Genomic DNA, 144,179 nt, shown 5'->3' with positions numbered 1-144,179 from the left:
ATTATGCACTTTTTCTGCAGGATGGCAATACACCATTGCACTATGCAGCACAGGAGGGTAAAGAGAAGACGACCAAATTACTGTTGCACTACAAAGCGTCAATAGACTTACAGAACAACGTAAGTGAATACCGTGTCTATCCCATGCAATAGTACAATGCGACATCATTTGGTTTTCAATGAAGGTAACTTTAGTTCGTTATTATTATGTCTGAGGACACCGGTACACGATGAGTGCGAGTATACAAGCTCATATTTACAGTCGTTGAGACTTTGCCGGTACAAACATTCATTAGGTCTGCTTTGTGTAAAAAAACACGAAACTCAGAGGGAGGGCGGAGTAAGCGTAGACTCTCCGTAGCACGACAAGACGAACTATAAACACATCACATTTTTATCAGTCAAAAATACAAAATAGCTTCCATTAATACTAAACTGCGGATAGAATTACATCGCTCGAAGCAAACAAGCAAACTGGTTTGCACCATTTGTAACAAAATTGACCGACGCCGCTGCTTTTTAAAAAACACCTGTTTACTTAACTTAAACAGTTTGCACTATCACAGCATAATGGTGTAAATAAAGTACACTTCGTGCATATAGTTTTGATTGTTTGTTGGCACATCGAACTATTAAATCCAGTGAAAACCACAATTAAGTCAGAGAAAAAGAGAAGTATTGAGCGATTTACCGACGTTTCTACCGCTCGCAATTAGCTTAGTAATGGACATAGACTTCTGTGTAAATGTACTACTTCAAGATACTTTTCTCTATTTTTATGTATTTTCTTACTCTTAATCATTTCTCAGGATTGCTCGTCTTAATGTCACGTTTTCTTTTAACGATATAGTTAAATTCAATATCCAGAAGGATTGGTAGACTGTCGAGGTCGTCCCTGCAGTAACACTGTACTGCTGAGCTGAGGACCTATATATGGATCAAGCCGCGTGTCATTGAGAGAAAAGACACAAGGGACTGTTGACAGTCTAAAGAATGCATTTTATTGTTTAGGTTGATTAAATAATAACATAAATAGAATAAATAAATAAATAAATAAATAAATAAATAATAAATAAATAAATAAATAAATAAATAAATAAATAAATAAATAAATAAATGAAAGGTAAGTACGGTACCGTTCGGTTATATTAGGGTGATTCGAAAAGAAGTCTAATAATCTAGACTTTCGCAATATTAAAGGACAAAATCTTGAAATGGCCCTTAATGTTCCAAAGTTGAGGAACGGTAAAACTGTTGGCAGCCTTGGTCCTTAGAGAGCTCGAGTCAGCTTATAACAATGACCCTAATACCTGTATCTAACCACCTCTCTGGCTTGAGACTTAGAGTTCAGTTGTTTACTAAATGTATGTGAAACAGTATACTTAGACTGCTAGCATTCCTGTGATAAATTGCAAGGGGCAAGATAAGAATCAGTCTATTGCAGTAATAACGCTTCATCAATGTCTCATACGACAATAAAGTGACGGTGACTGTTATGTCTTTTGATTTTAGTTTCGTTTTGTTTTGTTTTGTTTTGTTTTTGTTTGTTTGTTTTGTTGATGGGTTTACAGTAACCAACTACAGGGAATGGAATATGAATCATCAAAGTTATATGCGGAGGATTTACATCGTCTGATGACAGTGCGGAAATAAGCTGACAGAACACTGAGGGAGATGTCATTGCACTGTACAAAGCGTAACCAGAATGCATTAGAGATTCTACTTTTGAAAGAAACTCGCATAAACTGCAAGCACATGTGTAGATCATAGAGCGCCCCCACACGAGGGAATCTCAGTCTTTGACATTATTTCTCACTTGAATTCTGCCTTATCTCAAGTTCGTTCTCGTGTTGAAGGTTCGTTCTCATTTGTGGCCGCCTGATCCATTGGCTTTGTGAAGCGGCACTCCCTGCAGATATAAGGGAGCCTTCAGTAATTAAAGAGGGGTGGGCCGGGGAATTTGGGAGGGTGACTTTTTAGAAAACTTTTAAATTGGGAGGGTCACATTTTATAACATACCTTGCGGGAGGGTCATCTTTGACAGAAGCTTATTTTGTGGCCAAAACTCTGATAGTCCGTGTGATATTTCCTGAATAGGAAATCGCCAACAAAACACGTACACATTATCCACATGTTTCACAAGTAAAGAAGATGCAGTGGTATCCTACATTAACACTTTCACCGCGGGAGGGCGCATTCTGCGCCAACGGCCAGACTGCGGGAGGCGCGTAAACGCGCCAAGAACGTACGCGTTTATATGCGTTCGATATACGTTGGCTTTGTTTGATCTACATCATGTTTGTTGACTATTTCCTCAAGCCTAGCGTAGTAACGAGGTAGAGGTCAAACCTAAATGAGCATGCGCGCCAAATTTGTAAACAAATGCCGCCATATTCGGTCATTTCTCGGCCGTGATTTGTAAGGATCGTGTGATCGGTTGTTGTTTTTCTCTCAGAGGGTATTTAAAAATGGCGATGCGGGCACAGTTTAACACCGACAAAGCCCTTGAGCATGTTTTTCTAGACACTAATAGTGGAATTGTCACTGATCTTGAAACTGAACTCGACGAGATGGCGGAAGTCAAATTTCAAATTGCAACTCTAATACCAGAACTTGAATATGTTCCCAAACCAGTTGAGCAAACACAGAGATCGCAAGCAAGACACTGACAGGAAGGTAGGCAATCTGAGCATGCGACAAAGTGCGACAAATGACCGGTGACTGACATCACAAACGTTGATGGGGTATCCTGTGGATGTTGTACGACATCAATCTATCAATGACAATTACACATCGGACTGGCTACCAGTATATAAGCTTAAATAGAACATAGCTCTCTTTTGAATGTCAGATGATACCTGTTGTTCGAAGATGAACTTGTAATAAATATGCATATTAATCTCATTTACGTGGTATATGTTTTCGCGTATGTGTTCCTCCTACTGAATTTGAGTTGATAAAACGTAAGTGGTAATTTTTAAAGTGTTACGCTGAGAAAAATACATTTATATATTGAAATAACAAAAAATGCAACATTTTTTGATTTTTTTTTGTAAAATCCAATATGGCCGCCATGATCACGTGATCTTCAAGGCGTGTCACATGACCTTTTGTGCATTTTTATGATGCTCTGTCATATTGCAATACTCACTGAAAAAATTGTCCCGAATACTCTAATAATTACAAAGATATAGCCATGCATGTAAATCAATATTTATAAGGCCATATACCCATAGAAAACTACGCACAGAATGCACGTATAAAAATTAATTACGCAGTGAAAAGTGTTAACCACCTTGAATAGTTAGAACTGAATGAAGACAAGAGACAAGGCATATGCAACAGGTGGGAAAGTGTATATCAATTATCAATTGTATATAAATGCGAAGATATTGTTGTGGAATTACCAGCCGAACGTGCACCCCGATCCGACTCGCCAGACAAAGAAATAACCGGGTTGTCGATTGCCACCGGTTCCAAGTCGCACCAGTGTCTCCGCCACGCCAGGCCAAGTCGATCCAGCCTCCGATCACTCACGGCCATAGTAAGTGAGGCTACCCACATTTTCCATGATCTGTAAACACGGAGATCACTCACTGAACTGAAGCAAATTTTCTTCTGTACACAGAACAGCTCGGTCCATATTTCAAAATTCTGGCAACATAGTTCTGATAATCATAATTGTCTGATTTCTCACTGTGAATAATGAGAAGATCAACCACTTTTCCGCGGAGGAGATAGCAATTTTGTAATTTTGTTGACATAGATTTTAGACAGCCATATACACAATATTTTCAAGGAAGCTGAGGGAATAAATTGCATCTGTGTTGGCAAAAGAAAGGGTATTGATTTTTTTAAATGTTTGTAACAAAGGAAATTTGCATGTCTGAGAGGTGGTATGATTAGACCATCTTAGTTGCTGATAACTTATGTTGACAAGTGTGCAATTTTAGCACCTCCAAACATCGACTTCTCATCCAATTACTCTTGGATTTTAAACATAATCAATAATTTTGGAACAAAGTTTTAACAAATAATCCTGAACTTAATTATATAAGTTAAAAACTGTTAAGAAACTGAAAAATTGAAAAAGCCTTTAGCAAAAAATGTCTGAGTGAACAAATCAAGGGGAATTGTGGGTAGCCGCACTTACTATGCACCTTGTGCGGGATCTCAATTGAACCAATTGTTATGTAAATTAGCTGATACTGTTTCAGTATGCCGGGGAGAATACTGTAGTGTTTTGAGTTGGGTCACGTTTTAGAATGCCGAACAAGGTTGAGGGTAACATTTTAGACAGGAGAATAGGGAGGGTCACATTTTACTGTACAGGTGTGCGCGGAATTCCCCCAACCCACTGCCCTGTAATTACCAAGGCTCACTAAAATATTTGTTGAACGTGTACACATGATTTCCGTAAATAATGGTTAGGTTTTCTACTCTGAATATAGGCTTTCAGAGCTGTATTTTACATCTATTTGCGGAGTTGGACTTCGCACGATGAATGTGGCGCTTGTAGGAAATGGTAATTCTATGTCACACGCTGACCGTGGTCGGTGTCTTGTAGTGTTGCGATGTAAATGAAGCTGCTTTCTGGAAGGATCCTAGCAGTGGCATACATACTTACGAGAACACTCTGGTGTCAAGTCCAGTACCATCGCTGGTTTAAGTCAGTTGCTCGTGGAATTCCAGTTTCTTTTTCAACTGAACAATAGAGCCAATAATACAATTGCGCTAAATGATATAGATGCCGCTGTGATTGTAGGTTGAGTTAACTTGGAGATCCATCCATTAAAGAAGCTAGATGTTAACACATATACCAACCTCTTCAGGATAGACAATTGGGGTGTCCTGTACTTCGCCCTCATATTATTAGGGCAGAGGACGGAAAATGTAATTGCCTATGCTGCCCAGCTCCGTTTTAAAAAAGGGTTTAGAGGGAAGAAAGCATTTTTGCACCAAGAGAGTCAACAAACAAAATACAACTACAAACTGATTTAATTTATTTGGCTATGACATGTGTCTCACTGCTAAGGTGTATATTTTTTCACCGCAACACATTAAAATCAACAAAAAACAAAAACAAAATTTTACGTTTTTTATTCGCAATCCCGGTCCAAGGAAAAAAGTAAGTTAGTTTCTTTTATGCAACACGCTGCAAAATTTATGTTACTTGCATTGTTGGACGTACATTTATATATTGAAGTCTCTAAACCCTCTTTGAAAGATATTGATTTAATGTTGCTATCATATATCGATTGCCAATTCTAGTTGAATTCAGAGCTTATCATTCAACATCGCCTGTAGCTGTTTTATATCAGTATGAGTGCCATTTGTGCAGTAACAGAAACAAACGATGTCATTTGTCTGACGAAGTGCAAATAATAGTAATATCCTTAATGCAACACAGGAACGGGCGATATTGGGTTGCCATAGATTAGCATCAAATGTTGACATTCAGAGTGAAACATGATGAAATGTCTGAAGATCGCTATGATGTCGTTCTTCTCTATACGTTTTTTTGAGCTTGTTTTTTACTAAATTGCTCTAATATTATCTTTTTTAAATCTTAATCAACTTTGCTTTCCCAACCAGGGCACAACATTACCTTTTTTAACTTTCAAATTAACCTAGGATTCATTTAATTCGCATATTAATAGACTCTTACGTTCTTCCTCGTTTGTCTGTAACTTATTTTTTATCCTGCGCCCGTATTATATGTGTCTTGAAATTTGCGTCATAGTGATTCACTGAAATAGTTTTCGGACAAACTCAAGAAATTTGACAACTACTGACGAATAGTCGGCAAAATTTACAGAGACAAGCAATAATAAATATGGTCATTTTGCCGTCTTTAGTTAAGCGGACTCGCTTGGCGGAAGCAGTATATAACGATCTGAGTTCCAATTTTTACCCTACCGTATGAATGTAGTATATGAACCAGTGAGATCATTATCTTACGCTGTTCGAGTGGCCTGGAGAATTTTTATTATATACAATAAATTGACCCTATCAAAATTACTTTTTTACATGTTTGGATATTGATATTTTTTCTATACTTTTTTGACTTTTGATTTGAAGTCTTTTGACTCTCCATTGGCGGCAGCACATGTTCGGGTACAACCGTCATGTACAGACTGGAGTGTGATTGTAAATTGTCGGGAAGTTGTTCACAAGAAAAAGCATCTTGTATTTAGAGCCTGTAGCTTTGGATTTTTCAAGATAAACAACCCTAATACCTCTCCAACATATTTGAAACGGGGATTACTGTAATCTTTCCCGTGATGAACATTTTGTGAATGTCTTTGCAATGTGTTCCCACGATGAGTGTGAACTGATTCTTTGCTAGTAATAATCGTCAGAAATGGTGCAGTGGCTGTAATAAAATAGACACACAAATGCAAAATCATTGCGAGGAAGATGGTAAGAAATTCACATTGCAATATTTGCTGTCGTATTTCTCAGCAGGAATAACCCATTTTACATATTGTTTACAAGAAGAGCAAGCAGGCGTTCTCAAGGTAAATTTAGTATATTCCCGGTTTGTGAGGTAAAGTTGTCCAGACTGAAAGGTTGAGTTGACGCTGAAAGGGTAGACGTCGGGCCCGACACGGTCAACTGAGATCCGGTCGGTTGGCATAAGTCAGAAACCTGCGAAGTTCTGTATGATTACCGTTCGCATTTGGGTGTTGGAACTCAGTTTTCTTGGTCAAAGTAATTTAGTAACAATGTACGCCAAATTCCTTTTGTTGTTTTTGTCACCGTTATACGTGTATACGGACGGTTTTCGATTAAAAACGAAAAAAATATTAGTGCCCGTAAATGCGTGCAAAGTTTATTCAGTGACTGTTTACGCAGCAGTCATCAATACGACTAGGATTTGCCACCACGTAACGACCGTAACGACGCACCAATAGTCCATACGAAAATCTTGTGCTTAATTGAAAGAGGTAAAAATTACGGTAGGAAAGGTCAGTCATTGTCCGTCAAAGTTGTTGATCTGAAAAATCTTCACTGTGCACCAACTACACGAGTGGCCGTTATGGGTCTACACGTCCCGCGTGCTTCCCATTGTTCCTTGTTACGAGCTATCTTCAAAGTGCGTCAAGTTACGAATATTTTCATGTACGGAGTTACAGACATTATTGGTTAAGTACTGGGTACATTGATTGTGTTCAAAACCACTGTTTCTTTGCTCTTCGAGTTTCTTGTGTCCCTAACGTCGACTGGCTCTATGTGCGTACTCACATAGCAGTCTGGATGAAGATTTCCTGGATAAATTGATATAACTCCTAGTTTATTCCGCCTCTGACGCAAAGATACACACTGTTTTACACGTGCCACTCCTAGGCCATGGGATCGATTACCGTAACTTAAATAAATGGAGTGGCAAAATATTATTGTTTGTAAGTACCCTGATATACGGGACGAGACCGTGTTGCACTAGCACTTCATGAGCTTTGATCAGAGTTTGTGGGCCGCCTTTTATTTGAATGTCGGAACTCGAACTCTACCATAGTTAAATATGTAACCTCCAATCTACGATATTTGCAGTATTTCCACGATGGGTAGGTAGCTATAGGTGGGCAGGAATTTTTTTCCAAAATATTTTTATTTTTAAATATGCATTTCTCAGGGGTTCGGGGTAATCAAACTCTGGCCACAACATTTCCAGAAAAAATGTATCATACATATAAAAGGGGGGATGTAAAAGTCATCCTCGTATAAGCAAAAATGAAATGCCAAGTAACGAACGCGTGATTTTATGGGTTTTTCCTTTCTTTTTTTACTTGTTTGTTTACGTAGCTCTAAAATGTTCAGGGTTGACATGTAAAAATAGAGTAGGGTTATATCGGGTTATCGGAAAAAGCACTGTATTTTTGTTCGGCCCAATCGTGTCGACTAGTCACCGGCCGGCGCGCACAAGGTTTATAATAATTGTAAGCTGACTTAACTTGTTCATTTTTCGACCTCAATATGAGAAAGAAAAATCATCGAAAGTTTTCGCATCGACCATTTGTCTAGAATCCATGAGTATAACTGTATATATATATATATATATATATATATATATATATATATATATATATATATATATATATATATATATATATATATATATATATATATATATATATATATATATATATATATATATATATCTGTGTGTCGCGCTGATTCGGAACTGCATGCGATAGTACGTTACTCAATAACCAGTCTTCCAGAATTTGTTCATTATAAAAAAATATATTACGAACACACTGAATAGGTTTCTAGTATTAATGGTTAATAAATAGTGGTTTCTCCCACATGTATTGAAAATAGATTCAAATGGAGTAGAAGTGTTGGTATGATGATGGGAGGCCCATAGATATAACCGGTTCACACAGCCCTGGTAGCTCTAGAAACACGGGGTTCATTCTCAGAAAGTATGCAATGTACTGCGTACTGCTGATACTCCCTTGGTTAGCGGACTGTTGCCGTGGCGTTTCCCAAATACACACCGTCAATTGTCCAACAAGGACGTGCACGAGGAGACACCATCATTGCTGCAGAATTGTTTTGACTAGTTTCAAGGAGAATATGGGCGATCTACATACGGTCACACACCCAACCGACAAGTGTACGCTTGGATAACAATTAGGTGTCCGAAAAGTTTAGTTTCATTTGACTAACTGAGTCATCGCCTTTGTTATCGCATAACCACCCCCGTTTTTTTCGCATAGACAATAATATGAATAAGCTCATCTCTAAAATGCGTGAAGTACGGCCGTTCATCCAATATAGTTATTCACAGTTTCGCAAAACATCTCATCACATAAGATTATGTGCTTTTGCAAACGGGCCAAGTTTTTGTGTATACGTTGGTCAGAAACTAATGTCAATATAGGTTAGTATATTGCATATGTCAAATTAGGACAGAGTATTGAAGATAAAAATACATGGCTGAATGTGTACATGGATTATGTAACTTTGATTGTATTGTTTGTGTATTGCATTAACTTCCAACCCCAGTAAACCCGATTTAGAAGCCTAACACGGGTGTAAGTTGTAATGGGTGGTCGCATCATATTTTCTTTATGCCTAGCGTATTACATGTTTTAGCTTTTTGAACGTTCAATATGGACGGCAGACATTAATTACTTTTCATTTCCTTCAAAAACACATCCCTTTTTATTTCCAAATCATTTACTTCTCATTTTTTGTATTAGACGTGCATGTACAGTACAGTGTGGAGTGTTTTTAATGTGTACAGGATACAGATTCAGGGCCGATCATGCCCGATGATATTCACGGGCTTAAAATTTTGTTTTATATCCGTTTTCTTCATCTACGTTTTATATCCGTTTTCTTCATCTACAAATTCATTATCATTGCCAAAACTATAAACTAATAGCAATGATGTATCCCCTCCCGGCCCATAGAATCGAGCAAGCTTTGCACAGTATAATGTACTCGGCTTCACCTTGGACATTATCATCCATTATGGCCTGGGAGGGGCATATATTGCTTAAGTATATCCTGCTGTATTATTAAACTATATATTATGCACTTTTTCTGCAGGATGGCAATACACCATTGCACTATGCAGCACAGGAGGGTAAAGAGAAGACGACCAAATTACTGTTGCACTACAAAGCGTCAATAGACTACAGAACAACGTAAGTGAATACCGTGTCTATTCCCATGCAATAGTACAATGCGACATCATTTGGTTTTCAATGAAGGTAACTTTAGTTCGTTATTATTATGTCTGAGGACACCGGTACACGATGAGTGCGAGTATACAAGCTCATATTTACAGTCGTTGAGACTTTGCCGGTACAAACATTCATTAGGTCTGCTTTGTGTAAAAAAACACGAAACTCAGAGGGAGGGCGGAGTAAGCGTAGACTCTCCGTAGCACGACAAGACGAACTATAACACATACATTTTTATCAGTCAAAAATACAAAATAGCTTCCATTAATACTAAACCGCGGATAGAATTACATCGCTCGAAGCAAACAAGCAAACTGGTTTGCACCATTTTGTAACAAAATTGACCGACGCTAATTGCTTTGTAAAAAACACTGGTTACTTAACTTAAATATTTTGCACTGTCACGGCATAGTAGTTTGAATAAAGTACACTGCATGCATATTTTAATTGCTTGTTGGTACATCAAACTATTAAATCAGTGAAAACCACAATTAAGTCAGAGAAAAGAGAAGTATTGAGCGATTTACCGACGCTTCTACCGCTCGCAATTAGCTTAGTAATGGACATAGACTTCTGTTAAATGTACTACTTCAAGATACTTTTCTCTATTTTTATGTATTTTCTTACTCTTAATCATTTCTCAGGATTGCTCGTCTTAATGTCACGTTTTCTTTTAAACGGATTTAGTTAAATTCAATATCCCAGAAGGGGATTGGTTAGACTGTCGACGGTCGTCCCTGCAGTAACACTGTACTGCTGAGCTGAGGACCTATATATGGATCAAGCCGCGTGTCATTGAGAGAAAAGACACAAGGGACTGTTGACAGTCTAAAGAATGCATTTTATTGTTTAGGTTGATTAAATAATAAATAAATAGAATAAATAACTAAATAAATAAATAAAAAATAAATAATAAATAAATAAATAAATAAATAAATAAATAAATAAATATATAATAAACAAAAGGTAAGTACCGTACCATTCGGTAATATTAAGTTTTATCGAGATTGAAGATGTTCCAATAATCTAGACTTACGCAATATTACAGGACAAAATCTTGAAATAGCTCTTAACGTTCCAAAGTTCAGGAACGGTAAAACTGTCGGCAGCCTTGGTTGTTAGAGAGCTCGAGTCAGCTTATTAACAAGGACTCTAATACCTGTGTCAAACCACCTCTCTGGCTTGAGACTTAGAGTTCAGTTGTTTACTAAATGTATGTGAAACAGTATACTTAGACTGCTAGCATTCCTGTGATAAATTGCAAGGGGCAAGATAAGAATCAGTCTATTGCAGTGATAACGCTTCATCAATGTCTCATACGACAATAAAGTGACGGTGACTGTTGTGTCTTTTGATTTTTGTTTAATTTAGTTTATTTTGTTTGTTTGTTTGTTTTGTTTTTGTTGATGGGTTTACAGTAACCAACTACAGGGAATGAAATATGAATCATCAAAGTTATATGCGGAGGATTTACATCGTCTGATGACAATGCGGAAATCAGATGACAGAACACTGAGGGAGATGTCATTGCACTGTACAAAGCGTAACCAGAATGCATTAGAGATTCTACTTTTGAAAGAAACTCGCATAAACTGCAAGCACATGTGTAGATCATAGTGCGCCCCCACACGAGGGAATCTCAGTCTTTGACATTATTTCTCACTTGAATTCTGCCTTATCTCAAGTTCGTTCTCGTGTTGAAGGTTCGTTCTCATTTGTGGCCGCCTGATCCATTGGCTTTGTGAAGCGGCACTCCCTGCAGATATAAGGGAGCCTTCAGTAATTAAAGAGGGGTGGGCCGGGGAATTTGGGGAGGTGACTTTTTAGAAAACTTTTAAATTGGGAGGGTCACATTTTATAACATACCTTGCGGGAGGGTCATCTTTGACAGAAGCTTATTTTGTGGCCAAAACTCTGATAGTCCGTGTGATATTTCCTGAATAGGAAATCGCCAACAAAACACGTACACATTATCCACATGTTTCACAAGTAAAGAAGATGCAGTGGTATCCTACATTAAACACCTTGAATAGTTAAAACAAAGAAATGACCGGGTTGTCGATTGCCACCGGTTCCAAGTCGCACCAGTGTCTCCGCCACGCCCAGGCCAAGTCGATCCAGCCTCCGATCACTCACGGCCATAGAAGTGAGGCTACCCACATTTCTCCATGATCTGTAAACACGGAGATCACTCACTGAACTGAAGCAAATTTCTTCTGTACACGGAACAGCTCGGTCCATATTTCAAAATTCTGGCAACATAGTTCTGATAATCATAATTGTCTGATTTCTCACTGTGAATAATGAGAAGATCAACCACTTTTCCGCGGAGGAGATAGCAATTTTGTAATTTTGTTGACATAGATTTTAGACAGCCATATACACAATATTTTCAAGGAAGCTGAGGGAATAAATTGCATCTGTGTTGGCAAAAGAAAGGGTATTGATTTTTTTAAATGTTTGTAACAAAGGAAATTTGCATGTCTGAGAGGTGGTATGATTAGACATCTTAGTTGCTGATAACTTTATGTTGACAAGTGTGTAATTTTTAGCACCTCCAAACATCGACTTCTCAGTCAATTTACTCTTGGATTTTAAACATAATGAATAATTTGGAAAACAGTTTTAACAAATAATCCTGAACTTAAATTACTAGTTTAAGTTAAAAACTGTTAAGAAATTGAAAAAGTTGAAAAAGCCTTTAGCAAAAAATGTCTGAGTGAACAAATCAAGGGGAATTGTGGGTAGCCGCACTTACTATGCACCTTGTGCGGGATCTCAATTGAACCAATTGTTATGTAAGTTAGCTGATACTGTTTCAGTATGCCGGGGAGAATACTGTAGTGGTTTTGAGTTGGGTCACGTTTTAGAATGCCGAACAAGGTTGAGGGTAACATTTTAGACAGGAGAATAGGGAGGGTCACATTTTACTGTACAGGTGTGCGCGGAATTCCCCCAACCCACTGCCCTGTAATTACTGAAGGCTCCTAAAATAGTTGTTGAACGTGTACCGGTACACATGTTTCCGTAAATAATGGTTGGGTTTTTTACTCAGAATATCGGCTTTCAAAGCTGTATTTTACATCGATTTGGCGAGTTGACTTTTTGGCGATCATACAACAAAACAGCGTTGGACTTCGCACGATGGATGTAGCACTTGTCGGAAATGGTAATTCTATGTCACACGCTGACCGTGGTCGGTGTTTTGTAGTGTTGCGATGTAAATCAAGCTGTTTTCTGGAAGGATCCTATCAGTGGCATACATACTTACGAAAACACTCTGGTGTCAAGTCCAGTACCATCGCTGGTTTTAGTCAGTCGCTCGTGGAATTCCAGTCCTTTTGCGACTGAACAATAGAGCCAATAATACAATTGCGCTAAATGTTATAGATGCCGCTGTGATTGTAGGTTGAGTTAACTTGGAGATCCATCAATTAAAGAAGCTAGATGTTAACACATATACCAACCTCTTCAGGATAGACAATTGGGGTGTCCTGTACTTCGCCCTCATATTATCAGGGCAGAGGACGAAAAATGTAATTGCCCCATGCTGCCCAGCCCCGTTTTAAAAAAGGGTTTAGAGGGAAGAAAGCAAAATTAGCACCAAGAGAGTCAGCAAACAAAATACAACTTTTTATTATTTGGCTATGACATATGTCTCACTACTAAGGTATATATTTTTTACCCCACAACACATTAAAATCAACAAAACTGCCGAAATCAATAAAATTAAGTTTTGTGTTTGTTCTGAACAATTTAAAAAAGAAACAACCATTCTGAGAAAGTGTTTTATGACGTCTTTCTACTTCATTTTGATGTTTTTGAAGAAAATCTTGGCGATTAAAAAGTCCATTTGACAGAACCCAGTTTCTGACAGCCATAATATTGTTTATTCTGTAATATATAGGCTTAGGGCCTTGCCAATGAATACAATACCTGTGTTTAACAATACTTGAGCTGAACACGACATCCAACCCCTCGCATTTAGTCGTAGTTCAAGCTTAGAGCTGACGCAGCACCCGCACATGGTGAGTCTTTGTCAAAGTTTTTTTTTTAGCGATGTAAGCTTAAATTTATTAAGGTGCCTGCCGGCCGCGCCACAGCCCAGGATTTGATCCCGCTGCGGTATTCTTTGGCTTCAAATATCAGAAATACGCACACTTGGATGATAAGGTCAGTCGTTCGATGCACGGAAGCGAAAGACAGCATACAGCAGGTTTTATTACTCTCGGAGAAATACAGTTCAATTTATTGAAAAAAAACTTTGAAGAAAACAATTAAGTTAACAAAAGTGTCAAATAGTCCAAGGCCTTTGAAACATCATTGAATATATCGAAGACATCGACACCAATATCGTGTCTATCTTTGTAGGATTTGTCAGAGTTTCATGTTATTGCCAGTGGTGTCTCTACCGGTCACAATATTTGAAAAAAAAAATCGAATTGTGATTTTCACCTTGTTCGCGTTGACTCAAATGTTTACCGGACAGGTAAAACGTTGTGAAGATTAAACACGGCATCGCCCCCTTTGCCATACATCTCCTCTAACCTCTTTCACAAAAGCAACTGCGTCAGATTTATTTCCCTGTTGTCCACCACGTTGTCTTTTAGATCGACATAGTTTGCACAAGATCCGGAAGACCGTAACATACGGAGACGAAAAAGGCAAAAGTTATTGAAAAGACGGACCACTGAGGAGCGCCACCTTTCACAATTAGAAATTGTTATTTGTCAAACATTTTTCTTTTCGAATGCTAAAAGAAAGATTCAATGAGATTAGTTTGGGAAATTGAAGTACATTAGAGATAATCTTACATGGCAGAAATGCGAGTGTTAAAATCCTGTAGCCATTTCACATAAGATTATTAGAACTGATCTTTTGACCTCATTCAAGCCCCGCGGCCTCAAAAAAAATTACCAGTTTAGAATTACCGCCCGTCAACTAATTATCTTCAGCTTGTTCCCGATTGTTTTTTTTTCCTCAAATGTTGGGTTAGTCTAATGTACTCAACCTCTTTCTTTGGAACTTGTACCTGGTTGGTCTAAAGGGCTCTTCCGATAATTGTGTATGGCCGCATGTGCCGGTGAGGTGTAAAACTTCATTTTGCCAGTAATAAAGTCCAAGCTACATAAAACTGACATGTATTACAACTGCATAGCATCGTTTGAGACGTCATGGAAGGTTCGTTGTTGCTTGTAAAGTAAAGGCTCTTGACGATGGCAACTGGTGGATCAAAGGCATTGTCAAAGAAGTCATTGAAAACGAAGGTTCATACATGTATCTAGTTGGGTTTGATGGTTGGTCAGCAAAATGGGACCGTGCTGTAAATTGAAAAGAAACATAAAAATTCAGGGATAGTGGCAACACACCTCAACTACTTGATTGTGTTTAGTTTTTCGTGTGTTTTGTTCGTTGCTGAGTGTTTGTCATTTTTTATGTTGTTTGTTTGCTTGTTTGTGTTCTATTGCATATAGTGTTTTTGCAATTAATGTAAGAATTGTGCCATGGCGAGACGAAGCCGGATCGGTTATGTCTGAGACAACGTGCTCCTTTGAGGCTTTCGTTTCGGAACCCTGAAATGTTCCTTTATCATGCAGTCGCTTGAATAATAGAGCTAATAATGCTTGAGTTTATGTGTTTATGGTTAATGTTAATTGCTATACATTTCTAACAGTATTGTTAGAATGTCTTTGTTTCAAATTGCTGTTGCTTGTGTCAAGGACGATGTGATTGCGTCCTTGGTGTTCGTTTGTTCGTTTGACAAGTCTTGCCTTCACTAATGTATCTTTTATGTTGTTGTTTAACATTGATAGACATAATAATTTGTGTTTTTTGATCAAGATATGTTTCCCATCAGCCGCCTGATTTAAGAGGTCCTAGGCTCATGTGTGATTGCAGTGCTTCTTCTATCGTTATTGTAAGAATGTTTAAATTACTTGAAAAACGCTGTCACTGGGTCATTGGTGTTGTCTGTCGTTCAACCTTGTGTGGATGACGTAAAACGTCAATTGTGTTCGGTTGTTTGTCAAGTCTTGCCTTCACTAATGTTTTGTTTCTTTGTTTCTTGGCGCTGTTGGTAAAGTCTAGTCGTGTGAAACCGTTATAATTGGAAAAGCCGATCGTTTGCTAAGACATTCAAAAGGTGCAAAGCGCATCTTCCATTAAAGTAGTAAAGTAAACTATACATAACTAATAGACGGGGTGCAGAAAAATCGTTTCAGGCCTGATCGACGGTTTGCACCCCACAAGTTCTGTGTGGGCGCAGGGCTGTCATGTATCTCTTCCAACTATATATGCAATCAATAGAATACGTGTATTCGAGGCGTGCACGTCACATCACAGTATCAATGCAATAAGGGTCTAAACCATTCATTATGCCAGACAAATCACAAGGATGTAACGTCTTAATTATCAAATATATTATACCATTTGATTAAGCTACCTATTATTGCCTTTACTGCAGAATGGTGATACACTATTGCACGAGGCATCAAGGAATGGCAGAGAAGACAATTATATATTTTCAGATTGAAATTGCAATATTATGTAAAAGCTTTCATAATAATCTTCATTTGTGTACAGTGAAACACACTTGGTTAAAACTTGTAAATGAACTGTGTATAATGAATGTTTGTAAATAAAATATCATATCCAGAATGCTTTAAAGACTCAAAATGAATGTTTGGGGTCACAAATGCTCATAATACCTGTTTTATTGAATTAGGTTCATAAAATATGTTCAATTAGACGAAACTTGCGGAAAGTCAGACACAGAAGCGCTTGCTTACTGGTGACAGTAAGTCACAGTCTGCTATTATGACACAGGCATTCGAGAAAATCGTGAGAATGCGTCGTTTGATTGAACTGTACGTGACAACGATGATTATAGTTGGATGGCATTTGTACTGTCTTTCTAAAAACACTCCCTTTCTTATTGCTTATTTAACTTAAAAGTTATTTTAGCTGTTTGAATAGACATACTTGCCATCCAGGTGTGCACTTTTTAGCTCACGTGTGTAAACATGTGGGCTAATGTCATAGCGATGTCTGTCTGTCTGTCTGTCCGTGTGTGTCTGTGTTAGTGTGTGTGTGTGTCTGTCTGTCTGTCTGTTTACACATATAACTCAAAAACACCTGAAGGATTCAAGTCAGATTTGGTACACAGGTACCATATGCTACATGCAAGAACTGATTAGATTTTGGTTAGTGTGGCTTGCATATTAATGAAGTTATGCAATATCGTTTTTTTCGTACAATTGTTTCCCTATGGAGACGGTAATGACAGTGTAGACATATATCAAGAAATACTGCACAAAATTTCATGAAACTTTTCACAGATGACAATCTAAGAACATTATGATGATACTGTGAGTGTCATGTCAATTATCTTCTCATTTGCATATTTAATGAACTTTTGTTATTAGTGAGATAACTCTGAAATTCCTGCACCAAACTTGATGATACTTGCAACAAATATTGTTTGATAATATCTAATTGTACTTAGAAGCATTAGGCAGTGTCAAGTAATAAATAGCTCATTTACATATTTTTAAGGTTTGTAATTAGTCATATAACTCCGATAATAACTGCACCAAATGTGATGAAATCTGCTGCAGATACTGATCCGACAGATATCTAATTGTGGTGTAGAGCATTTAGTTGTGTGAAGTTAATTAAGGGTTCATTTGCATATTTAATGAACTTTGTAATTAGTGATATTACTCCAAAATTACAGCGTTAAATTTGATGAAACTGTGAGGTGCTAACTCTTTTTCTTTTATCACAGTAGGAAAATTAATCATACAAGAAATCAATCATTCCGCATCTGTAAATAAACATTATGGACATTTTTCTTTAGCAATGCAACAGTTGCAAGAAGTTTAAGAGGGTTTTTGATTATATTGAGAAACGATATTTTTTCTCGAGCATGGTGATCATATTTATCGATCGAATACCTGTACACATCAAGACAATGTTTTATTTAGTAGACGCCTAACAGTGACAATATATAGTGTTGAGGCTGATGTACATAAATTGTCTTCCTTTGTGTCATGTCACATTCGACTTTCAAACATTCTTCTAATATCCTTGAATCGCAAAATTACCCCATGCATTTTACACAGTGAATAATAAAACGAAAACAACGTTGTCTTAATGCGATGTCGCTGAACAATTAATGGGGTGTTGCCGAGCAATAGATTTAACATTGGTCTGTCTGTTGCACAATATCCTTCCATTTACGATCTTTCGAAAATCAATTTCAAAATATTTTATTTCAGTACGGACGCACACCTTTGGATTATGCCATGGATTATTACAGATTCGCTGTTAAGGATGGGGTGAGTTAGGCATATATGTCGTCTTATTGCCTTGTCCATAGCAATGACATTTGAAGTAACTTCGAAATCTTGTAGCATTTTAGTTTGTCAACTCTTACATAAATCACCGCTCATGTCCATATTAATTACGACTGCGAATTAGAGGAATGCTTATTTTTAGTATCGTTGCCTTAGGGACTGTGCATATAACAACACTCTATATTATAAGTAGTTGTCAGTGTTAAGTCGGAATAACAAAGGAGTAAGTTCCTCTTGGTCTCTCTGCAAACTAAGGTAAATATTATCACAGTTCTTTCAGGAACAGACCAAATATATGCGTATGCATGATACTGCTGCTTACTCGAGCACACTGTTCACATCTCGATAAAGGTAATCGTCCTTTTCCTTATTATCTTCAAAATTAACATATATTCAATAATTATTGTCATTAATTCCGTATGATGTAGCTAATTGAGTGATGAACGTTTAAACCTCAGAATTTGTTTACACATACGCGGTACCTTGTGAAACCTGCCACTTGATTTTTTAATCTCTGTGTGCACGAAAATAAACCAAACATGTCAGCCCACGAAACCTCAAATCGACTGTATGCAAGATTAATTATCCCGTTACAAAAATATAATTGCCGAGTTATTGTAAAACATCGTAAACCCAATTGTCTTTTGAGATCAGTCCTTACGTCATACTTCAACAACTTATACTTCCTAAACAGCACTAGTGTTTTCAATGTTTGCCAGACTTTGCCTGGAAATATGGAATCATAATATTTAGCCGTTTAAACGAATATCTAATGACTGCAAAAAAACTGAGGGTCGAAAAATAGTTTTGTGACACTTACTTTGCAAACTCTCGAGGGTGCCATAGCCTTAGTTCCGTCAGCGAGAAATAAACAATGATGTACCGAACATTAGGGGCCTGCAATAAATTGGCTCGTTAAAAAGAAAAAAAATAAATGTACTGAAACATTTGATAATGATTTCAAAATGTTATCGAAATACATTTGCATTGAGTGATGGTCATCCAATGTGTTTGAGAATTGTGGGAATCCAAAATATCTGAAGTATACTTTCAACGCCTTACGGAGTATTCAGAAAAAAATTATTTTCATACGAACGTGTTATATATTGCGTAAATTTGTGAATTATTTCTTCCGAATTCCTCAGAATCAATAAACTTTCCTTATGTATTTTTTCGGCAACTTGGTCTATGTTGTAATGATTGATGTTTGGATTCGTGTGGTTTAACGTTTTGTGGTATGGTCTGATTGTGTAATTGTTTATTGACCATTTAAGTGTAGTATATTCATGCTGTGCACTGTGTTGTGTGTCGGCTTTTCGGTGTTAGAAATTAGCCATGGCAAAACGAAGCCCGGTCCGTCATGTTTGAGACACTGTGATCTTTTGACGCATTTCGGAACCCTAAATAGTTCCTTTACCAGTCGCTTGTGTTTCTCGGTTTTGTTTAGTGCTTGTTTGATTGCTTTGCTCGACTAACAGTGTTGTTAAAATGTATATTTGTTGAAGACGCTATTACCACGTCGTAGCTCTTAGTTTGTTTGTTTAGTCTTGCCTCCACTAATGTGTCTTTTACATATTTGTTTCGATTGTATGCGATTATTATTCGTTTCGGAAAGATTAGTGTTAGTATTTCATAGGATATCTTGGGCCGGGTATCTTTATATGAGCTCCTCACCCACGTACCTTTATATGGTTAGTGAGTGAGTGAGAATATATTTCCTTAAAGGAGATTCTTAAAAGAGATACTCCTGAAAAAGACCAAAAAAAAAAAACGTTTACATAAGAAAGTTCAGATTTGGCTACCATTGGTCTTTTCAAGTATTCTTGAGCTACCGTCAACGTACCTATGCACCATGGCTACACTGCCGTGTGGAAATATGTGTATATGTTCTGTTCACCAAGTTACCCTCCGCCACAACCGTACACAGACTTAGGTAGCTGCAAAGTTTGCCTAGACCAAAGACTGCATGTAAAGCGTCTGCACACACGCCAGGCCACTCTGTGCGGTAGGGCTATAATACGGCTACGGCGTATTCATAGCCCAGCACTCCTGAATCATACTGGTTGTAGGCTAATAGCTTACCATCGTGCATCGGTTGATATCGTGACAGAAATTGACCCAGATTTGGTGTTTTGACAATTTCGTTTCGCAATATTGATGCATATAATACCACCTATTTAATCCACAGACCCTGGATAAATCCAAGGGCCTATTGTTATCGACACAGAAGGCATAATTGCAGTGCGCCGCAACGGCCACATCTTGGTCAGATTGGTATCAGTGTATTTGATGGGACCTTTGACCAATACAAGGTGTTTGGAATTTACTGACACAGAAAGGACCAAGCCACGTGATGGTACCCGCCACTCTACTCATAATGAGAGCATTTTACAAATACTTATAAAAACAACGACACAATTGAAACAGTGAATCTAATCATAGGGAATGTAGTGGCTGTCAACAACATCATAAACTTTCTATCTTGGTTGGTCATAAGTGGATGGCTATAACTATAGCCACAATAATTTCCGCTGCAGTATCCGTGCTGTCTCTGCCACTGATACAAAGTCATCGATATTTACGTTTTGGTATTCTACAGTTTGCAAAGCCAAATGTATCCACACATAGATGCTTTCACACTTTAATCATATGACGGCAATTCAGACGACGTGTAAGGAAAGTATATATGTGGCAACACGTGCTTATCAACAGCACCCGACACCCGCAATTTTTTGCTGTATACTCGTTCAGAGAAATAATCCCCCCCCCCCCCAAATCATAAAAGTATCGAGAAAACGCGTACGAAAACTATTATATTGAAATGAAAGCACGTACTATTGATATTTTCACAAATTTTACATAGCAGCAGTCAAATAAGTGTGTGTCCCATACAGACACTGATTGCCATCTGAAGGTCGGAGATGAGGGAAGCTTCTGCTTCGTCCCGACTTCTGGCGAATCGCTGTCTAAATGGGGCCATATGAGTTACAGTAAAAAATTGGCCGACTAGCGGGAAATACAGTACTCGTTAAAATAAAGAGCAAAGTTAAAACAAATACAGTAAAATACTAACCGACCAGCGGGAGATAAAACACTTGCAAAGCAGAGACTAAAAAGCGCAGACGTTTCGGGTGCAACCCTTCGTCAGTACTAAAAACTCGCTAGAGAAACGTGAAAACACAAGAAAGAAAAACAGCCAATCAAACAAGGAACGATCAAACGCGTTAAAATATGCATTCATACCGGCTGGTGCCAGAGTACCGAGTTTAAAATAGTGGCCTGTTCGAGTTTATGGCGGGTAGAGTCTGTGGTGGAGATTATAGCAGACACTGCCATGTCGGACCGACCGCGGTGGGGTGGTGTACAAAAATGCTTGGCCACCGGATATGCGAGCTTGTTGTCGGTCACAGTGCGAAGATGTTCAGCAAAGCGATCGCCTAGGCGACGCTTTGTTTCGCCAATATATAGCATGCTGCAGCGTCTGCATTTGATACAATAGATGATATTAGCCGACGTGCATGTGAACACGCCGGAAACATTGACTCTACCACGCGGGCCCTGAATGAAGTTGGTTGTAAAAGTATGTGGGCAGGTGTTACATACTCGACGGCCACATGATGATGTTCCAGTAGCACAATCGTGATTAGGTAAACTGGAACGCACCAGCCGGTCTTTGATGTTCGTGTCACGTCGAAATGCCATGATGGGAGGTACGGAAAAAATATTCTGTGTGTTGGGGGAGTTGGTTAAGATGGAAAACTCCTCAAAGATGATTTTACGGATTCTATGATTAAAAGGATGGTATGTTAATACAAGAGGAATGCGATCGCATTGAGAACGGGTAGTTGACTTTAACGCATCCTCCTGCGTTAATGGTTCAACGCGCTCTTTGGCTTTGTCCACTACAGAGCGGGGATAACCCCGAGCCGAGAACCAAGTGCTAATAGTGTCAAGCTGCTGCTCAAAATCCTTTTGGTCAGAGCAAATGCGCCGAGCGCGTAGAAACTGTGAAAATGGAATGGATTCCTTGCACCGACGGGGGTGAGCTGAGCTGTATAGAACATATGCATGAGAGTCTGTGGATTTATAATGTATGGAGGTAGACAGCGAGTCCTCATTGATATAAACTGATATGTCAAGAAATGCAACTGATATGTCTGAAATAGTGGAAGTAAATTCCAGTGCGGGGTGAAAATGTGAAACGAAATCAATAAAATTATCTAATTCTGTGCGTGAACAAGATGCTGCACCAAAGCAGTCATCAATATACCGTTTAAAGAGCTCGGGAATGTGACCGGTATATGTTTGTATTATCTGTTTTTCGATGTAACCAACGAATAAAAAGCGTAAGAAGGTCCCATGCGTGTACCCATGGCAACACCGCGAACTTGTGTGTAGAATTCACTATTAAAGGTGAAGCAATTTAAAGTTATACTAATTCAGCTAAGCGAATTAAAACGTTTGTGGGTGGATCCATAACGTCGCGTCGGTCAAGACAATATGCAAGGGCCTGGAGACCATCCTTATGAGGGATGGAAGTATAGAGGGCCTTAACATCAAGTGTGAATATATATCTATGGGTACCCGTAAACTTAAAGCTGTTGAAGATCTTGATGGCATGAGATGTGTCTTTGACAAAAGTGGGGAGTGTATTAACGATGCCGGCAAAAATATTGTCAAGGAATGTTGAAATGAGTTCGGTAGGGCAGGAACAAGCAGAGACAATGGGGCGGCCAGGATTACCGGTTTTATGGATTTTGGGTAGTAAGTAAAACGGGACGTGCGTGGATGTGAGATGATCAATGATTTTGCATCGTCGGGCAGAAGTTTATCATGAACTAGATCACTGATTGTACGTTTGACGATATTATTGTGTTTATTGGTGATGTCGGTGTCAAGATGTTTATAGAAAGATGTGTCAGAAAGTTGCCTTTGTGCCTCAGTAATGTATAAATCTTTACGCCATACTACCACAGCCCCTCCCTTATCGGCAGGCTTAATTACTATGTTATCGTTGCGAGATAAATCGCGCAGAGCCTTGTATTCAGCTTTAGAGATATTGTGTGTTTTTGATTTACTGGTGTTGTTGATCAGGCGATTAATTCTGTGTTGACAAATGTTGATGTAGAGATCAAGTGTGGGGTTACGTCCTGAAGGGGGAGTCCAAAAGGACTCGCGTTTATTAATGTTGGTAGAATATGGGTTGGGTCCATTGTCGGAACCATTAGCTGCTGAATCATCAGTCGTATCTAATTGACGTTCATGAAAAAATTCCTTCAAGCGTAAACTGCGAAAGAAAGAATGCACATCGTGACGTGAGGTGAATTCGTCGGTTGAGTTACGGAGAGGGATGAATTTCAACCCTTTCGACAGAACAGAACGTTCGGAATCTGAAAGGGGCAGGTCGGGAGGAATGGTGACAACAGGTGTGATTTGCGATGAATTCGGCGTGGTGTTTTGTCGAGTAATTGTCGGAAATTTATCAACCAAGTTTTGAATCTTTTTTAACTTTTGAGATGTTAAAAACTTGTGAAGAGACTCATTTTCCTTACGTATGTATTGTATGATATTCCTGTAAGTGGTGGGTGCTACAAGAGAGGAAAGAGTGCGTTTCGTTTGACAAATAGAAGTTGTAAAAAAAGAAACACGTTGACGCATGTGATTGAGAGTAACTCTAAAATACTGCCAAGAAAATTTGTTAGACAGGAATTGTATACGTTGACGATAATGAGAATCAGCTGGTGTAAAAATGGACGGCTGTACGTGAATATTGAAACCAGAGGGCAAGCAACGGTTACGGTTGCATGTAGAAAGAAAGGAGACATGACTACAGAAACGGGTTTTTGCAAATGTGTATTTGGCCAACCTGAAGCCATGGAAGCTGACGTCAGGATGCAAGGAGGACAAAAAGGTTTTCACAGATGATAAAGACCAAGTTTCAAGTTGTTTAATAGACGGCATAGTTGAAGCAGGACGCGGTCACGAAAAACACGCGGGCAAACTCGGAAGAGCGGAGACACGACGTAAAAAACCCGGAGTGGATGAGCGAAAACAGACTGACCCCGTAGTGACGTGGACACTGAAGCACAAGACGAATAAAGCACACACAATCATGAAAGGTTAAAAGCGAAAGGTAAAACGGAAAGATAAAAAGCGAGACGCAGTGGCAATGAACTATAAAAATTACAAATGACCTCAAAAGAGAGATAAAACTGCAGCAAGTGTGAAGGAATACAGTAAAAAGTTGGCCGACTAGCGGGAAATACAGTACTCGTTAAAATAAAGAGCAAAGTTAAAACAAATACAGTAAAATACTAACCGACCAGCGGGAGATAAAACACTTGCAAAGCAGAGACTAAAAAGCGCAGACGTTTCGGGTGCAACCCTTCGTCAGTACTAAAACTCGCTAGAGAAACGTGAAAACACAAGAAAGAAAAACAGCCAATCAAACAAGGGAACGATCAAACGCGTTAAAATATGCATTCATACCGGCTGGTGCCAGAGTACCGAGTTTAAAAATAGTGGCCTGTTCGAGTTTATGGCGGGTAGAGTCTGTGGTGGAGATTATAGCAGACACTGCCAATGTCTGCTATAATCTCCACCACAGACTCTACCCGCCATAAACTCGAACAGGCCACTATTTTTAAACTCGGTACTCTGGCACCAGCCGGTATGAATGCATATTTTAACGCGTTTGATCGTTCCCTTGTTTGATTGGCTGTTTTTCTTTCTTGTGTTTTCACGTTTCTCTAGCGAGTTTTTAGTACTGACGAAGGGTTGCACCCGAAACGTCTGCGCTTTTTAGTCTCTGCTTTGCAAGTGTTTTATCTCCCGCTGGTCGGTTAGCATTTTACTGTATTTGTTTTAACTTTGCTCTTTATTTTAACGAGTACTGTATTTCCCGCTAGTCGGCCAATTTTTTACTGTATTCCTTCACACTTGCTGCAGTTTTATCCCTCTTTTGAGGTCATTTGTAATCCATATGAGTTACATCGTTTCCTTTATTACAACTTTTTTGCTGTCAAAGGAGAACATTGTTCGACTTGCTGTGATCATTCCCGTGGCTATGTTAATGGCGGAGTCACCGCTTTAGTATATTGTGTACACTGATCTACAAATGGACCAGTCTTAGTAAATGAGAAGTGGTAAATGTATACGTGAAGCCAAATTCAAATGATAGACAGTGTGTTTATTACAATGTAATAGATAAGTGTAATTTATCATATAACCATGTACATGTCGCGCCACTTGAATCGGTGACGTCGACTATAAACTTGGCCGAGATATTTTTCAGTACAGGTCATCAGCTTTTTTAGTGTTTCCAACTTGTGCCACCTGTAAGTAAACAAAGTAAACAAAGGAAAGGCTGTCGCTCTTCGTCAACGCTACGATGTTGTTGACGTAAGCTAAGTTATGGAATTCTTGTCCTTATTTAAACAAACTGTAAAAGAACACTCCACCGTTTGCACAGCACTGCACAGATAACCTCCGAACAAATAGTACGCACTTGGTGAGGCAGTAGTGTCAAGCGTGCGACATCTGTTGACATGGTAACTCGCCACATGATTTACCCTCTGCAAGCGCCGTAACCACTGACCAATGCCCCACATCACCGATTGTGATGTAGTGCCATGGCAAGCTGCAAACTACAAACACTGCCAATGTCTGCTATAATCTCCACCACAGACTCTACCCGCCATAAACTCGAACAGGCCACTATTTTTAAACTCGGTACTCTGGCACCAGCCGGTATGAATGCATATTTTAACGCGTTTGATCGTTCCCTTGTTTGATTGGCTGTTTTTCTTTCTTGTGTTTTCACGTTTCTCTAGCGAGTTTTTAGTACTGACGAAGGGTTGCACCCGAAACGTCTGCGCTTTTTATTCTCTGCTTTGCAAGTGTTTTATCTCCCGCTGGTCGGTTAGCATTTTACTGTATTTGTTTTAACTTTGCTCTTTATTTTAACGAGTACTGTATTTCCCGCTATGTCGGCCAATTTTTTACTGTATTCCTTCACACTTGCTGCAGTTTTATCCCTCTTTTGAGGTCATTTGGTAATCCTATGAGTTACATCGTTTCCTTTATTACAACTTTTTTGCTGCAAGGAGAACATTTGTTCGACTTGCTGTGATCATTCCCGTGGCTATGTTAATGGTGGAGTCACCGCTTTAGTATATTCTGTACACTGATCTACAAATGGATCAGTTTTAGTAAATGAGAAGTGGTAAATGTATACGTGAAGCCAGATTTAAATGATAGACAGTGTGTTTATTACAATGTAATAGATAAGTATAACCATGTACATGTCGCGCCACCTTGAATCGGTGACGTCGACTATAAAACTTGGCCGAGATATTTTACAGTACAGGTCATCAGCTTTTTTAGTGTTTCCAACTTGTGCAACCTGTAAGTAAACAACGTAAACAAAGGAAATGCTGTCGCTCTTCGTCAACGCTACGATGTTGTTGACGTAAGCTAAGTTATTGAATTCTTGTCCTTATTTAAACAAGCTGTACAAAACATTCCACCGTTTGCACAGCACTGCACGGTTAACCTCCGAACAAATAGTACGCACGTGGTGAGGCAGTAGTGTCAAGCGTGCGACATCTGTTGACATGGTAACTCGCCACATGATTAACCCTCTGCAAACGCCGTAACCACTGGCCAAGGCCCCACATCACCGATTGCGATGTAGTGCCATGGCAAGCTGCAAACACTGATGAAAATAAGGAATACCCAACTCATATCTTTGGAGCATTATTAATGTTAGTGCGTTCAAAGAGTTTGTATATTTAAGAAGCGTTGACATTATGGTATCGACAGAACTATATAAAGCCATTGTCATATCATTTTGAAAAGCTTACAGTTAGCGTCATTGTTCTGCAATCGTTCTCTACAAACGTTACATGTACAATATTGATAGAGACAAACGCCCCAGCTGCTATACAGAATACTGCGAATAGATCGGAGAATTAACGCGGTCTTGCACTTTTGGAGAAGAGTGTGGATTTTCAATTTTCACTCACTAAGCTGCGAGAATAAACTTTCTTGCAATCATTTCACGAGAATGAATTTTACTACCATACGCATTCGGAAAATCAGACTCAGTCTCTCTGAATTAATCAACATGAATAATTTTATTTCTTGCCGACAATCGACGAAAATGAAGTTTTCTGCGGTCAATTGATAAGAAACGTCGTTTTCTCTGACTATATCTTGCAGACTTGATTTTCCTGAAATGAATCTGCAATATTTGTTTTTTACAATTTTTAAAAGATTTGCTGAGACTGAGAATAGCCACCTATGCAGAGAAATGACAATTTACTTTGATTTACCAGGCCTTCATGAAGTTAATGAGTCACTACAATTATCACACGCTTCTCCTTAAGTTTGAGTGAGTATTTTTCTCACTTTTTTTCTCGTCATATTTCTTACTAGTCTCAGAAGAGAGTTTTTTTTTCAATATATATTTGGTAATGAATTGTTTTCTTTATTTTTCTTCCGAATAGAATTGTTTTAAGAAGAGCGGAAAACTTGCAAAGTTCTTTGTTGACTCATCTGACGTGGCTCCTTCATCCGTCGAGATATGCGATGATAAAGCAGCAAGTACATTGGCATCATGGTACGAAAAAGGTTACACAGTGTCTGTTGTGATTTTAAGTGACAACAAGGCATTGTCGATGTTGGATAAATTCCTGGAGAAGTGTGTGATAAGTTCAATTCTTTTATTTGACGTAGATGTGAAGAATGTGAAAAAGATACAGGTATCTAATGCCTTACTTTTGATCAGTATCAAATCATTTGATACTGAGAAAGTTATCTCATGGCTTTTACCATCATCAGGGGTATTGCAATGTATTGATTTAAATATAAGTGTACCATGGTCTATCAAATTGCCTTGGGCACTCGAAATTCTTAATATCAGTCACTGCACCCTCCGGGTTCAAAAGCATACTCAAGCTTCTCGAGGAACTAAAACAAAATACATCCACATTGCCTGTGACGGCGTAAAACAACTGTACCTCAATGACAATGGTTTGACTGCGCTACAGGAAGATATTGGTTCAATTTCTGGCTTAGAAGTGTTAAACGTGAGTAACAATTCCATACGAAGAATGCCGCCATCATTGTGTAAACTGGTAGATTGCAAAGATATAAAGTTACAACGTAATCCTGCTTTGAATGTACCTCCAGATATCATAGAGAGTGGTAAGGATGCCATTATTGGTTATCTGAAGGAATTTTTAGATTCAAAGACGATACCTAATGACAATGTAAAAGTAATACTTGTTGGTCATGAAGGCGTTGGAAAGACCAGTCTTGTAAAAGCACTGACAGGAGATAAAAAACAAGATGTTCAGAAAACAGATGGCATCACAGTTTCTGAATTATTCTTGGATAAGACGTCTTTAAAATTAACGATCTTTGACTTTGCCGGAGACGTCGATTTTCTGGAATCTCACTCGTTGTTCATTACAGATGACAGTGTTTTCGTTGTCGTATTTGATCTGAGTAGATTTTCCATTGGCACATCAGTAACAAACACTTCTTCGTTGCACCAGGTTGGCAGAATAAAACTGTGGTTGCAGACAATTTTTTCCTACGCACCAATTCCGCAGTTTTGTTGGTCGGCTCCCATGCTGATGCACCCATGTTAAACAAGAATGTACTCGAAAACATATGGCAGAGGTTTTGTGAGCAAATGCGTGAGGTAAGACAATATCATCTTTGGCATTATGCAAAAAGTCTAAACGAAAGTTGTCTGATATGTAAAAACCCTAAACAATTAAGGAGAGAAAGTAATTTTGGTGGATTAGCAGGCTATGTTGTTGTTCATGAAACTAAAGAAGGCCTTGAAGAAGTCAAAACGGATTCTGAGGAGAAGGTCATCGTATCATTCCCTCACATTCTCGGATATTTTGAGGTTTCTTGTACGGAACAATTACCAAAACGTATGTTTTCAAACGAAAACAAAAGCATACAGCAAGTCAAGAGAGAATTGACAAAAGTAAGCTTAGACACTATAAAGTCATCGAATCCAGATATTCCAGAAAGATGGCATCTACTTCGAGGAAAACTTAAATCTGAAGGTTTGAAACGTACAAACCCTTTGATATCGTACCGTGAGTATGAAACTATTGCCATCGATACTGGAATTGAGAATCAGAAAGCAATACAGAATGCAACAAGCTTTCTTTGTAGTCAAGGTGACATCGTTTCAGATAGATCTAAATCAGTGAATGGTTCCAAGGATAACGTTGTCGTTCTAGACGCCCAGTGGTTAGCAAATATATTGAGGACGTTGATATCATATGACAGGGAGGACGGAAGTACTGAGGAATACATAGACAGTAATGGAATATTAAACATGCAAACTTGAAGAAAGCTTGGAAAGATGTTGATACTAAGCATCACGATGCGCTTTTACAAGTGTTTGTATCGATGCGTATTTGTTTCCCTTATAGTGAGATAGAAAATAAAGATTCCGCTCCTCAATCGAAGCAACAATATTTGTTTCCTTGTAAGCTACCTATTGGCCAGCCTAGTCGTGATGATGTTTGGTTTCCTTATCCAAAACCTGGGGAGAAACAAGCTAGCCTGTTGTGTAGATTTGGCTTTCTTCCTCCTTTGTTTTTCTGCGATCTTATAGTTGCAGTGAACAAGGGAATGAAATTTGCACATCGGATAAAACCAAAGTACACAAGAAACAACATCGTCTTCCATTGTCGTGACACAGTGCCTCTTTGTACTGAATGTTGCAAATTAAGCAGTGCTTGTGCTGATGCTGCACATCATGTTCGACATGAGATGCTTTACCATAGCAACAGCATCCTAATCAGTGCTAGGGGGCCACAAGCTTGTTGTATCTTAAATCAACTTAAGAAGGTTGTTATTGATGTTAGCAAGGGCCATTTATACAACAATGTCACAATGAACATCTCCGAAACACTTGCCTGCCCCCACTGTGTTATGCTGCGAAAAGACGATATTGGAACAATTTTGATGGAAGGCGAATCTCACATTTGTTCCAAGTTTTCGGGTCACAACTTTGCTAGTAGGAATGATGTGTTACTTTGGAATGGTGTTGATAGAAAAGAATTCTCCAGTGATATACTTGCTGCTCTTGACGATAAGTATTGTCCGAGTCGTTTCGTAATTTTACCTGTAAACATTGGTGCCATGTCCGCGCTAGCCCAATTGGCACACAAGGTTTTGTCCCATCTCTACGATGGCTATGCCGTTCACTTACTTTGCGAATGTCCTGGATTATTACACTTTGTAGATTCTCCAGGATATCGAATCCGCAAAGTGAACAGCTTTGTTAAAAAGTATGGAAAACATATCTGTAGAGTATTGAAATCATGCAGAAGGCGCCGTTGTTGGGTTTCATTCCTGGCCAAACATCGGCTGCAGCAGCCATATCTAATGTCGCAACAGTGACTAATACCCTGCTTACAGAATTCATCAAGGATTTCAAAAGTCAGTGTCCGGCATTGAACGAAATACTACGAGAATCTCATGACGAATCTGAGAAAATGTTAAATAGAAGTACAGGTCTTAGTCGACGGGAATTTCAAAGATTTCTCGGGAAAAACGATGAAGATGGTGTATTTGGCGACCTTATCCCTGTGGCATACGGGAAAAGAATTATATGGGTGTGTGAGGAACATCATAAGATACTTCAGACTCCAAGTTAATCTCCTACAGTATATATAGTGAATTGAATCTGAATTACACATAAATATACATAATACTTCATGAATATTCCCATTGTCCAAATATTCAACTCCATGATGACCTTCACGTTACCTTCCTTCAATAAATTGAGAGCAGTGACCGGTGACACATTACATAGAATTTGGTAGACCATGGAACACGGGTATGTCTTTCCGAATGATAAAATGCATTATGGTATATCATATTATCAAGTATTGCCTATTATACCGATGTATCCCTATGTGAGTCCTTGACAGAACACAATGAATACATGATTACCGAGTCACAGCATAAATGTAAACTTGTCTACATTAAGTCTTACATGTACAATGACTCCTTGTCCTTACAACGATGTTAGCATAACGTGAGAAAATGGTATAGATTATAGATCACTCATTATACTGCAAGGACATTTTAAAGTTGATTATCAGCAGTTTTTAGGTTTGGAATGTAAGATTTTACTAATTGGATAAGCATTGCATTTTTGAGGATCTAATTTTCTTGTTTGTTTCTTTTTAGTGTTTGATAGACTTTATTTGATTTACGCCACACTTATATAGAACCAATTTAAATGACACATGTAATCGAACAGCCTTTCTAGAACATGATGATAGTACCAAATGCACACATGTAAATATTTGGGTGACTTACATCTTAATTGTTTCATGTAATTTTTGTTATACTTCCGATTTAGGCGAATCCAGCGTTAATTTGATATGCATTTGCATGTAAGGTTGTACCATTTTTCAAATACACAAAACGTAATATGCAAGCAGTGGTATGTCAAACCTAATAGGCATTGAAATATGTGATTTACATTTAATTTTTTATACAGTATGCGCATAAATACAACTCTCAACTATGATTTGTCATATCTCCTGCGACTTTCATACGTGGTAAGCGTAGCAGCGGAAGCCATTTTTTTGTATAAGTATAAATAATTGTAATCTGTATGTTTCTATTCGAGACGATATTAGCACCAACAGGAAGTAATTAGTTATTTTTTTTTGACTATGTAGAAGCTGTGAGGATAAGTCTAACTATAGTCAGTAGACACAGTGGAAAAAGAAGCCAGGCTTAAAGATGATAAAACTTGGGTTTGGTAAAACAACTCAAGTCCTCATACATAGTAAAAGGTAGCAGTACAAAAGCCAACCTTTTACCACGCAAGAGGACTTGAGATGTTTTACAAAACCATACTTTTTAAACTAAAATTCTGTTATTTAAAACTTTAAAACAAAATGTATAATCCTGACATATTCGTTCTTGATTGAAGACGGCCGTCGAACTTTTCGCTTATAAGTAACATGATTTTAATTAGTCGACGACATAATCAATATTTGTAGGGTCAATCACAAGGTAGAAAAGAATCTGGCTCTACTATTCAGTGTTTAACATAGCGTGACACTTAAAGCGAATGGTTAATAATCCATTTCAGATGCAAATGTAAGGCTTCATCAACATTCGTTGAGTGAAATAAGTATGGTTTATAAAAAAGAGGTGTAAGGCTTGATAATTAAGGTTTAATTTTTATTATGCTTTCCTGTGATATATACTCTTTAATTTGTTATGGTCGATAATTATGTAATTTTCATCGGAATTTGCGGATAACATTTTGGCAACTTCTTCAATAAAGTTTGTAAATCTTTCGGGCGAAATGTGTTCCTAAAACATTTTTGTGAACGATATGACTGATTCTTTGCACGTTGACAAAATTTAGGATTACCTGTTTGTGTTTGTTACTCACACGCAAAGGGCTGATTCAGTACATCACTGAGTAAACGTTTTGTCGAAGAAGTTATGTGTGCCTTTTTGAACAACACTTTGAGTTCCTAGCTAAAGTTAAGTTACTGTAACGATTTTGTCAATGATGACCAGGAAGATGTGTTCACAAAGAATTTAAAGTGTTTTCTGTTCAATTTATATTTGCATAACTTATTTCTATATTTGTAGTGCTTTTGTTTGGTTTTGGTACATGGCGATATTTTTGATGATACGTCGTATTTGGCATGAGTTTGTTGACTTACGGAGCGTAACTTTCAAACCTGATACAATGAAGAAACGGTTTAAAATTGGATTTCTCACGAATGAACATTCGTCGATTTACACTCATACCATATATCTTGCACGATCACCTGATAAACTATTTTTTCATTTGTAACTCATGAAAATTTTATTTAGTGGACGCCAGGTTTGCTCACACTCACAACTGTGACAGATAACCATTGCTCTGATTAGATCAAGACCAAAATAAGTGAATTTTTGAGCTCTTGCGGTTTGTGGAAAGGTTCTGAAAACATCTTACAAACGCTTTGACGCTAAGCTGTAACAGGCATAGATATTCTTCTCCTGTGATCGTTGAATTACATATATGCAAATTTAGGAAATAGTAGTACACAGGACATACCAACATGCAACGAGGAGGTCAAATTCGCCTTTGATGCTGGTTTTAATGTATGTCATAATAATGAGTGAAGTCGATAGTGTTTGCATTATAAGGCAAGAGAGAGAGAGAGAGAGGAGAGAGAGAGAGAGAGAGAGAGAGAGAGAGAGAGAGAGGAGAGAGAGAGAGAGAGAGAGAGAGAGAGAGAGAGAGCTTTTTGATATGCGTAATCCCTCTTTTCCATATTTAAGGAGTATTTAGAAGCATAATCTGAGTTACCATTCCTCTGCCAAGAAAACAAACAGTTACAGTTGGAGCTAACTGAAGTAGTTAGCGCCGCCTTGATGTTACCCCGACATAAACCGGAACGCCATCACACCAATCTTTTTTAGCCGTCGAAGGGCGCATGAGGTATGAAATATGCATTGACTGATATGAAACCGCAGTTCACTGACGGTCCGTAAATCTCAATTTCACCAGATCTAGAGCTTTAACAATCATTTTCCTATCAAACTTGCTAAAAGCAGGATCATTTAGCATATTCTGAAAAGATGTGCTGTAATATAGCAAACTATATTGTGTGCACATTAGCAAGGCATCGCCACTCACCGATGTAATGCTTATGGACATTTACTTGTGTGTCGTCGGCAAATGATAAAATGACATATAGAAGACTATGAGGCCTACTACAGACTTGTCAGGGATATACCAGTTACAATTTGACGTTTTGAATGGCTATGATGCAACGTTGTTATGGTTTCTTAAAAGGTTATGAAGTATTATGCATGCGGTTAATCCAATAACAGCCAATTTACTTTCAAGTTACATTGTCATCTGAATTGTGGTTAAGTAATCTAATACTTTAATTAATTGTGCTCTCGTTTGACTCATAATAAATCAGTATCGTTTTACCACATAAGTTTGTTCTTAGCCTGTAACGTGTACGAGAATCTCTTATTGAAAAATGACAATCTCTGTAATTATATCAGATTTATTTCTAAATTGTTATCACATTATATATTATAGCACAAACATGGGACTATGTGCCCTAGTATAGGGTAAGTGACCATTTGCCCGACGTAAGAAGTCGAATGGTCTCCTGCCCCGAGTTTACATAGTCCCTTGAGCCAGTCGCTCGGCGACATGTATTTTGTGTGCCCTGTTGATCTCTCGGCGCTAGCGCACTCGGAGGCGGGCTCTAATGTGTAAATGTATCACATGACTCACATACCAGCCCAGTCAATCGTAAAGATAAAATGGTTGAAGGCCACGCATGGGGAGGACCTAGCATTTGTCTTCGGTTGGCATTTCAACAGTGCGATGGACTGGACAATGCCTGAAGATGAGGTCAAGTTATCTCTAAAGGTGATTGAGTATTGGACTAATTTTGCAAAAACCGGGTAAGATTGCAAGTATTTTACAATGTTGTGTTCCTCTTATCATATCATAAAAATTTGTCAGAGGTCATTGTACATTATCTATACTCAAACGAACAGAGAGAGAGAGAGAGAGAGAGAGAGAGAGAGAGAGAGAGAGAGAGAGAGAGAGAGAGAGAGAGAGAGACAGAGAGACAGACAGAGGGAGAGAGGGAGAGAGAAACAGAAGGAGAGAGATGGTGTGTGAGAGATACAGAGAGCAGAACAGACAGACAGGATTGTGTGTATGTTTGCATCGCTGTATTTATCTCTCTGGTATTCTGAAAAGATTTCACAATTTTATTCAATTTCAGAAACCCCAACTTATCCGATGGTGACGTAAAAGCGTTGGATGAAGAGGCGCAATCAGAATGGCCTCTGTTTAAAGTACCCGGATTAGAGTACAAAGACCTGTCACTCAAGATGGAAACCAAACGAGCTCTGAAAGCCAAGGAGTGTGCATTCTTGAATGATTTCATTCCAAAACTGATGAAACATACAGGTGATTTTAAAACCAAGAATTGCAGAGGGTCAGGTTAAAATATACTAACTTAAAGCGACAAATGCCCTCGAGTTGGCCCTAGTAAAGAGTATCGTCTACAGTATTACAGTATATATATATATATATATATATATATATATATATATATTATATATATATATATATTATATACAAAATCAGCTTGTCATGTTGTCTATTGACGGCAAACAAAGGGTTACATGCATTTTAGTGCCTACACAGTCCACATCGGGTTAATCTATCAATGTATATACTACATCTAAAGTGTACGACAATGATAGCAATGGTACAATTGCGGTAACTGTCACGTTTTGATACCACAGCAAAAAAAAACATGCTCAGGACTGTTGACAATTCATCTCGATAAACGACTTGATCGCAACATCTATGCAAAAATCGGCTTTTCTATTTTTCCCACGGCATCCGCACAGTTAGTAGCTCCTTTTTATATCGAATTTGTCGGAGAAACTGTATGTTAATTAAAAAACTCCTACCCTTGAATCTGAAATGGATAACGAGTGGAACGATTGTACTTCGGATTATGTCGTCGGTATTAATCTATCTATTTGTAATATGATTGAATACTTTTGTCTTTTGTAGAAGCTGCACAGGTCTGTACAACGCCAGAAGAAGATGAAAAGCAAAATACAAAGAAAAGGACCATAAGAAGCCGAGCGCAGCCGAATACTTTGAAAGATGTCATTTATATGTTTAATTCTCGCTACATTAGGGACGATTTTGCCACCTAAGTGAGTCACAAAAATCTCTCAAGGTAGACCATATTTTTTTAATATGGCGGATTTTTACAGCCTGAGGTATAACATACAAGATTAAGATGTCAAAGTAAAGTTTTAGGTTATACAGGAATTTCATAACACAAAATAATGCCGAACATGAAAAGGTGACTGAGCTAAGCTAGCTTTACAAACAAGCAATTTTTTTTGCTTTGAAAACGATTGTATTTGCTTTTAAAAATTCATCAGATCACCATCTCTAACTCATGCTATGGCGGAAGGTCGACTTTTTACCGACAATCCATTTCAATATCATGTACATTGCCTTTGTTATACGACAAAGCTATTTAAAGTAGCATTCAACCGGGAAGTGAAAGACTTCAGCTTTTGCAAAACTTCCCTTAGTGAAATTGTAAGTCATATGTACAAATCACCTGATATTTACCGATATTGGAAATTATTAATGACCGCCATCAATGGAACATTTTTTTTATATTTAAAAAAAATAAAACCATGGGATGTGTCCTTACTTTAGGACCTATGAGTGGTAGACCAGGAAAAGATTTGTAAAAATTTTGGAGTCCCAATATATGTCCCTTAGTCACATTCTATCCATAAGGTAGCGAGAATTTAGAAGAATATCATGACACCAAAAGTTATTTTTTTTTCTTTATTGAGATGAATTTTATCCAATCATCGTTGAATTTCTCCAACAACAACGCACGATGAGAAAAATCAAAGATCTCGCTAATATGTAATATTGTTCACCTTATTTCTTAATTGGAAGGTCAATATTTTACTTTGTAATCAGCGGCGGAATTATTGAGAAAAAGAATAACATCAAGAAGGCTGAAATTCGTAGTCCTGAGTTGTCAACTGGCGAGAGTGCCGCCGAAGATGATCGTCCGATCTTCGGAATATTTTGTATTGTTGTGACTCAATATCTGTACTTGTTAGGAATAAATAAAAGAGAAAATATTTTAACGAAATTTAATCTCATCATACCTTTTAAGAAATATATTCGGTAGGAAGGCTTTTCAGTCAAAAGATTGGGTAAAGTTTCAAAAATGGACATTCTGAAAGTTTTCGACCTTTTACCTGTACATGACGGAATATTTTTTGCGACAAACATTTGGAGAAGACAAGTAATTCATAGAAAATCTATAAAACTGCAGTGTAATTTACTCCGAGAGTTGTATATGACGTCGTAGCCATGTCATTTGAAAAAAAAAAACAGCAATTGTTTTTCGTAAAAAAAGTCATTGGGTCGTCGAAATGCTAAATTCTATCATCGAAAATGCTATACTCGTGTTAATTATGTATGTAAATTGGCATCTAGCCCCTTTAGTACTGAGAAAGTTTGTTACTGGAGGCTATGCTTTCCCAATACTACTTGGTGCATTCCTAATAAAGAAATAAATGCTTAAAAGGAAGGGTCATCGGAACTGCGCATTTGCAACAAGTTCTTGTTCACAAACAATGTATTTCATGCTAATATCTAGATGCATCATGTCAACATAGCGGCGACGTTCATATTTTACGATATTCATTGTTAACAAATATGTTTCAACTTTCATCAATCGCCAACGTACCCTACATACAGTATTTACATCGGTCGTTTGGGCTCCTGGCAACCTTTGAGCAAGTGCCGACGACCGCCTCCCTACCTTGACTCGCTATTGGCGCCGGATATATCCGGCGCCATATTGAATTACCATATACCTTGAGTGCCAGAAATATCCGGCACAATTAAATAGGCGTATTTGCTTCGTTTTTGTTGCTAAAATCCCGTAATTTCGGCATCGGCATGCAGCGCGACTAAGATTGATGTATTCCGATCTGGCCTGAATGTGATTGCGCCCCCGTACGTCCGAGTATGGCCAAAATCCGGAAGCAAATGTCGTGACCCATGACCTCGACCCTGAAAGGTCAGGCTGATCACAGAAGCGTCGCGCTGATTGTCTGATTGTTTACAGTTTTCAGAAGTACATACGATCGCGAATATGGTTATGTTTTGTTTTTTTAATGAAATGAAATGTTTATTTATTGAAAACAAATGATTTAGATGTAAATATGTTCTATTAACAGAACACTTTTTTACTATAAGCCAGTGAAATTTTATAGCAGCCATATTATCAATATGACTGGTCACATGACTGGTCATGTGTTTAGTCATGTGATATGTTGTCTTCTAAAATGTATTTTTAAATATTGTGAATTATTTTTTGATAAATCATAAACATTTTAGATGCATGTTTCTGCAAGGAAGACATAAAGCAGGTGTTACAAATATAAAATGTGTTGATTTTCAAATACAAAATCATGTCAGATGCTGATGTTTGTTGTTCATTTACTCTGCCTTTTGTAAGAAAAATCTTAAATAGGTACATCTATAAGTAAAGTAAAGGGTAATTATTATTTCATATATGTAAAGACAATGCCATGAAAATTGCAACTGTATTCAAATTTGCGTCATTTTATGGATTCAAAACACGTCCTGATGCTTCAAATATTCATATTCTTTGCCAACTCTGGTCACATGATGTGTCATGTGATCAGTCACGTGACCTGGAAATACAAAACTTTATGAAAAAGTGGGAAATTTCATGCTGATTCAGAAAATATATGGTTTATTGGTACTTACTTAATTTTAGTCTAAGCAGTGTTCATGCAATGACAACACCCAAGATTTTATCAATATTTACATAAGGGGCCTGGTATATAGGAATACATTGGCCTTGGTAGTCAAGGTTTAACCTGCAGAATAATTGTAGAATTCTATTCTGGTGGCTGTTGATGGATTCTGTGAAAAGGCTATGTTGTAGACTTCTTTCGAGTCAGACATTGTAATTTTTGCCCAACAAGACTACAGCTTCCTCTCCACGCTGTTTGCCCTCTATAGAGTAACACAGCAAATATTGCGGCTATTACTAACACAGCAATGGCCAGGCCAATGAAAGCGAATTGATGCCTCTCCCTTTTCATTGGTCGTTTATCTTCCCTATCGAGATAAATGACGTCACCAGTTTCAAGAGTTATATTCATGTCGTCTGCGTACTCCAAACTGACCTCGGATCCCAGGGTGAACTCTTGTCTAATTGCAACTTCCTCGACATGATCAGCATTCAGATGAGCTCGATATTCGGACGATCGAAGCTGCGGTATTCAGCTGTAGCTTGAATTTTCTGATGACGTACATCAGCTATTTTTCCATCGTCGAATTTCAGCGTCGACGCCGTCATGCAATTATCCTTCATTAAATGTATCAACGCGTCCGCAAAGTGTTGACAGTTGTGAGTGAAAATGTTGTACTTTTTCCTTTCCCACTGTTGAAAGAAGTTGGAAAAATTTTCCATTTTGCATCGACTGGTCCCCACTTTGGTAAATTTCGTCACTTGTTTGGTTTTATATTTGTAATATGGGTCACCGGTATCCAATATGCTTATTCCCTGTTGGCCGTACTCGTACGTGAAACCGCGGTAGGTGACGAATTCGTACTTGAGACGGTGGTGAGAGCGAGACACAGATTCCGCCGTACTGAGTAGATGCGTCCAACCGTCATAGATCTCAAACACTCCAGTTTCCGGGTTTCCGCGACAGCCTTCCTCTTGGTGAGTTAACGTTCGTGGATTCAAGCAGCTCTGTTCGGTTCTCTCTGATTCGAGCAGACATCGCATCGTGCGCTTCTCGGCCTACAGTGGTGTGTGCTATCGTACGGACAGTAGAAATCTGCGCTGTCACAGTAGGTTTTGTGTTCCTTGCGACCGCTGCTCTCGATGTTTTGAGCGTCTGTTGTAATAGCGAGCATCACAGTCAGGACAGCTAGCAAAGCCGTGTTCGCCTTCCTTCTCATCGTCACCCTTGTAACCAGTAATCTGCAAGTCTGAACGCAATAGAGTGAATTCCTTTCTCCTGTTTCGCCAGTACTGTTAAAACACGATATCAGAGGATCGGAGGCAGTTACTTAACACGGGCCAGGTTATGCCAATGTTTACAATAGGAAGATATAACAGAGACTCTGCTTAGCGAGCACTCGGGAAGTAACCTTCGTGTTGGCGTATAGCTTATAGTCATATGACTTCGTGCAGGTATCATGTGACTAACACTGTCATGTGATTGAACATTACATATTTTATGTTGTACAGATCATGTATACGTAATTTACATTGTATAACTTATTTATAAAAAAACCAGAATGCTACATAAAACATCGTGACACTTTCATATAGTCGGCGGAGAAAGGAACACCCGCCTACAGAGAATGATTTCATCGTGACGTTAAGCTAATATGCGCCTCGAAAGTGAAAGACTTAACCTTTTGCTCAAATTTTCCTCGATGAAACTTTTGACCATTCTGTTACCAAAGAAAGATTTAAAATCAGGGGTCATCGTGCAAAATTTGGTTCTAGCGAGACAAATTTCCTAAGATTTTGCGATATTTGAAATTCAAAATGGCCGCCTTGTCTGTGTTAACTCCATTGGCAAAAATACAATTTTCGATTTTTGAAAAACTAAGACGGTAAAAACCTTTCTTTAACCAAGAGCTTTAAAATGAGCCCCCACACGTGGTAGATGAGAATTGATAAAATTTGAAAGGCCGAATTTATGTCCCGGAGGCGCGTTCTACCTTAATGCTAGTCGTAAGTACATTTACCGCTGAGCCAAAACATTTAGGTCTGACATGTACTTCCCGCTACAATCGCTGAGACCGAGAATAGACAGTCAGCAATCTCGATTGTTTTATGTCGTTCTCACTATTCATCTTCTTTGAAGTTCATCCACTAAAAGCACACTATTCTTCTGAACTCCTTTTCGATGATGATGATATTCTTAGCAGTATTGAATATCAAAATATTTCAACGATCAATCTTCTGATGCAAAAAGGTTTTGTGAACAGATTTTTTATTAAGGAAGTACGCACCTCGAAAGTGAAAGACTTAAACTTTTGCTCAAACTTTCCTCAAGGAATATGTCAACCATTCTCTTTGAAAATCAAGAATAAAAATCGAGGTAACCGTCCAAATTTTGGTACCAGAGAAACAGTTACCAAAGATTTACCCTTATAGTTTGAAATTCAAAATGGCTTCCACCCCTGTGTTAACTCAATGGAGAAAAATAAAATGTTGGATTTTCTAAAATCTGAGACGGTGAAAAGTTTTCTTGCGCCAAGAGCTTTAAAATAAACCCCACAAGCGGTAGATGAGAAAAGAATTGTGAAAGTTCGAATATATGTCCTCGCGGCGTGTTCTACCTTAACGTATACCCCTTTGTTGTCATTGTATATATTACGATAAAACAGGAAGTGAGCCTCATGCTCGATGACATTGTGATTGCAAAAAAAGGAAAACAAATTCCGTTATTAACAGCTCTTCCCTTGATCTTCAAGGTCCACTTTCGATTCGTAGGTATAGCAGCCTACACAGAGCAAACTGAGTCCGTTGACTACGAATTAATCACATCGAAACACATTGCACTATATGATAAGCATGTTTGAGAAATCTATGAGTAGGCAGGTTTAGTTTCTGTCGTGCGTCACTTCTATCCTGTATTTGTATTCAAATCTGCGTTATGCCCATACTAAGGCAACTTTCAGCAATATTCAAATTAACATGAAGAAGGGATTATCTGTATAAAAATTCCACTCATCAAAGATATTGAATATATCAGAAACATTTATTACATATATTACAGACTAAATTTTCTTTGGCTTATTGATATTGTTTTTGTAATTTCGGAATCTGTACAAAGGTCAGTGAACGAGACGCTGAACTTTTCAAGTCTGTGTAAGGGTAACGATCGTTATGAATTTTCACACATCTTGGTTCAAACTCCGTTGTTAGGGACATTTAATGTATTTACGTCGTTGATACCTAAGTATCAAGGATAAAGATAGAAACTTGTATTAGTGACATCTAGTGTCAAGGCTGTTAAAGTGAATTCTTATAATCAATATCTAAATTCCAGACAGCACCCTGGGACGATTACATAAGGGAAATGTTGTATAACGATGATGTCACCTATGCAGATCATTTTATATGATCAATGTCCTATCAGAGAAAGGTTAGTAATGTATTTCTTGAAGGGACGAATATTTTAAATTATTGTAGCCAATCAGGAAATACTAGTTTGTTTTTGTTTGTTTGTTTATTTCACCACTGACGAAAAAAATGAACATTTTGTAAAAATATACAATTCAGTGCAAATAAATAAAATGTATAAATATTTGTTACAATAATGTGTCTGAAATATCTGAAGTTGAGTGGTGAGGGCCATGAAGATAGTTCGATAGAACAAATACAAGTTCATGGCCCCGGGAACATATTATCTCGTACAATAAGATCTGATGACAGTCCGTACAGCTGGTGATAAAACGAAAAGACATTCACAGATGTGATCGAAAAACTTGGAGTTAAATAATGCAACTGTACAAATACACAACATTTGAAACACTCGGATACAATAAATTACTGGTAAAGTTATATGAATCTTAATCGTCACTATGTAAAAGGTAGTGTTTGAGTTTTGTTTTGAATACATGCCTTGTGGTGATCTGTTTGAGTGATGAGGGAAGGGAGTTCCAATGTGTAGCTGCCGAGTATCTGAATTGGTTTTGTGCCAGTGTGAGGCTATGCTGTGGAATAAGGTAGTCTCCTCTGCTAGATAATCGGGTGGGATAAGAGTGTACTGTTGAACATCACGGGGTAACGGTTGGATTTTAAATCATGGGTGAACATGCAACAAGCATACTTGCTAAGTTTAAAAATATTCAAGATGCCAAGCTGAAGGAAAAGTGGTTTAGTATGGGCTGTAAATGTGAAAGTGTGATGAGGCGGACCAGTTTCTTTTGCAAGCGAAAAAGCTGATTAATATGAGATGAATAAGTATTTCCCCAAATCTCAATGCAGTAACTGAGATGGGGAAGAATAAGTGTGTTGTAGAGAAGAATTAATATAGATCTGGGAACAAAATGACGAATATGTGATAGAATTCCGATTTTAGAGATGATTTTATTAGTTATGGTATTAATGTGAGAGTGCCAAGTTAAATGTGAATCAATCGAAATTCCAAGGTAGGTTGAAGACTCTGTAGCAATTACTGGAATATTATTAATGGAAAGGTGACCATGAGTGTTAATCAGTTTCTGGTAGGTTTTAATAAACATGTAGTTCGTTTTGTCAACGTTGACGGTGAGTTTGTTTGCCCTACACCAAATAGTGACTTTAGTTAGTTCGTTGTTAATAATATCAAGATTGATGTTTTGATTTTTTGTGTAATGAAAAATGTTAGTATCATCTACAAACAGCTTGAAGTCAAAAAAATTATCATTAATATAGATAAGAAAGAGAGTTGGACCTAGAATAGAACCCTGGGGGACACCACACTGCACCTGGTGAGACCTGGAGGATATGCCGTCTATGTAAACTGACTGATGGCGATTATCTAGATAACTTGTAAACCAATCAAGTGCAGAACCTCTTATTCCATAATGATGAAGTTTCTGTAGGAGAATATCATGATTTATGGTATCAAAGGCCTTTTTTAAGTCAATGAAGATCCCTAGGGTAACATAACCTTTGTCGATGTAATCTGTGATCTCAGAAATCAAATCCACTAGGGCAAGTTTGGTACTACGATTTTTCCTAAAGCCATATTGAGTATCTAAGAAGATATTGTATTTGTCTAAGAACGAAGTCAAATGCTTGTTGACCAGGGATTCAAAGATTTTGCTAAATGTCGGAAGAATTGAGATTCGTCTATAATTTCCAACCTCGAAAGGGAAACCCTTTTTAAAAATTGGCGTTATACGAGCAAACTTCAAAGCGTTGGGGATTGGCCATTAGTGAGAGAGAGGTTAGCAATATATGCAAGAGGGTGAGAAATGTAATTAACAGCATCTTTAACTAAAAGAGGATGAATAAAATCGTACCCTGCAGATTTACTACAATCAAGGGCCATAATTTCCTTGGTGATATCATCTACACTGTAAAAATAGCGGACGCTAGACGCGTCTTTACGCGTTCAAAATGTACATGTCGGTGTTCAAATTTGAACGGCTAGTGTTCATAATATTAACAATGATGTTCTAAACCTGAACACTATGTGTTAACAACGATCTCCTTCAAGTGTTCAAAAACTCAGCATCACAGAAATTTTACAATACTGTGAAACAATTAACAGTCTTTGTGTTTTTTTTTCTTTACAATGGCTATATTAAATTTACTATTGCTTCACTGTCCGGCAAAAATACACGGATTTTTGGTGTAACGAATTTCACACTAAGTGAAAAATATTTCCGGCTACAATTGCTGAAAGCATGTTTTTTCTAAAAAAGGAAGTATACAAAATAATTTTACACGTTTATTACGGGTTGAAAGTTTAAAAATTAGAAAGAAAATCAGAAAACCACCATGAACGTTTTAATTTAACATCGGCGTGCAAGAGGCGTTCTACTTTCTAAACACTTGGTGTTCAAGTTTGGCCTTTTCCTATCCCATGATGCATCAAAACGGAAGTTGCGACATTTTTCTTGTAAGCGCACCCTGAAGTTGTGATCGTGCGGAAGCAAGACAAGAAGGGTAAGTTTCCTCTCCAAAATAGTAAAAGGTATTAGATTTTTGAAGCATCTATATTATCGTCCTTTGAAATTAATTGCGCTGTACCTTTAAATAGCTTAACTACGTGAAGAAACCTTTTTTATTTCAGTGGCTGCTATACCAACAACTAGCTGTGACTACGCAGTGGTACTTTTGGCCATGGCCTATCGATCGATCTCACTCGGGTCAAGGGTCATCGCAATACAATTGTAGTGATAACCCTTGACCTGAGCGCGATCGATACGCCTTGCATAGTACCGCTGCGTAATCATATGTCTTTTAGTAAACACAATCGCATGTAAAACATCAGTTAAACATCGTAGAGTATACAATGTATTGTTTCAGCATATGAGAGTTTGGCTTTTTATTTTAATCAGTTGATGACACTAAGCAGCAAATATTTTGTAACAGTATTGAAGAGAGGCACTGTATATGAAAGTCTCCACTTTTCCTTATAATAATCAGCCCCTTGTCTTACATTTAAAGTTTCATCTCGCCATGTTACCTATTGTTGCATTTTTTCAGGATGTAAAAAGTTGGATTTAACTGAAAATCGAAGAGTTGTTATAAAAGCTGGTGGTACAGATAACAAAGAAGATGAGTGTACAGGTAGCTGTCTGGAAACAAGCTTAAGAATCTCAGCTCTTAAACTTTCAAAGGTCAGTAACTGAACTTGATAAGTTTCTGTATTTTTGTTCTGAATTAATCTAAGCTTTGGTAGCACGCTATGATCAACTAAATGTTGCTGGAGAATAAGCTTTCACAGACGTGTAGTCTCCCTTATTTAAATTAAAGCTGAAAGCGACAGACCATTCAGAGTAAAAATGTCCACTTTGAATTACTGATTTTTCTGAAATTTTCACCCTGAATTTCTGTCACTTTCTGCTTCAATTTCATCCCCTCCCCCTTGCATCTGATGAAGGAGACTTCACGTACTTTGAAAGCTTATGCCCTTGTAACATTTAGTTGATCATAGCCTGCTACCAAACCGTAAATTATTTTGTATTGTAGCTCAACACGTCTCTTGTACTTAGCAAAAATGTCCACTCTGAATTACTGATTTTTCTGAAATTTTCACTCTGAATTTTCTGTCACTTTCTGCTTCAATTTTTCATCCCCCCTTGCATCTGATGAAGGAGACTTCACGTCTTTGAAAGCTTATGCCCTTGTAACATTTAGTTGATCATAGCCTGCTACCAAACCGTAAATTATTTTGTATTGTAGCTCAACACGTCTCTTGTACTTAGCAACTGGTTTTTAGCTTTGCTGTCAGCTAAATAGGTGGATGTGTAGCATTTTCCTCAAATTTGTACTTCCAAAGGTTTTTCTTCAAAACAGCCTGTGCGAATCCTTTAATATTTGGATTACAGGTCCCAAGGGATTACCCTAATCAGATATGTTCAAATTATGATGAAATATGCAAATTTATATTTTGAGGCTAATTTTGCTATTTTTTGGAAAAATCTTCTTCTCTTTTACTGACGTCTTAAATATTTTGTAAACATGTCCCTAAAAATGACCATCGTCAAATTTGTGCTAGTTGTGATGAAATATTCAAATTTTTATATTTCATGGCAATTTTTGTCATTTTTGGTCAAACAATCTTTAAAAAATCATTTTCAAAACTGCTAATCGAACAGCTTTGATATTTAGGACATAGATCTCTCTACTGGTAGTCTTTTTCAGATTGTTCAAATTATGCAGAAATTTGCAACTTTGTGTTTTTAGGCATTAAAGACATTTCAGACATTTTTAAGACATTGGGAATTACCAAATGTGATATATTCAAGTTATGATGAAATGTACATTGTTTTCATTTTAAGGGTGATTTTTACCATTTTTGGTAAAAAAAATTGTATAAAAATTAATAGCAGGTACACCAGAATTTGAAAGGTTTTTACGAATATGTTTAAATTTCTGAGAAGTATATTTTTGAAATGTCACCCATTTATTCAGGGTTATTTAAAGATATTACAAACAAACAAACATTTTTGTTATGAAGGACTTGTTGGACAGGGAATAGGTTTTACCCTGCCAAGGACCCACTTTCCCCACTTTTTGCATGTTGTGCCTTACTGTGACACTTTGACAACTTGACATGTTGTGTTTACTTTAGTGTGGACAACTATATGCCATGTGCACAAGAGAAGCCTTGACTAACTTCTTTTTTCTTCAAAATTTACTATTGTCCATATAGGAGGAAATGTCTTTAAGAAACCATCTTACAAAAATGGAGTATGTATTTCATCCATATACGTCTTTTCAAGACAAGAAGTATGCCAAATTTTGAGCTTTTTCAGATTATTTTTGTACGTTTTAAACAAGTATGAACATAAAACGTAATCCACAATATGGTGATTTTTATGCTAATGTTTTTGATAGGAAGGTGTTAACACTGTTGATTTTTTCCTCTGACAAACTTTACATACAAAGTTGCAATGTTTATTTACCCATTTTACAGTAAATTATTGTATTTTACTCTATAAATGTTTCGTGTATTTTTAGAATAAAATAATTTTACAGGAAATCAATTGGTCTGTAATGTTATTTCAAGGCTACCCGTGAACTTCCAAAATTAAAGGTGTTCAACAAGGCGCGTATCATGTGTTCTAGCCTTTAACACACTTATCGTTGAACGGCGTCCATGCGTTCAAAAAGTGTTACAGCCCTTTGAACGGTGTAAAGCGTTCAATTTTTTGAACACATTTCCTGTGCAACGTGTGTTCAGATATGGAACACCATGTGTTCAATATAATGTCTGATGAACACGTAGCGTTCAAAATCTGCACACGTGTGTTCAAAAATTGAACGTTGGTTGAACACGTAGTGTTAATTTCTGAACGTCTGGAGGCGTTCAAAAAGTGTTACAAAAAGGCGTTTAATTGGTGTTCTATCCTTGAAACACTTAACTTTACAGTGTACAGTAATGGGGTTGAAAAAAAATTGAATTCATGTTGCTATTATTGAGATAGTTAGTTGGATGAGTGATTGGAGGATTAACTAATTTAATCTAATTAGGATGTTATGATTTCTTTTTTAAAAAAGCGATTATCACCCACTATTTTCAGTCGGAGATAGCTGGGCATTCTGATGTGTAAACTTTACACTTCGGTAATAAACCACCATCATTGATATCCAACAACTCTGTGAGTCTCTACTCTGTCAAAGATCTCGAAGTACCTCTCAGCAGTGAGTACACTCCCCAGACCGGTGAGTTACGACTATAACACATAGAACACTTGTGTGATGCCGTAATCCCATACGATGATATTGAATTTTGGTGACCTCGAGGGCGCGCGGCGTCTAGACATTTTGTTCCACGTACAAAGCTATCCAGGGGAATGTTTATGGATCAGGCGACAACAGCAAATGCTAGCGTAGTACACAATTTCCTTAAACATGTTGTTTCGAGTAAATATCTTTTAACGTTTATCTTCACTTTGTATACGGATTTAGATTCCTAAAAACTTAGTAACGTCGCTGTGTCTTTAAAGGTATACAGTCACCTGTAATCTAAATATGCCCATATATGGTCAAAGGGGCATTCCTTGGTATTCAAAATGTCAATATGAGGGCACTGTTTTTAAAAAGCGGCCACCCGCTTAAAATCTGTGATTGGTTAGATTTTCTCTTTCCATGGTAACTGTGGCAAAATTGGAACAGGTGACAGTATACCTTTAACAAGGAATATATCTCGCAGGAATATCACCTTAAACATACTTTATACTGTAACGGTTTTCACGTCGTTTTCATTGTATGCAGTTTTTCGTGTAAATTTTATCTTACATTAAAAATGTGAGAACCAGTTTTCACTTCGGGTAACTGTACGTGGCGATACGGAAAGTGACTTTAAAACGTTCGATTTTTTTTTCAAATTCATATCAGACTATTTAATCACTCTGATAGCTACCTATTGCTTGTATCAAATCAGTCTCTTTGTGACTCAGATTACCGTCTTACAAAATTGATACGTTTCTGTGGATCTTTGTTTGTCAAATCGACTTTTTTATCAAGTTGCACTCATAATTGATTCTCCAAATTGCTTCACGTTGCTGTATCCACAAAACGTCGAGAACGTAATGCCATGAGCCAGATTTGCGCCATCAACGTTAGAAACACGAATTACAGACTGACTACTCACCGTTGTCCTTTCCTAATACAGGGGAACTGGGGCAAATATTCCACTCTCGTCGTCTTACAGATGTACAAAAATCATCTAGTTGCTGCGAACATGCATATGGCATATATATATATATATATATATATATATATATATATATATATATATATATATATATATATATATATATATATATATATATATATATATATATATATATATATATATATATATATATATATATATATATATATATATATATATATATATATATATATATATATATATATAAGAAACTGTAGGAATTCAGGTGATCCCCAGTGGAGTGTGGAATGGGGTGAAGATAGAAGAAACTTGGGTTGAAACACACTACCACACCTGGTTGTTAGGTTCCAAACGTATTTATTATACCTCAAACACAACGTTTCGCTCTAAATTTAGAGCTTCTTCAGGTGTTTTCTACAATAAAAAGTACGAACATGAAAATTACAATGGTTGAATTGTGTAGGAAAACGAGCAAAGTCTGTGAAAATCTGGAAATGTACATGAATGACAGGAGAGACTAAAAAATTACAATGTTTGAATTGTATAGAAAAACGAGCAATGTGGAGTTACAAGTATCTGCAAATATGTAAATGTACATAAATGAAAGGAGAGAGACTAACCTCGAGGTTGTAAGTACGGTCAAAACTGTCTGGACCTACGCCGAGAGCTGGAAATAGGCGCGCTGAAGTCCAGGAGGGTCCCTTTAAATACTCAAAAGCTGGTATGTGGGGGCGCTGCTAAATGCTATGTAAATTTTGGGCGAATGTTTAGGCCAGCTGGAGACAGTGTGTCAAGTTTTTTGATCCATTGTGATTCTAAATGTTTGCGTAGTTTGTCATCCTGTTTATTGACTTGATGATGCCAATTATTGAAACATCACTGATACTGTGTTGATCAGAATTAAAATGTATGGCGACCGGGGTATCTTTTTTATGACGCACTGAGGAGAGGTGTTATTGAAACGAAGTCTGAGAGATGTTTTAGTTTCCCCGACATATTGTTTATGGCAGCGTTGGCATGTGAGGAGGTATACGACGTTTTTGCTGTTGCAGCTGATGGCATTTCTGATTGTGTATGTTTTCTTGTTGACTGTGCTTTGGAACTGTGATGTATTAAGGGTATATTGCAAATGTTGCAACCCCTCGTAGATTGACATTTGGTGAAACCGGGGCTGGATTCACCGGCGTTGTTTAATAATCGAGCGGACAAGGAGGTCTTTGAGGTTAACATTGCGTCGATATGATATAATTGGCATGTTAGGGATGGCTTCTTTACATCTTGATGACTTATGGAGTGTTGGGAGGTTCGAGGACATGATGAATTTCAAGTTAGGGTGACGGGGATTATATGTCGAGACTAGTGGGATTCGACAGTCTCCCTGTTTGTTTTTGTACTGAAGGAGAGCCGGCCTGGGGATTGATTTCGCTCTATTTATTTGTTCTTTGACGAGGTTGTGAGGGTAATCCCGTTCAATCAGCGATTGTTGTAGAATGTTGAGGCGCCCATCACGCCATTCTGGCTCCGAACAAATGCGACAAATGCGTATTGCCAGGCCGTAAGGGACACCTAGTTTCATATGTCTGGGGTGTGCTGACTGAAAATGTAAATATTGATGGGTATCAGTTCGTTTTTCGTACAAGTCTGTCATGATTTTTGCCATTGTCATCGGTGTGGACTCTAACATCTAAGAATGGAATGGAAGTTTGAGAGTACTCCATGGTGAATTTTATTGTTTTGTGGAATGAATTGATGTAATTAAAGAATTCTATGATGAAGTTCAGATTTGCCGTAAACAAACTGTAAATATCATCAATAAATCTATGCCAAAACCAGGGTGACACTGTACTGGATGCCTCCTTAAGTAGTTTGCTCTCTAGGTCACCCATGAAAATGATTGCATAACTGGGGGCCATTTTCTGGCCCATGGCTGTGCCGTGAATCTGCAAATAATGTTGACTGTTGAACACAAAGTTGTTGTTATATAGAACAAGTTTCTAAAAGCGTATTATAGTGGAAGTTGGTGGAGTTTTGTTTTCTCTTTGATCTAGTGCTCTTTGACATGCCGCAATGCCTTCCTCGATAGGTATGTTTGGGTACAGCGGTACAACATCGAAAGTAACCTGAAGAAGCTCTAAATTTAGAGAGAAACGTTGTGTTTGAGGTATAATAAATACGTTTGGAACCTAACAACCAGGTGTGGTAGTGAGTTTCAACCCAAGTTTCTATATATATATATATATATATATATATATATATATATATATATATATATATATATATATATATATTATATATATATATATATATATATATATTCTATATATATATATATATATATATATATATATATATATATATATATATATATATATATATATATATATATATATATATATAGTCTCATAGGACGTGAGCAGTTGATCCCAGTGGAGAGTGGAGTGGAATATATAGAAAACTGATTGATACACACTACCACCAGTTTTGGAGCGAAACGTTGTGTCAAAAGTTCATTAAAATACGTTCGGACCAAACAACTGGGTGTGGTAGTGTGTATCAATCAAGTTTTCTATATAATATATATATATATATATATATATATATATATATATATATATATATATATATATATATATATATATATATATATATATATATATATATATATATATATATATATATATATAATATATATATATATATATATATATATATATATATATATATATATATATATATATATATGATATGCGTGCGAGCTCAGTTTAAGTCCAGTGTGCGTGTGAACGCGATTGTGCTTTTCTGTGTCTTGTTGGGGAAGAAGGTTTTATAATTTTGACAAGGAGTTGTTTCTTCAAAACTAATCGATGTACTCAGAGACTACTCCACCGTATATCGACAATTAGTCCATTCCTATGGCGAGACAATTTACATAAAATGTTATGAAACTAAAAAACAGGAAACTACCATATGCCGCGTATCTGCTACTAGTCAAACACGATAATAAGAAATGGCTGTTAAGAAAGATAAATTCGAGAGATGCTTTGTAAATGAATTAAATGCTAACAGCAATAAACGATAATTGAGAACTGTGCTCTTGCACCTTTATGACAAGTCTCCTTCAATACGAAAGAACGCTGAGTATAATGACGTCAGAGATGTTTTGGTCGGCAATAAGTCAATTAGGCAATTACATGCTTTGTTAAAGTCTCAAGGCAGACGGACGAACACTTTTAGCAGTGTGGATACCCAGGACTAATTTGCGTTCACTTAATAAGGATTGTCATTAGCATATGAATTATAATGCCAGCATTGAGCTCCTATGTGAATGCTGAGACAGAAAGCTGAATAAAATTGCAGATGCACTCCACTTAGGGATCGACCATTTTGGCTTGCGAGGGGATGGTCAGGATGCAGTACAACTTTTTATTGGGTGTAAAATTTGGCAATATCTTACATGTTGCTTTATCTCGTCTGCCTGCATATTTTCTTACAAAATTTTTGCATCACCAAACAATCTTTTACATATATTTTCTCACAAATCAGAACTTCAGAGTAGTAATTTTTGAGTTAGTTTCGATATTAAGGTAATATGCACCTCGAAAGTGAGAGACTTAAACTTTTGCTCTAACTTTCCTCAAGGAATCTTTCAATCATTCTCTTTCAAAATCAAGAATAAAAATAGGGGGTCACCGTGCAAATTTTGGTACTAGAGAAACAAATTACCCAAGAGTTACCGATATTAGAAATTCAAAATGGCCGCCATCCCTGTGTTAACTCTATGGAAAAATAAAAAGTTTCAAATTTCGAAAAACTAAGCCAGTGAAAAGTTTTCTTTCACCAAGAGCTTTAAAATGAACCCCAACATGTGGTATATCAGAAGAGAATTGTAAAAGTTTGAGAGTCCGAATGTCTGTCCCCGAGGTGCGTTCTACCTTAAACGATTTTTCCTATATTGACCACCTCCTCAATAAAATCTAATGATCGTCCCTTACTCGCGAGGAAAAAAAAACAGTTCGAAGAAGGCAGCAATGCACTGTATACGCAGGCCGTTCATCAGCAAGGCGCCATCTTGACATTGTATCAGACGACAGCTCGTCAATCACATGAACAAAGGAGACCGGTGCAAGGCATTGTCAATGACCGATGGAGGCCGGGATGGCTTTTGAGAGACCAGAGATACCCAACATGTCGGACGGGAAGAATCGTAAACAGATCAGCGGCGGTGCATCGTCGTCGAGGACGAATTCGGCGAGGAGCGACCTGTACGCCGTAGATGTGCAAGATGCGGACGGCAAACTCGAACAGGGAAGCGGATTTTTCGTGACTTACGGAACAGCTGCAATCCTCATTGTTATTTTTGTCTTGGTTGTAGTGTGTGTGGCTCTGATTGGTGGTTTAGTCGGTAGAGGCAGGAGTAATAACAGACAGGACTACATCGTGAATACTACTAGCACATCGCTACCGACGACACTAGACCCGAGTATTCCGTGGTATCGTGTACGGTTACCTAAAAGCCTTATGCCGTCTCACTACAACCTAGAATTTACGCTAGATCTTGACAAGTTCAAATTCACAGGAAATGTGGTAATTACTGTTACTTGTACGGCAGACACTGATGTTGTTATTGTACATGCCAGGCAATTAAACATCAGTCAAGACAACGTAGCCGTGAAGGACCTATCCACTGGCAGTGACGTGGAAATCACACAACAGTTCGAGTTCGCACGGAACAGATTCTACGTTCTGCTGATGAAAGAAAATTTGAAAAGCGGGAAGGAATACGAAATAACATTTTTCGAGTTCAAGGGCATGCTGAGAGAAGACTTATTCGGAATTTATCTCAGCTCCTATGACGTCAGAAACGAAGATGGAATCACTGTCAAAGGGTAAGTTTATTAAGGCGGCCATTGCAATCGTTTTCCCACTGTTGTACTCAGGTGAATTGAAATCATGGCATTAATTAATGTCAGTCGTTTACATGATGATGGCGGGAACAGGCTAACGACAGCTATTCAGTATTGATCGTTTAAATTTCCACTCCATTTCAAGAAGGAGATCAGCGCATGCCACGCATCGGCAATTAAAATTAAAAAAAATTAGCGGCAATGATGGATGATCGTTGAGACTTTTTTCCCGCAGACGTTGACGTCAATTGTGCGTTTGTCTAAACACTGAATAGCGCGGGAAGAAGCCAAGGGCAATGACCCAAGTCCATTGCACTCATGCAGACACAGTACACAAAAGACGTTCTATACCTTGTCGTCTGCAGTACTCGCAAAACGACCAAAAAGTACATGATAATTCCTTGAAATTAATCATCAAAATTTAAACATATATTTCCACGGTGTAAATATCAAATCGATGTTCTACGTAAGGTGTGGTGTCAATTAGATTATAAAAAGTTTCGATTAGGACAACAAAAATGTAAGAAAAAAGTTACAAGCTTTCAAAAATGAAGAAACAGGGAAATATATTAGAAAGAACAATGTACTATATAGCCTACACCCGGGTGACCTTGAATCCCTTTGAAAAACAATTTGGAGCAATGAAGTCTGTTTTGAAACGTATACAGCTTTTGTTCTCGAGACTGAGTAATTATTCAAATTTTAAAAAAGAAATGCTGACGAAGAATGGTACAGCTTATAAGATGTATCTTCCTGACGGTGAAACTGGATCAGATATCAATGATGGGTAGTATGCGCCTCGAAAGTGAAAGACTTAAACTTTTGCTCTCACTTTCCTTCAGGAATCTTTCAATCATTCTCTTTCAAAATCAAGAATAAAAATAGGGGATCAACTTGCAAATTTTGATACTGGAGAAACAAATAACCCAAGATTTACCGACATTTAAATTCATAATAACCGCCATCCGTGTGCTAAGTTTGTGGAGATAAATATCTTTTTTTGAATTTCGAAAAACTAAATCGGTAAAAGGTTTTCTTACACCAAGAGTTTTAAAACGACGCCCCATAAGTGGTAGATCAGACAGGAGAGTTCAAATATCTGTCCCGACAGACGTAAAAATGTTTAAGTTGTAAAAAGAAGCAAGACCATAATTATGTTTTTTTAACTTTGCCCTTCGGATTTTTACACCATCTCACCTGCCGATGTGTATCGTCGATCATTAGAATCAGCTGATAACGTTTGTCATGCAGTCTTTTGGTAACAAGTGACGTCACCTGTAACTGTATGAGCAAAACGGAAAACATTAAAAACATCCAGTAGTTGATCGATACAAAAATCTGAGTTTAAACTTTCGAAATCTATCTGCAACTGAAGAATATGAGAGACAGCCTTGTCTATTTTTATCGGAGGTTAAACAAAACAGGTGATACTTGAACCACGGCTTATAATTTGGAATAACTGTTGTGCATTAGAAGTAGGTCGAAACGGGAAACTGACGAAAAGAAATTTGCAAAAAAATCTACATCAAACAGACATTTAATGTAATGCTATTTAATGCACCTCTTTGGATACGTTTGTCAAGTGGCAATTAATGTTGAGTACAGTTTCTGGTTGTTCTTTCAGTAGGCGGAAAGAGTTATGATAATCATTTCACTTTCAAGTTGCGAACTTCTAAAACTGCTTTCAAATTCTGAACGCCGGCGTGGTTTGTTGTGTTAGCCTATTTAGCCTGAAAGTGCCTACAGTATACGCAAAGACATTGTACAATCACAGAATCGATCTTTTCAATAAAAGCCTTAAGAAGGTCGACCTAACGAACATTGGACGCGTTCGAGTGACTAATTGAATTAGCAAGCAGCTGTTACTAAGGTCTTATAGTTTGTCATCGCTTCTCAATTGAAAAGATAATGTGCTGCTTAGGCAACAGTCGGGGTCAACGAAGGGTCAATATTTTGAAAGTAACGGGAGCACAAATAATTTAACTTTGCCTGTCTCGTGGTGTGTAACACAAAATCTTAAGGTAGAACGCACCTCGGGGACAGATATTCGGGCCTTCAAATTTTATCAATTTTCTTCTGACCTACCATTTGTGGGGGCTCATTTTGAAGCTCTTGGTGAAAGAAAAGTTTTCACCGTCTTAGTTTTTCGAAAATCGAAAATTTTATTTTTTCCCATAGAGTTAACACAAGGATGGCGGCCATTTTGATTTTTAAATATCGAGAAATCGCAAGTTATTTGTCTCTCTAGTACCAAAGTTTGCACGTTGACCCCTGATTTTTATTCTTGCTTCGGTAAGAGAAAGGTTTAAAGTTTCACTGAGGAAAGTTTTAGCAAAAGTTTAAGTCTTTCACTTTCGAGGTGCATATTACCTTAAGTGCACAAAACAATTTTCCTGTTTTACGTCCGAGCGCGCGGAAATTTACACTTAAGGAAGTACGCACCTCGAAATTGAAAGACTTTTGCCCAAACCTTCAACAAAAACAATTCGCCTTCGAAATCAGGAATAAAAAGTAGAGTTAATAGTGAAAAAGTTGGCACATAAGAAACAGTCTGCCAAATATTGACTGACACTTGAAATTCAAAATGGCCGCTATCTTTGCGTTAACTCTATGCGGATATTTTCGATTTTAACATGAATCAGCCGATGGAAACTTTACTAACCCCATGAGTTTCAAAATGAGCCCCACACTACAAGTAGTTGACCAAAATGTATTGGACTGGGTTGAGAGTCCAAATATCTCTCCCCAAGGCGCATTCTACCTTGAAACGAACAAAAGGCTGTATCTTGTCTACTGCGTTCTGTCCCAAAACCTCGGTATGATTTATACATCCACGCATGACACTTGTTTACTTACGGCAGTCCTATTGCAAGCTTTGAACTTAAACTGGTGATGCAAATCAAAAGCCTTGAGAAACATCGCCTCAGTAGAACACAAATTGACTTTGTGTTCATTGTGTGTGTGTATGTGCTTCCAACCTACCTTTCAGAATTGTCAGTTAATGCAAAGCCGAGAATTCACTTATTTTGCTCCACTTGTAATCGTCGATTGTGCGGATTAATTACTCACGATGAAGTTTCCCATTAATCGTGCTTTTCTTGATGATCAAATATTCACCATCCGTGATACGTCTTTGTCGTATTTCACATACATAATGAAACCTTTGTTACTTTCTTGGTGTGTGATTACGACATAAATCAAGTATTTCATGAAACCTGTTCGAGATTCGACCTAGTAGTGCTCAAAGAACATAAACCGAGTCATAAAGAGTAAAACATGGTTTCAATATTGTAAAAAGTCATCGACTTAATTGCATTAATCGATCAAACATCCGGCCAGTTATTCCCTTAGGGACCGTCCCAAATTTTTCGCACAAGTTCAAACTTAATCTCCGTAGTACCGGGGGGGGGGGTGTTAAGTGTTGAACTTCCATTTAATTGACGAACTTCACTTTCGCATTTTTATTAAGTTATGCTTTCATGGCTTGTAAAAATAAAGAAAAACTGCTCATTAATACCAACAAATTTTACTGTAACTTGTTTCCAGCCCGTTCCTGTCATACACTTATTTTCACTCCCAAACACAATTTACCGACAGTAACATTGTATCGTAAACTTTCCATTCATCAAATAGTAAAGAAAAAGTATGTTAATTTAAATTTTCTAAGTGTCTGCAGATATCATAATTTCGCACTTCTGAACAAAGTTTTTGTTTTTGTTTTTATCTAAACTAAGGAATTTCGTTTCTTGAGCTTGTGCGACAATCTGAGACGGTCCCTTATCTACCTGCAATATTTCAACGTGTTCAGTAAAGCACTTTTGAGTTGGCTGTGGGCAAAAAGGTAGCGGCTGTATCTTGCTCAAGTCTTCTCCAGTGTATTTTATTTGACTTTTATCACAGATATGCCATATCCTCCCAGTTTGAACCAACCTATGCTCGTAAGGCGTTTCCTTGTTTCGATGAACCAGCAATGAAAGCGACATTTTCCATCAGTATTATCCGGGCACCTCGATATCGATCGGTCTCAAACGGAAAGAAGTTATCAACAAACAAACTGCATGATTCGTCCTGGTACAGAGACGTGTTTGAGACCACGCCTGTCATGTCAACCTATCAGTTAGCTGTAGCTTTGTCTGACTTCGACAGCTTAGAGCTGACAAGACCGAATGGAAAAACTGTAAGTAATTCTGTAGATCAATTCTTCATATTTTTGGATACACAACGTACATTTAACGTTGTTCAAGAAAAGGTAATATTATCGAATTGTCAGATATAACTTCAAACAAATACTGGATATTTTTTTTATTTGAATATCTTTTATTGGCATTATTTTGTTGGCAGTCTTTCAGCACGTTTTATTATCAAGGAAACCATTTTCTGTCAGTCAAATTCTACAAAAATAACACAATGCAACGCCTTGCTTCCTTTAATTCTCTTTTTTATTTCTTGACGCAGATCAGGGTCTGGGCACGTGATGATGTCTTGCCACAAACTCAGTTTGCTCTCAACGTTGCAAATTGGTCATACGGCTATTTCGAAGAATATTTCGGCGTAGAAGACCCTATCCAAAAATCTGGTATGAGTTCTAAGCGTTCAAGTTAACTTTATATGTTAACACTCATTTTAAAGAAAAATCAAACTCAAACTGTCAGATTTAATTTATAAAAAAATATTGGAGTTGTTTGTATTTAAATATGATTTGTAACAGTAACAGTAACAGTGCAGAAATGTGCACTTTTATTTGCATTCAAAGGCCTCCGGCCCATATGCAAAGGGGTACAATGGCTGGTATATTAAAGGAAGAAAGAAAAAAAATGTACAGAGCTAGCTATTTGAAGTTTTAAGTAGATTACTACAGAAAAGTTCTATGCTGGCAGCAAATGCCTTCAAAATTACAATTTAGAGGTAGTTTCCGTTCTAATGTTGAAAGCTTGAAATACAAAGTGACAAATATTAAGTGTTATTTCTATATCTGAAATATTCATTAGTGTTTGAAATTTACAAAAGTTTGCTTCTCGAATAAATGCACTTGGCAGATATTTATCTCGTAATTCATTATATAAAGGACATACTAAAAGAAAATGATACTCGTCTTCCACGTCACCCTGCTTACAAAAATTACAAAATTGGCTGATGATTCAATGTTTTTGTGTCTATCATCTTCAATAGCTAGTTGAAGTACCGAACACCGAAACCGTGCAAACATTTGCATAACTCTCCAGTTACAACATATATTTTTCTGGTTCAAGTAGACTTTTAAAGCAATTGTAAGTTCTTAATTTTGGTTTACCTATAACATTAGCTTTCCATTGTTGTTTTAAAATATCTGAAATACGTGTTTTGAAAGCTGATATAAAACTTAGCGTATTGTCAACTTCTTGGGTCAGCCATACATGACCGAACCCATATGATTTGTTGGTAATAGTAAAGAGGGGTTACAGTACTTATCAGAAAGGTGTAGCAGTACTCTCTTCTCAAATAGTATTTTATTGTTAGTAGTATTTTACTTCATTGCTTAAAAAAGTTAGAGACACATTCTTGTAAATGCATTCATATTGGAGTTCATGGCATGTTTAATTCTCGCCTACTAGACACAACTCCGTTGCCGTTGCATAATTGTGTATCACGATTATTTATGGATTGCAATTTCGTTTATGATACATGAGAGAAAATGCCGAGAGAGTTTGACCGGTTGACCTCGCTGTTAATTTTATGCAGGAAATTACAATAACAATGCTTGGTCGAATGACGTATTGCCTTGAGGGCGGGATAGCCAGTGGTATAGGGGGAGGAGTACCTTCAAGATAGTGATAAGTGGTGCGGATTACCGTCGCCTAGGTGTCTGGCGTATACGCGTGCCAAAAGACACCTATGGTTGATTTTCGGTTGACCAGTCTGATGGCAAAGTTGCAAATACCTGGACTGAACTATTCTGTATTTTGTAGGTGTCGTTGGCACTTTGACAATAAAAGTAAAGATGCACACATATTGAGTTTATTGTCTTGTTTATGAGCGGCCAGTATTTCCAACGGCATAAATTGTGTGCATTTGCCCTAGAATAAATGATTTCGAATAAAACATCGCGAATGTAACCACATTCCTTAAGCTCGACGTACAAAGAGCCATGGAATCGCCCGACTTCGATATGAGCCTACAGAAATTTCAAAATGCCAGATGACTTTATTTTATAAACATAGACAGTATAGCGAGAACTGTCTATGGTAGAAGAGAAGAGAAGAGTTCAATGGCTCAATGGCTCCCCAGAATGATGGAAAGTTACGCACACTTGTCAAAAGAAAAGACATGGGTGCTCCGAAACCGATCGTCACTTCGGCAGTTTTTCTTCTCATGTTGAGCGTGCCGACAAAGATCGGTGTTTGATTATGAACTTACAGAACATTCATAAAAAGAAATCGTTTAAATTGATGCGTCCATTTACAAGTTCAATGACATGATGGCAAGGGCAAAGACGCGGCCTGTGCACAATAAGCCGTGAACCAGACAGCTTGTAAAGCTCAACAAAATTTGATTCACGAATCCCGTTCGTGTCCCAGTTAGTTTTCTAAAAACCTTGGACTATGGTCTTGTATGCCTTTTTTTCTCGGCCAGACCAAATTTAATACCTACCCAGACAAAAGTGTCGTAATGTTTGTGTATCGAACAGGCGCACTGCAGAGTAAATTAAAGTTCTATCGCCCAATGGTCATGAATTCATTCAGGATCACCATTTTGCCTTGACTTTTGACAATGAACGGACATAGACGAATAGAACTTTGCTTTTAATACTTATTTCCTTTATTTCCCGTATGATCGACTTCACTATTACGTACATTTGGTCACAGGTCACCCAGAAAAAAATGAGTGGGTACAATGATACTGTGGCCGGAAATTTTTTCAGAGCGAGAAATGTTCGCAAACTTCGCGAGGGCAAAAGAAAGCGAAAACTAATCCTTGGATATATGTAAAAAAAAATTGCGTGATTTACATCATGACATGTAACACACTCAATGCCATGATCACTGAACTTTTATAGTAAGCCTGTCACCTTGAAGGTAATACTGTAGATAACACGAGGGCTTCAAACGCACAATGGTACAAACAACACCACAAGTGTGGCCGTCCCCGTCTCGGGGCTGTTCTCGGAGCGGGACCGTTTCTCTGGTTTTCCGTCAATGTTTTCCACCACGGACAAATGGTAACAACACTGAACATAACCTGAATTATATGCTTGTCAAACCAGTTTGTGTCAGTGCCGCCGGTCACGCGCACCACCAAAAGTTTGACCGTCACTTAATATCGAACAGTATTCAAAGAAACAGTCCTACTAATTACTGCCGTCCCTGCCCGTCATTCTTCTAGCAATGCCCGTCATGAAATTGGCCTTTTCAATACAGTAATAGGTCGATATCTTAATATTCCACAACATTTGTTTGTGATATAAACTTATAAAATCATAGTCCAGGGTCCCAAACCGCCGATCGATTTACGACCCGATAGTTATGCCGCTGACGCTGATATTCACCGTTGGTTGCCTGTGTGTGCGTACATGGACAGTCTGCATAGCCCTTGAATGTGGTCTCGGTTTGATCAAACTTACAATTAAGGAGTATATATCAAAACAGATAAATGATTTATGTTTTCACATGGATTCACAAAAAGTTTCGCCCCGGTGTTCATTTTGGCCCTGGAATTCCATCTACCCACCCTTTGCAGAGTAGTAAGCTTATTGGGCAAGTAAACATGGATGCGCCGGTGCGATTCAACGATCAACCTGTATATCGGATCGAAAGTCAAAAATTTTACGGCTCGGACTATGATTTTACAAGTGTATATAGAAAGTATAAGGCGCGCGGTATTATATATTGACTGATTACTGTAGCTATGATAGGCTACATTCAGGACGGGCAGCGACGGGCAGTAATTAGTAGGCAAAACAGGTGGTTTTCACCGTGGGCAGAACTCGGTGCAATGATACTGAAATAATAGTAAGCCCGTCACCTTGAAGTTAATACTGTAAGTGAAACAAGGACTTCAAACGCACGATGATACAAACGACACCACAAGTGAAACGTACACATAGAAATACACGCGTTCCTACGTTGTGCCCACCCGGGCCACGCGATTAAAATATGACTGATACTGCTGGATAGTGTTAATTGGGTCGGTAAACAGTCAACTAATAGTTTAATTGACTACCTGGGTGATTGGCAGGTCGTGTCCAACGACGCATATGCAAAGCAGGCCAAAAGACAAAAGCCCCCAAAGTTATTGACAGCTGGCCAGGGGTCACCATGAATACGTAATGAAGCTTCACTACGCAGAAACTGCGTAGTCAAGCCCTTCTTAACCGGTCAAACTCTCTCGGCATTTCCGGCATGATAAAATCAAGCATGACGTCGTTCATGTTTTTATCAAAGTTGTGACTTTATTAAACAACGCAAAACCAAGATGTGAGTTTGTTTAATTTTATTCTTTCTTGAGTGATTGTGGTTCACTGCCCATCTGGGCATCTATGTATTACCAGATCTCTTTGTTGTACCTGACCATCCCGCGAAAGGCATGGAAAACTGGGATCTAATTACACTCCGTGAGAGCGCCACCATCGTCGACGAAGATAAATCTGCTGCAAAAGTTCTTGAAGACACAGCCGATCTGATCGCTCATGAAATCGCACACATGGTATTAAACGATTCAGATTTTGTTCTTTTCGTTAATTCCAGTAATATAACTATGTGCGCACAAGTTTGGATAAATTTGTCATTTTCTCGACAGTTTATGTCGTCCACATCGATCGTGAGAAATGTGTTGGCGAAGAGATTTGTTTTCAGTAGTGTATTTTGTGACCATGCTGTTCTGAAAAGTATGAAATGTCATGATAAATTTCTTTAAAATTCTAACCATTTTAAAAAATTTATTGCCAAAGACGTCATAGCAAATGGTTATTCGTATTGCGAGAGTTTCGAACCAATGAGTAATATGCATTTTAATATGGCTTCCTTTTTCTTCAGTGGTTCGGTAACATGGTCACTCCAAAATGGTGGACAGATTTGTGGCTCAAAGAAGGCTTCGCCTCAATGTTTGCGTCAGAAGCTTTGAATCAAATATTTCCTGATTGGAAGATGGTAGGTAACACATAGTGTGAATTGTGTCATGTATTTCTAAATGTTTCAAATAATGACTCACGACCGATACTGGAAAACACAGAATGTGTGCGGTATTCAATTATCTTCTATGCTTGCTATTCAGCATGATATTTTCTATATTACATGCCTCGTATAACGAAGAACACGCGCTCTATTGAATTTAATGGCAACTCGTTCGTGACGTCGAGGGTCGTATAGTCATCATTTGACTAGAAATGGACCGTAACTATTTCCAACTTCACAATTTTGGGATTTTGATATGTTCAATTATAATTTTTGTCGTGCGAAATTCGATATTTGAATATCATGCATATAAAAAATTGAAAGACCGCATAACAGTGGTTCAAATATCAATGCGCCTATCGGCGATGAAAATCTTCCGTTTTTAACAGATTTTCTTCTTAAATAGAAATAAAGCATATTATTGTCATCGGCCGAAAAGCCTAAACATTTGGAGTGAAAATAATTAAGAGAGGCATGCAATGAAACCATTATAGCCCAAACAAGGGACTATGTACCCTCGAAGCAGGAGACCATTTGCATGCCTTCACCTACTCTTTGAGCTAATAGCTCTTGATCTTGGTTATAATATATTCTACATTAGATATTTTGAATTTTCGATGTGAATGGTAAATTAGGCAACCATGGCATTGTCAAACCAGTGAGCAGTGCCAGATTCCGGACATTTTAAAAATTGAAACTACTTTCCGCGATAATGTAATGTTAAATCTCATTCAAGTGCTACCAGATTGTGAATCTACAAATCAACAAGTTCAAAATGGCACTGAAAGTTGAACAGAGCATTTGCTGTGCTGCTACTTGAGAAACACTGCACTAATCTATTGTTAAGACTCTGACAACCTGCCAGCACTCTCCCCACACCCTACATCAGTTCCAATACACACTGCCTTCAGTAATGTAGAACGCTAGAATGTGCAATTCCATTTTCCAGAACGAGATGGTAATCGCCCAATCAGTGCTGCCAGCGTTAGAAATGGACGCCTTCATGAACTCTCACCCTTTGGCGTCGCCAATCAACAATCCGGATGATATTGTGCAGTTTTATGACGTAGTCACTTACTGGAAAGGCCTCAGCGTCATATATATGTTGCGATACTTCGTCGGTGAAACAGCTTTTTGCAATGCCCTTCAGGTGAGTTCTTCGCTGATTGGTCAAAACTGCCGAAAAATGGGTGTCAGGCTAAGCAATGCCATGACAAAGCATAAATTTAGGGTCTTTTCTAATTCATCTTTTCTAATTCATCTGTTATTAATTATTAATTACAGATGAATTAGCAGATAGCATCCTTAGCAAACAATAAGGCAGAATAGTTATGCCCCTAAATTTCTTTGCTTCTGTTGGCTTACATTATAATCAGTAAAACGAATATTTGTTTCTCTCTGGTAGTTTTTGGTGTAAAAAGAAAAAAACACCAAACGAAAATAATAAATGAAATGAAATATTGTACTTGCATGACATTACGGAAGCCAAATAGAATTTGAACTTTGAACTAAAGTTTGTTGTTTGTGAGACACGCCATGTTTCACACTAAATGTTTAGCTTCAAACAGTTTTGATAAAGGATTAGTGGTATAAAGCTCTCGTTCCGAAAAAAGCAGCTTTTTTTCTCGAGCTAATAGAAATACATTTTATAGATCACATGCGACTGTTAGAAGCCGGCACACAGTTGTTTGAAAATATTTGTCGTGCCAAGGATCCAACTATGTGTTTTTCCAGAGCATTCGCCTGCGTATATAGTATATATTCAAGACTTAAAAGACCACTTCCCTTCAGCAGGTAAAATCATCACAATGCATTTTAAGAGACGAAAATCTGCCTTTTTTCTGTCAGTTGTATTTTGATTAAATTGCATTATCGAAAAATGTGATCGTGCGATATTGCTTAAACTTCTACGTATAACGTACACAAATCACATTTCTCTAGATTGTTAAAATATAAAAGTAAACGATGTTCTGTCTGCATGATTTTGATATTGCTTACTTCCAGAATTATATCAAGAATACATGTATTCTAATGCTGATATGGATGAACTCTGGGAAGAATTTTCAGAGGTAAGTCCAGAGTAGCTATATAACATTGTACGGTTTATAAATAGTTGAGTGGGATTATTTATAAATAGTCGAGTGGTATTAAAATTACATTACTTGCCGTTCGAATACTTCTGATTGTCACAAATCAAAATAGCGGAATGATTTTAACTTTCAATTTTTATTTCAGAAGATCAGGTTGTTATGACCGGAAAAGTATCAAACAGAATTCTTTAATAAGACAATTTAAAGACAATGGTCCGTTGTAAAAGAACTTGAATTGAGTCCAATTTTCTCAATTTTTGAAACAGGCTGCAAATAGCGGACTACAGATAAAAGAAATAATGGATACATGGACACTCCAGAAAGGATATCCGGTCGTAACCTTGTCAAGGGACAGGTCATCAAGCATGCGCAATGTGAATGTCAAGCAAAGCCATTTTACAATTAAGACAGAGGATTCAGATATTAATATCAATGATAGTCCATACAGGTGATTGATACTTTACCAACACTCAAATTGTCCAGTATTCCTAGAGTCTCTATATGTGTGCACATAAGTGAAATTGTTTTGTATGTGTGTTTAAACGAAGTTTGTATTTGCCATAATATAAATGCATGCTGATAACGGTTTTGATTCTGCCTACTTCTGGACCTTTATCGACACATCACACTCTCTCTATAGGACCCTTTAAATTACATAAGTAAAGACTAGATCACAAATTTCTACTTTTCTTTGTTTTCGTGATTAAAGCTTATTTTAATTTGCGTTATTATCATGTGAACAGTAATTTGGACGGCAATTCACGACTCCTACACTGGCTGAGAGAGCCCAAGAAACAGATCAGCACTTACATCAAACAGCTACATATGAACTTATCTTGATCGAAAGAGGAGTGGTTATTAATGTAGCAATGTGATCATAAAAATAATTTCCTAGGCTGTGAGGCTTCGACTGCCAATGGACTGTATGTAAGCTATTACAAATTAATTGAAGTAATGTCTCTGTATGGTTATTTTTGTCTAAACAGGTACCAATGGTTCATATATTTTGCATATCTAACCCATACGAACAGGACTCCAAAAGGTCAATGGTTGGAAATGAACTCGAGTGAGTAACGTTTAGGTACTGTCAATATTTTACTTACCTTTATTTTTTATTTATTTTTACCAGAACAGAGTTAGAGAATAGTGACTGACCCAAATATCACAAACTTTAACGAGACCTGAAAACACCGAGCCTACGTGTAGCTAAAGTACCATTCACGATTATCCTATGGGGTATGTTGTTATATATTCATCGAAGAAGGCACAGTCAATTTACCAAAGATTTACACCAGAAAGAAGATGGGCCCAGTTTCTTTAGTAGACTGAAAGATATGTCGCTCGGGGGCGCTTTCTACGCGTAAAGACCGCTGCCGATCGACGGGTCTTTCAATCCATTCCATCAAGTGCACTCAAACTTACATTTTTTTCAGCAGAAAGTTTAGCAAAAATTTTAAGTTTTATAGTATCATTCAAACATTTCCTCTGCTACGATAAAAATGACTGCAAAGATTCATGTACGAATACGCTTTATGACAGCGAATATCGAGATGAAGATTGATTACCGAGGAAACTGGATACTAGGGAATAAAGACAAGACCGGGTTCTACCGTGTCAACTACGAAAACGATAACTGGGACGCCCTCACCGATCAACTGCAGAGAGATCACACAGAGTTCTCGCCGTCTACGAGAGCAGCCATACTGGATGACGCCTTTGCGCTTCAGAGGTGAGGCTGTGCGGTGACACTGGTCGCCTATGTCACGTCCTGAAATTGTTAATAGTTATTGTACAATTGCGGATTACGATCTTCATGCCAATACTTTTATTGGTGCTTTCTGTGGAGATGTGTCTGTTCTTCCGGTGTTTTGCTTTTGTCATTGTTGTTCTTGTTGTTGTTGTTGTTGTTGTTGTTGTTGACGAAGATGGTTACTGTAAGGTAATTGTACTGGTTTTGATGATGTTAATGATGACGATGATAATGACGACGACGACGACGATGATGATGATGATGATGATGATGATGATGATGATGATGATGACAACGCAGATAATGATAGAACGCAATTATCGGCGCTTGTTCTGTTGACAAATATACAATTGTGTTTGTTTCAGAGCTGGGTTACTGGATACAAACCGTGCTTTAAGTGTCACACTGTATCTCGACAGAGAAAATGATTATCTTCCTTGGATGGCTGCTATGAAAGGTTTCAATTACATACGTAAACGGATGTACACTACAGAATCTTACGGCCTTCTGCAGGTATGTTTTGATATCTTCTTTGATCGTAGAGGTACTTAGGGTTATTGCACGACGTTTGGGCGATACCGCGTCGTATTCGAGTGATGTGTCCGTATTTTGACGAGTGCGCAGCAACGAGTCAAAATACGGACACATCACGAGAATACGACGCGGTATCGCCCTAACTTCGTGTAATAACCCCTTTATCATACATGCATGCTTTGGTTATGACTGTTTTCCTACAGACGCTCCGAAATTAGCAACGAAATCAACTTGAAATCGACCTTGCTTCCTCCAGGCTGTACTTATAAAAAGTTGGTTGCTAAGGAGTGATGACAACCGTATCACTTCTTGATATTATTCCGCTATTGGGCCATTCCACTGCAAAGGAGGGTTTATGGAGTACTTTTACAGCAAACAATTTAAATATTACAATGTCCACACAGGTTTTCACAATTTGAAGAAGATTTATTTTTAGTTTAAAATGACGGTGGATGTAAAACATAGGCGGGAGTCCACAAAATGGGTGTGTTTTCGTGTTTTAATACATAACCTCATCCCTGCGTGAAAGTTATGAGGCCGCCAAAATCGGGTCAAAATACTCGCGCCACGCTCAAACTCTTATCGAGTATGAACAGCTGAGAGCACAGAGCAAGCAGCTCTGCGACATCTATGAATGCACATACAGTGGATATAAAACCCGTACCAGTCAGTTTATCTCGAAGAATTATACATGTTCCCAGACGTCAAATATGCCGAATTTACCATCTCAGTAAGCGGATTAGTGAAAACATGAAGTGAGTACACTGTAAGCTGTAGTGTCGTAACTCGTTCGTGATTTTGTTGCTGTACGAATAAAAGTACATTTCAAAGGTATTTCCGTCGTCTGCTCGTATATTTTCCTTCCTGGCTTGCCTAAATAGAACTAAGCTTCCTTTAACAACCGAACCGAAAGTTTGACTTTCCTAGATGGCACATTGTATCTGAAACCCGCACCGCATCGGTGCCACCAGACACGATCATGACCTGTGAACTGACAGGTACAAATCGGAAATATCACCTTCAACCTTGTCTGTCGCGAGTATCTTCAGTGCGGTTGGATTTTCGTGGCTCATTTACGACTGTAAACGATGTAATTCACCGCCCAGAATCAACAACAGGAAACTTGTCGTAATGATGCTCTGTCTACCGATATCTTTACGTGTAATGATACTTCCATGGTGCAAATATTCAGCAGCGTAGACGACACGAAAACACTGCACCGTGCACCGCACGGGACCGGCCGTGAATTGACAGGTGTCGGCAAATTTTCAATACGTTTGTTTGTTTGTATGTTTTGTACAACTGTACTTGTGCCTAAGGGCAATGCCCATGAAGTGACTGCAAACAACAGAATTTTGACCATAATCATAATGACGTTTCGGATTGTCATTGTCTTATTCGCTCAGCTGTTTTATATGTACATATACCAACGAAGGTCACGCATACAGCGAAGGTCACGCGTCCGCGTCGCTGTAAGTAGTTCGGTTACAGTGAAAATATAATTCGTATTTTCACTAGTTAAAATATGGGCTCATATCCAGTACCGTCTTGAACAATAGAAGAATGGCAATACAGGCATAGCATGTATGATAAATGTATAAATGTAAAGTTTAAATTCTAGGCTAATTTTAAAATAACTGGGACAGTAGTGAATAGTTCCGTCATGGTCGTTTTTAGACCTTTTACAAAACGTAAGCATCATATTTGCAAAACATTCCGATAATTTCCATCAACACTCATAAAATCTGCAATTTGCTTCTGTCGATGCTTTCCAGAGCAGTCGTTTAATCAATTTTCAACGTTGAAAAGGTATAGCGATTTATAGTGTCACTTTCCGAATATTCACACTAATTATGCAAATACACGTTATTTAATCTTACAATTCAAAATCTTGTTCCATTTTATGTCAACTTTTCAATTTCAAATCCTTTCGTCTATTTTGTATTCTGCATTAGAAATGATTGATTAATACTAACATACAAATGTCATTGAAATCTCCATTTTCGTAAATTTTGTATGATATTGTTAACACGCAGAATTACATTAAGCAGCAGGTAGGCCATCTCGTAGCCTTCTCGGCTGGGGCGTGGGAGACAAGTACGGTACCCTGGGGTCAAAGGGCAACTTACAACAGCGATTCTGAGAACTTTGGCCCTGAAGACACTGTGCGAAAATAGTGACGAAGAGGCTGTCAGTCAAGCTGTCACATTATTTGACAACTGGCTCAACAAGGACGAAGAGTGAGTTCCTCATCTGTTTACATTAGACTCCTGTTAAAAAATACACTGCTACACCTTAGCTTCGACATTTGAATTCGAAAAAAGCAATAGTATTATACATTATGATATAAAATATTGTTCTGAACTACACTGTGCTGTATTGTATTGTATTGACTGTGTTGTACTGTGCTGTGCTGTGTTGTGCTGTGCTGTGCTGTCCTGTACTGTCCTGTACTGTGCTGTGCTGTGCTGTGCTGAACTGTGCTGTACTGCAATGTGCTGCACTGCACTGTAGTGTACTGTCCTGTTCTGTCCTGTACTGTGCTGTGCTGTGCTGAACTGTAATGTACTGCACTGTACTGCACTGCACTGTAGTGTACTGTCCTCAACTGTACTGTCCTGTCTTGTATTGTCCTGTACTGTACTATACTGTGCTGTGCTCTACTGTACTGTAATGTTCTGTACTGTACTGTACTGCACTGTACTGCAGTGTAGTGCACTATCATGTACTGTACTATACGGTAGTGTACTGGACAGGCTGGACTGCTCGGCTTGTAATTTGCTTTTTGCAACATTTTGCTATGCCATTTGGTGGTTGTCTTGTGCTGTTCAGTATTGAGCTATACTGTGTTTTACTGTACCACAATTACCTCTACTATACTTTTCGGTCTTGCGCTAGGCTTTGTTGTATTGCAACTGTACCTTTCTGTACTCTACCGAAATTTATTCTGTTCTGTATAGCACTCTACTGCTCGGCACTGCTCTATACTGCGCTGCACTGTACTGTACTGTACTGTACTGCACCTATACGGTACGATGCGATAATGTACAGTAATTATAGTGTCGTATGGTATGGTACGATACATGTTCTTTGATGTAATTTGTTGTATACTGTATCGCACTCTAGCTATGCTGCACTTTATTGTTTTATTTTAATATACTTTATCGTTTATCTTAATACTGAACTGATTCTAAATTGTTTACAGAATTCCAGTCGATTTAAAAAGTTTTGTATATTTCATTGGTGTAATGAAGGGAGATTCCGAGGTATGGGACACAGTATGGCGACGGCAAGAGGTATCCAGCCATGCTGATGACGCACACGCATTACGTCAGGCACTGGCAGCCTCACAGTATCCTTGGGTACTATGGAGGTAATTTAAATAAATTTATTAACATTTTTATTTCTCAATATGTTCTGAGTATATTCATGGATGAAAGATAATAAAAAATGGTATATTGAGTACAAAATGTGTAGACAGTAAGAGTTAGAGAACGTCTGTTATAAGCTGGCTTGTAAATGGGCATAGACGAGGGAAAATCATATGGCAAGTAAAGGATATTGTTGAAGTTAAAGTGAGAAGATTCGATTGCAATGGGTTTGGGAAATGACTTGCCTCGAGTTGCTTAGTTTTTGAGTCAGGGAAGGGAACATAATTGGTGGGACGGGAATTTATAAACTCGTAGAAGAAGGACAACTGCAAACTGCTTTCATCATCTCCAAATTTAATAACGTCTTACAAGTACTAAATCAATGCAATAAAACATTTATTACTGAAAAATATTATTCGTTCATCAATGATAGGAACATTGTAAATTTTCATTTCAAAACCTTATGTACAGTACAGGGCAAATAATTGTTGTTGTCAGGTTCATGGAATGGAGCTTGGACAGCACGAAAGTTCGGATGCAATACGGTCCGTCGAATATTGGAAGCGTGGGAAAGACACATTTTGGGCAAGCCTTGGCTTTTGATTTCATTGTAGAAAAATGGGACGTTATCCGAGAAAGGTAATTTGACACGATTTTGATTTCTGACTTGTGTGAGGTTATTGCTGTCTACGCCATTGCATGGTACTTTAGCCAAAAGAGATGATCTTATAAGGTAGTATGCGCATCGTAAATGAAATCTTAAACCGTTGCTGAAACCTTCCAAGATGAAACTTTCAACCATTCTCTCACCAAATCAAGAATAAAAATAAAGGATCGCGATGCAAAGGTTGGTACTAGAGGCATTCAATACCTGTCATGACCAATATTTGACATTCAAAATGGCTGCCATCCTGTGTTAACTCTATGAGGAAAATAAAATGTACTATTTTTTTGTATATTATATTTGTGTATAGGTTTGCCAGCTTAGTTTTTGGTTTTGGAGAAATGATTCAGGGAGTAACGTCATTGATAAATAATAAGTCACAGATGAAACAGATGAGTGAAGAGCCTATCGATAGGGGCAAGTTGCGGAATGAATACGCTGATCTTGATTTTCCAAAGACTTTAAATTTTATGACAATTTGCGTTTCTGACTAATTCGTCTAAATTACGTTTTCGATTATTTAGTGGACAGCTTATGATGGAAGAAGTATTTTCTTCTCTGATCGAAAGTGTAAGTGTTTGTCTTTTTGTTTACCTGTCTCCAGCTTGAGCAGCCATTTTCCCAGAATCCCCCGGGAGGTTCTGGCGATAAGTCAGCACGGCTGGCCATCGAACAAATCGGCATCAACGTGGCTTGGAAGGAACATTATGAAGAGGAGGTGGCACAGTTCCTGAAAGAGAATTCAACAAGTTGAAATAATTGAATGCCTCGCCGACTATATACAAAGCGGGTGCAAGGCAACCATCTTGTCTTATCGAAGATTTCCCCTGTCAGTAGAGGCACCTCTAGTAGGGTTTCAGTGTGGATAAAAAACGTCACATCTTGATGACGTCATTGAAATGTTTTTGTCGTGTGACGCCGACACAAAGGAGCTGACGGAAGTGATGCGAACAATGCTGCCAGTCACCTTGTGTGTATTATATGTACATGAAACGATTAAGCAATAATTTTGGGGTAATTATTTCCAAAGATGTGAATATGTTCAGAGTATTACGTAATGTAGTCATCAGGGACGGTTTAACAGGTTTTTTGATAAAAGTTTATAAATCTCGCGTCATCAGTGGATTTTATTCAATTCAATATCGGAATTAACAAAAGATGCATTATCAAACAGGTATCGTTTTTTGCAAGGAGTAAACGCACCTTCTTGATGTACCTAATGACAATTAAGTTAGCTCTAAAATCTTTCTTGAGGACACTATGCGAAGCTCTATGTGTTCTTTCACCAGTCACGTAAATTTTGAATATCGTTTAAAGGAAAAAATGCATAATATGCGCGGGAAAAATGTGACAGTAACGACTACTCTTGAGGAATTCGAATTTGCATATTTTCAGCCTTATGCGTTACCTATTTCATGAATATATCGTTGAAGTTACCTTCATTCGCCAATTCTTACGATGACTATTAAAAGAGTGACGACAAAATATGGTGTATATGACAGTGTCATTTCGAAAAGATGTTACACTAACGTTACTTTAAACTTGTTTATTTCTTTATACCATTTGCGAAAACCTATGCATATTATTATCATATACCCGTGCCCATATCGCTTCATCCTAGTGACGTTCACCTTAAAATATCAGCTGTGATATTCCACGGTAAACGTCGAGATATGCACGATAAACGTCATCGGTTTTTGGCCTGCGAAGCGACGTTGCCAACGTAAAATATTGACAGGGCTTCGAGGAACACGGGTATTTCTGGTTGCCAAATGCGGAAATAACATGTTGAGTCTTCTAATGTTTTCCCATGGTTTTCCTGTTAAAGATCTTGTATTTTGGCCAAGCTCTAGCAAACATTCTGCCGTTCGCACGGCACCGTGCACGGTCTACCCCCGAACAGGTATAGTGAGCGCGTGGCGTGACAGCGATGTCGCGCGCGCGACGACTGTTGACATGGCAACTCTCCGGGTAATATAAACAGACAAAATGGCGGTCCCCTCCGCGCGAGCTCCGTGCCGTACGACGATTGAGTGCTCAATTTTTTTATTTAAAATGCAAAAGAACATTACATGATAATGCAAGTCAAACGATAATGCGTCGTCAATGATAGTACACATTTGCTTAAAATCGTGCATCACTCTTCATGCCTCTGTAGATGTTATTTTCTCGTCCTAGTTTTCACGTCTTATTTTGAATTGCGACAGTGATCGACTTCAACCGTACATTTCAACCATTTTCTTTCGAAATCAATAATAAAAATCAGGGGTCACCGAGCAAATTATGGTACAAGAGAAACAATTACCCGAGATTTATCGATATTTGAAATTCAAAATAGTCGCCTTCCCTGTGCTAACCAAAGGAGAAAAATAAGATTTTCTATATTAGAAAAACTAAGACGGTAAAAAGTGTGGGTTTTCTTCACCAAGAGCTTTAAAATGAATCCCCACAAGCTGTAGATCGATCATGAAAAATACTTTGTTAAAGTATGAAAGTCCGAATACCTGTACTTTCCACGAGGGAATCATGTGACGACACAGTCACGGTGATTTGGCTGATTTATTTAACGTCTGCTCATCTGTTATGTCTGCATGTCTCCGTGGCAAAAACATTGTACAATTTCTTACTTTGATGTAAATGTAATTACATGTACTTGGAGTAAATCTGCTTTGAAAGTCAATAAATACTTACAATCGTTTTGTTCGCACTTGTAGTTTTATCGTCTACCATTGTGACATTCAGCTTTTGTAGAGATGATTTGTGTTCACATGCGTGTGTGTTGTGATTGTTCTGTTCAATTCTGTTCAATAAAGACATACACTGAAATTAAAACTTGGTAGGGGACACGTTTGTACGGCGCTTATCTGACAAAACGTGCTTATCTGACAAAAATAACTAATTACTGCTTGTAGCCTTACTCATTTGTGTAAAGTAATCCCTCACACAATACTTCGTCAGTAAAAACACACACACGAAATCTTAATTAGAGACAGCCAAAAATCACAAAATAGCCATAAAATAGTTAAAAAATACAGTAAATTTCATTGATTGCGTAAAGCGCCGAGCACCTCAATTAATCATGTGTATACATCGATCAACAATAGAGGCTATCTTAAGGGTAGAGGAGAGGGCACGAGGTCACATGAGGTCGTCCGCTCTCACGGTGGCGGGGTTATCAAAATCACCACAATGGCTAGCAGAGCACTTGTGTTGTTGTTTTTGTCACCTTTCTCGATCGCTAATTTTGCCATTAAGTACATAAATTATACTCAATAAACATGCAGGTGGATGAGAAGAGAAGCACCTACATGTAAAATACGGAGCTATCTCCATGGTCTCTACTACAGTAGGCCTACAGTGAGCGAGCCCGAGCCCGACTGATGGAAGAACAACCACAACAAAAAGAAATTTATTAGGCTACATGTCAACAATTTGAGAGCAGTTTACAGAAACAAAATCCTTCGTATAGAAGACTTCGTACTAACGTTAAATTAGCACACTCCGTGTACACAACATCGTACGAAGCGCGAAGCGACAGCCTACGCGCGCATGAAGTGCGCTGGCTAAAGTGACTCCCCAGGGTATTGCTAAAAAGAGTTTTGTCAGATAAGCACGTTTTGTCAGATAAGCGCCGTACACACGTTAAAGTAAAATTTGAAGTGCGCCACCAGTCGCCCACTCCTGATTTTTGTCGGTGGCTGCTTTGCTGGACACGTAAAATTGTCTAGTGATACACCTCCCCATGAATTGAAATACAGTTGACGCGTTTGATTCCAAGAGAAGACGCATTGTTCAACGTTTACTCGGAGACGGTACGCTTGACTGAGTTCACGCGGTAGACCAATCTCCACACAGAGATTGAAGCGCAGTGGGGCAGCAGCGCGGCGTGGATAATTCGAACAAAGCTAGAGGGTCTCCGAGTCGTTGACCGCGCGCCCCCATCAATCTCTGCTGCAGGCAAATTTAAATATTCCAAACTCGGACTTCTTTCAGTCCTGCGCGCGCCCAACTGGCTAAATAAACGTGGCGGAAATAGTAAACGGATAGGAGCAATCCAGCTAGAGATCGCACTTTCCGCACACTGGTAAAAATAATACATTAATACACTAATAAAAATAATAAATAATCTGCTAAAACTTTGGCAATCGCGTCTGCAAAGCTGATAGCCGTTGGGGCATACATTTTGAATCATCAATTTACATCCCTGTAACCTAGAGCAAGGTCTATGTTTTGCAAGTGTTCACGGAATAGAGGATCGATATTGAAACTAGTGTACTATTCATTTATCTAATTTTTTTTGGTTCGAAGTATTATATATAAAAAAGACAGAAAATGTCTATCATGGAAAACGCGCAATACCCAAAAAGTTGGTGAAAACCGTCGCCTGTGGCAGAGATTAGTGTGGCTACTGCTGAGACTCCCCAGTAGGTTATAATTTTCAACAGCCCTACAATCTCTGTCTGGAGATTGGCGGTAGACTACTTAAACTACGTTCGTTTTCAATGACGTCATGTTCCCGAAATAGACGGGACTTTCCAATTCACTTGATAAACATCAAGTTAATAAAACTAAGAAGGACAGTGCATCCATTGCCTTCAAAAGGAACAGCCGGTCTTCGTAAAGCAGTAAGCGTTTCGTTTTCAAGTCACAGTGTGTGCCTCGCCGGCACATAGACTCAGCGAGGTGTACGCGTTCAACGGGGAAGACAGACTTTATTAGGTTACGAGGTCGCTGTTCCGAGCCTACATTCTGGTAGCTCCTTGTACAGGTAAATATAGTAAAACATCTGCACGTAAAATACTCATTCGTCGATACGATGTGACATTGGTCGATATTTGACCACATAAGTGAGTATATTCTTCTTCCCCTGATCGGTTTTGACGCCATTATTGCAAAACTAGCTCTTTTTGAGTTTGTTTCTAATATTTGTGTTATCGTCCAATGACAGTCTTACTGGCCGCGTGTATCCACACTTTGTGAACACATTTTAAAGGCATTATGATTTTTTTCCCAAGGGTTCTGTCTTTCCTTTTAGGGCAGGTTTCAAGCTGAAAGCAAAGTCTTGGGTCCAAATTTTCGTGAAAGTGCATCTGATTCATTTTCCGTCAGCCAGTTCGATTTAAAGAAACGGTTTCGTTTCAATTGTCGGTCCCCAAAGTGCTGACTCAGAGTCAATATGGCGGTTTGCACTCGGGCCAATTCCATTTGTTGCGAACTCGTACCTATTTTGTCTTTTTTCATGCTAAAGGCGACAAGTGTACCCCAATGTCATCTCGCCAGATCAAGAATCTCTAGAAATGTGACTTTTAATGATCATCGTTGCACAGTTTCTGGGATACTTTTGCCTAAATTGCGAGGATATATTGACGCTGTCAATATGAATGACTGCCGGGGCCTGCCAATCAACTAACACAGCTCTAGTGCCTCCGACGTCAAAACTGTGTATATATTGTCGTCATGGCATCGGACTCGTATTCGATGAGTGGACAAAAGAATGACGTCATTCTTTTATAATGGATTAATGGCTTCTAGGAATCTTTATTCGAGATTACTCGGAATACACACATTTCGATGCAGAGTTTATAATACAACTTGTTTATTGTCCTTACTTTTTATTGGCAAGGGTTAGAGGTAGTTATGTCATTATCTTTGTAAACACATGGACTGGAGAGAACGCAAACCCCATTAAGTTAGTATGTGCCACGAAAACGAAAGTGAAAGACTTCAGCTTTTCCTCAAAATTTCCTCAAGGAATCGTTCATCCATTTTCGTACTAAATCTAATATATAAATAAGGGGTCATCGTGCAAATTTTGGTACTAGCGAAACAAATTACCCAAGATTTACTGATATTTAAAATTCAAGATGGCCATCATTCATGTGTTAGCTCTATGGAAAAAATAAAATTCTCGATATTCGAAAAACTAAGGCGGTGAAAAAAATTTTCTTACATCAAGAGCTTTTAAATGAGCCCTCACAAGTGGTAGACCAGAAAAGATTTGTAGAAACTGAGAGTCCGAATATCTGTCCCCGAGGCGCGTTCTACCTTTGAGTTAAATATACTATAATTAGTCACACGGCCCATTGCAAGTATCTGCAATTTCCAAAGTCCCGGTACAACTATATCAAAATGTTCAGATTTTCCCCTACCTTTGACAATAAACTCAGTACTTTTTTCTGAAATCGGTTAACTTTCCCTACTGCGTTTTTAAGACCTGCTTGAAACAGTGGTCGCACAGTGTGCTACAAAGAAACGCATGACACATTTATGCGTTCTGTAAATCATATCCTAATAGGCCTATATCGACAGGGTTAGCACCGAGTTTTGCCCCTTACAACAAATTTTGTGTCGTTTGTCTATTGGCGCCATTGAATCCGCACATCTACCTAGGACTTTATTCAAATAGCATGGCCTTTCCATGCTGTTCATAGCAGCTTCAGAGACACAGTGCTACCAGTGTATCGACTTGTGACACAGTGGTTTTATCCATTTTTTGGTCGACAGGCAGAATGTCTCTCTATATACAAAACTACATCTCAGATATCAAAACCTGTGTCAAGAGCTTCGACGGTGATTACGTCAACCTTGCGTGGGATGTACTATGAGAGAGCATAGTGGAAGTCAGAAAACATATCACGTGGCTTAGGAATATTCAAATTAACAGCAGAGATGTGAATGCGGAAGTCGACAATGCCATTCGTCAAGTGAAACGAGTCTACCGCATTTACTGGAAGAGTGTGTAAATATCAAGTAAGTTATTTCATCACCGAAATCATCTATTAGTCTTGAATATTTATATTCTTGTCCCTGGACATATCATAAACTGACATTTGCTTTCCTAAACCACTTGATAGTATAGTGGAGAAAGTTGAAAGTTGACACATGCATTGTCACGAATCACAAAGTTTCATTGTTTCAGCGTTTGACCTTAATTTTCGAAGTTTGTATAATATAGATTGTCAAATTCTTCCCACTTCCGGGCCTGGTATGTCAATCTACATATCGCTCTGAAATGCTATGTCCAAACATAATATAACGCTCTATGTTAGCGGATACATCATTTGCATCAGGTCACAGGGTCAAATGCCACTTGACTCAGGAAAAAGTATAGTACACGAGTGTATCATCTAAAACTCGGGTTCATTTTTTCCGCAATTTTGCCTAGTTTTCAAGAGGGCGACAACAATTGCTTGCATGTTTTACCGGTACATGTGTAAAGTCATTAATTAAGCTTATATTGGCAAAAAAATTGAACTATTTGATCGTGTGATCTCCAGACGCATTTTTCTTACATGTATCTGACGCTTCTGTTTTCGCTTGTAAAGAATTTGGCATTTTATAAAAGTGTGCTCCTGCTTTTTCCCTTCCCATCTATTGTTCCTCATTGTTTACAACTCACCTTTTGAATTCAAGACATTACAGCAAGCAGTTTGAGTACATGCTGCAGTGCCTTAAAGAAGAAGTTCAGTCAAGACACGAGGGCGTCGACACGTTTCTATGGCGACATCGTTTGCAACGCTACAAGGCACTTTTCGACAACGAGGACATCGAATATTTCTCAGAGATTGCGGAAATGGACTTAGGGAAATTTCTCTTCTTCCGGGAATACATGGAACGCCAGGATTTCAAGGTCCTGATGAAGGAAATCGAAAAAGCAGGTAGGATTGCATAGTAACATCGGCAGGTTCTCTAAGATTTTCAAACTTTGAATTAGCTTGTTTCAAAATGTTCTCAACGAAGCAATAAAACGTATGATGGTAATCAATTAGCAACATTAGATTCAATCGCTTTCGTTTTTGATATAGGGAGCACAGCTTATCTATAAAATAGCGTTTTAAATCTAGTACATTCGACAATGAAACTCATAAATGCTATGAAATGATATACACGACCAAAATAAAATGAGCGTATATCAAAATTGTTTAAAACAGTGCTCAGTTGTAAGCAACTCATTAACAAGAGGGAGAAACATAATTTCATTGTGTTTTGGATATTCAGTTGATGAATCGATGATTCAAGATACTTATCGAGATTAAACAATGTTCAACCGAATTAATCACATGTAAACTGCATATACGTAAACCTCAAAGAGAATAGATTTATAAATTACTTTCTCTTAAAGATATTCTCGCCTTATGTCGTCCTAAACATGCGAAATTAACTATGTGATTTACAGTAATAATAAAGCAAATGAATGTTTCCATCTGCTGTATCTGCATTCTTCTAAAATCTTGAATTGATATATTTCACAGAGCTCAACACGTACTACATCCAGCACTGCATGGAAGGAGATGTAACGAGACTCGGCAGTCAGTGTGACATTACGTCACAGAAAGTGACGTCATCGCTCAACGGGTCACTGACTGAGACGCAGAAGGTGACACTGAGCGTCATCCGCCACCTAGAATCACGAAAGTCCAGGAACGAGGCAGCTGGCTTCGGGTTTAAAGTGTGGGTACCCTCGGGCTTATGGCTGTCGTTGGTGGCCTCCTTTCGGCTACAATAGTCGGTGCCGTTGTCGCTGGAGTTGGCGCAGCAGCAACTAGAGTCGGTCTAGCAGGGAAAACAAAACCCAAAACGGTCAGTGTGGCCTCTTGAAGAAATAGTTTATTAAACAGCTAAGTTAAATACGCAAATCACATCTAACCACTTAATCAAAATATATACGTTCTGTATTATATTACTAAGGTATAAGGATCACTTACCTATGTTATATCAGTAGGAACAGATAAACGTGCTCCAGGAACGGGAAGGCGTAATTTGATAGAATTAAGTTTGACAATTCTATGTCAAGATGTGGAAATAAGGTGTGCATCTACATTGAACTCGACAATATTAGCAAAACTAACGTTCATAAACCGATCTGTGGTTATTATTGCTATTAGCATATTTTTGCTAACAATTTGGGTAATTCAATAGGGACTCCCTATGATAAGTAGGAATACTAAAATACCTACTTTACTGCAATAGATAAATGCCAATTTGCATTGAGAGTATCATCATTGCATGTAGCCACAGCAAAAACCTTACATTTGAATTCTTTTTTTAAATATTTTTACAGAAGTTGTGAGGATCAGACAACAAATGAAGGAGATCGAATCGATGATGTCACACTGGGAAGGCATGATTAAGCATGGAATCGTATCCTGGAAGGAACTCATTATCAGGTTCAAAGAATTAAGAACCCTTCTCAAGGAAGGCGTTGTCAAGCTTAGAAGAGAGGAACTTTACGACATTACCTCGCACTTTCAAGCTGCCGAGAAGTCTCTTGGAAATTTCAACAAACAGACAAGTGACTTTCTAGAGGAAGTTCGACATGTTGTCAATACTTAAGGTCTTTTTAACGACCTTCAGAAAGACAATTGTTAGTTATTGAGATGCCAACTCATAAAAAAAGTGTGTCCATATCTAGTTATTATAACCAAATGAGTTAAATGTGCTAGGACATATATGGTGTGTATGTACTTATTGTTGATTTTTCGTATGAATAGTGAAAAGAAAACTAAACTGACGTACAACTTTTACTGACAGTATTTTAACAAAATATTTACATTTTGTTAATTGTGGGACTTTACAAGAGCCTATAAAGTAAAATGGTTTAGAGGGCATTGATCTTGCAACACATGACAACTTTTCCCCACACAGACTTAGACGGGGTGGCTGAGACCAATCTCTATTGAAATTGGTCTCAGCCACCCCGTCTATTAAAATTCATGAGTTTACTTTTCTTGTTTACGTACATACTTATATCAGATGGAAATCTGAGGATTTGCGATTACATCAGGTTGACAACCCCCCACACAAGAGCAAAAGAACGGTGTCGGCTTGCAAACATTGACCCTAAGTGATAGTAAAAAGGAATATCTGTCACAACATAACGCAATGTGCAGCAAAATCATGTCAGCCTGAGAAACCGTAGCCATTTTAATCGTTTAGCTGCACATAATTATAATTTGAGTGTGTGTTTGACTGGTATTTATTGTCGGTAGTTCTCTTTTTGGAGGATGTGTTGGCCCTGAAAAGGCCGTTTTGTTTGTGCCTATGCCTATTAAAGGATGGTGTATTGGAATGGCGAACCACTGATGATATTTTCAACCACTCAAGCCACCTTTTCGTCGGCATAGAACCCAACGTTGCACTCTTGCGCAACGCCACTTCTTCTGGAATGGAAGTACGCCTTCTTCTTCACCTTTAAAAATATCTTGCCATTGTGCAAGTGCGCATCCATTATTTTGGCCATCAGCTCGGCAGCATCTCTTTTAGGCTGGCAACTTTAATGCCGCCTAATGTTATGGACACCGCATTCCTGTCGTACATACAGGCCGCATCTCTGATGAGTTCAAACACTTCACCGATACCGAGGGATCGCCCAATGCCATAGTGACGCATGCCGACTGCCAGTAGACCACGGAGGATAACTTTCTTGGAAGGCATTCTGACCAAACTGATAGCTCTCCTGCAATTGTTTTCCAAGTCAACTATCCAAGCATTTTAAGAGGGGTGATCAAAAAGGCCAGAACAGCCAATTTTGACCAACCGGGTTCAAGAACCCGGGAAAGGTGTTAAATGTGTTCAATAGATGTGTTTAAGACATAAACATTACGAACAGTAGGATTAAAGTAGGTATGAATAATCCAAACTGCCCAGTTTCTGTGTGGGGAAAAGTTGGAATGAAAAGAAAACAGAGGATTAAATGCAATTCTTTAAATTGAAAACATCCATTTATTCCAGTCGAACTACACAGTTGACATTCTGCAATGCAAAGTTTGAGTTTCCTGCACAAGGCTAGTTAAAGATTGTATATTGGAGATCAAGAACTAGCTGACGGGAGTTTGTCTGAAAGGACTTTATTCAGGCCCAAGTTTGCTCTTGTCATATGTTCGAAATGGTCAATAATTCCATGTAAACAACAGGTTACCTCATGTCACTGCCAAGGATACTAGATGCACTAGAAAGTAATGGTTAATGCAATTATATCTAGAATCTTGCTTTTCATCCAAGGTTGCTGATATGTGACGAGCAAAAAAACGTTGCTATCTTCTAACATGGATTAAACTTTACACCAATAGGTATATAATAGACAGAAAATTCTCTAGCCTTATTTTCTATTCAGAAAAACTATTTTTCCACGTTAAAATATTACATTCTCAAGGGAAATGTTGCGCATTTCCATTTTACATTATCAGGGAACTCATACGGGTTGTAGAACATTATGATTTGATGTGACTTATGGCTAATGCTGAACTAGTTTGAGACATCTTTTATATAACTCAACATCTCTAGTATACACTATGTAGTATTTTATCATTTCCCCATCCATTTTGTATGTTACTGCCCTGGGATTGAATTCAGTTGTGTTTTGTACAGTATGCCTTATACCAATTTTGATTACCGAAATGTACATTCCAAACGTGTAACAATGGCATACCTAGATACTCGTCACTTCCATTCTTCACTCTTCACTCTAAACAAATTAAATGTATATTTTTTAAAAGTCTTTCCATCCAAATCTCAAGAGGCTATATAAGTATTAACCGTTCTTTAACGAGGTGCTTATTAAATAAACAGCTATGATCCAGACATATCAAGGCAGAGACTGCATGGGTATCTTTTCGTTTTTGTAAATATTTTTGCATAATTAGTGCTTCAGTGCGTGAATAAATGAATGATGAAGATAATGATGTAATGCCATGTGACTTGACATGCAACTTGCGGCAATACTGTGGTAGTTGATGCTCTCCTGCGCTAAATTAAACGCGTGCGACTGTTTGAAACTTTCGGACATTCAATACATGCACTGCCTCAACGTTTCATGTCCTCTTGTTTGTTAACTCCATCGAGTGCGACCATTTGAAACTCACAAATAACTTTGAAAGCGCCCATTGTAAGCAATCAATGTGATCAAGTTTTTAATTCTTCCATAATATTTTTAAATAAGTACAAATTTGCCAATTTAGTTGAACATATGGAAAAGATGATGGGTATGTCTATCGATAGAGGGCGCCTGCAGGTGCGAAATGAATCTCTATTACTCAGTCTGATGACTAGTATGAACGATTTAAAGAAATTTCCTTTGAAACAATAAAAGTTGGAAGGCATCTTTGATGAACTGTAGTTAAAACAGAAGGACAATGTGTGTGAGTGTGTGTTTGATCGTTCTGTTTAACACCATTACGGCATTGATTCCCTTAACTGCTTTGCAGCAGAGGAAGGGTTCAAACGCAATCTGATTAAAATCAGATGCAGAGTACGGCGACGTCTCCTTATGCGTACGCGGTATTCTCTCGCTGTCGCCTCTCACTACAATCTGATTAAAGTAGTGAGAGGCGACAGCGAGAGAATACCGCGTACGCATAAGAAGACGTCGCCGTACTCTACATCTGATTTTAATCAGATTGGGTTCAAACGTAGTAATTTTGAAGTGCGCCACCAGTCGCTCACCCAGTTTTTGTTTATGGGGGTTTTTAGGTAAAATTCTTCGTTTCTAAACAGGTAAACACTGTAAACACGTAAAATTGTCTAATGTTACACTACTTCATTAACATACAATACCATGTAAGTCACTAGAGGCACTGGCATTCATTAGAATACACATTATACGACGTTAACTTTGAGGCGGCACACTGCGAAATGATCGATTGAATTCTAAAAATAGGTTGTTTTGAATGACGTCATTCTCCCCAAAATAGACTGGGATTTCCTTATATACTGATAAGAATATGCGTGCAGAGCACATTTTAGCCTACGCCTGCCGAAGGTGAGGTCGCTTGTCCACACGCGTGCACCATGTAAGCGTTTCACGAGCAAAATCACTCGATTTCTTCGCTGGCTCTTTAATTCAGAGTGTTTTTTACGGCAGAGACAGACTAGCTTGCTTAGAACGACAGGATATCCAACCGATATTTCGACCCGGCAACCATTTGTTATTCATCGATTGGCTGTAACACTGGCTGATATTTGACCAAATAAGTGAGTATACTGTTTGTACCCTTGAACCGCCCTGACGCGGTGAACTGCTATATTTTTGCATACATATGACTACCCCTTTGTGGTTTTGCTCGTGCTTGTCGTATTTTCAAACGACGATCTGACCTTTGTATCCACACCTCGTGAACAAATTTATAATGATATCTCACATTTCATTTACAAGGGTTTATCTATTCAGTTTTGGGGAATTCCCAATGCATTGTCTTCTTAAGGTTTCGTGGAAGTTCATTGTTTTCCGTTCAACCAATTCGATTTAAATTTACCGTTTCGTTTTCAAAGTTCGGTATGCTAATTACTTAGCAGAGCAATATGGCGGTACGTACCCTGACCATCGAGTCTGGGTCAATGACCTTTGTATCCAACGATTGAAGTGTTAAAAGAGGCAGAATTTGCATGACTATTTTCGTTGTCATTATAAACGATAGGCAGGGCCTGCAGAGCCTGTTCAAAACTGAGTACATATTGTCATGTAGGGGCATGGTATAGACTAAGTATAGCTCCGTATTCGATAGGTGTACAAAGAATGACGTCATTCTTTTTAAATGGCTCCTAAAAACTTTATTTGACGATTACTCGGAAAACACACATTACGAGGCGGAGTTTATAACATAGAACTTGCTTACTGTCATTTTTATTATTGGCAACGGTTAGACGTAGATATCGACTTATGACTTCGTAAATTTATGATTTCATGTTGCCCAACGCAGGAACGCTGGTCACAGATAGACATTCCGTTTGCCATATGCTGATGTATAGACATGACACTTTAACAAATCTGCACCACACCAAAGCCCCCATCGATTGTCAATGCGCGTATAACTAGGATTTGATTCAACTAGGCTGATCTCTCGGGGATATTAAAATTACGGCTTTAGAGACACAACACTTCGAGTGTGTCGACCAATGATACACTGTGTTCATGCAAGGCTATTGTTTTGATCAACAGGTAGAATGTCGCTCTATGTACGAGAATTCATCTCAGACATCCAAGCCTGTGTCAAGAGCTTGTGACGATGATTACATCAACACTGCCTGGGACATGCTACGTGAGAGCATTATGGAAGTTAGGCGTCTTATCATATGGCGTAGGGAAATTCAAATTAACAACAGAGCTTTGAATACACAAGTTGACAATGCCATTCGTCGAGTGAGAGTAGTCTACAGATATGTATTGGAAGAATGTGTAAACATCAAGTAAGTATTCAATACCAAAACCATGCATGGCTATTCTTGAATATTGTTGGTATTCTTGTCATGCACTCTATCAAAATACTTGACTCAGAGACAGTAATTATATACTAGACGGTACTATTTATGTCAAAAGAACGTCAAATATATTAACTCTCTCCTTGAAATTTCTGTTACTTTTCAGAACACAGTATCACTGCATCAGTTCTGATCTTGGCTCGAATGTTGTAATTTTGAGTGTATTATTTCACTCTTTAATGCATGCCACTTGGGATATAATGATATTGACTCTTTGAAATTCCTGAAACGGAATGGTTCGAAAGAATGTGATCGAGAGACTTAATACATGTGATTCATCACTGCAGCTGGAATTATACGTTTAGATATTTTGACCTTTCTTTTCTTTCGAAATTTCTGACCTGTCGTTTGCGCAAAAGACGGCTTCTCTTACAATTAAGTTGTTTTGTTCCACGGAATTTAATAGTCTTTAACAAATATCATATGACAAAAATATGCTTATACGTTGCAGTGGTGATAGTTTGTACGGCCGTAACGCCAAAGTAAAAGTTTTGGACCAGTTGCTCCGGTAACTCAAACCACAGGAAATCTTATTGTACGAATTGTCTTTCTTGACTTTTCTACCTCTTTTGCTAGAAATTAATTATTCGGTTCGTTTGTTTGCAGCTTCTGTCTTTTGCAATTTCCCATATTTGTTTCTTTTCATGCCTTGTATGGTTGCCCTTTCAAATAATTATGCCTTCGATTCCAGGAATTTCAGCAAGCAATGTGAATACATGCAACAGTGTCAACAAGCAGAAATCAAATCAAGAAACTTGGGCGTTGACACGTTCCTATGGCAACACCGTTTAGAAAGCTACAAGGGGCTTTTCGAAAGCAAGGGTACCGAATATTTATCTGAGATAGTAGAAATGGAACTCACCCATGACTTAGAAAATAATTTTAAAGACAGTATGGAACCTTTGGATTCTGATGCACTCATGAACGTAATCGACAAAGCAAGTATGATTGAATTGTAACATCATTAAGCCTAATTGTGTTCAGAAAGTTAATTAAAGTGATTTGAATATCAGTAACAAAGCATAACAATTGCCTTTGATGTTGCAAGAATGACTGAAATCTTCGTTTAAATATGTTAGAGCAAAACACGCAAGCGAAAAGAATTACCACTGCTTGGTAATACACAATCAATGTCGTATTTCATTGATTTTGTGTTTGATATAGGTAGATGATAACTTATTAAAAGACCATATCTTTTGGAATCTAACACATTCGGCAGTTCAAATCATTAAATGTATTAGTTATTATTATTATATGTACATAGTTGAACAAATATTACTAGAGCAATACAAGTGTTTAAAAAATGTAAGTAATTGTAAACAACATGATAATTGTATGTTATAAGAAGGAAGGAATTGTTCAGTAATGAACAGGATATTCTGTCGTTATTGAAATAGGAGACAAGGGTAGAATTAGTTGTCAACTATTATTTGCAAGTAGAGAGAACATAAACAACTGTCAGGTGAAGTTGAAATTTATGCCATAGTCAAGTTAACCCCTGGAAAATATCTAACAAACATACTTACATAAATTAAGTTTGGTCGTGAACTTACATTGTAAAATTTATGTACTTCACGAGTACCTGCATACCCTATATGAAGCTCAAAAGTTAATTGATGTCGATGAAAAAATGTTACCGATAGAGCAAATCAGCAGTTTCTATTGCTTAAAAATGTCAATTTTAGAAAATAGAAGCTTAATACTTGTATTTACGTCTTACAGAGCACGGCAATTACTACATCCAACACTGCATGGAAGAAGATTTAACGAGACTCGGCAATCAGTGTGAAAGGTCATCAGAGAAAGTGTCGTTACTACTCAACGGATCACTGAGTGAGACGCAGAATGTAACACTAAGCATTGTCCGCTACAAGGAATCACAGAAGTCTATGAACAAGACTGCTAGCGTCGGTTTCAAAGTGCTCAGCGCCCTCGGGCAGTTGGCCGTCGTTGGTGGTCTGCTGACCTTATCATTACCTGGTGTCATTTTTGCTGGAGTAGGCGCAGCGGCAACTGGTGGCGGTGTTACCGGGACTGTGGCAACCCAAAATGGTCAGTATCATTTTAATGAAATAGTTAGTAACAATATTAATCTCACCAAGCTGTAGATAAACAATCAGCCAGTAGCGCTCCAATAAATCAATCCATTAGTTAGATTGAAATTACTCGATGTTAATTTTCTGTAAGTATCAGTGGAGTGCGAACAATGTTGTGAGTAGCAAGGTTTGAGTTGCACCTGTTCGTGGCACGATTAAGAGCATTGATGAAATATTCTATTTCCAGCAAAAATAGACAAGGTAAAGTTTCTCTTTTGAAAACAGCTGTCTCTGCATTAATCAACACACACGAGAAGTCATTCGTCTTAAAATAACGTACAGTCACGCACAAACTTTACCACAGAGACTTCAGCGCTGCCTCGCAACGTAATTTGGACATGTATGCTTTTCCATGATAAGAATATCGAAACAACAGTACTAATATCTTTTGAATCATCGAAATGATGATCGCGTGACATCACTATTCTTAAGCTTAGGTGTCGTTTATATGCTAAAAGTGAGACTCTTTCCTTTTTTTCCTTTTTATGCATTTCACAATATCACTTTTAGGCATAAATAATAGAAAATTCCTACTTTCTCACACAGATTTTTGTTGTATACAGTAAATTTTTGATCGGTTTGAACTCACTGGGCACCTAGTCACCTAGCGAAGACGCAACAGTCAAAACTGCTCGGTCAAAGCTCCATTTTTAAAATAGAATGGTTCAATAACAGAGATAAGTCGTTAGAACATTTCTTCAAAGCAGAATTTTTACATATGGTCTTCATTTTCTGTTTTTATAGAGGTTGCAAGGATCACCGAACAAATCAAAGACATAGACTCTATGATGTCATACTGGAAAGGCATAATTCAGCATGGAATCACATCCTGGGAGGAACTCATTATGAAGTTCAAGGAATTAGGAACCCTACTCAAGGAGGGCGTTATCAAGCTTGAAGAAGAAGAACTTTACGACATCACCTCGCACTTCCAAGCTGCCGAGAAGTGTCTTCGAAACTTCAGCAAACAGATCAATGACTTTGCAGAGGAAGTTCAACTTCTCTTCGATACTAGGCTCTCTTAAACGACAAACAGAAAAACAATTTACCAATTATAAGATGCACAAAGTGCAAAAAGTATATGTCCTTCGTACTATATTTCTACAAAATCAAGTTGATCGCGTGAGAACAGTTGTGTCCTCGTGCCTTCTGTTCAGTTTTCGTCTGCCGAAAAGAATAGACAACCGCCATGACTATACCTTCTACCAACAGAATAAAGGAAAACATTTACTTGTGTACATTGGACCTGATGGAATGTCGTTTGCTTCACTAGAGTTTCGAGATCTTGAGTAGTGAAATTGTTTAAGGGCATTTCCTTGTAACATAGAGAAACAGCGCTTTATATTATGTGGATGGTATGAATCACTCATTCCAGTCAAGCTATACAGCTGACATTGTGGATCTGCAGAGCCTGACTCTTTTCCAACAGCTTGTTACTGTTTGTATATTCAATACCACGATATTTGGTTAACTGACTATAGAGAGGAAATAATCTGAACGAATATCATTCCGGAGTAATTTTGCCATTTATATATTTTGTATATGATAATGATTGCACATAAAATGATGTTTTACATGACATTGCTGAGAATAGCGGGCCTATTCCTCACTGGCTTTGAGTACACGGAACTATGTTCCTCCATCAGTTATTTGTTTCTTATGTAAAAGATTAAATTTTTAAATAAGAATACAACAAATTGCTTGAAATTGTCTTTTATTTTTCGAGAGCGCGTGAGAAGATGATGATAATAATGATGGTAATGACGATGATGATGCCTATGATGGTGATGATGATGGCAACGACGACGAAGACGATGATGATGATGATGATAATGATGATGATGATGATGATGATGATGATGATGATGATGATGATGATGATGATGATGAGTGAGACAAGTCTAAGAGAGATCAATAATTTACTGGTCTTTTCTCTGGTTACATCGGCTTGCAAAATGAAACAAAATGAAACATGTCGAAGAATTATATGTCCAATACTGACACAATCACTTTAACACTTTTACAACAGTGGTGTTCCAAAATACCTGGCATTATTACGAGGTATTTTCTTCCTCGATAACTTTCTTGATCACACGTTTATGATATTTGTCTCAATAATACTGACTGTCATCAGGGAATTATTCAAAAACCGCTAGGGGTTTATTGTAGTGGGTTCTACTTATTTGTAGAAAGTAACTCCCTACACAATACTTCGCCTGTAAAAACACATAAATGCAATGCTAATTACAGCAGTTCAATATCAAAAACGTCACAAAATGACGATGTAATAGTTAAAAATGATAAATTGCATTGATTGCATAAAATTACCAAGCCCCTCAATTACTCGCTATGTGTCCCACGATTCACATGTAATGACCGTCTTAGGGAGTAGAGGAGAGCGTCCGAGGCTACATGACTGGATTCGTCTGCCGTGGCGATAGTATCAAAATCACCATGATGGCGAGCAGAGCACGTCTTGTTTTGTTTTGTTTTGTTTTGTTTGCATCACCTTAGTCGTGGCAGCCTTAATTCTTGCTGCATCAGCATTCACAATCGTTAGATTTCGCATTTGAGTACATTAATAAATCATTATCAATAAACATGCAAACGGATGATAAGAAAAGTATCTAGTGTCTCATCTATAGTGAGCGAGCCTGGTGGCTGATGCAAGAACAACCATAATAAAAAAGGATTTAAACAATTTAGGAGCAGTTTACAGAAATAAAATTCTTCGTATAGATTACTTCGTATTACTGTAGGCCTATATCTATGATGTAGTCGGTACACTCAGTATTCATATACTTTCAGTGATACATTTAATGAGGATGGAGAAGTGCGCAGGCTAAGTTACTCCCTAGGCTATTGATTAAAAAAAGTCTTCTCAGACAAGCACGTATTGTCAGATAGTCGTCGTACATACGCTATACTTATTGCTCCGTCTTGGTATTTCAAATATAAATACATTCAACTTTGAAGAAATTCTCTTTATAACAATCCAAATTTGAAGGCAATTTTGATCAACAACAGTTAAAACTAAAGATGTTAGTGTGAGTGTGTGTTTGGAGTCTACTGTTCGACATTTTAAGTCAATGTGGGATTTCACTAACATGTAATTACTTTTGCAGAGGACAGATTAAAAATGATATTATTTTCGATGTGCGCCACCAGTCACTCACCTGCTTTTGTTTGTGAAGGTTTGAGGGCGCAATCTCCGTTTCTAGACAGGTTAACAAATACTATAGTCTAGTCTTACACCAATACATTACATACGATACCAAATAAGTCACTACAGACACTCGCCTTCATCAGAATGCACATTATACGACGTTTACATTGAGGCGGTACTCTACTGATTTATCGATCGCTTTCTAAAAAATTGTTATTTCAATGGCGTCATGGTCCAGAAATAGACGTGGACTTTCCTTAATGTTTATATATTGGTAAACATTATGCGTATGAAACACACTTTAGGCCACATCCTCCGCGGGTGAAGTCGTTCTTCCAAACGAGAACGCCAGTAGTTTTTCACGAGCAAATCGTCGCCAGCACACTGAGCGTAGTGTACATTATCAATAAACATGCAAAACGGATGATAAGAAAAGTATCTAGTGTCTCATCTATAGTGAGCGAGCCGTGTGTCGGATGCAAGAATAACCATAATAAAAAGGATTTTAAACAATTTAAGAGCAGTTTACAGGAATAAAATTCTTCGTATAGCCATTTTATTTAACCAATCAGACTAAAACAGTTTCCTTCTACACAGGTGCATCATACCACTCTGTAGCCCTTATTCAAATGCAGATTGCAGTTGACCAAAGCCCTTGTTTTAGTTGTCTGTGATAGGTCAGTCTCCCAAACTCGCGCAAGGTGCTAATGCCCTCTGTGAACCTTTCGACGTACAACGGGTCGCTCCATTCCATTGTGGGTGTTTAAATGAAAAGTCGACAATTTATTGGTAGTAATTTTCAAATTTAGAGAAGATTGGCCGTCTTTCGTGGTAAAGGTCGAAAACAGAAACTTGTAAACATCACTCGGCCTTCGGCCTCGTGATTGTTTACAAGTTCCTGACCATACGTGTGGTGATTACAACTGTAACAGCACACCTACTCGTGCGATTAACTATACTTACCATCGAGACTGGGTCATAGACATTGGTTTCCAACGATTTAAGTGCTAAAGGAGGCATGTTTATCTAATATCATCGTGCCAGATGACGACTCTATAAAAGTCAGACTTTCAAAAAACCAGCCCTGCACGTTTCTCGGATAATTTTGCAGACACTGCATGGCTATTTTCGTTGTCATTATAAACGATTGGCAGGGCCTGCAGAGAGGCGCTGTTCAAAGCAGAGTACATATTGTCATGTAGGGCATAGTTTAGTATAGCCTCGTATTCGATACGTCGACAATGAATGGCGTCGTTCTTTTTAACGGGCAAATGGCTCCTAAGAAACTTTATTCGACGATTACTCTGAAAACACACTTTTCGAGGCGGAATTTATAACACAAAACTTGCTTACTGTCATTTTTATTATTGACAATGGTTAGACGTAGATATATGAGAGTATCTTATTGAATGCAAACAACATTCAGCAAGCTATTATTGGTCACTTGGCTTATAAAGATATCTTGAATTTCCAAATTCCAGCCACAAGCTGTATCAACATTTGGGGATTTCCTCAACCCTCGACAATTATACTATAGTGCTTTTGCCGGTAATGGTGAAGCTTTCAACTTTAATACTGTTAGAAATTATGCCATGGAAAGATTTTTTTATAATTGAAAGTTTTGAAAATTCTGTACCTCTGATCTTTCGAGCATGCCTATTTATGTAAATGTACTATTCTTAGTATCGACTTATGACTTCTTAAATTTATGATTTCATGTTGCCAACGCAGGAACGTTGGTCGCAGATAGACGCTCCGTTTTCCTATGCTGATGTATAGACATGACACTTTAACAGCTCTGCATCACACCAAAGTCCCCATCGATTGTCAATGCGGGTATAACTAGGATTTGATTCCTCTAGGCTGATTTATAGAGGTTATTGTAATTGAAGCTTCAGAGACAAAATGCTTCGAGTGTGTTGACCATTGACACACTGTTTCTATGCAAGGCCATTTGTTTTGATCAACAGGTAGAATTTCGCTCAAAGTACGAGAATTCATCTCAGGTACCCAAGCCTGTGTCAAGAGCTTTGACAATGATTACGTCAACACTGCCTGGGACATGCTACGAGAGAGCATTGTGGAAGTTAGGTGTCTTATTATATGGCGTAGGGAAATTCAAATTAACAACACAGTTTTGAATGCACAAGTTGACAATGCCATTCGTCGAGTGAAAGGAGTCTACAGATATGTATTGGAAGAATGAGTAAACATCAAGTAAGTATTCAATACCAAAACCATGCATGGCTATTCTTGAATATTGTTGGTGTTCTTGTCATGCACTCTATCAAAATACTTGACTTCCCGGCAATAATCATATATTATTTATGTCAAGAGAAAGCCAAATATAAAATTCTTTCTGCAAAATTTTGTCACTTCCAAGAACTCAGCATCACTGCATCAGTTCTGATCTTGGCCCGAGTGTTGTAATTTAAGTGTTTTTTTCACTATTCAATGCATGCCGCTTGTGGTCTGATGATCTTAACTCTTTCCTGAAACAAAATGGTTTGACAGAATGAGAGACTTAATACATGTGTTTAATCACTGCAGCTTGAATTATACTTTTAGGTATTTTGACCTTGGCTTTCGTTCGAAGATTCCTGACCTGTGGTGGGCGCAAAAGAACGGCTTCTCGTATAATTAAGCTGTTCTGTTATACGGAATTTACTAGTTTTTAAAATAAATATGTATCAGATGACAACAACATGCTTATACATTTCCGTAGTAATTGTTTGTACGGCCATGACCCCAAAGTAAAAGTTTTGGACCAGTTCGCTCCGGTAACTCAACTTCCGGAATTTTTATTTCACGACTATTGTCTCTCTTGACTTTTCTACCTCTTTTGCTCGAAATTAATTATTCGGCTAGTTTGTTTGCATCTTCTGTCTTTGCAATTCCACATGCTTGCCTCTTTTCCTGCCTTCTGTGGTTCCCCCTTTTAAACAATTATGCCTTCGATTCCAGGAATTTCAGCAAGCAGTGTGAGTACATGCTACAGTGTCAACAAGCAGAAATCTTATCAAGAAACTTGGGCGTCGACACGTTCCTATGGAGACACCGTTTAGAAAACTACGTAGGGGCTTTTCGAAAGCAAGGAAATAGAATATTTATCTGAGATAGTAGAAATGGAACTCACCCATGATTTAGAAAATCATTTTAGAGACAAGATGGAACCTTGGATTTTGATGCACTCATGAAAGAAATAGACAAAGCAGGTATAATTAAATGATTACATTATTAGTTATTGTTCTGAAAGTCAATTTAAGTGGTTTTAAAATCCGTAACAAACATAAAAATGGCCTTTGCAATAGACATCAAATCAGGTCCAATAATCGTTATCATTCAAGGTAAAATGTGAAATTAACCAGGTCCAAGGAACATATAGATGATGACAAAGGCAATGGGGCCATCTTGAACCACGAAATAGTGGTGGTACCAGGTGTCTGGAATGGGTAAGCGTACCCTGCCAGCTAGCCGCACCCGTCAAGATTGACCCAAAGTGACAAATTCATTGTTATTTGGTGAATTCACCAAATTACTTTTGTGAGTCAAAATTTGGTATGCTGTCACTCATCATTTGAGAAACAGACAGGTCATATTTTGATACAACATCTCCGTATCTACCATAGAACTTCTTAAGTGATTTCACTAATCTACTTTCTGAGAATCCTTGCCTCACTAGCTTTTGAGCTAATAGGCTGTGTCTCACTCGAAAGTCTTCGTGATCATATGAATTGCATGCTCTATTGTATCTGAGGAGTTGTGAAATATACACACCATAAGCTGGAGATGATGGTATATTGCTCGACAAAAAGGGAAAGTTTATGATTTCAAAATTGAAATCGTCTCTTTTGTCATACAGCTTAGTATATGGTGTATTATGTCTAATTTCAAACAATACATCTAGGTATGATGCCGAGTCCACACTTTCAGTTGTTTCTTTTATTTCTAAATCATCTGGGTAGATGTGGTGTAGATAATTGGATATACCAGGATTGTTTAAACTGATGAGATCATCAATATATCTGTGGGTGTTGTTAAATCGCTTGGCAATCCTTTTACACCCAGATTTCTGAAGTGATTGCATGAACTCTGCTTCATACGAATACAAACATAAGTCTGCAAGAAGTGGGGCGCAGTTTGTGCCCATGGGAATGCCTATGGTTTGCCTGAATGTCATGCCAGCAAACTTGATAAATATGTTGTCAATTAGGAAATAAAGCATTTGAATCACCTCAACATCACTGTATTTGAGCCTGGCATCACTGTTGTTGGTGAAATAGCCTAAGTTGCGCTTGATGGCAATGTATTCATACCTACGACTACCATTCTTGTAAAAGAAGGCTTTCTTCACGAGAGATGATAGCCTGTCTTTAAGTTTGTTATGTGGGATGGTTGTGTACAACGTTGAAAAATCAAATGTGTGGATTGAATTGTACATGTTTTTGTTATTTTGTAAAATATGTACAATTCTTTGGAGTTCTTTAATATCCACATTTGATTGACCCCACTAGTTTCAGAAATTTTGTCACAATACCGTACCAAACCAGATTTAGTGGTTGATAAAATGATGGTTAAAAGTTGTGACAAGCGTTTTGTTGTACACTTACTGGAACCAGCTATGAAACGTTGTTTATAGGGATTCTTATGGGTCTTAGGAATCCAATATAGATTAGGATAATACCTTGTCATCTTGCACTAACTCGATGCCAAACTCACTCAAAACTGTTGAATGGTTCTGCAATATTTCCTCTTCAGATAGGTTGAAAGAGAGTATGTTGTGCTACTCTCATCATCTGAGTTAATCTGAAGTTCGTTCTTTAAAGATTGAATGTAATATTGCTTGCAGACAAAAATGATGTTGTTTGATGCTTTGTCTGCAGGCACAACAACATATTTATTGTGTAAAGCATCTAGACATTCCCGTACAGAAGGGTCATCGAAGGCAGATGTAGTGTTGATGACAGTGTGTAAGGAACGAAGACGTGAAATGCGAGATTTTACCTTATCACGGACTGTGCGAAGCCGGTCCGAAAGACATCCAACGTCTTCGTCTTCAAGGGCAGCCCACTTCTTAGCATAAGCCTCAGCAGCATCCATGATTAACTTAAAGTTAAAGTTCCAGTGTACTTTGGGTGGCTCGCGATATTTTGGGCCAAACTGGAACAGCTGCCGAAGCTTAGGATGTGGACTATTTTCATGTCACCTGTTATTATATGACCGTGAGGTTTGTAACAAAAGGGTGATGACATACAATTGAAATCTTTATTTAAATATCTTAGAGCAAAACACGCATGCGCAAAAGAATTACCACTTTCATTGATTTTGTCTTTGATATCGATAGATGACAACTCCTTAGAAAGACTCTATCTCTTCGAATCTAACATATTTGGCAGTTCAAATCATTCAATGTGTTAGTTATTATTATAATACGTAATGGAACAAATATTACTAGAGCAAATACAAGCAGCGTTTTAAAAGCTTAAGTTCTTATAAACATCATAATAATTATATGTTATCAGAAGAAAAGACTTTGTTTAATAATGAACAGGATATTCCGTCGTTATTGAAAATAGGAGACACATTTAAAATTAGTTGTCAAGAATGCTTTGCAAGTAGAGATAACGTAAGCAACTGTCAGGTGAAGCTCAAATTGATACAACAGTCAAGTTAACCCCGGGGAAATGTCTCACAAACATACTACATAAATTAAGTTTGGTCGTGTTTAAATTTACAATTTATGTACTTCACGAGTACCTGCATTAAGTTTGGGCTGGAGCTTAAAGTGTACAATTTATGTACTTCACGAGTACCTGCATTAAGTTGGTCTAGATTAAATCGATATTTGTGCTTGCTTTTTAATTTCTGTTGACAGGCGTACGTAATGCCAATGCTTTATCGATTTGTTCCTACAGGCTCCAATATTATTCCGATGAATGGTAGGGTCTTATTCTTCGTTTTCCAAGTCTCCTCAGTTCTCTCATTTCACGCGCTAATCATTGTCTTCATTTTGTGGATCCTCAAACCTTCGCCCACACCAACACCTTTGAAGGCATGTGGATGCATGCCATGCGAACTTGGATTGGCTTCACACCTTCAGACTTATTTCCGACTTGTCGTTATAGAATATTATGAGTTCATGTAGCGGAGGCGTTTCGGCAATAAAGCTAAGGCGTGGATTTTACTTGTTCAACATATTTCAATTCTCTGTCCTTGAAGTTTACAGTCCCCTTGATCGATTCATTGCAACTCTGCACATAACACCATATTATGCCAAATGTTTTGAGACGGTCTAAAAACTAATATCACGCCTAAGTTTACAACTCATGAAGCCACTGCCACTGATGTGTGACACTGGGAATGCACAAACCAGACGAAGTTTGTGCTAGTGACAATATATGCACCCTAAATCATTATATTGGCAGCGAATTTCGTTTGCTTCTGTACTTAATTCACTTCGTCGATGGGTGGAATTTTTATGTTATTTCCCTGGCATATCCAACGAATTGTTGTTCACGTTTTCATCTACAATAGCAATGAAATATTGCATTTCATACATGTTGAGTGATGAACCACTTTTATATAAAAGTGTATCCTGTCAAAAACGGAACACACACCTTTCGTATTGTAAAAAAGGCAGCAAATGACAAATTCAATAATAAATGTCAAACACAAAGTTTTCAACATATAAAACATCCTAAACAAGTGCAAATACAACAAACAATATGAAAAATATTCAAACAATAACAAATCTGCACAACAAACACGACAATGCAGAGAAAAAAATAAAGACAGGCAATAAAGCAATCAATGCAGAGGCATAAATTCAATGAAAGAAGGAAAATGCGTAAAAGACTTTCAAATCATTACGAGTGAACATTATAAATTAATCAGTTCCTGCTTATCATCATCATCCTAACGTAAATATGAAACATTGCACCCCTTTCTCGCAACTTGTTCTCGTGGAGTACAGGCTATAGGCAGTGCTTCACATGCTTGAGGTGCTGGGTTCGACCCCCGGCAGCGGTACTTGTTGTTGTGTAAAATAACGTAACTATAAATTAAGACTTTCTCTCCTTGTCATTAACCAAATGTTCCTTCCACATAGATATCAGGATAGATGAAGAAGACGCGATTAGAGTTAGGAAATTGCAACAAGAGGGAACGGGGTGAGGATACTGAAAATTGGGACCTTCAATCATTTCCCCCTAAGCCCCCATTCCTAACTCTTACATCAAAAACAACTTATCGCCCCTTTTAGAACGTAAACTTTGACCTCATTTCCACAAGTATACACATCTTTGACGTCATCTTTTTGTAGCTACACCACTTGTAAATGGTACCCAGCAATCTATTGACATGCCGATCTTATACACTTACTAGACATGTTTTATTTCAAGAGAGGGCCGTATGTACAATTTATTGCTCGACAGTTTTCACTTCTGAGAACAAAGCTTCGCTGCAACAGTCCTGATCTTGGCTTGAAAGTTGTGATTGAATGTACATTATTTTCATTATTTTATAACAGCCTCTCGTTATCTGGTGATCTTGACCAATTCTCTAAAATAGAAAGGTGAAACAGATTGAGCGGCTAAATGCATATGATATATCACTCATTGAATCTTGATAATGTTATTCCAAAATTGCTGACGTATAGTTTGCGTAGAAGACATTTAACGATGTCAGAAGCTGTTCGATCTCACAGAAATCAATACAAAATAGAGCTGTTATAAACTTATTTTGCAAAATAAATGACAAGAATCTGGCTGTATGTTTCAGCGGGAATTGTTTGTACAGTCATGAAGCCAACTTGAAGTTGGCAAAAAACATTAAAAAGCTTATTTGACAATTTGATCAAGTAACTCGTACCTCAGAAATTTATATCGAGAATTAAATGAGTATTTCTTGACCTTTAGATCCCTTTGCTTTACATATTTAGTTCGTTTGTTTGCGTCTTTGTCCTCTGCAATTTCACGTGTTACTTCTTTCCTCTTCTGTGGTTCCGCTTTTTTTAATGATTTACTTTTTTAATCCAGGCACTTCAGTACGCAATGTGAGTACATGCTGCAGTGTCTTCAGGCAGAAATTCTATCGAAGGAACTTGGGCGTCGACACGTTCCTATGGCAACACCGTTTGGAACGCTATAAGGGTGCTCTTCGAAAGCGAGGATATCGAATATATCTGACATTGTGAAAATGGGACTGCACCCATGACTTGGTGAAACATTCAGAGACAATATGAAACTCAGATTTTGATGCACTCATGGAAGAATTTGACAAAGCAGGTATGATTGCATTATAACATCAGTAGGCTAGTACAGTCTTGAACGTTAAAGTGTGCTTTCATAAGCTGAGTAACGAAGCATAACGCAGATCTTTGATATTACAAGACTGACTGAAATCTTCGTGTAGTACAGTAAAGTACGCAAACTTAAAGAGTTATCGTTGGGTTGTAATACACGAACATCGTCTTATTTCATCAATTTTGTTTTCGATATAGATGGGTGCCGTGGCAAAAGAGTAAAGTCTGATTCCAACACATTCGGCAGTTCAAATCATAGCATGTATCATGCGATATTTTCTTAGTTGAACTAATATATAACTAACAAATACTAAATGTTTAAACAGCGCTGGGTACTTGTAAACAGCATACAGATCGTACGTTTTAAGGAAAGGACTTTGTTTAATTCACATTCGGATATTCGGAATTGATTTAAAATATGAGATGCATGTACAATTAGTTGTTTCAACCATGCTTTGCAAATAGACGGGAGCATAAACAATATGTTCAACTAGATTTGTTTGAATTTATACCACAGTCAGGTAAACCATCTGGAAAATAGAGTATTGATGGCTTAGGTGTACTTAAACTTGGTCTTTAACTAAATTAGATGTATATGTACTTCCACTGCATTCACTTTATATGGCTGAAAAGTAATTAAGTATGCTTGAAGGGAATAATATTAAAAAAAACAAATTGACAGTTTTCATTTGCTAACAAAACAAGTCAATCTTACATTTGGATTTGCATTTTTACAGAGCACGATAATTACTACATCCAACACTGCATGGAAGAGGATTTAACGAGACTAGCAATCAGTGTGAAAGTCATCTGAGAAAGTTACGTCACTGCTTAACGGATCACTGAGTGAGACGCGAAATGTAACACTAAGCGTCATCCGCCACCTGGAACCACAGAAGTCCATGACGAGGCTGCTGAACGTCAGGTTCAAAGTGCTCAGCTCTCTCGGGGTGTTGGCCGTCGTTGGCGGTCATGCTGACCTTGTCACCACTACCTTGTTTCATTTTCGCTGGAGTCGGCGCAGCAGCAATTGGTGGCGTGTGCCGGACTGTTGATACCCAAAATGGTTAGTATGTTTATTGAAATAGCTTGTGACATGCAATTTTGATCTAACCAAGCTTTCATGAACAATCAAAACTATCCTGGTAGCTACATTCAGCCTAAATAAATCAGTCAATAAGTGAGATTAAAATCATCCTATGTTTACTAAAGTCTTTCTATGCGAGTGCAGTGTTTATGTGTGGCAAGGGATTAAACGTACGTGTTCTTAGCACGAAACGACGTAAATAGAAGATGAAATATTCCATCTAGTGCAATTTCCGAGGTGTAAAGTTCTATGCAAATGAGAACAAGTGTAGCGAAGTGTAGCGACGCTAAATTAACACTATACTTGAAAACTTAATGTGTTAGGAGTGTTGGTTTATATTTTATAAAGCATTCTGTAAAATTGTACATTCAGTTTCTTTGATGTAATGTCAAAATAAAGCCAAGAGTGGCGTACTTGATTGTTTGTCATGGAAGGATATGCCTGTGTAAAGCGGACCTACTGTCACAAACGCTAGGTGACCCCCGTGACCCGAAGATTGTACGAGGAATGCCCAGGCGGAACTCGCCGAAGTCACTTCATTATGCGGCCCCGCGGTCGATCGCGTATGAGTTGCGTTTTGTTACATCGTACTGCAAGTCTCACCATTGTAGGGTAGCAGCTGATGATCACGTATTTTCCTCGACTGGCGAAGTCCTTTCTTCCACGTAAGTAACAGTATGCTGCCGCTTAATATAGCTCTCTGCCTGGCATAGCTCCCGGGGCATAGCTGCAGTACAGTAAGTTCGAGGTTTTGCCTGGGTATTTGGGTCGGACGGCAAATCTGGTTTTGTCGTCCAACCCAGATACCCTGGCAAAACCTCGAGCTACTGTACTGCAGCTATGCGTGGCACTGCTGTAGCAGTGTGTGTAAAACTGCATAGTGGCTCGAGGTTTTGCCGTCCGACCCAAATACCCAGGCAAAACCTAAAGCGCGAGCTGCTGTACTGATACTGCAGCTGGTCAGCCTCAACACGTACAGCATGCCACGCAGAGTTGCTGTATTGATATTGCAGTGAGATTGCACTGGTTTCGGTGTTTGTCAATCATCATGTGTTGTTACAACATACAGTCACACGAAACGTACAAACGTATACTATATTGTCAGTAGACGCCTGCAGAGAAGACCACTTTATTGCTGAACCGCCGAGAAACGAAAGTTCTGCACGCAGAGGTTTAATAATCACAGCATGGCTATAACTATAGCTCTGCGTGGCAGGGCGCTGTATGTGTTGCCGGCCTTTTACGGCCGTATAACGCCGGTAACACACCCCAGGGCTAGAAATTAACTTTTTTCCTTTGTAGTCCCATTGCATTGGGCTACCATTTTCTTAAGTTGGTAGCCCAGTGACAAGGTCTGGTAGCCCATGCATGAATGAAGATTTTTTGTGAAGGATATTTTATTTATATCTAGACAATGAAAGATTTATTTTTCATGATTCTATTCAGGAAGTGAATTTTCTAGTCATTTGACATCAATACCCGTACCCGCAGATCATCATAGCCTAGGAGAACGGTGACGCCTCAAAGTTTGACAACCTATTCACACATACGCAGAGCTTGTATGCAATTTTTGCAGTGCTGTGGTGGGATCTGGAGGCTGTGTTTACAAACATCAGGGAAGGTGACAAGCTGCTATTGTAATTTTGAAATTTACTGATGCTACACAGGACTGGAGATTCTCATGATTCATTATGATAATTGTACCGCTGTGATTCCCCGGGGAAGGCAAAAATATCCCCCATGTTTAGACAGATTCACAGACTGTTGTAAAAATTCTGAAAACATGTTTATAACACCATTCCTCTCTATCCCCATTTTTAAATTAGTTGGAAAATTATGCTTGAGTAAGATTGAGATTATATGTCATGCATATTTATTACCTGACGTCATATGAATTATTTATCGCTACTGAAACCCTGCAAGGTTTACAAGTCTGTGGGGAAAAGCATTCACCCCACTATCTGAGCACCAGCCCACCACCTAGCCTTGCAGTCTGCAGAAGTTTATTCCTTCAATTTATTAATTTTGATATTTATATGCCCACAGACTTGGAGCAAGTCTACAGAGTGCAAAAATGTAGTCAGTTTTGTATTGGAAAAAATTGTTCCTTGTTCTATTGGCAGCCTTGTATACATGGAGTGCATTTGGGGAAATTCCAAAATTTAATTTCTTGTACATAAATGCCCTTATCACACTTATGTTAACCATATTAATTAATGATTAATGTAATTAATATTTAGAAATAATGGGTGATGCCCTCACCATTATTATTCATTTAGGTATGGCCAAGGGCAAGCGGAAAGTCAAGAATTAACAAGGCTTGGCGAGCATGCTTATTTGGCTTTCAGTCTTGCCCAAGCGTATAGATAAATGTTAATGGTCGAGGCAGAGTCTTGTATTTTCATGATATTATCAACAAACCCTAGAAAACCATCAAGATTTACAAAAATTTCCCATGTGAAAATAAAGCACACCTAGCAATGGTATACCACGAGATTTTGACCAGTTCACGACATATATGCACGAGCGATAGCGAGTGTATATATGGAGTGAACTGGTCAAAATCTCGTGGTATACCGTCGCTGGGTGTGATTTATTGCTATTATATCTAATAGTATATTGAAATTGTGGTGTGGAACGTCAAAAAACGGATTTTTGCTCAAGCTGAGAGCTCGAGCGTGTGCCAGCCGTGGTATATCGCCAATATACCATGGTTCTTTTCGCGTCTCGACCAATCGGATCGCTGTATTTACACCATCAATATACTGGTTTGATATAATATATATTATTGCCTAAATAAATGGGTTTATGTGCCCGAGAACAGGTGACAATATTCCTGACGCCAGGAGGGCAAATTGTCTCCTGCTGCGAGGGCACATAAACCCATGTATTCAGGCAACAATATTTTTATTACATGCCTCTTCATGGTTACAAATGCTATATGACATTTACAATGTAGTTATATGCAGGACATTTTCAAACAATTTTACCATTATCGACCAACATCAAACGGATTTTAACGAAAGTAAAAAAAAGTGTGTGCATGTATATTTTACATCTATCATTAAGCGTCTACTTAGATGTAGAAAACATTGAAGTGCTTCACTGGCCTGGGTCACCATGGAAACCAGTCAGTACATCGTTAACCGACCACTAACTACCCAGATATTCCTTTTCAAATCAATTCACTGATTTACACTCACATCAAGGCATGTAATAGGCAATGCACGGTCATGCCCACCCTAAAATTTGGCAAATCTGGAGATTTTTTTAAAAAGTATAATTTGGCCCACAAGTGCTTCATTTTGTTTTTGTAATTGATTATTAGCTCCCATATATGCATATGTATATATGCAAATGGGAGGTATTCTTGTATGGTGGAAAAATTTCGTCTGTATGTATGTATGTATGTATGTATGTATGTATGTATGTATGTATGTATGTATGTATGTATGTATGTATGTATGTATGTATGTATGTATGTATGTATGTATGTCCGTCCACGTCAAAAACTCCAAAACCGTAGCACCTGCTGTCTTAGTATTTGGTGTACAGGTGCACCTAGAGGTGGAGATGTGAATTTGTTCAAATGAACATGTCAGTGCCAAAAATATGCAAATGAGGGGAAAAAAAGGAAAATCCTGCAAATGGCTAAAATTCAGTAAGCATTGGTCAGATTTGGTTGAAACTTGGTATGCAGATTTCTTTAGGTAATTTAAATTATTTGTGCATAAATTGGGATGAAATTTGCATGTTTGTATTTTTAGGGTATTTTTTCCGTTTTTAGTAAAAAAATCTTGTTCTCTGAAATCACTCGTCTGATTGCTATGAAACTTGATATTCATGTTCCTCAGGATGAACTCAGTCACGCTTGTACAAATTGTATTGATATTGTCATATTTGCAATGTTGGGGCAATTTTCCCAATTTTTGATAATTTTTTTTTTTATCCAAAAACTACTGATTTGATAGCTTTGATATTTGGTATACAGGTATCTAAGATTAATCTCAATATAATGTATTGAAGGTATGTTGAAACTGGCAATTTTTTTTTATTTTGGGGGCAATTTTTGCCTTTTTGGTCAAAATTTTTTTCTCCTAAAACTTCTGATCAGGTAGCTTTGATATCTAGTGTACAGGTTACTAGGGTTTACGTTAATTAGATATATTTAAAATTAGGATGAAATCTGCAATTTTGTATTTTGGGGGCAATTTTTCTCATTTTTGGTCAAAAAATTTGTTTCTCAAAATTTACCAGTCTGATTGCTTTGATATTTAGTAAACGGTTCTTAGGGTTTTTGTTAATAAGATATATTGAAATTAAGTTGAAATCCGGAATTTTGAATTTTTGGGGCAACTTTGTGAAACTCTCAGTTTTACTGGGATATCTTTCATTTTGTATTTTTAAGATTTTTTTGGTATTTTATACCTACTGGAACTAAGAGAATATAATGTGGTTATTTAGTAAGCATTTGATATGGTAAACTGTATTTGGTGTTGAAATGCAGTAAAAAAATCCTGGCAGATTTTGAAAAAATTCCAAACAAATGCCAATAAAAAATTCAGCCAGAGAAGGTTTGACAAAAAGAAAAGGTGGGAAGGTGGGGAAAACAGAATGTACAATGGATCGGATAAAAAAGATAATGTACCTCATCAGACACCATCCCTTATCAAATGGTCCACCCCGATGTATTTTTGCACACAATTAACCATGCAGTGTATTTTAGTTTAAGATGTCAAGTTAATTAAGGATTTGAAAGGAATAGTCAAGTTCACCACAGTTTAACTTTATCTCTTGTGTCATCATCCTTGTGTAATTGGTTAAGTTTGTAAGTTGTTCCATATGTGGATGCACCAGCTGTTCTGGAAGAAAACAATGTTTACTTTTCCCTGTAGGGTTTCTGAGTTGATGATTGTATGTTGAAATTTCTCCATGTACATGTATCTGGTGTATGGGCAAAGTGTAAACATTGGTTGCATGTTATGTATTTCAGTCTATGTCAAATATTGTAAATGAAAAATCAAGAACAGTTTGCTGTGTGCTTGTAAAAGATAGCATATTTGTCAATACATAAACTGCCTTGCAGATTGATTTTCTTAAAGATTATCACAGAAGTAGAAAAGGAAAAGAAAAACTAATCAAATTGCTGTAACATATTCACCCTGAGTGCCTGTAGGCCTATACTTAACTATTTTATTATTACATTCAGCTGTTTGTTATATCTTTATCACTCTCCATGGGCCAAGGCACACTTGGGGTCAATGTCATCACTCTGTGCCAGTCTGTGTATGTCAGTCTGTCTGTATGTATGTCCATGTTTCATACAATTGTTGACTTGTTTTGATAACTTATATGGGAGCGAACAGTGATGTTATCACTATTTTGATCTTTGTACAATTGACAATTTACATGTTTGCTGAAAAGTTACAATGTTAGCATTATCATTCATTTTCACGGACATAAAAACAAACCATTGCTGTGTATTTGTGGTCAGTCACATGGTTCAGCTCGACCAATTAAATGAGATGTATATAGCATGGTAATACATAATGAATGAGTGAATGATTTTACTAATCATTTGACCCATATATTCATGATTATAAAGTTGAGTATCCATTGTACAGACAGTGAGGAATAGGATTATCTGCAAGATTCTAATTGTATTCATTGATACATGTATTTGCCTACAGCTGTAAGTATACCTCATGTACCCTGGTCGTAAAGCCTCAGAGGTACATGTATGTGAAACTTAGAAGGAACAAGAAGCAAAAGATGGATAACTGATCTTTAATAAAATCCTTCATCAGGTAAGATTTGTTTAAATTTTGATTATTTTTTATTTTTAATTTCCTGCACATGTCTCATTCATTATCAGTTAAGCTTTTCGCATGCTCTGTTTATTTGGCGGATACTTTCTTCAACATCAATTGCTTTGTACATAACTTATGTAATACATGTAAGTATTTTAGAATATGCGTCTTTAGTGTGGTCTCCTTGGCAAAAAAAACAACAGGACAAAATAAAGCAAGTGCAAATGAAATTCATGAAGTTCCTTTGTTTCAAACATAGCATCCTTACAGCCGAAATAATTATGAAGAATTCTGCAAGCGTTTGAACCTTTGGCCTCTTTATCATTGGAAATTATTTATATTTTTTTAGAAATATAAGAATAATGTGTATGATTGTCCCCAGTCATGTTTCATATTAATTTTGATGTTCCTCAGTAAACTACATGTACTAGAACCCGCATTGTTTTTTAAACTCGCAGTATAAAACTCAATGTATTTAGGTACTTGGCTCTTCAAAGATATATGGCTACTCTAAATGAATTGTGCATTTCCAGCCCTGCCATTGACATCACTTTATCTTGTCAAAGTTTCAGATGCCTGGTCAGAATGTCATGCTTAAATATGTACATATTTTTAATGGTTTCATATAGTTTGTTGTGTTGTTTATTGTTTTATTGTACCTTATGCATTTATATTTTTATGTATATTTTATGGAGCCTGTTAATGTGACTTGTTCCTGTTGGTCTTCCTTTGAAATAAATATATAAATAAATATATTGCTACTTGCTTGAATACACGTCTTGACCTACATTATGTACCTGTTTCCTTTAAAAAGGTCCACAATCACCAGTGAATACAATGGGTTTGGGGCAAAGTTATAGTTTAATTAAAATTACAGAAGTCATAAACAATCAAGTTGTCTTATCTTGCATATAAAAAGCCATATTTTAGAATGAACTGATGTAAACTAATGTCAGCAACTTGCAGGAGATAATATTTACATTGCATGCTTCAAGTTAATGTTTTCTTTTCACCTAATCAGATTCAAGATCCCTTGCTGAGACAGTGCACACTGGGCAATGACAACCAGGTGAAAAGCAACATAGTGACAATACCATCCTCCATTGCAAAGGAAATACACAGTGTGTGGCTATGCAAACAGCCAAAACTGAACAGGGATCGTGGTGTTGACATCAATGCAGAGCAAAAACCTGTGGAATTGAGGGAGTCTTTCATCAATATATTTACTTTCCTAAGACAATGGGTCCTTGCTGTGGCACAGGTTTGTACTTACACTGTTCAGTGTTTCCACTGGCTAAATTTTCCCCTAAGCCATTATGGCTAATTGAGACCAAAATTGATTAGCCAGAACTATAGCCATCAAAATTACATGTAATTGCATTTATGATTTTTATCCAACTGACAGTTGTATACTCAGGTGGGTCCTATCAGTTGCTACAATGGCAAGATGACATTAAATAGTCCAATAATCATTTACATTCAAGGTAATACATTACCAGGTCCATTTGTGATTTAAAAATTTAAGTAGGACCATCCTGAACGACTGATAATCAGTGGCAATGTAAATAAACAACTATTTTTTATGGAACAAACTGCTTTCTTAACAACATTCACAACAAATTTTATTTCCTGTGTGCCAAACACTTATTTGACTTGCACTTTTGTAAATGTATCAAGATGTATCACAAGTATTACATCATTGACAGGGTAACTTCAAGATGTTTCCTTTGAAAGATCCATAGCTTCTGCCTCAGTCATCAAGTGCTTTCAGTTCTCCAATCACAGAGTCTAATTTTTACACCAACTGTTCACTTTAAGAAGGTGTACTGGTAATTACATTTTGTACACTAGGTGTAAACAGTCGCCTCTTTCTATTGGTAGTCCAAACAGTGAATGCTTTAGTTTCAAAATCAAACTGGGTGTATATGTTAAAATGTCCTGTCTGGCTACATGTCTTACAGAAAAAAAAGCTGACTCTTCTCTTATTCAAACACTAGCATGGAATTCAACGAACTATTCCTGGCACACTTTCTTTTTTTTGTAACTACTCCTACCCTGCAACCTGCAGCCTGTGCAATTATCTTTTTTGCTTACTTGTACTCGAACACGACTTAGCATGTCACAGTGTGCTGCTTGTTGTTCAGCATTGTAAACATTCAACTGGACAACATCCTAGTTATATCTTCATGCAATTTTATGACCTATGCCTATCCACAATACAGTGTACATTATATTCAGTACTTTTACACATCATGGCAGAAAGTGACCCCTGCCTATATCCACAAATACATGTACACGGTATGGAAGATAACCCGGGCCTATCCTCAATCCAAATGCATTCACATGGTATGGAAGATGGCACAGACATATCCACAATACACATAATATATAAAATGCAATGGAAGATGACCTAGGCCAATCCACAATACACATACATGCACACAGTATGTACATGTAAGATGACTCAGGCCTATGTAGAATACAAAATGGGAGATGACCAAGGCCTATCATCAATACAAACAGTCTGTACCTGTATCGTATTCAGGATAGGCGTGGGTCATTTTCAATAAAATATGTACCGTTATTGTATTCGGGATAGGCCTGGGTCATTTTCCGTAGCAGGTACCTGTATGTGTATTCTGGCTAGCCCAGGGTCACCTGCGATGCTGAATAATTGTTTTGTGGATAGGCCTAGGTCATTGTATTTGCATAGGTTATAACATTTACATGAAGTTAGGCTCAGGACGTCATCCAATTGACAGTTTACCATGCTGCACTCATTTATAGCTGCCTCTGAGGTTGCCACAGAAGTGTTTAAGGTGCCGGTTTTTGAAACACTGGTTTCATTCTGTTCACCACCCTTGCTGTCATTGGCTGCTGCTGTCTGCTTAGTTTTTGAAAATACACTGCAATCAGTGTTTCCTGACTATGTTAGAAGCATCGTTTACAAAGCACTTGTCATCATAAAATAACAAGGTCATTGCATGCAGCCATCTGAAAGCATGGCATATCACTTGTTACTGAATATAACAGTTTTCTGAGACTGCACACTAAAGCGAGGAAAGAATGACCACCAGGGATGTTGAAAAATATCTCTGCCTTTTAACTACACTCTCGATCAGCCCCCTGAAAAATAGCACTAACCAGTTTTGCGAAGGATAGTTGAAAAATATTTCCCAATCTGCAGACATTTCATTTCCCATTTCACGCTCTTGCGAGTGTCAGCGGAAACACTGCTGTTGTCATACACAGTTGTTTAATCAGTAATTTTGTTGTGATAATCATGGCTTACACATTTTTGGTGAAGTTATTTTCTCTTTTTTAGCTGAATTTGCTAAAAAATTTTCTTTAGACTTGGCACTCTATGAATTGCCTAGTGAAATGCAGATGATATGATAAATGCACATGACTAGACATTCAATACATGTAGCTTCATTCGTAGGATCCATAAAACTGTTATGATGAATATATTCCAATGAGAGAATACATCTGGTATGCACACGTGATTTATAACGTTTACATGTGTGTAATGCTTATCATCATTAGGGTTAAGGACATACAGAGTGTTTACAATTCATCCCAGCAATACATCCCATCATCAAATGTATTTTAATCATTCCGGTTATCATTGTCATTTAAAGAGTTATAAGTAATCATGAGTCTATCTGTTTACAATTCAGGATCAGCAGTGAATGCTGCAATATCAAGGATGAGAAATATCATTGACCTTGACAAAGAGCGTTAAAGACAAAGTGGAGGGCTTTGAATTGGACTTGGACCATGACATTATAACGAAAGATGAATGGAAATGATCAAACAACAGGTAAATTTTTTCCATTTCAGTCCTTGCACCCAAGTATATGTACACAAGTGACTGTTGCAAAGATGTGCTGGAAGTGGTATCTTGTAACTTGCACAAAGTGTTTTATGTTAGTTGTCTTTATATAGCTACACATGTATAGCATCTTTACAATTACAAGAATACTAATTAGAAACACAGGTTCACAAAACATAAGTGATACATTGCTGTATTTTAATTGACATTGCCAGCAGCAACTATGCAGGTGCATCAGCTTAACACTAATCCATCCAGAATTATACACAACATGCATGTGATAGCAATCCTCATTCTTAAACTGTGCAGGACATTGGTTGTAGCCAATCTATTACATATGACATGAGCAAGAAGGAAAAAGTGTGTGTTGAGATGTCTAGGTTAGAGAAACATGCATATAGCGGAGACAAAATAAATTTATTTGTTCTTTGTACACAAGAATTCTTGGATATGTAACACACAAATAAACTAACTTTTTTGTGAAGAGAAATTATTATCTTCCATGATTGGTCCATGATTGTCTTCCATGAGTTTATTATTATTTCTATGTTAGGGAACAGGTGTGTATATCCATGCAGAAGAGGAAGCAAGATAAATCCAAAACCGACTTCAAGGCAGCATTTTACCACGCAAAGAAAGGAACCAACTACCAGGGACAGTTGTCTCAAGATGAAGACAGTGGGATTGCATCTCCATTTGGTAGAGGATTTCCTATTAGTCAGTATGGTGGACAGACGTGAACCCTTACACTGCTCAGCACACAGATTGTATGTACATGTATGTTGGGATCAAAAACTCCTAAACCACTACACCTACCACAGACAAACAGTGGGCAACTTAACAGATATAACCCGCAATACTAAGCATCATCATTACAGCTAGTACACAGAACTGTTTAAGGTAGTCCAGCTCAAAGAGAGGAAAAATTCAACTTTCAGAGCACTGAGAAAACACAATTATTATTTCATGCCTCCCCTCAGTATCATGGTGATCTCTGTAGTATAATAACAAACCTGTAGGTAATTGTCACTTGTGATGATTGTTTATAAACATTCCATTATCACTTTTTCTGCTCCAGAGGTGTACATGTCAATCAGGACCCAGATTTACATATACTGGTCAATAACATTGCAATGTGCACATGTATGATATATATAGGTACTTTGTTTCCCAGTAAGCTTTCAGAAGAAGAACAAGAAACTAGAGTTGATATTATAAAATTTGTGAAAAATTCATCAAAAAGATACAGCTACACTGCAGCCCAAATTTCATTGGAAGCTGTCATTATTTACAGCCTAAGGGGGGGTGGGGGTGGGGGGGGTGGGGATGTTGGAGGAATTTTGTCGGAAACTCTAAATTTCAAGTACCCCCCCCCCCAAAACCATGATGAACTTGAGTAACCCCCCTCTCTTACATGGAAATTTTGACTGACCCCCTCCCCCTCACTTTTGAAAACTTAAATTTCAATACATGTATTTTATATAATTTACATAAATACAGCAATAGTAAAGACCATTCAAATCCTAGTGTACCCTGCTAGATAATCATTGGTTATCTCATGACGGTTGAAAAAGGTGAAACCAACAAAATGAAATTCCAAGTCACAACAAAACATAGATGTCAAAGGTCACACTATAACCAGTATACAACCACATACAGTATTGTTTAATATGGATGGGTATCATAACAGGGTCCTCACTGGGATATCTGATAGGGTAGACTTTGAAAGTACTGATTGAAGAACATGCGGAAGGCTGATGGGGAAAGTGTCCGACGGGCTTGCTCATCTCCCTTGCATGGAAAAATTTGAGAAATTGTAGTGTGCATTGGTACAGTTTGGCGTAATCTCAGAGGTGTTTTCAATGTGTAATTTTACTGAGTAAAAATTTTTAGAAATTGATGTGTGAAGTGGTGCAATCTGAGAGGTACGTGTTTCAATACATTTTGCACCAACGTTTCAATACATTTTGCACCAAAAATTGAGTAACCGCCTTCTTTCTCTCAACATTTTGAGTAACCCCCCCCTATAGCTTTCAATATTTTGAGTGACCCCCTTCATATTCCTCTGACCCCCCCCCCCCCCCGGCTGTAAACAATGATGGCTTCCAAGGAGATATATCTTCAAGCTTGTGCGATATGGATTTCAGGCAATGTCAACTTGTGGACAGGGTACAGAGATTTATGTTGCAGATTATTGCAAATTGGACTAACTCGTGAATACAGTACATGAAGTCCCATTCCATTATCAAGAGCAAAAGCTGAAAACTACATCTGAAGCTTGCTTTGGAGATCAAAATTATTGCTTGTAATAAGTTAAAATTCATGTTATCAGAAAATCACAAGCACACCTTTAGCAGTCTGACAAGCTTATGAAAAATAGAGATTTACAAGTATATATGTTATCATTACTTGTTTACTTGTATTCCAAGGAATATAACTTTAAAAAGAACAGACATGGAATCAAATGGTTAAATTCTATTTTAGCTCTGCAGTTAGTGTGAATGAGCTTATTTTTAGCTACTATAGTCTATAGAAGCTATTGGGATGGGTATCCGTCTGGCGTCCGTCTGTATGTATGTATGTACGGTATGTATGTATGTATATGTATGTCTAATTGTGAGGCGTCCGTCCTCTCAAATATCTTGAGAACCACCATACTTACTGATTTGATATTTGTTGTGTAGATGAAAAATATGATTTTGAGAAACCAATTTTTTCAAGTTTTTGATATTGTTGAAAATATCCAAATTAGTGCCAAAAAAGGCGTTTTTGGTAAAAAATCTTCTTCTTCTGGTCAGACAGCTTTATTATTTGTTATAAAGATCCCTAGGGATAACCCAACTTAGATTTGTTCAAATTGTGATGATATATGCAAATCTGTATTTTTAAGGAATTTTTTGTTATTTTTGGTCAAAACTTTATTTCATCAAAACGCTCATCTGACAGGTTCCTACAGATAAACTTAATATGATATATTGAATATATGACGAAATCTGCAATTTTGTTTTTTGGTGCTATTTTTGCCATTTTTGGTCAAAAAATGTGTTTCTCAAAAACTACTTGTCTGATGCCTTTGATATCAGGTATACAGGTTCCTAGGGATTGTCTTAGTGTGATATATTGAAATTTGATGAAATCTTCAATTTTCGTATTTTTGGTCAATTTTTGCCATTTTTGGTCAAAATATTTGTGTTTCAAAAGTTACTCATCTGATAGCTTTGATATTTGGCAGACATGTTCTTAGGGATGATCTTAATGTGACATTGTGAATTTTTACAGCTGTCCTGAAATGAGCTAGCAAAGATTTCCACCCTCTTCATCAATAAGTGTCAGAAATAGTCTCTACACTCTACATAACACAGCTGAGCTCTATCCACTGCCATTTCACTTGCTTATGAGAACTTTTAATGCTACCAATATGTCACAAACCATTAAAAGAGAGGTTCCATGTTGTTTAGAAATGAATGTATTCATGACATCAATTGTCAATTGGAAAAAGCCCTCCACTATTATGCCTGTAAAAATATGCAGCCAAGTATTAAAGCTGTGTATTGTGAAATTCTCTTGTTACACAGTAAAGACTTTTATCACAATACTTAATGCTGATTTACATGGGATAATGATCTCATCCCCAATTGGCAGGATTGACATTGTATCAGCTGTACACTGATGTATACTTGAAACTTCCTCACATATGTAAGATTTAATTGATTCCTCCAGTAGTTCAAATTACATTGCATTTGTAACCTTTGTAATTGTGGAAAATATATGTTAGTTTTTTCCAAGGCCTGCATATGTAAGAACACTTGGTTGATTGTGTATCACTCTTTTACAATGTAATACAGATATTTAATGGTAAATAAAACCTCCTAACAAGCTTTTATACAGCATAACATGTATTTCTGTCTCTATCATATCGTAGGATGATCTACCGGGTATGTGTGTCTCTAGTGTTTTTTAAAATGTATTGAAATATATTCAAATAGATGTAAGCCATCTTGAATATCACATTCATACACTGTGCCAAATGGCAAGTTGATCAATCTTGAATCCCACCAATTTCAATGTGTCAGAGATATTATGCGTATTTTATCATAGAAAGCATTAATGTTTTCAAGAAAAATTTAAGTAAACGTTTACGTGTCATGAAAATGTATATTCTCCAAAAAAATATCAGTTATCTTTCTATGTACAGTAAAACTATATTTTCTATATGATATTTTTCCAAAGAAATATCACATATTAGAGGTCTTGTTGCATTGTGTACACACATTAGTCCCACGGAGGTAAGTTCAGAGAGGGACTTATGGTTGCATGAGTCTGTGCATTTGTGCATGCAGGTATCTCAGACGTGCCTGAGCCAATTCTTTTCATACTTGGTACAAGGACATAAAACTATGAAATACATATGCAAAACCATTGTTTTTGGCGTGGCGTGAATAATTAGTACTAAATTGCATGATTAGTGAATTTTGAAAAAGCTAGGTTTCTAGAAAGATGGTGACGAAATTTAGTACTGGTGTTTCTCACACAACTCTGATAACAGACAAAGATTTACATCAGTATTTTGTCAATTAATTGCTAATTTGCATATTTAATGAATATTTATGATAAGTTTAATGTAAGGAATCCTGCATCAAATTTGACTAATGTGGTACAGATGTTGATCTCCCAGGACTACCATAGTGTGCAATGGCATTTAGCAGTGTTAAGTCAATTACTTGCTAATTTGCATATTTGATGAATTTTCATAATTAAGATGATGTGTTTAGAAATTCTGCAAAGTTTACAAAATCTAGTCCTGTAATAGTGTTCAAAGACATTTACCGGTATCATGATAATTAAGGTCTAATTTGCATATTTAATGAAATTTACTTATAAGCGTAATTAGTTAAGAAATACTGCATCAAATTTGATAACACGTCGTAGCATAGTTCCTAAAAAATGATGTACAGATGTAGATCTTTCAGTGTGGAATTTCACTTGTTGAATTTTTCAATGAAAACAGGCAAATTTGTTGCAATTTTTCTAAGATTTTCAGGTTTTTTAAATTCAAAAAGCCATGGTTTTCAGGAAACAGAAACATTTTTACCTCACATTTGGTATATATATAAAATCAATGAGAGGCTATCTTATAAAGATGAATCAGTTCATTTGCATATCTGGTGTATGTATGTATGTCTGTCTGTATGTGTGTTTGTGTGCGTGTGTGTGTGCGTGTGTGTGTGTGTGTGTGTATGTATGTATGTCAATTAAGATTAGAAACTCCTAAACCGCAGCACCTACCATCTTAGCATTTCACGTACAGGTGCACCAAGGGGTGTAGTTGAGAACATGTTCAAATGTCAGTGCCAAAAATATGCAAATTAGGGGAATAAAGGAAAAATGCGGCAGCTTGCTAAAACTCTGTAACCTTAGGTCATATTGGGTTGAAACGTGGTGTACGCAGGTTCCTTTTTAGGTATACTAAGTAAGTTACAGAGTAAGGAGTGTACAAATTGAGGTGAAACATGTATGTTTGCATTTTTGGGGTTATTAGTCCCCACGGACGAAGTCCGGGGGGACTTATAGATTTGGTCATGTCTGTCTGTCAGTCTGTCAGTGCGTCCGTCTGTGCATCTGTGCGTCAGTCCGTTAACGCAGATATCTCAGACATGCCGTGGTCAATTTCTTTCACACTTTGCACAAGGACAGTACCCTACCCCATACAGATGCACGTCGATTTGTTTCACAATGCGATCATTTTTGGCCGTGTTTGAGGACTTTTTAGTTTACAACTCCATAGACTCCCATGTATAAGGCAGCTCTCCATAGACTCCCATGTATAAAGCAGTTCTACATAGACTCCCATGTATAAGGCCAAGAAAAATAAAAATTTAGTTTCTCATCGTATTCATATTGCAAAAAGGATGGAGTGACACAGTTTTTAGTCCCCCCCCCGGATGAAGTCAAGGGGCTTATAGATTGGGTCATGTCAGTCCGTTCGTCCATCTGTTCGTCCATCCGTTCACGCAGATATCTCAGATATTTAGACAAAATGTCGCGTGACCTCAGTGACCTTTGACCTGAAATGTACATATTTGTCCATAACTTAGTAACCACAAGTGCTACACCCTTCATATATGGTGTGATGGGACACCTTATGACGCCACATATTGTACCTCATTAATTATGCGCATATCTAATTTTGAGCGAGCCAATAGAGCTTGATGTCTGATTTTTGGTAAAAAGGGATAACTTAGCAATACAATTTTTTTGACAAAATGTCATGTGACCTGAATGACCTTTGACCTCAAATATACATATTTGTCCATAACTCAGTAACCACAAGTGGTACACCCTTCATATTTGGTATGATGGGAGACCTTATGACGGCACATACTGTACCTCATTAATTATGCACATATCTAATTTGGGCAAGCGAATAGAGCTAGAGGTCTGATTTTTGTTATGTAGGGATTAATTAGCAATACAATTTTTTTTGAAAATGTCACGTGACCTCGATGACCTTTGACCTTGGTTATACATACACACACACACACATATAAATATATATATATACTATATATATATATATATATATATATATATATATATATATATATATATATATATATATATATATATATATATATATATATGCATAACTCAGTAACTGCAAGTTCTATACCTCCAATTTTGATAGGATGTTAGACCTTCAGATGTCACATCTTGTACCTCATTTATTATGCACATATGTATTTCTTGGCTGGCCAATACAGCTAGAGGTCTTATCTTTTCCCGATTTAGAACCACAACTTAGACATGCCTCATGTGTTTCAAATTGGAACAACGACATAGACCTATGTGCCACTAGATCTCAGCATATACACCACAGTGATACTTCTTAATGACCCCATTCCCCTGCCCCATCAAGACTAATACTCCTTTTACAAGTGGGGACTATGTCATTGTCAATGACTTGTTTTTTTTTCAGTGTTTAGTCAAAAAATTTTCCCTGAGACGGCTTGTCCGATTGCTTTGAAGTTGGTATCCATGTTCCATGGGATGACTATAGTCAAGTTTATCAAAATTGTAGTGAAATTCTCTTGTTGGTAATATTCGGGGATTTTCTCCAAATTTTGGGTCAAAAAACTACTCATATGATATCTTTGATATTTGGTATAATGGTTCATAAGCTTTATCGAAATGTGATGTATTGAAAGTCTGATGATATCCACAATTTTGTATTTTGGGGAAAATTTTTGTCATTTTTGGTTTAAATAATTGTTCTCAAAAAGTACTCGTCTGATAACTTTGATATTCAGTAGACATATTCCCATGGATGATCTTAATTTAATATGTCAAAATTATGATGACATATGTAATCAAGTATTTTTGCAGCTATTTTGCTATTTTGGTCAGGCTAGCCTGCAATGGTTGTCAAAGATGTCCTCCTCCATCAACACATATGTCACAAAAAGTTCTCTATATAACATAAGAGGCTCTAGCTTCAGAGAAATATCTTCAATTTTGTGTTTTTGTGAAGTTTTTTTCGGAATTTTTGACGGGAAAAAATACAGAAATAGTTCGTTGTATTGATTGGAAATTAGGTTTGCAAATCCCTACAAATGTTCTCATACATACATTGCATGTTAGAATGAGATAAACAATTCTGATATTTTTATTATTTTTCTTTGTCGATCTTGGTAAAAATATCCCTACAACAATCACTTCCGATGCTGGTTGAAATTTGGCATGAAAGTTCCATTGAGTGCAGTACCATTATATATTCAGATTGTGATGACGTGAATAAAATTAATAATACTGTGAAAAAACTTGTTCTTATTTTATACCTTCAGGAACATAGAGTATACAATGTGGTTATTTAGTAAGCATTTTATATGGTAATTTGAAACTGTATTTGGTATTGAAATAGCAAAGCTGAAGGTGATTTAGCAGGTTTGGTCCAAGAAGTATATTCCATAGGTTTTCGATTCTCTCTCTCTCTCTCTCTCTCTCTTCTCTCTCTCTCTCTCTCTCCTCTCTCTCTCTCTCTCTCTCTCTCTCTCTCAGGGATGACGAGATCGATGTTTATGTGTATCAAGGTTGTAAATAGTTTACATATTTTACATTTTCTGCCATTTGAAATCATAATTTACATCAGAGACTTCGAGTGCAAAGATAAGGAAAATACAAAATTTGACTTTATTTAATATAAATACGAAAGTTAACAATAACAAATGAAATCTAATCGAAGCCTTTTTTCTTAAACTTATCATTTAAAAAACTACGTAACTGCGCTTTGAACTGTGGCAAACTTTCGGTATTCCTATATAGATGAAGGAATACTATATCCGATTGTAGAAGTACGTTATACAAACTACATATCTTGCTGCTGTCTGAAAAGTTGGAATGTACAAATCAGCGTTGCCAGAACTCCGAGTATTGAAGTGATACATCTAAAAACGTGGAAACTGTAAATAATCACGTGAAAAATCATTCATTATTTAAATGTCTGAACAGCGACAAAATAATTAATAAGTAAATCCATACATAGCCCATTGACGTGAAAGAAGGAAGCGAGAATAAGAAACCGTAACATGTACTACCAATATAACCCTCCCAGCTCTCTTCTCAAGTTTGTATAACAGTCGTTTATTTCCCATACTGTAATAGTACAACAATAAGTAAGTACAGTAGGAAATTAAAAGTTCCATTATTCCATCTTTCTCCTATTCCTCTTCTGTAAAAGAATAATCTCAAGTGAGGTTCCATGAAAGGAAATAGACGCATTTCATTCTATAAATAAACCCATTGAGTCCTGACAGTTGAACAGATGAATGAAAACTCGTTGCTTGAGCCAACGTTACAGAAACATTGACGCTTTTATGGGCGAAAACATTGGGGCTATATCCTCCAACTTGAATAACGCAAGAAACGAAATATTATATTCGCCTTATCCCTTACACACAATGCGTATCTGAGGGTGTAAATCTTACATGAAAAAACGGAACAAAAGCCGTTTTATTGTACAAGTAAAATAGCAAGGTTGCTTGTCAACTCGAAAGAACGGAGACCATACTTCGTTTTTCTAACCCACTGACGATGCTCGGCTAAACGCAAGACTAGACTCTGAGTGTATAGGTTTGAAAACCATTTAACGGCCGGTTTACTGTGTATTGTGTTAAACGAAAGAAAGAAAAAGGGCAAGCGCGCCGAGTATCGAATCCGTAGAACTTTGCAGTCAGTTCATTTTCTAATGTAGCTATTCAATTAAAAAAATAAAATGAAGGGTAATTATCAAAGTTTGATTTAAAATATTTTAGGCGAGCAGATGAAGAGCATTTCAGCCTTTTTCTAAATATATTAAATTTTGCCACAAGTTAAAGTGTGAGAAATAGGGAGGATGGTACATTGCGGCAAATCAGAATTTTGCTTGGAAAACTTCATTCAATATTTGAAAATCATATCTTTTTCAAAATGCTGCTTAGCTAACACCTGATTATTTTCTTACTTTCCAAAAGTCAACCATATCCTAATTTCTATTAGAGTTTAGGCGTGGTCTATTGGGAATTCCCTCCGGAACGTAAATAATGGACACCTCGAAACAGCCAATCAGATTGAACCAAACAGTGACGTTGACATATATCACTAATAATATCAACCAGTGTGGTGGCTATCAGGTGTGCTTGGATCTAGTGTGGTGTCATCCGTTTTGACTACAAGTCTGACCTCCCGCAAGTCAATTAATGTTTCAACTTTCGCAGACTTGATTTTTTGGTGAATATTACCGCTCAGTAGATGATAACAGCGGAGTGTTGGCATCTCAATTTCGACAGCCAACGGTCAACGTAAACCGGGAGGAGCAGCAGGAATTCAGTCAAGTTGAACATCTTTACAGTCCCGATGATAAATATCTTGACCGTCATGGCATTTCAAGATAGGAAAACTTCCTGTGGCTGAATAAAATTATTAAATTAATGTTCTTGGAAACGGTAGCCGACTGGTTTGTGTGAGGCCTAGCAGCTAGGCGATGTTGCCGTGAGTGTGTGGGGGTTCGAATCCCATTTGGGTTATAGTAAAAAATATATTTCTAAAATATGTACAATTTATTAGTTCCCTCATCACAGTAATAGGTTACGAAAGGAGCGCTAGTATTTTAACGAAATGATAGACCGCGGCCCGTTGATCAACTTCATATATTAATTTTGCACCGGAGAAGTTGCATGAGCATACGGTGGCGAAAATGAACAATTCAATCATGTCAATCCTTTCATTTATATCGGATATACTTCCAAATATGTACACTGTCGGGAATAGGCTGATTCATAATTAGGTGTCGAAGAGCCAGGAATGTACAGTGAAACATTCATGAAATTGTGATTAGCTTAATCGTAATATTCGCGGGAATGCTTAGACATCAATCTAGTTGTCATGATAACTCGTCTCGTGCTCCGCCTCTTCTTAGCATAGACCACGCCTAAACTCAAATAGGAAGTCGGAAAATGGCAAATTGGAAATAAGGTCCCACCTGCAGTTTTGAAAGGTGATCGGCATCACACACAAGTTATCTAACATCAATGAAAATAGGCACTTTTCTAAGATAACTATCATTTACAATGACATTGTATATGAAAATACTGACTGTTCGCAAAGTACCATCTTCACAAGAGTTTTTACCAATTTCTCAAAGTTTTACCGGCGTTGAAAACTTGTTCATTTCGAAAAGGGCCAAAGCGCACTTCATCAACGTGAAGAAACGTTTGAAAATTGATGATTAGCCTAATTTCTAATTTCTATTTGTATAGATTATATCGCCTTTTCTACGACAAATGCGACATTGCAGACGCTCGACAGCATGACTCATTATCAAAGAAGCTGGTCAACCATATAACTTACCGGTCGATCGGTTAATCAATGAATGCTACCCGAGGTGTGAAAGCTGTCATCTCACATATATTTCAATCTGTTTATGAAATGGTTTATTTCAGAGGCCGAACATCGCCCTAGTCGTAGAACGGAGTCATATTCGGCACACCACGGGTATTCCTGTTCCTATCCCTTCCATTCCCTCATTTGACATGGTCAACCCACCTTTATAATTTCAAGTTGTACGGAATTGAGTATGTTTTCAGCCCCTTTCAGGATCAAACTAAATTTTTTGGACACCAAAAGATGAAAATGCTGTTTGCAACGACAGTTTGCTCATACGACATTAAGACTACAGCGAAAATACTTTCTTATTTAGAATTTTTTATTACTATTAGGATTATGTTTGTACAATTGCCTATTAGTTATGTCATCAACTTGGTTCAGCAAACTAGCACAACAACAACATAAAAACAAATGACAAAATTTTAAAGTCATAGAGCGATCACTCCCAACGTTTATTTGTATACCAATTGATCAACTTGGCTTTTCCTTAAACAACTTAGGTTTGCCACCCAGTAAGGCTATATTTGGGAAAATGTGAACAAATCTTGTGGCTTTTTTTATTAATTCTTTTCTTGTTCGAACTCAATTTCATATTTCTTGAGCCATAACATTAATATCTCAGAAAAACTGTCATAGACCAAACCTGCATGTACACTTTAAAATTAAATTCAAGCTATTGAGTGCTGTTGTTTCAGAGAAAACAGACACTGAGCAGGTAAGGAAACACTGAACAGCTAATACCGATCCGTGTACCACCTTCCGCAATGTTTATGATTTTATAGAGAAGTTTCATCTTTTGTGCACGGCACTCTGATCTGAGGCTTCTTGATGTTTTCGTTGTTTTACTGCAAAACAGCTGTACATGTATTTTCCTAATTTGTTCAGTGTCTGTCTCTCTGTCCATCGTCGATGTTGCATTTCATTGTCATTGTTTGAGTAAATTGCAAATGAAATATATATTGGAGAGCCGATTCATGACGTATGAGTGGTATTTAGGAAATTTAAGCGCAGTGGTCGTCGCGCTGCCCGTGCGCGATTTTTTTGTTGATAAACATAAATGTTTGTAAACATAAGTCTTGCCAACTTCAATTGGAGTGAGATGGGGCGGTCCCTCACTTTGTTAACGCCTTTGTAAGACTCAACATCATGCACTAGTAAAATATTAAGATCGGAAACGAACTTCAGTGGTGTATTTCTATCTATAAACTCATGTAAGGCTACGAACATTGAGAGACTCTGCACATTATGTCGCCGAGTTTACTGCACGCAGTCACAGTGAACAAATGGGTTTGATCACGCGGTCACGCTGGTTGTACACAATGCTATGTACAGCACGGTAAAAATACATCACTAAAATGATCAACACTGTATATATATGAAGACCAGGAACAAGCACAATGCTTAAACACAAAAATTACACTCAAGACCACGATCGGCAAGCCAGAGCAGCACAAGGGAGGTGTTGTTGCTTCGATAATGGAGAAGGTCACCGCGTTGACGTTTACTCAGCTCCATGGCTCGAGCGAGGCCCATTCAACTGATTCAAGGAAATCATGATCAAATGTGATCTCAATCCAGCGTGTAATTACTGTTCAATATTCAGAAGATATTTAACTTAGATTAATTGACCTTTTATTGCGTGTTAGATTTGGAAAGGTGGTATGCTTGTGACAAATCAGCCGCCATATTATCGACAATATCGCAAACACACCAATCAACCCGTAACCTCATGCGGCATTCTCGGATATGTTGTCAACGGGGGGCACCCCTCAGGAGCATGCGCAGTGCGACGACCACTGCGCTTTAATTCAGTTCCACTTGTTGTTCTTGATAAAGACGCCATTTCTTTAAATACGCGGTTTACTTTGATGATTTTATCCTCTTCAAGTTAATCACTGTCACAGAGCAATAATACAATAATATCCTTTTCAAAAGCTGCTCTATGTCACAAATTTTGATGAAACTATCAGTGTTTTCTGACAAAATATGCCTTATTGAAAATGCTCTTCCTGATAATATAAGGGCATCGATACTTAAGAACCAATTTATGCACTTACTGTCGGAAGGCTATCTGTTTCACAATTTACCGATGTATAAGTTAGTTGCTGTGTTTGTATTTGCGTACTATATGAAGTGTTTTTGTTAATAATTACGCATGTGCGAGTGCTCGGTGAGCTTCACAGTGCCATGCCTTCGCGAGGTTAAATAGCTCCGTACGAAGGTTACAGAATTTACCTAGGATCGAGGGTTTGATCGAAGAAGAAAGAATGACGTTTTGGGGAATTTTCTGTTATTTGAATAATCTAAAAAAGGTTCTATATAGAGGCTACAGGGCACTATACAAGTGACAATTTTTCAAATTAAATATGTTCGAGTAATTTTGTAAACATTTTAAACAACACTCTGTAACTTTTTGTTGTATTACTTGAATTAACATCATGCAAACGCAGCTACATTCTTAAACCCCCTCTCCCTCCAATTTCAAGAAAATTAAATCTCCACACTTGGTTAAACTTTGGTAAAAAGTGACCATCTTACAGCCCCTTACACCTCGCTACACTTCGTTACGCTCGCTACACCCCCTTCTCCAATTTTCACAAATTTTACTCCTAGACTTGGTTACACCTCGCTACATGTTCTTAACTACGCTACAAGATTGGTGTCTCTCTGGCGAGTAAAAAGTGACCATCTTACAGCCCCTTACACCTCGCTACACTTCGTTACGTCCGCTACACCCCCTTCTCCAATTTTCACAAAATTTTACTCCTACACTTGGTTACACCTCGCTACACGTTCTTAAGTACGCTACACAGATGGGTGTCTCTCTGGCGAGTAAAAAGTGACCATCTTACAGCCTATTACACCTCGCTACACTTCGTTACGTCCGCTACACCCCCTTCTCCAATTTTCACAAAATTTTACTCCTACACTTGGTTACACCTCGCTACACGTTCTTAAGTACGCTACAAGATGGGTGTCTCTCTGGCGAGTAAAAAGTGACCATCTTACAGCCTATTACACCTCGCTACACTTCGTTACGTACGCTACACCCCCTTCTCCATTTTCACAAAATTTTACTCCTACACTTGGTTACACCTCGCTACACGTTCTTAAGTACGCTACCAGATTGGTGTCTCTCTGGCGAGTAAAAAGTGACCATCTTACAGCCTATTACACCTCGCTACACTTCGTTACGTCGCTACACCCCCTTCTCCAATTTTCACAAAATTTTACTCCTAGACTTGGTTACACCTCGCTACACGTTCTTAACTACGCTACAAGATGGGTGTCTGTCTGGCGAGTAAAAAAGTGACCATCTTACAGCCTATTACACCTCGCTACACTTCGTTACGTCCGCTACACCCCCTTCTCCAATTTTCACAAAATTTTACTCCTACACTTGGTTACACCTCGCTACACGTTCTTAAGTACGCTACAAGATGGGTGTCTCTCTGGCGAGTAAAAAGTGACCATCTTACAGCCTATTACACCTCGCTACACTTCGTTACGTCCGCTACACCCCCTTCTCCAATTTTCACAAAATTTTACTCCTACACTTGGTTACACCTCGCTACACGTTCTTAACTACGCTACAAGATGGGTGTCTGTCTGGCGAGTAAAAAGTGACCATCTTACAGCCTATTACACCTCGCTACACTTCGTTACGTCCGCTACACCCCCTTCTCCAATTTTCACAAAATTTACTCCTACACTTGGTTACACCTCGCTACACGTTCTTAACTACGCTACAAGATGGGTGTCTCTCTGGCGAGTAAAAAAGTGACCATCTTACAGCCTATTACACCTCGCTACACTTCGTTACGTCCGCTACACCCCCTTCTCAATTTTCACAAAATTTTACTCCTACACTTGGTTACACCTCGCTACACGTTCTTAACTACGCTACAAGATGGGTGTCTCTCTGGCGAGTAACGACGCGACTGCTCTTTTACAACTTTACCGTTCTATTCCATACTTAATATCTACATGCATCACCTCAACATATCTTGAAAATTATCATGTTTTAGCTTTCATCAATCACCAACGTACCCTAGTATAGTTCTTAAATTATTTGTAGGGGTCCCCGGTCCTTTAAACGAAGTTCCGATGACCCTCTCTTTTTACTACTCTCAACTTTCTTTCTCTTCTTAAAGGCATAATTATTCACGATATGTAAATCGATGGCAAGACCGAGCTGTTCCATACCAGACTCTCTATGTTAAAATAGTCCCATCTAAATTAGGCTGCGCATTGATATATTTCACTGTAATTAGACTTCTTTTCCTAGCCTTCGCTACACTCGCAACACCTAAATACGTAGCGAAGGGGTAGTCTATAAAAAGTTTGCACCTCGGATCTTGCAGTGTAATAAAATATTCTATGTCAACAAAAACCTCGCAAAATCCAGGCAAAGATTCCCGTTAAATACCGCTGTCTCAACACATTGACCACTTTTTTGAAATGAATATTACGTTAAGCCTTCTTCTTCTTGCTTTTTTTAGAAGTTGCAAGGATCACCGAGCAAATCAAAGACATTGACATTATAATATCACTTTGGCAGGACGTCATTAAAAAAAGAATCTTCTTGTGGAAGAAACTCATTATGAAGTTCAAGGAATTAAGAACCCTACTCGAAGAGGGCGTTGTCAAGCTTGCAGATCAAGCACTTTACGACATCACTTCACACTTCCAAGCTGCTGAAAAGTCCCTTCGAAATTTCAGCAAACAGATCAATGACTTTGCAGAGGAAGTTCAACTTGTCGTTGATACGTAGGCTCTCTTTAAGGACAAACAGAAAACGATTTACCAATTATTAGATGCACAAATTACAATTAAAAACTATCTACTGTGATTGACCAATCAGAGTGCTCAATTCAGGGTGTTTTATCTACTCATAAAGCCTTGGTCACCAAATTCCAGAAACGAATGACAGCGTTGTAGTAAAGTACTGTCCAATCAAAAGTGAACATGTCATATTCTGTAGACATCTGGTACGTTTTAATATTCAAATTTGGTAACACATCGGAAACCAGCTGCAACACAAAATATGCTGTGCCCTAGGGCATTTATATAATGTGCCCTAGGGCATTTATAGGATGTTCCATTACATTGGAAGGCTATTTCACAAATAAAAGTTTTAATTCATATCCTAAACATGTTACATTGACAAAGGGGACGGTTGACGTAAACACATTGAAAACGAAAATATATCAGTTAGGGGCGATAGTTTTTAAGTCGGATAAAACCCTCGTACTCGGGCTCTTCTGGTATATAAAGTCCAACCCTAAGATAAAATGTCTCGGCCTGCGGCCTCGACATTTTATCGTTGGGTTGGACTTTATATACCAGAAGAGCCCTCGTACTCGGGCTTTATCCTATACAACGTATATGTCCATTAATACTATATTTCAACAAAATCGAGTTGAACACGTAAGGGGACACAAGGTGTCTTCGTACTTTCAGTCCAGTTTTCATATGATAAAGTGAATAGACAACTTGCATTGCTCTGTACACCTTTTACCAACAAAATATAGGAAAACATTTACATGCATAGTACATTAACCCGGATATAATGTTGTTAGCTTCAAGAGAGTTTACGAGATCTTGAGTAGTGAAATTGTTTTAAGGGAATTACCTTGTAACATACGAGAAACAGTGCATCATACCTATGGACGGTATGAATCACTCATTCCAGTCAAGTTATACAGTTTACATTCTGTGTTGCAGAGTTTGGCAGTTTTAACCGAAGCTTGCTACAATTTGTATATTGAATACAAAGTTATTTGGAGATCTGACGATAGACAAGAAATAATCTAAACGGATATCATTCTGTAGTCATTTTGCCATTTGTTTTTGTTTTTTGTTTTGTTTTGTTTTTTGTTGTTTTTTTTTATATTGGATAACAATTACATAAAATGATATTTTTATTTCATGACATAGCAGTGAATAGCGGCCTATTCTTATCCAGACTTTAGTACACAGAACTCAGATCCTCAAACAGTTCTTTTGTTTGTAAAAGCTTGAATTTGATGCTTTAATCAGAATATAACAACTTACGAGAAATGGTCCTTTATTTAAAGACAGCAAGTGACATATGATGATGATGGTGACGACGACGACGACGACGATGATGATGATGATAGAGTGAGACAAGTCTAAGAGAGAGGCAAATACCTGACTAGTATTTGCTCTGGTCGCACAACCTTGCAGAAGAAAGAAAGTACACCATGTCAAAGTGTATAATTTCCAATACTCGGACAATCACTTTATGCTTTTAAATTCCTGCAATTGTAAATATGCCTTTTTCCTCGATAAATTTCTTGGTCTCACTTTCGTGATAGCTGTCGTTTTATATAGAATGCCATCATGGAAATTATTCAAAAACTGCTTAGAATTTACGTTTGAGGTTCCCTTTGATAGCAAGAAATATTTTTGTTTTGCATTGTGAAACGAACAGGAAAGTCTATCATTTCTTTTTTTCCTTTGTTAAATATATATTGCATCCTTAGTTACAAACGAGCAAATCTTAATTATACAATTTCTGCAAATGCATTTATTCTCAATGAAGGGCAGAATATGGCGACCATGACGGTAACAATGCACAGTCGGGAAACGAGTTTCACTCATTTGCTTGACTCTTCCTCTTGGTTGTGAAGTTTGAATATATTTAATCAACTAAGATAATATGAATATCTGCAAGTGGCCCTTATATTGTCGGTCTTTCCCCAGCCTGTAAACTGAATTCTTGTCTCAATATTGTCAACTGGCAATGGGCTATGATAAAAAACTACTGATCAGTCCTATGAAGAGAACTACAGCATAGACATCGGCTATGTTTCGACGACGAAAAAATTTATCTGCCAATCTCCCACGAAATATCCCAAAATATTTATCCGCCTAGACTACGGTAGTTTTAATGGGGTATACATCATGTTCAAAAATAGACGGGACTTTCCGACAAGTACTGAAGGACCTCGATGACCTTTGACATTGCCAATCTAGCCAGGCCTGTTTTGAATATAATGGGCATACGGTGAAATGCACATAATCGTGGCGTGACTCACGGTCGAATACAGAGTTTTTCGTAGACATCGTTTGAAGCCATTCTCTGAAACCACCGGTCCAAAAGCTTAAAATTCTGTTGTAAAGTTGCCTAAGGATAATTTCAGACGGTGATGAAAATGACGTAACAATTTGAGCGATTTTTTTCGCCTTTGGTTAAAACTCATTCTAGCTACCAATGCAAGGTCGATGGCTTTAAAAGTGATATATTCGTTTGAAGAGATTTCTTCATTCAGATGAGTACAGTCGATATTAAAATTTAATTGTGTAAGTTTTAAGCTCCACTTTCACACATTTTGACAGAACAGCAATTTTTCTTCTTCTCATGTTTGGTCGGAGCAACAATTTCATATAGCTCTTTATCTGAAAATTTTCAAAATTTCAATTGCAGGTCTTGGGTGTTCTCATTCAGAACTAACAAAGTAACGACGCTTATGTATATTTCCTGGTCAGTTATCTACTTTTGGACCAAAATCACTTTCGCTGGAACCAATTTGTTGGGTTCTCACTCAGTTCAATCTACGCATGATATACGGCTCTCATTCTGCATATTTTTGGATTTTCGTTTCTATCAGACATTGACAATGATCTCCGCGATGCCGAGTTGTTGTAGCTTCCAGCCGTTTACGTGTGGGTCCATTGTTTGGACAGATGGCATTGCTGCAACCTTACCAAATACAAACTCCTGCAGAACTTTAATGACTAAGTGGATGTATATAATTTATGTCAACATGCATACCGATGTCCTCTTTGGCCGATTTGAAAAAATAAAGATATTTAGATTCTTACCGTCGGTGTCCATAAGCTATAAATCACATTCAAATAGATGTAGCTTTACCGACAGACACAAATTCCTGTACACTGTATCTAGATAACCTTTGACATTCAAGTTGAACCTAGAGCCACGCCTGTTCAGAATGTTGTGGGCCTGCAGGAATTTCTCAAACCAGAAATGATCTACTTCATGGATACGGTTACAAAATTAAGGTACAAATATTATCCGTTGAATGAAACACGAGTTTTGCCAATAACCGAAATATTATTTTACATATTTTGTTCAATTGTAACATCATACATATTATTCCTCAACACCACCAATCATTCCGTTTATTCCTAAAGATAAAAAATAAATACTTAGCTCAGGCAAACTTGAAGTCGTATAACGAAAATGGCTATTAAATGTTTTATTATCATTTAATCAGTCACTCTAGAGACAACATAAGGTAATTCTCAGAACAAGTTTAAGGTTTTCTGCAAACCCACATTATACGGACATCACATTGTGAAGTTTTGCCTTCTACCTTTGTTTGGGATCTCGAAATCTCGAAATTGCAAATTCTATGAATTATTCATGATGCAATGGTATGAAGACTCTAATTTAGTTCACTGACAGATAGTGTTATCAACAACAAGGTCGTCTCCAATGCATTGATAACATAAAGCTTACTGTTGGTGTGAGAGGCGAATATCTATTTAAGTAACCTGTCATCTCTGGTCATTTTGTTTGACCTTTGCATGACTGAGCTGGTGATTTATGAGTCAACAACTCCTGGGGACTGCCAATGCTGAGTTTGTACGATGACCAATACAGAAATGCTGTTTGTAATTCGAATCGGTACACTATTCTAGAGTACAGCAATTTTTCTCCATTTATGTCTTAATTTTGTTCCACATGTAACTGATTTTGCTTTTTTCAGCAGAAACTAAACTGACAGCAACATATTATTTCTTTCGGATGCTTAGATAGCCGAACAGTTTCCACCTTAACGTCAACTCCCCTAGGAACCGATCACAAAATAGCGAGGTCGACGACTGAGGTTTTCTTTAGGTAGAATGCGCCTCTGGGACAAAAAATATGACTCAAACTTTTTGATCTACCACTTGTGGAGCTTCATTTTAAAGCTCTTAGCGTGGAAAAAACTTCCACGTCATAGTTTTTCCAAAATCGAAAATTTTATTAGTTCCCATAGAGTTAACAAGCGTATGGGTGGTCATTATGAATTTCAAATATAGTACATTTCAGATAATTTGTTTCTGTTGTAGCAATTTTCCACGGTCACCTCTGATTTGTATTCCCTTTTCTCGTAAAAGCATTGCTGAAAGTTTAATTGAGGAAAGTTTGAGGAAATGTTTATGTCTCTCACGTTTGAGGTGCAGTTCCTCAAAGTACAATGTGATTTCCGCCAGACGAGAAATTTCACTCATACAATGCGTTACGAAATATGCATATTTTGGCATGACAAAGGTATGAACGATAAGAAAAATACCCCTAGATGAGCCGTTTCTAATTACGACGAACAAGCTTGCGTATCCAAGTACTTACGCGTCAACTTGGCTTTATTGTATTGGCCGATGTTTTTTTGAGTCAGGATTTTCCTGTATGCGAGTACGTTACTTGTCAGCAAAGCATGCGAATGTTTATCGTGGAACTAAGCGAACGAGGTAAAGTTAGCGATTGATATACCAAAGTAAGCGATTGTAAGATATTGGATATTGGTTCAAAGCAGTTTGTTAGTCAAAATGTGAACAAGTAAGAAAAACTTTAGTCAAAGAAACTTTTTAACCTAAAATGAATGTTGTAACCATGTTTTGTTTTTCACTTGTAAAGCCCTCCTAAGTCGTATGCTTCATGTATCAAATTTATAAATTTCAAAACATAACACTATCATTGTTCAAGAGTTGTGTCCTCCTACGTGACTGTAATTCTGCTTCTTCAACACCTGTTGCCAGTAAACTTAACATTCTTTATAAGGAACACTTTGGCTTTGACACCGAGTTCTTAATTTCATTAAATAAGTAACAGTTAATAATATTAAAAACTACACACACTTACAAGTGCTGTTAACAGACTTGATAATTTATTATTTATATTTAAATCATTGTACAAGGATTATTGAAAACAATGAAGAAAACAAACTTGATGAAAGAGTTCAAATTAAAGGTATACAGTCACCTGTAATCTAAATATGCCCATATATGGTCAAAGGGGCGTTCCTTGGTATTCAAAATGCGCATGTGAGGGTGCTCTTTTTAAAAAGCGGCCGCCCGCTTAAAATCTGTGATTGGTTAGGTTTTCTCTTTCCATGGTAACTGTGGCATTATTGGAACAGGTGACAGTATGCCTTTAAGTTATCGGGGCTAAAAATGGAACGCAGGGGATTAAAACAGTGACGAAAATTATGAACAAACGTTACACATCGGTCGACTTCGGCCGCTATGGTTTGACACTTGAATTTATCACAAGGCAAGCAGTTGAGACAATGTGCCGTCTTTATTTCAAATTATAAAATCTTAAGGAATTAAAGAAAATGATATCAAGTGTTATTGTGAATAACGCAATACAGATTCGATAGAAGTTGGTCAAGGCAAATCTGATTTAAGACTCAGAGCACGAAAAATGCGATTTGAAGCGTTGGCCGTCTTTCGGCGTGACATAAAATATTGTAAGGTTTTTTTTGTTGTACTCCCCCAGAGACGTAAAAGTGATGAAAAATTTAAAAGTGAACTTTCTTGACGGTTTACTAATTTCTAAGTTTTTGACAAAAATAACTTTCTCTGAAGTCAATGGTCTGTATTCAGTTTAGTCAACGTATCATATACGTTCAATGTTGGACCTTCACCTAGATCAAATATTGCTAATTATATCATACCAGTATATTGATGGCGGAAATGCTGCAATCTGATTGGTCGAGACGCGATAACAAGCATGGTATATTGGCGATATACCAAGGCAGGCATGCACGCGAGCTCTCAGCTTGTGTAAAAGTCCGTTTTTGACGTTCCACGCCAGTATACTGTTATGATATAATAGCAATAAATCACACCCAGCGACGGTATATCACTCGATTTGACCAGTTCACTTCATTATGCACTCGCTATCGCTCGTGCATATATGTCGTGAACTGGTCAAAATCGCGTGGTATTCCATCGCTGGGTGTGCTTAATTGCTTATATATATCGACGTTTAGGAGCTGTCCAAGTTTTCTACTGTCTGAGGTCTTGACTCTGTGTAGCATTCAGATATGGTGTAAAAATGTTGGTTGGTTCATTACAGCAACAGGACGAAGAGACGGAGAGATTCTAGCTTTTTATAAGCATTGTTGGCCTGCAGGAATTCTGCAAACAACATAGTATCTTCTCTACCGATACGGTCAGAACATCAAGTGGTACACGATATTTTCTGTTGAGTAAAACACGATTTAAGCCGATAACTGAAATGCGGTGTGCATATTTTGACTTCCATTAAGGCATCATAAACACAACACCCTCTGCACAAACGCCCGCTCGTTCCATTCATGAGATAATATTTTAAGTACGAGGTAAGTGCAAAATCAAAAATTAGTGAATGTTTCCCAAATATTTAGCAATGTATTCAGGAATGTTGATATAGACATGTGTATGCGTCATTTCAGCACCCTGGTATTTATAAGTTATTCATTGTATACTATGGCCTTGCATTGCCCATATTTACAAAGGCAGTCTTTGTCTACATTTAACCGGCATATCGATCTGCCGTAAATCACAGTGTCATCTGATGTATGTACTTCGTTGTAGGTAGAGACGGCATCTTCTGATTCTGTTCGTGGATCAATCTGTTATTGTTAATGTTATCTCAAAGGTGATAACCATCATTGGTTTGTGCATAACGCCGTCGGAGTAATTGGGTTAGAGATGTAGCTAACAATAACAGAGATATCGTCACCATCTCCAAACAAGTCATACAAAGACTGCCTTTGCAAACACGGGCAGTGTAAGGCCACCGTGAACAATGAATAACTTATGAATACCAGGGTTCTGCAAATGACTCCCACATTTACAACCTAGCGCCTTGTAAAGTAATGATAAAATTTAGAAGTGAACTTTCTTGCCAGTTTTCTCGTTCCTTGTTCTAGGGTTTCTTCGAAGGCAATTGTCCGTTTTCAGATTAACCGACACATCATATACGGCTCTTGCTCTAGAATGTTTCGATTTCTTCTCGTATCTCGGATATTGGTAAAGATATCTACGTTGTAAAGCTGTCGTACTTTCATACTGTCTGCGGTCGTGTCTGTGTTGCTGGCTAGCATTAGGATGTGACGATATAAGTGCTGTTGGTAGCATTCAAGCAACAGGACAATATACAGACGAGAGATGCAAGTCTACAGAGCTTGTTACCTGCAGATATCTCGCACTTGCCTATATCTGACAAATCCATCAATGGATTTCTTTGTTTAGACAATCTCTAAGGGTTTCAATGACATTACTAACAGATCATCTTTAAAAATAGGCTGAATGTTACCGAACGACATGAAAACAGATATATTGTATCAAAAGAAACCTTTGACATTGTATCTAGGTGACGTTGGGTGCCCAAAAATATTGTAGCCTTTTTGAACATCGTCTACTTGCATAAATTCTGCAAACAAGATAGTATCATCTCTATGGACACAGTATAACATCACATTCACGTTTCTGTTGAGTATTACACGATTTAAGCCGATGACTGAAGTGCAATTTGCATATTTTGACTTCCGTCAAGGGATCATAAACTCAGCACCCTCTGCACAACCGCTCGTTCGCTCCATTCATGAGATAATAATTGTGTACGAGGTAAGTGCAAAATCAAGTATAAGCTGTCGATGTTCACGTGGTAGCCATGAAATGTAATAGCTGTTAGTACCATTCAGTACCGTAAACAACTATATACATGTTATTTACAGTCAATAACTTAGTTAATTTGTAAGTTACATATGTAGGTTGTTAAGTTCTTTATCATGACATGAGGTATCAATAATTCAAAAAGATTATAATCGATTAATTTAACACCTCCCAGGCCTATTGGCTTATATGCCATTTTAAAGACAGAGCAAATTGTTAGCAAAATCTTATCAAGAGGGCGCTGAAAATAGAAATGACAATTTCTAAAGGTTGAAACCACTGGAAACTACCAGAAGCCAGACAAAACCAGCATAAAACACACATATGAATTGCAAGAATTAATCAACCTGAAACGGGTATATTATGTACACAGAGGCAAAATCTAATTCAAACTTCACAGAAACGCAACATGAAATCAACAAGCAACACTCCAACCAAGGCTGGGAGACACATTATTCGTACAATGAAAGCCCCAATTCTAATTCTCCTTCTCCTAGAGGCTCGATGAGGGCAACCTGCACTGTTGAAGTCCGAATCAAGGATTATTATCAAAATCATTCATCTGTTTAAGCATGCATGATTTACTTTGGATATATACAGGTGGATATTGTAGAACATTCCCTTGCAAGTTTTGGCTGGTCAGACAGGTCAAGGTCCGATTCCCTTATACAACTTAACAGCAGTCAAAAAGCACCCAATAAGTAACGTTATACAGTCTTATTTCATGTTTCAAATACTGTCTGATAAATATTGATAATTGTCGAGTCGTCAACAATCATGTCAGTTATTAATTACTAAGTTTGTAAATCTGTCAAAATTTAAATCTCTAAGTCATTTCCATATAAACAGTCAGTCTATCATTCAGAAGTCAATAACAGGTGAAGTTGACCTATTTTAATTGTACTGAAAGTTGCATTGTGAAATAACTGGGCATCCAACGGTGGCACAGAGTTTGTCGTAGCATGTCCCTGATCGTGTCCTTTTTAGAAAGGAGACATAATTCTTCCGCCATTTCAGCTTTGAAACTAGATATGTTGCCATCGACATGGAGTGTCATGTCTACATACTGCAACTTTAAACAAGTGAAGCAACTAAAAAACGTACAAGGGATATTCTGAAAAAATGACGATATGAAATTATATTTGAAATTAGAAAAAGCACAATAATGTCTTGTCAATAATACAATGTAAGTATAAAAATGAGGTTAAGGTACATCTTGTGCCATCAAGTCTGAGCAGACTTAAAATTTTACCACCCAAGTCAACTGTCTTCATCATCTTACACATAAGGCGTGTTTTCTATGAAGACATATAGCATTTGAGTTGCATCATGGTTTTAATCTCCTTTGGTTCATTTACACTTATTACGCAACCTTATCGAAGATAGCTTATCTTTGAAGGTATCAACAATGCAGCTGAAAGTAATCATCACAGACACAAGACATTGTTGTTTTCCTGATCTTTCGAAGTGTTCTCTATGTCATCTATCAACGAAATGAAATAACGTGTTTGTTCAATAGTCAAATGTCGTGCACAGATATTATAGAGCAAGATGTTAACTTCTTGTGATGTAATGTTGCTACAAGTGTTTGTACTTCTTTGCATTCAGTATAACTTGTTTGTATCCATGTGTGGCATAGGCGTTATTTTCTTGAGCTTTTCATGTTCTCCACCTTTTCAATTCACAGCATCATCCATTCCACTAGAATCAACGTCAAGCTCATCTTCTGACAGCACTTGATATGAATTTAATGTTTGTACCTCTCTGAAGTCTCCATTTTGTGATTTAAGGCTTAAATGCAGTGTTGCAGCCAGGAATTGTAAATATGGGGACACTGTGTCCTGTACTGTTTCTTTTTAGGGACATTTTGCACATTTTTGGGACAATATGTGTCAGTTGTCATCAAAGTTTGTATAGTTTTGTGACAAACTAGTTTCACTGAACAGAATTTAAGCTACCGGACTATGTCGCTGTGCTTGAATTTCAGGAAATCGTAACAGTATACCGTATTTGCCGCCAATCAGAGCTCAGACGGACTACAGTCAAGCAAATTATATATATCAAGTGCAGTGTTTTAATTACTTTTAATCATAGCTACCTCCGACAGAACGTAGGTTTACATTACTTTTAATTAATCATAGCTAGATACGAAAGTACGTAAGTGTAAGCCTTTAAATAATTTTCCAAAATAGAGATCAACTACAGTAACAGATATTATTATACACCTGCGTCTGTTACCTATGGATCACGTCATATAGTAAGTTTGGGTATCAGAGGACGCAGAGTCCATGAACTTTGAAGCGGAGTACAATAACTGTTGGTGTTATTGGACGTCATTTGACCTTTGACTTCGAAACACCTTTATGTCAGCGCGGGGGATAAGGAGAGATGATTTTCAAACAACAAGTCATTGAAAATGACATAGTCCCCACTTGTGATAGGAGAATTAGTCTTGATGGGGTAGGGAAATGTGGTCATGAAGAAGTATCACTGGAGTGTATATGTTGAGATCTATGGGCATATAGGTCTATGTCGTTGTTCCCAATTTCAAACATGTCTAAGGCATGTCTAAGTTATGGTTCTAAATCGGGAAAAAATCAGACCTCTAGCTGCATTGGCCAGCCAAGAAATAAATATGCGCATAATAAATGAGGTACAAGATGTGACATCTTAAGGTCTAATATCCTATCAAAATTGAAGGTTATAGAACTTGTGGTTACTGATTATGCATAATATGTATAATTAAGGTCAAAGGTCATCGAGGTCACGTGACATTTTGAAAAGAAATTATTACTTATAATCCCTGTATGCCAAAACTCTGACCACTAGCTCTATTCGCTTGCCGAGAATTAGATATGTGCATAACTAATGAGGTAAAGCGTGTGTTGTCATAAGGTCTACAGTCCTACAAAATTTATTGAATGATATAAAAATATATTTTAGGTAAAAGGTCATTGAGTTCACATGACATTTTGTCAAAAAATTTCTATCCTATAGTTATCCTTATATACCAAAAATCAGACATCCAGCTCTATTGGCTTGCTCAGAATTAGATATGTGTATAATTAATGTATCGTCATAAGGTCTCCGATCATACAAAATATGAAGGGTATGGCACTTGTGGGTACTGAGTGTTGACAAATATGTATATTTGAGGTCAAAGGTCACCAAGGTCACGTGACATTTTGTCCAAATAATTGTATTGCTAAGTTATTCCTATATACCAAAAATCAGACCTCTATTTCTATTTGCTCGCTCAAAATTAGATATGCGCATGATTAATGAGGCAAGGTCTCCCATTATACCGTATATGAAGGGTTTAGCACTTGTGGTTACTGAGTTATGGACAAATATGTATATTTCAGGTCAAAGGACATTTAGGTCACGTAACACTTCGTCAAAAAATTGTATTCTTCAACATTAAGGTCATGTGATGACAATCTAAATCTAGACATGGCTAGTCTATAAATGGAATCATTAATACAGCTTAAATACTTCTCACATGTCAAAGTATTCTTAAATTTACAGTAAGTTCTTAGTTTCGAACTACTAGTAACTTCAGCGTGCCAATCCTGAATAGATATGTCTAAACATCTCTGTTTAAACTGTAGTAAAAATGATTACTATTAACTGAATGCTGATTATCCCATACATCTGCAAATCCAAATTTACATAACAAGTTTTTCACACAAAAATCCCCAGCAATTATACCCTTTTTCTGCCCTGTCATATTGGTATCTATAGCAATCTTTGACAATCTCTGGTCAATCAATGTGAATACATTTAAACCAAAAACGAAGGATATCTAAGTAAATATACATTCGAACAGGGTGTCTCCCTAGCTCACCTCTTGCTGCAGAATTTGCAGCATTTGAAAGCACTCCTAAAACAAACTTAAAAAATCTATGTTTTCCTATAGTTATCCTTATATACCAAAAATCAGACATCCAGCTCTATTGGCTTGCTCAGAGTTAGATATGTGCATAATGAGTGAGGTACAGTATGTGGCGTCATAAGGTCTCCCATTATACCATATATGAAGTGTGTGGCACTTGTGGTTACTGAGTTATGGACAAATACGTATATTTCAGGTCAAAGGTCATTTAGGTCACGTGACACTGTAAAAAAAAATGTATTGCTAAGTTATTCCTATATATCGAAAATCAGACCTCTAGCTCTATTGGCTCGCTAAAAATAAGATATGCGCATGATTACTGAGGTTTAACATTTAGCGTCATAAGGTGTCCCATCATACTATATATGAAGGGTGTAGAACTTGTGGTTACTGAGTTATGGACAAATATGCATATATGAGGTCAAAGGTCACCGAGGTCATGTGACATTTTATCAAAATGTCTGAGATATCTGCGTGAACGGATGGACTCACGGATGGACAAATGGACGGACATGACCCAATCTATAAGCCCCCTGGCTTCCGTGTGGACTTAAAACTGTGTCACTGCATTCTTTTGGCAATATGAATACGGCGAGAAACTAAAATTTTATTTTTCTTGGCCTTAAACATGGGAGTCTATGGAGAACTGACTATACATGGGAGTCTATGGAGGTGTAAACTAAAAAGTCCTCTAACACGGCCAAATTTGATCGCATTGTGAAACAAATCGACGTGCATTTGTATGGGGTAGGGTACTATCCTTGTGCAAAGTTTGAAAGAAATTGACCAGGGCATGTCTGAGATATCTGCGTGAACGGACGCACGGACATGACCCAATCTATAAGTCCCCCTGGACTTCGTCCGTGGGGACTAAAAATTATACTTCTAAGCCTTCATTACTTAACAACGTTAGTAGTTGTGAATCAAAAACCTGTGAATTAGAGTGAAATTATGCTGCTGACCTACAATTTCTACCACGTACACTACGCTGCAGGAGCTTGAAATTTTGTTCTGTGCGCTTAGCGGTCGCCCTGAACACGTTCTCAGTTTGCTCGCGATTGTCCAGTAAAGTGCGGGACAGGCATCCAAAAACCGCTTCATTTCGTTTTTTCGCTGTACAATCGGACTAAAAAAAGCTTTATAATAATAAGGTTATTCACAAAATACCGGGATTTTCGTCATACAGTAAGCTTAGGTATCAGAGGACACGGTGACGGAGTCCAATAACTTTGACGCTTCGGTATTGTCCTCGACGCTACGCGTCTCAGACAAGACCTCCGCTGCAGGATGTACTCTGACATAAATCCCGGTATTTTTTGAAAAACCATATATTACTTGTAGACTACACCCTACAGTTGACTCACGGATGCGCCCTATTAGGTGGTACGCAGTTTGCGACAGTATGCGACAACGAGTTCCAATCAGGGACATTGGTTCCATTTTGGTGACATTTTCACTTTACGTAAAGTTTCCTGTTTAATGAGTTTAAATATCTATGTAGTGAACTATTTCGTGTTTATCCATAAATGAGCCACAAAAATCTAAGCGCACTGAAATACTCGCCACAGAGAAGGTGCACATTTTATATTTCTGATTTGTACAGTGCGATTCACACATCATGATCATGTTCCGTGTGGGTTTCCATGACAACTTTTCCCCACACAGACTTAGACGTGGTGGCTGTGACCAATCTGGCTGCAAATTGGTCATAGCCACCACGTCTATTAAAATTCATGAGTTTACTTTTCTTGTTTACGTACATACTTATATCAGATGGAAATCTGAGGATTTGCGATTACATCAGGTTGACAACCCCCCACACAAGAGCAATGAATTAAAATTACTCTTTACAAAGCATGCGGACAAATTGTTGGTTCCACACATGTCACTTACTCTTTACAGAGCATGAAAAATTAGTTGGTTCCACACATGTCATTACAAATACAACACTAACGTTCATTGGAAAGGGGCAATTTGAAGCCGCCTATTAAAGCTCGTGCCCGTGTGCAGTGATATGTTCGTCGGTAATGCTATGAATGAAACATGCACACAGCGGCCCACACAACATCGTAAGCTTACTATCGTGGTATTTGTACGTGCGTGGTACGTCCGTGATCGTATTTGAGTGCATAAGTTACCGCAGGCTACCACTACCAGTAACTCGCGGTTACTGGAAAAGCCGAGGGTAGCCTAAACTGAATTTTACTGTAAACGTCTTAATTTTTCTTAAAGTACACCACAGCCAGCAGCAACTGGACTGCGAGTCTCCTCTTTGAAAATACATTCTCATTTACTCAATAAAAATATATAGGTGAGTGACAAGGTTTTGAGAGGGTGTGCAACGTGCAACGTAGAAGAAGCTGCCCCAAGGCACCGTGTGTCCGCGGAAGCGGCCGGGGTGGTCCGGAAGAGAATAGGCCTATCTGCCCTGTACTGGCCGTTAGGCCGGAAACGAAAACATAAAAAACTGCTTGACTTTCAATGTTTCTAGTGTTCAAGATACTGACACGGTCCTCCTTCAACTTCAACTATTTTCTTCACAGCACCCTTTGTCCACCAGTAACAGTAATCGAGGGCCTCAACTTTTTCACCTACTGAGAACGCGTAATGAGCCATGTTTTCTGTGTTTTCCGGTGTTTGGCTTAATTGCTAATGAAACTTTTAATGTTAATTGTTTTCCAAGTCAACTATTCAAGCATTTTAAGAGGGGTGATCAAAAAGGCCAGAACAGCCAATTTTGACCAACCGGGTTCAAGAACCCGGGAAAGGTATTAAAAGTGTGCGATGGATGTGTTTACGACATAAACATTACGAACAGTAGGATTAAGATAGGTATGAATGATCCAAACTGCCCAGTTTCTGTCTGGGGAAAGTTGGAATGGGATACAATATCAGTGTTGCCGCCTGGATGCGCCCTTGCGACTATGTGGTTTACATCTTGAAATTGGTAATTTATGCTGCTTTTGCCTGGTTTTGGGTGCTCTCGGCTGTTTCCTACCTTTAGAAGTGCCAATAGAAATCGAAGCACAATTGCAGATCTACATATAAATGCTCTTTTCTTCGTGTAAATGCGTTTTCAATACCCTTTGATATCCCTGACATTTAAGAAATGTACATTTCGTAGTATCTGATGTCAAACTGATAATTATTATTGATATTCAAGTACGTTTCCCTCAAATCATCATAGACATTATAGTGAATGAGAAAGTACTTGTCATTTTCTCTTGCATTTTGATCACAGAATACGTGCAAACTCTCTTGTCGACAGCTTCTCCTTCTTCTTCTTTCTATTCGTAAAGGCAACATACCAGTTCATAATTGAGAGATCGCTGTCCACGTGTCAAACATATAATCAGCATTAAAGAGCACATCGTTCTAACTTTTTGGTTTTCGGTTTACATTCTCATGTCGCGAAGTTAAATACTCTAGCAACAGGTGACTTGAGGCTAGACTTAAATTAACATAAAATAGTCATGTATACCAAAATTCAAATTGTCAAAATACAAGATGCTTCGCAAAACCCTACTGGATGAATGTTTGTGAAAGAGATATACTGGAAATGCATGATATGGTGCTTGTACTGTCGAGAATAGTCAGATCTGACCGTCGTCAGTCTAGTGAAGAAATGACACCGCAGCATCTCACACTCAAAATCCATACCTGCCCTGTGAAGCTGAAGTGAGTATGAGGATGACACCAATTTTACACTCGCAAGTGTTTATCTCGCCTGAAATACACACACCAAGTTGATTGCAAAGTTGCACATTCCAAAAAAGGCAATTAGGGTAAAATAATCGCAATCATACCAATCCATAATCCAATGACAGTAGGTCAGAATTCGTAAGACATAGTTGTAAACATAGACACAAAACAGCACAGAACAGACAGTAAATAGACGGTACACAAACAAAGTCATATTCATGAAAGCAAGATATATGGACCTCTGGCCAGAAGACCAAGAGGTAAGCTTACAGAATCGGTTTGGAGACCATGACGTGATTAAGCCTCTCCATGTTTTTTGAGTTATTAGTTATTTTGTAATATACAGAAAGAGCTGGGGATTGATATCTCTAAATACCTTCCATATTATACTATCATTTGTCCGAAAATGAAAATAAGGAAGGTCCTGAAGAAATGATCAAGTTAATAAAATTATGATTCTCCGGCATCTTGTGTTCATTGTGTCTCTTCGGTCATTGGTGGAGCTCAGATAACTTATGGTTAGAAGGGTACCGTTAGATTTAGGTGGATGAGATTCTTGTACCTCCAGGTGAATACATGATGTTGTAGCTGAGGGACAGTTTCAAATAGGGTCAATAATAGATCTACGGCTTGCTGATTTTCACCTTGGTTATCTTATTTCAAACTGCAGCCTACAACATGATATTCACAGCTACACGTAATCATACTAAAATGTCACCTTGACTTTCATTCATTCATTCTGCATCAGTTTTGTGAAAAGCATATCAAGCAATAAATAATGTTTATTTAATATTTATTTCAGGGCACCCCTAAAACTTCAAGTAGATGCCAAATTATTTCACACTATATTTGTACACTTGGTATTTCTGGATACACTGGTATATTTCCTATATCAATGATATACATGTATAGCATTGAACAAAATTTCATCTACTGGTCGATTTTGCCTGCATATTCATGTAGTATTTTAAATAAACAACCCTATGTGCTACACTGTTTTCTGGATATTGAAGGTACGTGTCATAATTTCTTTCGAGAGAGGGAGTGGAGGTACAATAGCCAAAAAAGTGGCTTGTGTGTTGAAGAAGAAATTATGCAGATGTTAAAGTATGCTAAAGGAACGAGTAAAGTGTTGTATGACCTGAAAAGATACAGACATATTGAAAATTATAACTATCAACAAAAAAACAGTACAAATAGTTATCCTTGATTTCATGGAAATGTGTCAGGACTTTCCCCATTCAATCTTTGTCTCATCATCATGTTATTTTTTGTGAGTTAAAGTTGTCATTTATATAATTTTTAATGTTGAAAAATGATCAATTCATTAAAATGTTCCTTGTCTGCTCGCAAAGTGATTCTTTTTTACCCTGGAGTGCGGAGACAAAACGTTTTGGGACGCCACACTGTTTGGTTGACAACCTTGTGAGACGGAAGTTGCAATTGTGAACCACTCACAGACCTTGTCGTTGATGAACTTCCCCCCACGTGGTATAAAATTGAGACAATATTCGGAAAGGACCAATCATTGCCCAAGATTTAGAGAAGACAATCAACCCGAGGGATATGAGAGGGCTTTATTTTTAAAATATCATCCAATGATAGTTTGGATTTATTTTATAGACATCCTGAAGGAAAGTCATTCGTTGATGCCAAGTCGCAACTTTGAGCAAAGGGAGAGCCCGGGAATATTTAGGTACGATCACCCGGCCTCGACAATATTTTACCCAGAGAGACCGGCGTTGGCGTTGATAGATCATACCATGTAAAGTTTTCTTACTACTATCTCGCATTACTTTTTTGCGGATATTTTGTAAATCACACATTTCCAATTGCGTAAATAATAAGCTTAGGCTCCATGCACTGAGAATAAACCAAGGGACGGACTACGTCGCATCAGAACATTTTCACGTCCTTTCGTGTGATGATCGACCTCCGCCACTCCATCCCGGTGTCAGCCCCGGCCGGACTGGATGTGTTTAATCACGGCAATTTGACAGCAATACTTGAAAAGAAATACACTACATCCCTACTCATTGTAAAACTTTATCTTTCTGACATTATTATCCAAACATCCTTTCACAAACTCCTCACTTTGCGCGATATGCACATATATACGTTTTCCCAGGCCAGGAGATACGGCGCGCCTTTCATCAGCTTGTAACATACACAGGAGTTCGTTGACCTCATTGTACGTCTGGGCGACCGACTGGGCGACGCGCGGAAATCGAATATCTTTTGAAAATTGGAAGTTTGAATAGTTCATGTTGTTTGAATGTTATCATTTTTAAAAGCTCATGACCCTATCATATTCCTATCTATTGATCTAAATCTATGCCTCTTTCACGAGCGTATACCGTTTCGGTCACACGTTCATGTTTGTTTGCACACGCAAAACATGGTCGGGGGGGGGGGGTGGCGACTCCGCAGCTTGTCCGGAGTGTTCGTTTGATGTCGCTAATTCACATTAAATCAAACCCATTCACAATTTTAAAGACGGGACGAGTAAACAAAGGTATGGCTGGAGTAAATTAACATGTTTCGGGACATTATACGCCTAAAAATACTTTAAATTAGCGGTTTTCGTTTGTGCTGAATTTGTTCCTTTAGAACATAGGTTAAGCGACGGGGGTCACGTATAGCGGTCGGGCAAACTTACAAACAAAAAGTCGGTCGCGAGCCCCCCACTGGAGACGGGATATTATAATTATTAATCGCAAACACGGAGATAATTTAAGCAAACAAATTAAATCAGGTGAATGTCAGAATAATCCGCAAGAAACGTACTAAAATGTACCTCATTAAATGCGATTATGTTTGTTTATATTTGCCTTTATATATATTTCTCGTGCGGGGCACCGTCAATTGTTAGGGTAAGCGAGAGTACACGGGATTTTGCGAGAGATTTGAAAAATCGCATTTTTTATCAAAATTATGAATTTTTATCAACATATTACTGTACCACCGTGTTCCTGAATAAGAAGAGAACGTGTGGCCACAAAACAGGGTCTCTTTACGATCTGTGCTTTGAGAACGGGGTGAAAAATGATCCGGGCGTAAATAGGTCAACCTGAATTCTTTTTACTATAAAGTAGTAATTACATATATCCAAAGATCAATTGGACTGTTCAAGAGCATGGTACACAGATACATTTTCTATGCTAGTCTATTTCTATTAAGGTAAGCAAGACGATTCAAACACTTTGGTATCCAAATGCATCTTCGAACCTGACATAAATTCCAACCTGTGTCACAATTTACATCATACAAAATAAGTGAATGTTTCTCGGGAATTTAGCAATGTATTCAGGACCGCCGCTTTGATATAGACATGCGTATGCGTCAGTTGTAGCCCCCTTGTATTTATAAGTTA

The 144,179-nt window shown here is 37.7% G+C and overlaps 2 protein-coding genes and 4 long non-coding RNA genes across 7 annotated transcripts in view; all 6 read left to right on the top strand.

Moving 5' to 3' along the window:
* The window catches only part of LOC139129088 (uncharacterized), a 22,756-nt gene extending 12,924 nt beyond the window's left edge, over nucleotides 1-9,832 (top strand). Inside the window, exons 2-3 of the long non-coding RNA XR_011551500.1 lie at nucleotides 21-119; nucleotides 9,564-9,832. This is a non-coding gene — a long non-coding RNA (uncharacterized lncRNA). The remainder of the gene's footprint in view (nucleotides 1-20; nucleotides 120-9,563) is intronic.
* A 42,841-nt stretch (nucleotides 9,833-52,673) lies between these two features.
* Nucleotides 52,674-69,186, top strand: LOC139129091 (aminopeptidase N-like). The gene is made up of 11 exons (XM_070694757.1): nucleotides 52,674-53,471; nucleotides 57,390-57,666; nucleotides 57,945-58,065; nucleotides 62,014-62,168; nucleotides 62,498-62,611; nucleotides 63,585-63,785; nucleotides 64,992-65,173; nucleotides 65,712-65,791; nucleotides 66,265-66,454; nucleotides 66,841-66,988; nucleotides 69,046-69,186. The coding sequence occupies exons 1-11, from the start codon at nucleotides 52,729-52,731 to the stop codon at nucleotides 69,184-69,186; spliced, it is 2,352 nt and encodes a 783-aa protein (XP_070550858.1). The 5' UTR covers nucleotides 52,674-52,728.
* A 1,049-nt stretch (nucleotides 69,187-70,235) lies between these two features.
* On the top strand, nucleotides 70,236-71,436 carry LOC139129084 (uncharacterized). The gene is made up of 3 exons (XR_011551497.1): nucleotides 70,236-70,382; nucleotides 70,879-71,019; nucleotides 71,355-71,436. It is a non-coding gene; the product is annotated as an uncharacterized lncRNA (long non-coding RNA).
* Nucleotides 71,437-75,619: 4,183 nt separating this feature from the next.
* Nucleotides 75,620-82,622, top strand: LOC139129087 (uncharacterized). The gene is made up of 6 exons (XR_011551499.1): nucleotides 75,620-75,812; nucleotides 77,549-77,794; nucleotides 78,458-78,702; nucleotides 79,297-79,624; nucleotides 80,106-80,660; nucleotides 81,710-82,622. It is a non-coding gene; the product is annotated as an uncharacterized lncRNA (long non-coding RNA).
* A 1,158-nt stretch (nucleotides 82,623-83,780) lies between these two features.
* On the top strand, nucleotides 83,781-89,074 carry LOC139129086 (uncharacterized). Its single transcript, XM_070694754.1, has 5 exons — nucleotides 83,781-84,013; nucleotides 84,978-85,225; nucleotides 85,989-86,239; nucleotides 87,020-87,349; nucleotides 88,138-89,074. The coding sequence occupies exons 2-5, from the start codon at nucleotides 84,993-84,995 to the stop codon at nucleotides 88,416-88,418; spliced, it is 1,095 nt and encodes a 364-aa protein (XP_070550855.1). The 5' UTR covers nucleotides 83,781-84,013; nucleotides 84,978-84,992; the 3' UTR covers nucleotides 88,419-89,074.
* An 11,360-nt stretch (nucleotides 89,075-100,434) lies between these two features.
* Nucleotides 100,435-113,486, top strand: LOC139129092 (uncharacterized). Of its 2 annotated transcripts, XR_011551502.1 has the most exons (6): nucleotides 100,435-100,613; nucleotides 101,395-101,569; nucleotides 105,639-105,755; nucleotides 106,780-107,019; nucleotides 109,439-109,581; nucleotides 110,147-113,486. It is a non-coding gene; the product is annotated as an uncharacterized lncRNA (long non-coding RNA). The 2 variants fall into 2 exon arrangements; XR_011551501.1 differs by lacking the exon at nucleotides 101,395-101,569 and having other exon boundaries at nucleotides 100,437-100,613.
* The last annotated feature ends 30,693 nt before the right edge of the window (nucleotides 113,487-144,179 follow it).

This window comes from Ptychodera flava, unplaced genomic scaffold (genome assembly GCF_041260155.1).
Source record: "Ptychodera flava strain L36383 unplaced genomic scaffold, AS_Pfla_20210202 Scaffold_90__1_contigs__length_430918_pilon, whole genome shotgun sequence".
Taxonomy (NCBI): Eukaryota; Metazoa; Hemichordata; class Enteropneusta; family Ptychoderidae; genus Ptychodera; species Ptychodera flava.
Note: the sequence above shows the minus strand (reverse complement) of the source record. Positions and strands in the feature narration are given on the sequence as shown.

Excerpts from the sequence above, each read along its gene's own strand:
- LOC139129091 (XM_070694757.1), top strand. The coding sequence starts at position 52,729 with ATGGAGGCCGGGATGGCTTTTGAGAGACCAGAGATACCCAACATGTCG. Across the intron at positions 63,786-64,991 it reads CTTTTTGCAATGCCCTTCAG|GCTGCAAATAGCGGACTACA; the intron begins GTGAGTTCTTCG and ends TTTTTGAAACAG. Across the intron at positions 65,792-66,264 it reads ATGGTTGGAAATGAACTCGA|CGAATATCGAGATGAAGATT; the intron begins GTGAGTAACGTT and ends GCTTTATGACAG.
- LOC139129086 (XM_070694754.1), top strand. The coding sequence starts at position 84,993 with ATGTACGAGAATTCATCTCAGACATCCAAGCCTGTGTCAAGAGCTTGT. Across the intron at positions 85,226-85,988 it reads GAAGAATGTGTAAACATCAA|GAATTTCAGCAAGCAATGTG; the intron begins GTAAGTATTCAA and ends CTTCGATTCCAG. Across the intron at positions 86,240-87,019 it reads GAACGTAATCGACAAAGCAA|AGCACGGCAATTACTACATC; the intron begins GTATGATTGAAT and ends TACGTCTTACAG.